Raw genomic sequence first — 142,707 nt, 5'->3', positions numbered from 1 at the left:
GTTGACAGCCGTTCTTGACAAGCTAGCCACAAACAAACCATAGATCTTGGCCTTGTAGAGTTGTGCTGAACTACTGAGCTCCAATTCACATTGCTGGCTGGAGGTGTAAGACATTCATACATTCTCTTCATTGAAAATTTTCCTTTACTCTGCATCTGCACCCACGACTGGTGGTGAATATTAGCATCCTCCCTTCTATTCATAATAGCTCTCATGATCCATGTGCTGGCAGTAGAGATTTTGGCATTCCAGATGGTATCCCTTTTCAGGTAGTACAAATGCACCCATTTCACCCACAAGTTGTCCATCTTCATGGCTATGTTCCATAAGCATTTCAGTAATGCAACCTGATTCCACAGGCCCATGTTGATTAGGTTCAATCCTCCTTGCTTGATAGGTCTACATACCTGGTGTTTACGGTGATTTCCGGTAAACAACCGCTAGTCTTCCAAACTATAATAAATATGATTTGGTTACTTGCAGGATCGACTAGATTGATCCTAGGACACATAGTCAAGAAGATTGTCATCAATGTTTATTCGAACCATATTCATTGTTTGTCTTCTTTAATAAGCGTTGTTCGATTAACAGAACAAATAGTCTTGACAATCACTTTGTTACATATAAATGTGACTTCAATGGAAAGATAAGTAACATAACATAGAAAATTAAAAGGGCAATTGAAACGTAAAGAATCTTAAACTGCAGAAATGTAAAAGACTTTGAAAGTAAATAGCATGAAAGTAATTCGAAAGTAAATGACATTAAAGTAAAGATGCAGAAATGTAAATGGCAGGAAGTAAACGAAATGCAGTAATTCTGGAAGATAAAAACAAAAGATAATACACATGTATTAAAATGGTGGTGTCATACGTACATTTTCTCAGCGAACTCTTTCTCTTAACGCTTGATACTTGAGTAAATATGTGAGTGATTTGTACAAAATGAACACACAGAATCCTAACATTAAGACTCCTATTTATACTAGTTTCGACCTTAACGGTCCTATACTAATCTGCTGCCACGTTTCTCATCAGAACTTCCAGCGAAGCCATCTGTCATTGAACGGTTACGAAACCGTCTTCGAATTTCAAATCTTTCCGCCTGAGTCCGTCTTCGACGCGTGGCAGTGTATTAAACAAACACTACTAAAAAACACGCTAAGTAGTAATACTTGAATATATCTACAAATTTGTCTAAGTCCCCGAAGACACATACTTTTTACTAGCTTTCAGTATTCATTATCTTCATAGTGAACTTAGAAATATTTACTCTCGAAGCATGACCATCAGTAGTCATTCTTTTATTTTTTAAGGGATGGCCATCAGTAACCATCTTTCCTTCGATACTCAACTCCTTCGAAGGATAAATACTTCAAAACGAAATCTTCAGCTAACAAATTGCCCCCAATAAATGCCTGTTTCGAGAGTCAGCAGAAATAGGCGTTTCTTGTCATTATAAGATTTCGTTCTTTATTGATCTTTGAGAGTTCCAAGACTGCTGACTAACGTCATAATCATTGATGACCCTGTTTCCGAAACGTCTTGTCATTTTCAAAGATGTCTTCTCATAACTTACATTCCCACGTTTTAACCTTACTTCTTGATCATTACTCCTACATACTAGGAGTGAAGCTAACTCATTCGACCGCCGTTGGATTAAATCACCAGCCGCCTCGTGTCTCTCGGGCTTTACCCAAAAGATTCAAAAAGGTTTCCGTTAAACCTTTAAATACTTGATCTTGTGCCTCTATACCGCCTTTCATTCATCTTCTTCACCGAAAAATTGAAACATCTTCACTCTTTTTAGAATCTTGTTCTTTTAATCAAAAAATTTCTCCATGGCTTCATCTTCAAATGTTCTTCAACCCGCTTTGAAGCTCCAATCAACAACACGTTCTGGGGAACGAGAGTTCGTTCCAAACCCTAACACTGAAGAAATACGCGCTATTTACGCTTCCCAGGTAATCATTCCCTTTGAACTCTCTGGAAAAACTCTTGCCTTTATAGGTCCGTTACCGAGTGAAAGTATCCAATCTGTGAATAAATTTTTTCCTGCTTACTACAAGACTAGACCATTAGTTAGCAAAGTTAAGATAGATGAAGACGGTCGCTCTCCTTTAGACAAATCTGCTAATGTTGAGGAAACTTCAACTGCAACCCCTTTAGCTTTAACCAAAATTAGGTTAAACTATATGACCAATTCTGTAAAAGTGTTTAGGTCAATCCCTTTAGCCAAAGATCCTGACTTGTACTATGCCTGGCTAGAAAAGGTAGAGAAACAAAAAGGATCCCTCTGGAAAACATTAGGAATATACGATTTGATTCAACTGTCGAGAACGGGTTTAGAATACAACCAACCCATGTTAGTAGCAGCGGTTCATTTTTGGGATGCTTCTCACAACACCTTCCATCTCCCATGTGGAATGGTTACCCCTACTCTTTTTGATGTGGCTGCGATTACAGGACTTCGACCAACTGGCGAAACCTTCGATCCTAACGAAATGGATGATGATACTATTGGTTTTAATGACTCACAAGTCACTTATACTGCATTCATCCAGAAGCATCATATTACCACTGAAGCGACAGTATCTGATGAAGAGCATATTGCTTTTCTAGCATTGTGGCTTTCACGATGTGCCTTCTGTTCAAGGTCTATCCAAGTTGCGAAAAGGTACCTTTGCATGGCTAATCAATTGCATGCTGGGAAAAAGCTCAACCTCAGCCAACTACTTCTAGGGTCTCTTTATGAAAACCTTAGTGAAGCTGCAAACCTTACCAAGAATTTAAAATCTGGTAGTTTACTTTACGCTGGTCCTTTCTGGCTATTGCAACTGTGGCTTAATGCTACATTCGAAACTCATCTTCCCTTTCGAGGAGATGTCAATGAAGAGGATAGCACAATCAAAAATCGAACTATAGAGGGGACCAGGTTAGCTTACCTAACTCCAAAAGAGGAAATGGGAAAGCTTCATGAACATTTCCTGGCGTATTCGATGATGTTTGCTCGGCTTGACCAGTTCGATCCTTCTATGGCCCCATTTGTACACAGAACAATAGGTCCTGAATGGTTTACTCGAAAATTTCCACCAACATCTCAGGATCAACAAACTGAATCTATGGAAATTTGGGAAGCCTTTCTGACTCCAAGATTATTTTCCCACCGTCTTCGACCATCAAAGGGTCAATGTATCCTCATGTGTTATCAACCAAATTTGGTCTCGAGACAGTTTGGGCTAACTCAAATAACACCCAAGTGCTTATATGAGAAAAGGAACCATATGTGTTTCCACACTTTGTATTTGACTGAAGAAGAATGTAAACAAAAAATCGACAAATATGTTGACGTCACCAATCTTTCTCCTATTCCTTTTGAACCTTCTTTTTACTCTACACCAGATTTTCATCAATGGTGGACAGAGTATTATAGCTCTCAAATTTTTGATGCTGATAGCCTTGCTCAGGAACTAACTGCAGCTTTCAATGATGTGCAGGAGAACTTCCAAAAAGGTACTTCCACTCATATTAAAGAAATCCAAGCTTTTCAAAAATTCTTTGAAACTATCTATAGGCCTGATGATCTTAGTCGGACCGTTCGTGAGGCTGCAGTTACTTTGCGCGAAAAGTTTTCCGCCAAACTAAATAAGTTGAAATTGCCCTCGTATGTTCGACCAGAACTACGTTATGAAGTGGCTTTCAAACTCAATCCTCCAAAATTCCCCCCACTACCAAGTGCTGATTTTGGTGTGGCTCTAAGTCCTCCTTTCCCAGACTGGTTCGTGTGTGGGAATGCTCTCAAAATTCTTCAAGAGAGTACCAAAAAACGCGTTGAACGAGTGGTTCCGACTAAGCATACCTTGGATACTTTCACAGGACATCTTCATATAGATCTTAAACATGTTCGTGTCCTGACTCCAATACCTGAAGGTCTGGATTAAGACAATCTTTTCGACTGACTTATCTTTTCTTTATTGATATACTGATTTCAGTCTCAACTACAGCTGTTGCACGAAGGAGGAAGATTAAGGAAGCTTCTGCCCCAAAAGACTCTGGGACATCTAAAAGCAATAAACCAAGTGGGAGTGACTCCCTCGTCACTGATAAGAAGCCCACGGTACATACTTATCTCATACTCTCAATCTTGTACAATCTGTGATTAGTACTCATCTTTCTCATTTTCCACTTGCCAGAGTTCGAAACCCCCAACGGGTTCGAAGCGTAAAGCTTCTTCGACCACTGGTTCGGATGGCGAAGATAAATCCCCTCCTCAAACTAGACAAGGACAGAAGAAAAAACACAAAGCTGTTACCCCTTCAAGAAAAGGGAAAAAGGCAAGTCCTTCCAAAGCTGTTTCTCCTGGTGATAAAGCGTCCTCTGAAGAGTCTCCTTTGAAAGCAGCTAGTAATGCTTTCGTCGTGGAAAGCCATAATTCAAGTCCAGACAATATTCCACCCAAGGTATTTTGGGTTTGTCCCACATATTATCTTGTGATTTTAACTAAATAATTGTATTGACATTTTACCTTGTTATTGCAGGATGATGCTGGCACTGCTACTTCCGGTTTTAAAGACCCTGGTCTCACCATTGATGTTGACAAACTTTATGGTAATTGTCAAACTTTAACTTTCGTTAACTAAACTCCTCAAAAGTTTATTTTTATGACTAACTTTTCTCTGTTTAACACAGGTACTTCTCAAAATCAAACTCGTGTTCTTTCGCCAGTCTTTGAAGACGTTAGGCCAATTGCTACCATATTGCCTAATGAACCAGTCGAAGAAAGCCATTCTACTGACGAATCCCCACCTACCCATCAAGGCAAAAATTTGGAAGAGGATCATCCATTCTCAGGCAGCGACAATGTGAACCAGCAATCACATGACAACGAAGATTCTGCGTCGGAGAAAGATGCTATGGAAGAGATTTCTCAGCCTGAAAAACCAGTTTCTCATGGAACTTCGATTCTTGACGCAAAAACCATTCCTGAGACGATTTCGACGCCTGCCCCTGCAAAGCTTACTCCTTCAGAGCTTGAACACCTTAAGCAAACTGATCCTCCTAGTTTCTTAAAGGCCATTATGAATGTGAATACTCCTTCGCCTCCGGAGCTTAATGTCTCACCAGCTGTAACTGCAGACTCTAGTGACAAGGAAGATATTCCCAGTCTTCTTCGACAAATAAAAGAAAGATTCTTTGGGGTCAATCTTGTAGATGTTCTCAACCGGGACCCTATTAAGAGCCACAACTTAAACCAACTTCTAAAGAAAGTAGATTTGCTTCAAGTTTCCACAGAAGTTTCAGAGGTAATTGTTCTGCTGGGCTCTCTACTCGAGCAGCTCCAAGCTAACATCCTTCGAAGGCAAAATGTCGAAAAAGAGCTATCTGAGACAAAGGCCTCTCATGACTCTTCATGGAATTCTGCTATGGACGCAACGAAACAAGGTGAGGCCCTCAGGCTCAAACATTCAGAAAATCAGAAGGCCATTGATGATTATGAGAAGAAAATCGGCTCTTGGAAACAAGAAATCAAAGTACTCGAGGGCAAGATAAAGGAGGCTGAAAGTTGTCAAGCAGTCCTACAAAAGTCCAATCAACAAGACTTGCTCGAAGTGGTGCAGTCAGGAATGAAACATTTCGAGACTGCACAAAAGTTAGTGCCAGAAATCGAAAGGTTGAAGAAACACCAGGCACTAATTGAACTTCGCATGTCTTCATGGGAGACTCAATATTTGAAGATCAAAAAGGATCTCCCTGAGGATTTCAACTAGATGTTTTCGATCTTGTTACTTATTGCATCTTTATTTTGTAATCGAGACCACTGTAGACATATAATATTTGTACGCTTGACTCCCATTTATCTCTATCATATTTGCCAGTGTTGATTTAGCAAATCTTTCAATTTCTTGTCAAAATATATCTTTAGATTTCCTACAGTGCTTTTATTAAATGCAACATGTAAAACCTGAACATCCTTCGCAGCACTCTTGCCTCTAGACTTGACGTTTCCACTTCTTCTAGCCATAATCATTATTAAAAAGTGACGTCACTTTCTCCAAAACGTCGGTTTTAAGACGTGCGTGCATCAGTTTAATGATTACTTCTCAACTTCTAAGGGCGGGAAACGGCGGAAGCCATAACTTCTTCCTTTGGAAAACCAACCGCAGTCCAATCACTCATTAAAAATTGAAACCCACCCTTCAGTATTCCCCTTCTATATAAAGGGTCCAATATCACCTTTATTTCTTCATTCATGCGTTTTCTCTCCAAACCAAACACAGAGAAAAAAAAAAGAAAACACACAACTTCTCTTTCAGAACAACTTTCTTACCTTACAATGGCTGAACCTCTCTTCTTTAACGACATCAAAGCCCTCATCAGAGGCGAGTTCAGACTCTCTGAGGATGAACTTGTTCGCCATTTCATCACCATCGAAACCCTGTTTGTTAACCAGGAACTAAACTTCTACTTTGAGGAAGTCCTGGAGGGTGCTATTTACCCCAACATGGTGGCAGAATTCTGGATGAATGCGTCTTTACGCATAGATCCTGAAGGTAGGACCACTATTGATTCTGAGATTCGACACGCTCGTCTCAGCATTACTCCCACCACTATTGCCAATCTGATAAAATGCAATAACTCCGGTGGAACTTTTGATGACAACAGTTTCAGCATGACTACTCATCTCATGCTGAGAACTCTTATGGACAATGATCGCTTCAGTGCCAAAGTCATCAGGATCTGGCACCAGATGCTCGTGGGGAACTTCCAACCTCAGCGGATTGACGAAAACAACATCATGGTTGAAGACTTGGAGTTTATCCTCTGTGGTCTTCGAGGGAGGAAAATTAACATTCCTTTGATGATCTTCAAGGGACTTGTTAAAGCTGTCTCTGCCGGTGTTGACCGTCGAGGGGTTGTGACTTGTCTTCCGTACGGGAGACTCCTTAGCTACATTTTTCTTAAGAAAGGCGTAGTGAGAAGGATGCGTAATTCTGGGGCCATGGATATGTTCGAGGCTGAACCTTCTCCTGTATTGTCTTTGGACAATTTAAACCAAAGGATTGACTAGCAAGTTTTTACCTTAGGTTTAATCTTTTTATATATATTTATGCCTTCCTTCTTTTTTGTAACTTCAGATTCTATTCTTTGGATATTTTTGTAATGAATGTACTCCCATGCTTGAAATGAAAAGAATATTTCGGTGTCTTCTTTGATTTTTCTTTCCATAATTCTTTCTGATTGTGAAGCCATTTTGGTGCCTGACCATTTTGGCTTTTCGTAGTACCCTGAGTATCTACGTCTTTGCAATCTTTACTTCATGCATGCTAGGTTTATATCTCTTCAAATATTTCCCGTTTACTCTCAAGATCCTATGATCTTCTGCTAATTCTTCAATTTCGTAAGCATTGTTTGAGAATACTTTTAAGATTCGAAAGGGTCCTTCCCAATGTGGGGACCATTTACCAAGTGCCTGATTCTTTCGATCTATAGGTAAAATAACTTTCCAGACTAAGTCATTATTAACAAAAGTTTTACCTTTCACCTTTTTATTATAAGCTCTGGACACTCTTTCCTTTTGCCTTTTTATCATTTCCAGTGTTCGAAGTCTGTCTTCGTCCAAATCTACTAACTCATTCATCATTAACTCCCAGTATACGTTGGGAGGAATGTCTGCTTGTCTTTGTATCCTTACTGATTGCAAACATATCTCAATTGGAAGTACTGCGTCATGTCCAAACGTCAATTGGAAAGGAGTTGTATTCGTAGCTTCTTTTGGAGATGTTCGACAAGCCCAGAGCGCTTGATCTAAAGTCTTATGCCAATTCTTGGGTTTCTTTCCCACATGTTTCTTAATAAGGCCAATTATTATTTTGTTTGCTGCTTCGACCTGTCCATTTGCTTGGGCGTAATAAGGTGTAGAAGTAAATAACTTGAAACCTATTTCTCTGGCAAAATCTTGCATTTTTCGTCCAGTGAAGACTGATCCCTGATCAGTTGTTATACTCTCTGGGATTCCAAACCTATATATAATGTGTTTCTGAATAAACTCAATCACCGCCTCTTGATCCACATTTGCCAGTGGTATTGCTTCGACCCATTTTGTGAAATAGTCTATTCCTACCAAAATGTATCTTTGACCTTTAGATGACTTGGGGTGAATCTCTTCAATCAAATCTAATGCCCATCCCCTGAAAGGCCATGGTTTTACTATTGTACTTAGTTCGTTTGCTGGAGCGTGTTGGATACCTGCATGTTCTTGGCACTCTTGGCACCCTTTCGCGAACTCTATGCAATCCTTTAGCATCGAAGGCCAATACATCCCATAACGAAACAAGAGCCATTTCATTTTGTGCCCTGCTTGATGTGCACCACATGCCCCACTATGTACGTTCGACAGAGCCAAGTATGCTTCTGCTTCTCCCAAGCATTTCAACAATACCCCTTCAGGAGTTTTCTTGAACAATTCGTTTCCCATCAGAAAATATGACAGGGCTCTATACTTGATTTTTCTGTCTGTATCCGTCGAAGGATTTTTCAGATAGTTAATAATTGGACTCCTCCCTGTGTCTGCCAATGAGTCTATATTTAGTACTTCGAATTGTTCTTTGTTGGCATAACCCAATTGTGAGTTCTCTAGATCACTTGGCGAAAGTTTAGTAAACATTGCTCTTCCTCTTACTTCAATCAATTCCTCCAACTTTTCTTTTGATACTTTATATCCCGAAGCTAATTGAGCCAAGTCGTTTGCTTCCTGGTTATTCACCCTTGGTACATGTTTTAATTCCACGTATTCGAATTTCTTGAGCAACCTATTTGTGATGATAAAATACATGATCAAATTCTCTTTGATGCACTTGTACTCCTTTGTCAATTGTTTGATGACCAATTCGGAGTCTCCTTTAATTTCGACTCTGGTTGCCCCCAATTCTAACAAAGCCTCAAGTCCAGCAATTAAAGCCTCGTATTCAGCTTCATTATTGGAGCATGATGGACCTTCGATTTTATACTTGAGCTTTGTTGGAATTCCATCAGGAGAAATTATCAACATTCCAATACCAGTTCCCTCTCTATGCGTTGAACCATCGAAATATAACTTCCAAGGTTTCAAATCTACACAATGCTGATGATTCTCAACCACCGCATGGTCGACAATGAAGTCTGACACCATCTGACCTTTCATTGCCTTGAGAGGCTGAAATATTAATGAATATTCAGTAAGGGCTAAAGCCCATTTGCCAATTCGACTATGTAGTATTGGCTTAGATAACATATGTTTAATAACATCACAATGAGATGAAACGTAAACATCAACTGGCTTTATATAATACTTAAGTTTGATACAGGAGAAATACAAACAAAGGCAGAGTTTTTCTATATCAGTATATCTAGTCTCTGCATCATTGAGTACTCTACTTAAGTAATAAATGGCTCTCTCGATGCCATTCTCATCCTCCTGGGCAAGCATGCTGCCTATTGTTTTATCTGATGCTGAAATATATAGGCGCATGTGCTTCTTCCCATTTGGGGGAGATAGAATTGGTGGACAAGTCAAGTATTGCTTTATCTGATCGAAAGCTTCTTGATGTTCAGCACGCCATTCGAATTTTCCTTGCTTAAGCCGAAGTAAAGGTGAGAAAGCTTGCGTGCGTCCACTTAAGTTGGAGATAAATCTTCTTAAGAAATTTATCTTACCCAACAATGATTGTAATTCTTTCTTCGTGGAGGGAGGCTTGGTCTCCATAATGGCTTTTGTCTTGTTTTGGTTGATTTCTATCCCTTTTTTGTGGACTACGAAACCCAAGAAATCACCTGCCTGCACAAAGAACGCACATTTAAGGGGGGTCATCTTCAAGCCATATTTCCTCATTCTTTCGAATGATTGGCTCAGATGATCGAGATGACTCATACCCGAGGTAGATTTTACCACAATGTCATCTATATACACTTGCATGAATGTTTCTATGAAGTCGTGAAATATAGAATTCATTGCTCTTTGATAAGTTGCCCCAGCGTTTTTTAAACCAAAAGGCATCATAACCCATTCGTAAGTGCCTATTGCCCCTGGGCAACGAAATGCTGTCTTGGATACATCATCTTCCGCTATAAAAATTTGGTTGTATCCCGAATATCCATCCAACATGCTCAAATACTCAAAACCTGCGGCTGAGTCTACTAACATTTCTGCTATAGGCATGGGATATTCGTCCTTAGGAGTAGCTGCATTAAGGTCACGAAAGTCTATGCATACTCTTAATGAGCCATTCTTTTTAGTTACAGGTACTATATTAGCAATCCACTCAACATACCTTGTAGTTTGGATAAATTTGCACCGTAAGAGTCTTTCGACCTCTGCTTTAATCTTCGAGTGAATCTCTGGCGCGAATCTTCTGGGAGTTTGCTTTATTGGCTTCTTCCCTTCCTTTATTGGTAACTTCAATTCGACTAAGTCTCTTTCGAGACCAGGCATCTCATCATAATCCCAAGCAAAACAATCTCTATTGTCTTTCAACATTTTGATGACCATTGCTTTCAACTCTGGTTCTAGTTTCGCGCTGATATATGTTATTCTCTTTTGATCATTGTCTCCAAGATTGACTTCTTCAAGTGGATCTTGGGCCAACATCTTTATGTTCGACGCCATCGGGTCTTTTTCGAATCCCAAAGGTTCTTCGTCGTATATTGCATCTAACCTTTGACTTGGTTCTTCCCCTATGATCTCTTCAACTGGAACCGTATCTCCAGGGAGTTCGAAACTCGTACGTATTTCCAATTCTGATATTCCTTCTTTGGTTAGAACTGTATCTATCTTGGTATTTGATAGTTTGGCTTCGAGAGCCGCCTTTTTTTTGTTCTCGGCCACATAGGCCGAAATCTTTTCGAAGAACGAAGACTCAGACATGATTAATGTCATCGTCCCAGCCTGTTGGCCGTACTGTCGGATAATTCTCCAATGGTGCTGTATCTGGTGGACCATCCATGATCTCTCTATCCCATTGGAATCCATTTGGGTGTAAAGTTAAATAGTATAATGCATTTTTATTTGGGGTATACATTTCTTCTGCAGCATGACAAGGGCCTATGTTTGCCAAGTTCCTGTCGAAGTTGTTTTTGTTCACCTGGTTGACTTCAGCCATGTAGTAACTCTGGTCACCTTCGATATTCTCCACTATACCATCTTCTCTCCAAATTGTCACCCTCTGATGCATTGTTGAGGGTACAGCTGCTACTCCATGAATCCATTCCCTACCAAGCAAAAGGTTGTAGTTTGCCTTTGCTGGTATAACCATGAACATGGTTGGCCTGGTAACTGAGCCTACTGTCAGATTGACTTGAACAACTCCCAGTGTTTGTCCTATTTTGCCTTCGTAGTTAGATAAAACCATGTTATGTGGCCTTATATCCGTATCAAACATACCAATTCTTTTTAGCATGTATTGAGGCATTAGGTTCACTGCTGCTCCCCCATCAACTAAGACTTTATTAATGCCCACGTTCTCAATCTTAGCCCTGATATAGAGTGGCTTCAAATGATTTCGCATACCCTCATCAGGCCTTTCGAAGAAAGCATTCTGTTCTTCTATTGCACCATTATTCAGCACATAGTAACACACAGGTTTGTGTTTTGCCATTTCTTCGATGTCAGCCTCTTCACAGTCTTCTACTTCAGTTTCCTGATTAAACTCGTGAGGGAGTACAGAGACAACATTGCAATTCAAGTTTATAGATGACACTCCATCAGAATCAAAATCATTTGTCATTCTATCCTCTTCTTTCCAAGAATTTGAACGCATCTTGTCTTCTTCATCCAAGAGTTTTTCAGCTTCGAACAATCTGCGTTCTACCGGAGGTTTGTTTGACTTTGCCCCCTGGTATGGGACTTGGTTGCTACTAGAGTCTCCAGCTTCTCTTGGCCTGTACTCCTTCTGAGCCTTTTTTATTCTCTGATGCCTTCTCCACTGGGACCGAGACATAGGATTTCTTCCTTTATAATTTTCCAACCGATACGCCTCTCGATTTGGTCTTTGGAATTGTTTCCTATATGCCATTGCAGTTCTTCCACCTTGGTCCCAACTTCGCCATTTGTTGGTTCTTGCATCAGCTTGTACCCACCTATCCCTTGGCGCATTTGCAGGGACTTTGAACGTCACCCTTCGAGTCCTAGGCTGTGGGCTATCAGGCCTCTTTGTTGGAGTCCAAATGTCGAAACCGTATAGGTTGGGACGCAACCCCTGAGTTTCTTGACTCATGTAGCAATACACACGTTCGAATGATCGTGCTAGCATTTCGTCATAGACTGCCCCACATCTTGGGCAGAGAGCAACTTCAGTGTTTTCTTTGTGGCATCTGACCAAAAATCCTACCAAGCTTTCCTCCATCTTTGGGTACAGTTGTAGTAGGGGATTTGGCTCTCTTCCTGGGCGTTCCCACCTTTCGCGTCGAACCCTTTCGAAGTTGGCTTCGACCCTTCGATTCAGCATGATCGAACACCTTGGACACATCCATTGCTTACCACCATTTCTCTCGTGGCAATTCCAGAGATATTCTTTGAGGCTTTCGGTTCTTGGAGGAACTTCGATGCCCCCATTTTTCCTCGTCAGCCATGTCTCTAGTTCGCCAAATTCAGACACTGGTCGTCTGGTGCTAACCATGTTAACCGCTGCTGGAGGAACTTCAGAGATCTGGATTTTCTGGAGTTTCATCCTGAGGCCTTCAGTGGCCTCGCTGTCTTCTTCCTTCGAGGCTTCAGTTATCTCTGCCTTGGAAGATTCTTCAACATCAGTATTGAAGATTATATCACCATTTAGGCTTTCAGTAGTCTGCTTTCCATTGAACATTGCTTTAGTCTCCACAACTTCGACTTCAGAAACCTCCACCATGTTGATATCTTCTACCTCGCAGAGGCTAGCGTCAGCAATGTTTAGGGGATTGGTATCGACCCTCATATGACTCTTGGTCTTGTCAGCAAACTTCAACCTTCCATCATTGAGAGCATTTTGAATTAGATCCCTGAAAAGAAAACATTGAGAAGTTTTATGGCCTAAAAACCCATGATATTTACAAAAACCTCTTTTCTTCCGTTGTTCCAACGGAGGAATTTTTGAATTTGGAGGTAGTATCATTTGGCCATCTTTTACCAATAAATCAAATATTTCATCACACTTGGTAATGTCGAATGTATAAGTTTTCTTAGGGAACCTATCATTCTTATCGTTTTCTACTGGGTTTTTTCCATTGGCAGGATTTAGCAGTTTGCAAGCATAAGGTGGCGCCTCTTTCAATTCAGCTAGGTCTATTTCGACTTCTTCAGGGCTATACGAGTCATTGAAAGACTCATCAGCGTCCTCGGCTTCGACATACGCTACTCTTTCTTTCTTATAACTTTTATTCGCCCTAACTTTTTCTGCCTTCAGTCGTTCGACTTGTCGAACCCTGTCTGCTAATTGTGCCATGTCCCTAAGATATTGGGTATCTAGTTTCTTTCTTATTGAATAATCTAGACCACCTGCAGCCATTTCAACAAGTTCATGCTCTGGGACTGTTGTAAAACACCTTGATTTCAACAGACGGAACCTATTTAAATAATCATCAATTGTTTATGTGAATTTTCTTTTAACACTGGCCAATTCTTTCAAACTTATCTTAGTTTGACCCATATAGAATTGCTCATGAAAAAGTCTTTCCAAGTATGCCCATGCATCTATCGAATTTGGTGGCAAAGTAGTAAACCAAATGAAGGCATTTTTTGTCAGCGAACTAGGGAAATACTTGATCCTTAAATCCTCGTTTCCCGCTAAGTCTCATGCTTCTGTCAAATATCTAGCAATATGTTCCACTGTTGACTCATTCGTTTCGCCTGAAAATTTTGTAAATTTGGGTACCTTAGTGCCCCTAGGCAATTCTGTCTGCATGATATAATCTGATATAGGGGATGTATAGTTTGGACGCCTAAGTCCAGTACTAAGGCCATTATTGGCCATAACCCTTTCTATCATGGCAGTTAAGTTATTTTCTGTAGCCAGATTTTCTCTTCTGACTCTTTGAACAATCTCATCTGGGTGTTCGTTCCTACCCACAATCCTTAATCTGGGTTGCTCCTCCTCCGTTTCTTGTCGAACGGGGACGGTTCTTTGATTTGAAGCTTCTAAGTTAATTATTGGAGTTCCTTCGAACATCTCTGTTCTTCGTGAGGGGCCTACATCCCTAGTAGCCGTCCTAGATGATGGAACTATGTCTTGTACACGTTCTAAAATGGGCCTCTCTTCTTGATTCGAAGGCTGTTTGTCTTTCCTTTTAGGTGGCGTTACTCCCATGAATTCTGCCATTCGATTCATTTGAGATGATATCTTTTGGAAAGTCTCCATGTTTTCTCTATTTGTAGTAGTAACATTTGCCATTAGTGGGCTTAAAACTGAAGTCAATTCTCTGGCCAAAACCCCTACCATATCATGGTTGCTCGCATCCATTTCTTGTCGAAATGCTGCTTGGTTATTTGTGGTAAAGTGAGGCATCTGGGTAGAGAAACCAGCGTTATGTGCACTTCGACCCACTGAACTAACATTTGGTGAAAATGTCGCATTGTTAGTTGGGGCATATATATGTCCTGCCCCTCGTACGCCTGTTCCATATGGGTATGGCATTCCGTATGGATTATTTGGTCTCCATTCGAAAGCGGAGTTCGTGCCTTGACCAAATAAATTGTTTGCAGCATTTGTCGAGGCAAACAATACGTCCTCTGCGCTTGTGGATGAGGGTGCGGTTGTCGACACTGAAACCGGAACAGTCCCTGAGGGTGCTGTATTATTTTCAGGCATAGTCTGGGAATTATCTGCAGGTCTCGATCCATTCGGACCCGTTGCATCTCGTGTTTCTTGAGTAGAAGTCGAATTTGCCGCTCCTGATCCTGAACCTTGTGGGGGATCTTGATTACCCCCTGCACTGGCCGTAACGACCATTTTCCTGTTGTACCTTCGTTTGGGAATCGGTTGTGCACTGTTCTTTAATTTACCGTTCCTAAGGTTCATACAAGATCTTGATATTGTCTAGACAAAAATAAAGCAATTGATTAAAACAATCTGCTTGACACAGTCCCACTGGGCGTGCCAATTTGTTTACGGTGATTTCCGGTAAACAACCGCTAGTCTTCCAAACTATAATAAATATGATTTGGTTACTTGCAGGATCGACTAGATTGATCCTAGGACACATAGTCAAGAAGATTGTCATCAATGTTTATTCGAACCATATTCATTGTTTGTCTTCTTTAATAAGCGTTGTTCGATTAACAGAACAAATAGTCTTGACAATCACTTTGTTACATATAAATGTGACTTCAATGGAAAGATAAGTAACATAACATAGAAAATTAAAAGGACAATTGAAACGTAAAGAATCTTAAACTGCAGAAATGTAAAAGACTTTGAAAGTAAATAGCATGAAAGTAATTCGAAAGTAAATGACATTAAAGTGAAGATGCAGAAATGTAAATGGCAGGAAGTAAACGAAATGCAGTAATTCTGGAAGATAAAAACAAAAGATAATACACATGTATTAAAATGGTGGTGTCATACGTACATTTTCTCAGCGAACTCTTTCTCTTAACGCTTGATACTTGAGTAAATATGTGAGTGATTTGTACAAAATGAACACACAGAATCCTAACATTAAGACTCCTATTTATACTAGTTTCGACCTTAACGGTCCTATACTAATCTGCTGCCACGTTTCTCATCAGAACTTCCAGCGAAGCCATCTGTCATTGAACGGTTACGAAACCGTCTTCGAATTTCAAATCTTCCCGCCTGAGTCCGTCTTCGACGCGTGGCAGTGTATTAAACAAACACTACTAAAAAACACGCTAAGTAGTAATACTTGAATATATCTACAAATTTGTCTAAGTCCCCGAAGACACATACTTTTTACTAGCTTTCAGTATTCATTATCTTCATAGTGAACTTAGAAATATTTACTCTCGAAGCATGACCATCAGTAGTCATTCTTTTATTTTTTAAGGGATGGCCATCAGTAACCATCTTTCCTTCGATACTCAACTCCTTCGAAGGATAAATACTTCAAAACGAAATCTTCAGCTAACACCTGGCTCCATGCAACTGGGCTCTTTTTGCTTTTTTCTTTGCCAGTCCAAACAAAAGCTCTACAAATTGACTCAATTTTGTGTGACAGCTTTGGGTAAAGGAAATCACATCATCCAATATTGTGCAATAGCCAGAAAAATGCTTTTAACCAACAAAATTCTACCTGTTTTGCTGAGCAATTTAGTCGCGAAGTGCTTTATTCTACTAGTAATCTTATCAACCATAGGCATATAATGGATAATATGGAGTTTCTTACAAGACAGGGGTACACCAAGATACCTTACTAGAAGAGAGCCTTCACCAAATTGAGTTTGCACCTTTATTCTGTTGATGGTATCAGCTTCCATGCCACTGCAAAAAATTTGACATTTTTTAGGATTAACATAGAGACCAGTAGATTCAGAGAACTCCTTAAAAGCCTTAAACATATGGTTCACAGAGTTGTAATCTCCTCTACTGAAGAGCAAAACATCATCAACAAATGAGAGATATGTTATTCCAAGTTTATCACATTTGCAATGGTATTTAAAGTCAGTGTCAGCTTGCATCTTAACCATAACCCTGCTCATATATTCCATGATGATAACAAAGAGCAAGGGGGAGATGGGATCCCCTTGCCCCAGCCCTCTTTTAGCTTCCAAAATATCAGTGAACTCTCCATTAACATTGAACCTGTAGCTAACAGTAGAGGTGCCTAACATAATCCATTCAACAAATTTCTTAGGAATACCAAGTTCTTGAAGGATGCAGACAAGTGACTTCCAATCCACCATATCATAGGCTTTTTGAAGGTCAAGTTGCATCATACACTTTGGAGTCCCTTTTTTCCTAGCATACCCCTTCATAAGTTCAGTGGCAAGAAGAATGTGATTATGGATATGCTGTCCAGGAATAAAAGTTGCTTGACTAGGATGGATAATCTCTTTTAATACCTTGCTCAGTCTACTTGTCAAAATTTTAGAGATAATTTTATAGAAGGTTGTACAACCAGCTATAGGTCTGTAATCTCTAATAGTATTGGCTTTAGCATGCTTAGGTATCAAAGTAACAATTGTGCTATTGAAAGCTTTATACAGTTTACCTTTGAGGAAGAACTCTTGAACAACTTCAATGACATCTTTCCTTATAATATGCCAGCAAACTTTAAAGAATTTGTCCCCATATCCATCTATACCAGGAGCTTTAAGATCACCTATCCCATTCAGAGCTTCCTCAATCTCTTTTTCTGTGACATGATTCACCAGGTCCTCCCCTGTTGCATAGTAACCTGTTTGCCTCTTCTGATGGCCTCAATATCAACATGTTTCAGATGTATGGCTTTGCTGCCCATAAGGCCTCTATAGAACTGCATCACTTCTTGGTGAATGTCTTTCAGCTCAGTGATAACAGTTCCATCCTCCTTCTGCAGCATATCCATACTTCTATGTTGAGTCTTAGCCCTAATGGTAGCATAATAGTAAGCAGTATTACAATCTCCTTTCTTCATCCAATCAATCTTAGCTCTCTGCTGGAACGTACTTTCCTCAAGGGAGTTCCACTGTATTACTTGCTCAGTTAGATCCTTGACTTTGTTGATACAATTAGATTTCATTCTATCATGACTAAGCTTTACTTGGGCCTCCTCCAAAGCTCCTCTTGCTTCCTCCAGTTTAATCCTCAACTGAGAGACATATTTACTGAATTTAGTTAGGATTGGTTTGAATCTTTGGAGCTTATTCCAAAGGATAAACATCATTGTACCAGAGATTGGCTCCTTCCAACTAATTTCCAGTACCTCCTTGAAGCCATCAATCTCAGTTAGACAATTATGGAACTTGAATCTCCTGGTCTTAGTATCCCTACATTTGATATACTCAAAATACAATAGGGCATGATCAGACACATTTGGAGGTAGGCATTTGAGTCTTTTATCCCCATTATCATGAAACCATTCCAAGTTACCAAGCATTCTATCAATTCTAGAATAGATAGTCCCGGAACTGTGCTTGTTACTCCAAGTGAAGTGATCTCCATTACTATCCATCTCATTGAGTTCAGTTTGCTTCATCATCTCAAGAAGATCTCTATATTCAGCCTCTTTTACCATTCTGCCACCTATCCTATCTTGGGCACTCATCACATTATTAAAGTCACCAAGAATACACCAAGGTCCTTTGACAGTGGTATGGATATTCACAATAGTTTGCCACCGAATTTTCCTATGTTTAAGATCATTATGAGCATATACAGCTGTCAGGAAGAATTTAAAATTGCCCTGGTTATCATAAACTCCACAATGTATAGCCTGGTCAGTACTAAGCACTATTTGAATGTCAAACTTATCAGCATTCCAAGAAATCCATACTCTACCATTATGATGTTTATTATAGTTATCAATGTACTTATCATGCAGTTTGAGTTTCTCTCTAATGTTCTTAGCCTTTGCCTCTCTAACACGAGTTTCAATGTATATCATAATTTCAGGTTGAATACTACGGAGACGGGAGCTAATCTCACGCAATTTCCCTGATTTATTAAGCCCCCTTACATTCCAGGATGCTAACATGGGTCCCCATCCACATTCACTAGTGAATCACTCAAAATCCCTAGTGCTTCAAACCCATTTAGACAATTAACTACATCTGAGGCCTCAGTAAAGATTTTCTTACCTTTATCTCTTGTAGCTTTCACCATGGTCCAGCTTATCTCATCAGCCTCCTTGTCATTCTCCTGATTCACATTTGTGCCTCCCTTTGGTGTGCCTAACTGATCCTCAGTAGTAGCTCCTTTAGTAGGTGTATCTTTGCTAGTTTCTGCTATGGTCTCCTTCACTGGGACATTTGGTTTAGGCTCCCATTTTATCTCAATTTTCTTGGTAGGTTCTCTACATTGATGACCAAGTTTCTTGCACCTATCACAGAACTTAGGCCTCCATTCATATTCCACAGGCTGTTTAATCTTCTTGCCCTCACAGTCTCTAATAGTGATCTCCTTCACAAAGTCTTTGGTAACATCCACCTCCACCAAAATTCTTGCATAGGAGACATGTGTTATGTATCTTTATATATGAGCTTGCATGTGATATTGTTTAAGTTGATATATGTGACGCCTCAAATGTGATGTTTGTTTTGAGATTTTGTACTATGATTTTCCCATTAAATTGCGGGGTAGATTTGGGGTGTTACAGGGGGGTATTTGAACTCATGTTTGGATGTTTGAGATTGTGAGATTTTGGATCGAACTCTAGTATGGCCGAAGGGTAGCTTCTTGGTTCGACAGGGTTAAGCATGAAGTCGAAGGTTGTTCACATGCTGGTGTCGAAGTGTGCATGCTGTAGTCGAAGATGGGTCTAGCATGCAGATGTCGAAGATGCTAGGGTTGTTAGCATGTTAAATTAGGTTTTAATGTTTAAACCCTAATTTGTTAAGTTAGCTTGTTTATTAAGTTGGCTTGTGTAATGGGCCTTGCTGAAAAAGCCCATTAGTTAGTATGTTAGGTTTTATTATAAATAGCATACTAGTCTCTCATCATTGCTAAGCTGCAAATCCTAATTTAGGGTGAGAGAGGTTATTTGTTATTCTTGTAAACTTGTAATCTTGTTTTAAGAGAAAGTGAAAGAATAACAGTTATAACCAATTCTTGTGTTCTTATTCTCTTCCCTAATTCCCTATTATACTTTGTTATTGGTATCGTTTTTCACAACAAATTGGTGCGGTGAGCGTGGAGAAGATGCCTTCAACAAAGTATGAGATTGAAAAGTTCACCGGAGTGAATGATTTCGGTCTGTGGCGCTTGAAGATGAAAGCCCTACTGGTTCAGCAGGGTTGTTTGGAAGCGTTGAAGGGAGAGGCAGCCATGAATGCAGAATTGACGGCAGCGGAGAAGACGAATATGATCGAGAAAGCACACAGCGCAATTTTGTTGAGCCTTGGTGATAAGGTTCTCCGGCAGGTATCAAAGGAGACGACGGCATCAGGGTTATGGGTGAAACTTGAAAGTTTGTATATGACCAAATCGCTGGTAAATCGACTCTACCTGAAGCAAGCTTTGTATTCATTCAAGATGATTGAAGACAAAGTATTGGCTGAGCAGTTGGATATGTTCAACAAGCTGATTCTTGATCTTGAAAATATTGATGTGAAGATCGATGATGAAGATCAAGCGCTGTTACTATTGTGTTCTTTGCCTCGATCACATGCTCACTTCAAAGAAACTCTCTTGTATGGAAGGGAGTCCCTGACGTTTGAAGAAGTTCAATCAGCCTTGTACTCTAAGGACTTGAATGAACGAAAGGAGCATAAACCTTCGACTGTTGGCGAAGGTTTGGCCGTTAAAGGAAAACTCTTACGAAAGGATGGTAAGTTCGACAAGAAGAAAGGCAAAAGTCAGTCAAAGTCTTACAGTGGCGAAGCATCTGGCATTCGATGCTACCATTGTAAGAAGGAGGGTCACACAAGAAAGGTGTGCCCTGAACGCTTGAAATATCATGGAGGTAAGGATAATGGCAACGCTGCCATTGTTCAAGATGATTTCGAATCATCTGATGTTCTTGTGGTTTCAAGCAGTGACTCTAAGAAGGAGTGGATTATGGATTCAGGTTGCACTTGGCACATGACTCCAAACAAAGACTTGTTCGAGGAATTATGTGATCAAGATGGTGGATCAGTATTGCTGGGAAACAACAAGGCTTGCAAGATTGCAGGTGTTGGATCTGTGAGATTCAAGCTCCATGATGAGTCAATAAGGTTGTTGACTGAAGTCAGGTATGTTCCTGATTTGAAGAGAAATCTGCTTTCTCTTGGTGAATTCGACAAGAAAGGATATTTTTTCCAAGGAGAGAAAAGTATCCTAAGAGTCATGAAGGGTTCGAAGGAAGTCTTGAGAGGCGTGAAGAAACAAGGCTTGTATACCCTTGAGGCTGAAGTTGTAAGTGGTTCGACAAATGTTGCATCCACGAAACCTTTGTCGAAAACAGAAATCTGGCACATGAGATTGGGCCATGTCAGTGAAAGGGGTCTGGTCGAATTAGGGAAACAAAATCTGCTTGGTGGAGACAAAGTCGAAAAGCTGAAGTTTTGTGAACCCTGTGTACTTGGAAAATCTTGCAGAGTGAAGTTCAACAAAGGCAAACAAAGAACACATGGATCCCTTGATTACATCCATGCTGATCTTTGGGGGCCTGCAAGGTGTCCATCACATTCAGGAGCAAGGTATTTTCTATCCATAGTAGATGATTATTCCAGAAAATTATGGGTATTCATCCAGAAGACTAAGGATGAAACTTTTGAGAATTTCAAAAGTTGGAAGACTTTGGTTGAAAATCAGACTGGCAGAAAGGTCAAGAGGTTGAGAACCGACAATGGCCTTGAATTTTGCAATGAGGCATTCGACAGTTTTTGTGCTGCCTCTGGTATTGCAAGGCATAGAACTACTGCAGGTACTCCACAGCAAAATGGTTTGGCTGAAAGATTTAATCGAACTATTTTGGAGAGAGTCAGATGCATGTTGACTAGTGCGGGGTTAACAAAGGTGTTCTGGGCTGAGGCTGTTTCGACAGCAACATATCTGATAAACAGATGTCCTTCGACAGCGTTAGATATGAAGACACCTGAAGAAGTTTGGTCGGGACATCCACCAGATCTCGACAAACTGAGAGTATTTGGCTGTGTAGCCTATGCTCACATTAGGCAAGACAAGGTCGAACCTAGAGCTCTGAAATGCATGTTCATGGGATACCCTGAAGGAGTCAAAGCTTATAGGCTATGGTGCCTAGAGTCAGGTCACAGGAGGTGTATCACCAGTCGAGATGTAGTTTTCAATGAAGCTGAAATGGCTTTTAAGAAAACTGATGATGTTGGTCGAAGGACAGAAACATCTGACGAAGAGCTGGAACAGGTAGAGATTCCTGTTGAGGTGGAGCATGTTGATGCTGAATTGCATATCCCAGATGAAGTCGAAGAAGAAGCAGAAGATGCTGAAGTTGAGGAAACTGACGATGACTACCTATTGTCGAGAGATAGGTCGAGAAGAGTCATCAAGCCACCTCAGAGACTTGGATATGCAGATCTAATAGCTTATGCCTTAATCTCTGCAAGTGAGGTTCTAGACGAAGAACCTAGAGACTATAAGGAAGTTATGAGGAGTCGAAATAAGACTGAATGGCTGAAGGCCATGGATGATGAGATGAAATCTCTTCATGATAATCATACTTGGGAACTGATCAAGAAACCTGTTGGGGCAAGGTTAGTCAGCTGTAAATGGATTTTCAAAGTTAAGGAAGGAATTGAAGGAGTGACGTCGAAAAGATACAAGGAAAGGTTAGTTGCAAGGGGTTTCACTCAGAAAGAAGGTGTCGACTTCAATGATGTGTTTTCTCCTGTTGTGAAGCATAGGTCCATTCGAATGTTGCTTGCCATGGTGGCACAGTTCGATCTTGAACTGGAACAGATGGATGTGAAGACTGCGTTCTTGTATGGTGATCTAGATGAAACGATCCTGATGAGGCAACCTGAAGGGTATGTCGAAAAGGGGAAGGAAGATTATGTGTGCAAGTTAAAGAGATCTTTGTATGGTCTGAAACAATCTCCTCGACAGTGGAATAGGAGATTCGACAAGTTCATGGCACGCATAAGTTTCATTAGAAGTCAGTTCGACCACTGCGTTTACTTCAGATTTCGACCTGGTAATTCATTTGTTATTTTGTTGCTTTATGTGGATGATATTCTCATAGCAAGCAACAGTGTCGAAGATGTGATGAGGGTGAAGGCTGAACTCAATAAGGAGTTCGATATGAAGGATCTGGGAGCTGCTTCCAGGATTCTTGGAATTGACATTCGAAGAGATAGAAAGAAGTCGAAGTTATGCCTATCTCAAGAGGCATATCTACGGAAGATTCTTGAAAAGTTTGGTATGTCGAATTCGAAGCCAGTTGTGACTCCAACAAACCCTCAATTCAAGCTGAGTATTGATCAGTGTCCCAGTACTGATGTGGAAAGAGCCTATATGAATAGCATCCCATATGCTAATATAGTTGGTTCTTTGATGTATGCTATGGTTTGTACTAGACCCGACATAGCATACGCAGTAAGTCTTGTAAGCAGGTACATGGCGAATCCTGGAAAGGCTCACTGGCAAGCATTGAAGTCGATTTTAAGGTACATAAATGGGTCTCTGAATAGAGTCCTAATTTATGGTGGAGCCTTGGGTGAAGATGGTAAAGCAGTAATCGAAGGATATGTCGACTCTGATTATGCAGGTTGTATGGATTCCAGGAAATCTATTTCTGGATATGTTTTCACTATGTTTGGCACAGCAATTAGTTGGAAAGCAACACTTCAGAAGGTTGTTGCTCTATCAACCACTGAAGCGGAGTACATTGCATTAACTGAAGCTGTGAAAGAAGCATTGTGGCTTGAAGGTTTTGCGAAGGAGCTGAAACTTCAAGGTCGAGGTATCACTGTTAAATGTGATAGTCAAAGTGCAATACACCTGTCGAAGAATTCAGCCTATCATGAGCGAACTAAGCACATTGATGTGAGGCTGCATTTCGTCAGAGGAGTAATCGAGCGTGGAGAAGTCCAAGTGCTGAAGGTTTCGACTGAAGACAATGCTGCTGATATGATCACCAAGACATTGCCGAGTTGCAAGTTTTTCCACTGTATGCAGCTGATAAAGCTGCATGAAGAAAGCTAGTTTGTTCCCTTGATGTTGTAGAGTTAGATCCAAGGTGGAGATTTGTGAGATTTTGGATCGAACTCTAGTATGGCCGAAGGGTAGCTTCTTGGTTCGACAGGGTTAAGCATGAAGTCGAAGGTTGTTCACATGCTGGTGTCGAAGTGTGCATGCTGTAGTCGAAGATGGGTCTAGCATGCAGATGTCGAAGATGCTAGGGTTGTTAGCATGTTAAATTAGGTTTTAATGTTTAAACCCTAATTTGTTAAGTTAGCTTGTTTATTAAGTTGGCTTGTGTAATGGGCCTTGCTGAAAAAGCCCATTAGTTAGTATGTTAGGTTTTATTATAAATAGCATACTAGTCTCTCATCATTGCTAAGCTGCAAATCCTAATTTAGGGTGAGAGAGGTTATTTGTTATTCTTGTAAACTTGTAATCTTGTTTTAAGAGAAAGTGAAAGAATAGCAGTTATAACCAATTCTTGTGTTCTTATTCTCTTCCCTAATTCCCTATTATACTTTGTTATTGGTATCGTTTTTCACAACAGAGATATTGTTCTATCTATCTTATTTTAACATTGTATTTGGATATATTATGTTAAGTGGTCTTGGTGCCTATGTTTGAATTCATATGACACATTTATGATATGATATTGTCATTACATTGGTAGATGATTATAGTATGGGATATAATCATTGAAATTGTTTTGAGAAGTTATAATTCTGTTGCGATATGCATACTTGAGAAAACATGAAGTTCGATATGTGTTATAATTTGATCATGCGCATGTTAATTGTATGTTCATGTTTGATTTTCAATTGTATTTGAAACGACATGTGGCACCCGTTATTGTATGCATTCTACTTTACTCTGTGAATATATATATATATATATATATATATATATATATATATATATATATATATATATATATTTAGGGTTTAGAAAATGGGTGTTACATTACATAGAAAAACTCATGACAAATACAAAATTCAACCTAACTAAATTATATTGATAAACCCGTGGCAGCACACTGCATTGTTACAAAGACAACCAAATTACATTGATAAACTCATGACAAATACAAAATTCAACCCAACCAAATTCCCAACCTATTTGAAATTCATTGTTTCAAACACAAGATTAAATTCTAAGCTCAAAATCTCAACCATAATGAACATTTTCAGTTATCCTCTTGTGTGGAGAACCTCATTCTTCAATTTTGAAATTTTCTTCTTTTACCTTTCAATCTTCAAATCCCTTTTATCAACTATTTCATCTCCTAACCACTTGAAGAAGTTACAACCCTTATCCATTTAATTTATATAATATCTCCATCCCTAAAATTTTCTCCCATAGTTCACACTCAGGGCCGACCCAATCAACGCAGAGGCTCCATTCTAATTTAAAAAATGGGCCCAAATTTTAAAAATAACTGCAATTATAGTAATTAAAAAGGACACATAAAAAACAATTATGTATTAATCAATAATATATTTAATTATAATTATTTTGAGTTTTGATCCATCTCAAATTATGTATGTATTGAGTTTTTTGTTAGAACAAGATTTGTTCTTATCAATTATCTTAGTTTTGATGATAACAATAATATGAATTTTGCTTAAGATAATATGGTACTCTAATCCAATGCAATTTCCCTTTCAGGAAATATATATAAAGAGTACGCATAATTCAGCGCTCAGAAGTTGTGTCTCAAATGGTTCAGCATGCAACATCAGAACATGGTCTGGCAAGACATCAGAAGATGGTCGAAGCAGAATCAGAACATGGGTCTATGGAAGCATCAGAAGAACATGAGATCAGAAGCACTGAAGATCAGAAGATGGTATCACGCTCAGAAGCACTTCAAGGTCAGAAGATCAGAAGATGCTATGCACCAAGCTGTTTGACTCTGATGATATTCAAACGTTGTATTCACAAACATCAGATCAGAAGAAAGTACAGGTGGCAGACTACGCTGACTGACAAAAGGAACGTTAAAGCTACTAAAGGCAACGTCAGTAGACACAGCGTGAACAAGGCTCGAGGTAGTTGACAAAAGCGTATAACATTAAATGCAATGCTGTACGGAACACGCAAAGCATTAAATGCACTCAACGGTCATCTTCTCAACGCCTATAAATATGAAGTTCTGATGAGAAGCAAGGTTACCAATTCTTAACGATCCTGAACAAAGACAATTCAAATTAACTTGGTGAAACGCTGTTCAAATCAAAACTCAGAATCTTCATCTTCATCAAAGCTCACTACATTGCTGTTGTAATATCTTAGTGAGATTAAGCTTAAACGATAAGAGAAATATCACAGTTTGTGATTATAGCTTTTAAGAAGCATTTGTAAACTCTTGAATAGATTACATTAAGTTGTAAGGAACTAGAGTGATCGTGTTGATCAGAATACTCTAGGAAAGTCTTAGGAGTGAACTAAGCAGATTGTAACTAGAGTGATCGTGTTGATCAGTAGACTCTAGAAAAAGTCTTAGAGGGTATCTAAGCAGTTGTTCCTGGAGTGATCAGTGTGTGATCAGAAGACTCTGGAAGACTTAGTTGAAGACTAAGTGGAAAACCATTGTAATCCGTGCGATTAGTGGATTAAATCCTCAGTTGAGGTAAATCATCTCTGCGGGGGTGGACTGGAGTAGCTTCGTTAACAGCGAACCAGGATAAAAATAATTGTGCAATTTATTTTTATCGTCCAAGATTTAAAGTCACACTTATTCAATCCCCCCTTTCTAAGTGTTTTTCTATCCTTCAATTGGCATCAGAGCGCCGGTTCTAAGGTGCAAGCACTTAACCGTGTTTAGAAAAGATTCAGGAAGAGAAAAACGCTTCAGTAAAAGATGGTTGATGAAAGTGAAAAGACTACACCTACACCTGCATCTACATCTGGCTCTGCTGAGCAATACAACGGTAACAATGGTTATACTAGACCGCCGGTATTTGATGGTGAAAACTTTGAATACTGGAAAGATAAACTGGAAAGTTACTTTCTGGGTCTAGATGGTGATCTATGGGATCTTCTGATGGATGGTTACAAACATCCAGTAAATGCCAGTGGCGCAAAGCTGTCAAGGCAAGAAATGAATGATGATCAAAAGAAGCTTTTCAGGAATCATCATAAATGCAGAACTGTTTTGCTGAATGCTATCTCTCATGCTGAGTATGAGAAGATATCTAACAGGGAAACGGCCTATGACATATATGAGTCCTTGAAAATGACTCATGAGGGAAATGCTCAAGTCAAGGAGACTAAAGCTCTAGCTTTAATCCAGAAGTATGAAGCCTTCAAGATGGAGGATGATGAAGACATTGAAAAGATGTTTTCAAGATTTCAAACTCTTACTGCTGGATTGAGAGTTCTTGACAAGGGATACACCAAGGCTGATCACGTAAAGAAGATCATCAGAAGCTTACCCAGAAGATGGGGTCCTATGGTGACTGCATTCAAGATTGCAAAGAATCTGAATGAAGTTTCTCTGGAAGAGCTGATCAGTGCCTTGAGAAGCCATGAGATTGAGCTGGATGCAAATGAGCCTCAAAAGAAAGGTAAGTCTATTGCATTAAAATCTAATATCAAGAAATGCACTAACGCTTTTCAGGCTAGAGAAGAAGATCCTGAAGAATCAGAATCTGAAGAAGAAGATGAACTGTCCCTGATCTCCAGAAGGCTAAATCAACTCTGGAAGACCAAGCAAAGGAAGTTCAGAGGCTTCAGAAGTTCAAGGAAATTTGAACGTGGAGAATCTTCTGATGAAAGAAGATTTGACAAGAAGAAGGTCATGTGCTATGAATGCAATGAGCCTGGACACTACAAGAATGAATGTCCAAATCTTCAGAAGGAAAGTCCCAAGAAAAAGTTTCATAAGAAGAAAGGTCTTATGGCAACCTGGGATGAGTCAGAAGATGATTCAGAAGATGAGCAGGCCAACTGTGCGCTGATGGCGACAGAAGATGACGGATCAGAATCTACATCAGAATCAGATTCTGAAGAGGTATTTTCTGAACTTACTAGAGATGAGTTAGTTTCCGGTCTAACTGAACTTCTGGAACTCAAGTCTCAGATTAGTCTCAAATACAAAAAGCTGAAAAAGCAATTTGAATTTGAAACAAAGAAGCTTGAGTTGGAGAATTCTGAATTAAAAGAAAAACTTTTAAAATTATCCAATAATGTTGGATCTCCTTCTGATTCAGAAAAATCCACTCCCAGTCTAAACCATATTCTGAAAGAATATGATTTAAGTTTCAGGAAGTTCTTATCTAGAAGTATTGGCAGAAGTCAGCTAGCTTCTATGATATATGCTGTGTCTGGAAACAAAAGAGTCGGCATTGGTTTTGAGGGTGAAATCCCATACAAACTTGAACCTGTTGATGAGATGAAAATCACATACAAGCCATTGTATGATCAGTTCAAGTATGGCCACTCACATGATATTAGGCACACTTCACATGCTCAAAGTTTTCACATTACACACACTAAGAAGCATGTGACACAACCTAGGAAATATCATGAAACTCATATTAAAAATTATCATGCTGTTTCTCCTATTGCTTACAATGTTAAATCCAAGTTCAATCAGAACTTGAGAAAATCTAACAAGAAAGGACCCAAAAAGATGTGGGTACCTAAGGATAAGATTATTCCTATTGCAGATATCCTTGACTGCAAAAAGGACAAGGCACAACATGTCATGGTACCTGGACTCTGGATGCTCGCGACACATGACAGGAAGAAGGTCTATGTTCCAAGACCTGGTGCTTAAGTCAGGAGGAGAAGTCAAATTCGGAGGAGATCAGAAGGGCAAGATAATTGGCTCTGGAACTATAAAGTCTGGTAACTCTCCTTCCATTTCTAATGTACTTCTTGTAGAAGGATTAACACATAACCTCTTATCTATCAGTCAATTAAGTGACAATGGTTATGATATAATCTTCAATCAAAAGTCTTGCAAGGCTGTAAATCAGAAGGATGGCTCAATCCTATTTACAGGCAAGAGGAAGAACAACATTTATAAGACAGATCTGCAAGATCTTATGAGTCAGAAGGTGACTTGTCTTATGTCTGTTTCTGAAGAGCAGTGGGTCTGGCACAGGAGATTAGGTCATGCTAGTTTGAGAAAGATCTCTCAGATTAACAAACTGAATCTTGTCAGAGGACTCCCTAATCTGAAATTCAAATCAGATGCTCTTTGTGAAGCATGTCAGAAGGGCAAGTTCTCCAAACCTGCATTCAAGTCTAAGAATGTTGTTTCTACCTCAAGGCCATTAGAACTCTTGCACATTGATCTGTTTGGACCAGTCAAAACAGCATCTGTCAGAGGAAAGAAATATGGATTAGTCATCGTAGATGATTATAGTCGCTGGACGTGGGTAAAATTCTTGAAACACAAGGATGAGACTCATTCAGTGTTCTTTGATTTCTGCATTCAGATTCAATCTGAAAAAGAGTGTAAAATCATAAAGGTCAGAAGTGATCATGGTGGTGAATTTGAGAACAAATCCTTTGAAGAATTCTTCAAAGAAAATGGTATTGCCCATGATTTCTCTTGTCCTAGAACTCCACAGCAAAATGGGGTTGTAGAACGAAAGAATAGGACTCTGCAAGAAATGGCCAGAACCATGATCAATGAAACCAATATGGCTAAGCATTTCTGGGCAGAAGCAATAAACACTGCATGCTATATTCAGAATAGAATCTCTATCAGACCTATTCTAAATAAGACTCCCTATGAATTGTGGAAGAATAGAAAGCCCAACATTTCATATTTCCATCCTTTTGGATGTGTATGCTTTATTATGAACACTAAAGATCATCTTGGTAAGTTTGATTCCAAAGCACAAAAATGTTTCCTTCTTGGATATTCTGAACGCTCAAAAGGCTACAGAGTATACAATACTGAAACATTGGTTGTAGAAGAATCAATCAATATCAGGTTTGATGATAAGCTTGGTTCTGAAAAACCAAAGCAGTTTGATAATTTTGCAGATTGTGATATTGACATATCAGAAGTTGTTGAGCCAAGAAGCAACGCATCAGAAGCAGAGCTTCTCAGAAGCAAAGAATCTGAAGATCAAGTATCAGCTTCTCTGGAGGATCTAAGCATATCTGAAGAACCATCTGTCAGAAGATCATCCAGACTCATCTCTGGTCATTCAGAAGATGTCATTCTTGGAAAGAAGGATGATCCAATCAGAACAAGAGCATTCCTTAAGAACAATGCAGACTGTCAATTAGGTCTTGTATCTTTGATCGAGCCAACTTCTGTTGATCATGCTCTAGAAGATCCAGACTGGATAATTGCTATGCAAGAAGAACTGAATCAGTTTATAAGGAATGATGTTTGGGATCTTGTTCCTAGACCAGATGGATTTAATATAATCGGGACAAAATAAATCTTCAGAAACAAGCCCAGAATGAGAAGATAAGATACTCTTATATATAAGTATCTTCTGAAATGAAATTACTTTTATAAGAAGTTCTGGTTGAAATCAATTAGAAATTGTGATTCAGTTATTACTAACGTTTTATTGTCTAAGTTGATTCAGAATCTCTTTAAAAGCAAGACAGCTATAACTGGCTATCCAGATGGTAAACACGTGTTCACTATTTCTGGACAAGCGTGCGTGCAGTTGAGGGGACGTCTACTTAGGTAACTGTGCAAATCACGTCTTTTGTCATTATTATCTCTCCTCAAGTCACGTAACATTAAATGCTTTTCATCATTTACTCTCTTTCAGTTTTCTTTTTATACTCTTCAAACGTTTCTTTTCCCTCTCATATTTCTCTCTCTCTCTGCATTCGGTTTCTTTTTCGTCTCTCTCTCTCTTCATATCATAAACCCTAGCAGTTTCCAATATCTGAAAATTCATCATGAATCCATCGTCAAGCTCTGGGAATCAAGACAATGATAGGAAACAAAAGAGAAAGGCATCTGCTGAACCAGAAACCAAACCTAAAAGAGTTAGGATCTCCTATGACCCTCTCAAAGTGTATCAACCCCTTGACGGTTCCCCTCAATCAACCCCCTCTTCAAAGACCTCCACCACCTCTTCCTCCTCATTCATCCTCTCAGAACCACCTTCTTCACCATCTGATATCTCCTCTCCTTCAACCCTTCCATCCGATATTTCTTCACCTCTCTCACACCCTTTTCCCACCAGAACACCTAATCCCTATAGTGTTGTTCGTCCAGACTTCAGATTCACCATAATCCCTCCAACCCCTTCTACTCAATCCTCTCTGGAGCGTTTACATTCTGATGTAAACGGCTGGTTGGAGATCCTGGGTGCTGCCTACCTTAACCATCTGGATATGTATGCTATGAGCAACCTCTGGGATACCTTTCTTCAGGACTTTCTGGTGAAGGCTACTGACACTAAGAGAAGGATCTTGTCTGAAGCTCCTGGTCCTCGTGGTCGTCAGTTGGAAGTGGGTGAAAGCAGCCACCACTGTCTCATCAGGAACAGAAGCGTTCTTGAAGAGAAGATACCTGTAGATGAGTTGGAAGAAGAAAATCTCTGTAGAGATATCGTGGTGTGGAAACCCCGGTCTTCTGTGCTCTGGTTTCCTGTGCTGACTGGAGATTTTCAGTGGCTGTTCAACTGGTTCAGAATGAACCCTTCTGAAAAAGCACCTCTCATGGTCTTTCCAGTAGTGGTTTATCGTGCTGAAGTTGCTGGTCCTACTCCTCCAACAAACCTAGCAGCTATTCTTCAAGCATTGGAAGATGGAACTTCTGAGCTGCCTGAACCAGAATATGCCAAGGCTCCTTCTGAGTCAGACTCAGATGAGGAAATGGAATATGCACAAGCTGAAGATCTTCCAGAAGATCACCCTGCTGAGATTGCTGTCCCTCTGGGCAGAAATACTGGTGCTTCTTCTTCTGGTGAAACCTCAGCTCTGATGGAGACCTTGGAAACTCTTCATCAGAATCAAGCTATGCTGGCTTCTCGTTTGGACGCGCAAGAAGCAGCCAATGCTGAGTTTCGTTCCTTCATGACAAGGCAAGCTACAAGCACTGACGGGATTCATGATGTTCTGGCGCGGATTTTGCGTAGGCTAGGATCTTAGTCTTTTGGTCTTTGTAGTTTCCTTTCCTTGTTGCATCTGTTTTCCTGCATTCCTGTCTTGTAAACCTTTTTGATTATCAATGAAAAAGTTTCTTTGTTTTACATTCCAGTAAATGTTTTCTTTTGTCGTTTTATACATCTGAATCTTTTTAAATATTCTTTTTGATGTTATGACAAAAAGGGGGAGAAGATAAATGATAAATGATTTGATTAAATCTATCAGTTGCTGGGTAAAGAGGCTCCCACACATTCACTAACAAGAACTGCAAGTTCTATATGGTTTAAGTGTTTTGCAGGTACAGAGAAGTGAAGTGAATCTTCAGAAGCAAACACTAGAAGCAAAACCATAAGAAGCGTTATTCTGTAAAAGGCATAAGCTCTTGGAAACTGAAGCAAGCTGAGTGCTGTCAAGCTTCAGAGATCAGAAGCAAGAAAGAAGAATGAATCAGAAGCACTGATAATAGAATTTGAATATCATTGTCTATCCTGTTCTGACAAAATTCTATTTGCTCTGATACATATAATGTTATGGCTCTGATACATTATTTGCTCTGATACAGTATATCAGCCTATATGGCTCTGATACATATAATGTGTTCAAACATACATTTTATGTTCTAACTCGTTCATGCTGACTTTTGTCGTTTAGTTTTTGTTCTGTAACATTTCAGGATGTAGAGATGCTCTGATGATGCTCTGGTACATTCAACAATGTTCTGATACAAATCTAGCATGAAGTGATGTTGGTAGACATTCAAAGTTCTGAAGCTATCCGAGGGAAGCAGAAATCAGAAGATGTGAATGTTCTAAAAGATCCAGAAAACTCAAGTTCTGAAGCTGTCCTGAATGGAAGCAGAAATCAGAAGCTGTGAATGTTCTGAAGATCAAAGAAATTCAAGTTCTGAAGCTGTCCTGAATGGAAGCAGAAGTCAGAAGCTGTGAATGTTCTGAAGATCAAAGAAATTCAAGTTCTGAAGCTGTCCACGATGGAAGCAGGAATCAGAAGCTGTGAGTGTTCTAAGGATCTAAAGAAATTCAAGTTCTGAAGCTGTCCAATGGAAGCAGAAGTCAGAAGCTATGAATTCTCTGAAGGCAGAAGCTTATATGATCGTCTCTACCGAAATAATCAGGGAAGTCTTTTATCAAAGTTCTTCGAGTATTTATTTCAGGGGGAGATTATTTATCTCAGGGGGAGATTGTTAATCTCAGGGGGAGACATATTCATATGCTTATGCTATAGCTGTGTAATTTGTCTTTTGCCGTCTACTCTTTCTGATCGCAAATTCATATCATTTATATATGTTTTTGTCATCATCAAAAAGGGGGAGATTGTTAGAACAAGATTTGTTCTTATCAATTATCTTAGTTTTGATGATAACAATAATATGAATTTTGCTTAAGATAATATGGTACTCTAATCCAATGCAATTTCCCTTTCAGGAAATATATATAAAGAGTACGCATAATTCAGCGCTCAGAAGTTGTGTCTCAAATGGTTCAGCATGCAACATCAGAACATGGTCTGGCAAGACATCAGAAGATGGTCGAAGCAGAATCAGAACATGGGTCTATGGAAGCATCAGAAGAACATGAGATCAGAAGCACTGAAGATCAGAAGATGGTATCACACTCAGAAGCACTTCAAGGTCAGAAGATCAGAAGATGCTATGCACCAAGCTGTTTGACTCTGATGATATTCAAACGTTGTATTCACAAACATCAGATCAGAAGAAAGTACAGGTGGCAGACTACGCTGACTGACAAAAGGAACGTTAAAGCTACTAAAGGCAACGTCAGTAGACACAGCGTGAACAAGGCTCGAGGTAGTTGACAAAAGCGTATAACATTAAATGCAATGCTGTACGGAACACGCAAAGCATTAAATGCACTCAACGGTCATCTTCTCAACGCCTATAAATATGAAGTTCTGATGAGAAGCAAGGTTACCAATTCTTAACGATCCTGAACAAAGACAATTCAAATTAACTTGGTGAAACGCTGTTCAAATCAAAACTCAGAATCTTCATCTTCATCAAAGCTCACTACATTGCTGTTGTAATATCTTAGTGAGATTAAGCTTAAACGATAAGAGAAATATCACAGTTTGTGATTATAGCTTTTAAGAAGCATTTGTAAACTCTTGAATAGATTACATTAAGTTGTAAGGAACTAGAGTGATCGTGTTGATCAGAATACTCTAGGAAAGTCTTAGGAGTGAACTAAGCAGATTGTAACTAGAGTGATCGTGTTGATCAGTAGACTCTAGAAAAAGTCTTAGAGGGTATCTAAGCAGTTGTTCCTGGAGTGATCAGTGTGTGATCAGAAGACTCTGGAAGACTTAGTTGCAGACTAAGTGGAAAACCATTGTAATCCGTGCGATTAGTGGATTAAATCCTCAGTTGAGGTAAATCATCTCTGCGGGGGTGGACTGGAGTAGCTTCGTTAACAGCGAACCAGGATAAAAATAATTGTGCAATTTATTTTTATCGTCCAAGATTTAAAGTCACACTTATTCAATCCCCCCCTTTCTAAGTGTTTTTCTATCCTTCATTTTTATCATAGCATTTTTTATTATATTTTTACTATAACATTTTATTTATTTCGATTAATATTTATGAAAAAAATTGGACCTTTCAAAATTTAGGGCTCTGTACTGTAGCACTTCCTGCAGTTGTACAGGGATGACCCTGATCACACTATTCATATCACTAACATGTTGAATAACACTTTCATCTTGGCAAAAATACTCTGTCTTATTATTTTTACAAAACACATATCTAATTGTCCCAAAGCTTTGATTGTTTGACATTGAAGCAGTGCTTGTATTCTTTGACATTGGGGAAGTAAAAGAAAGAAAACACAACAAACAATAAAAAAAACGAAAGAAAACAAAAGCGGGAAGATGAAAACGAACTGAAAATGAAAGTTGGAAGATGGAGATTTACCCCTAAATCTGAAAATGAAAGCAGCAGATGAAGAATGTGGGTAGAATTAAAAATGAAGAATCAATCACATAGTGCAAATATAACACAAATGCTAAATCAACAAATTAAATTTGCCTACCTATCATACCACATAACGTAAGAGACCATTTAAAGTAATAAAATATTAGTTAAAGAACTACTTCGCAACGTTTTTTTAATTAAAAAATTAAAACGAAATATCTTATATATAAATGCAAGGTTGTCATGATGGCAACCCTAACCATGTGTTATCATGATAACAACTCTTGACAACCTTTGACACATGTCACTCTAATATCAATCATAATTCTACTTTTTTAAAAATTGATTTTACATTAATAATTATAAATACAAACTCTAATTATAAATACAAACTCTAATTATACAAACTCTATATTAAGATAAATAATAATAATTATTATAATATTTATAATAATAATATAACAATAATAATAATATTATTAAACCACCAGTATTAATAATAATAATTATATAATATCTAACCAATAATAATATTAAATATATTAGTAATAATAATAATATATTCAATTAGCACTATTATATCTTATTATTCTAATTCTCATTTTTTATACAAAAAGTCTTTAATTCTCCAATGATAATAATAATAATAATAATTAAAAATATATATTTAATTTAAATATAAATATCAAATATAAATATCAAATAAGTTTTGTTTAAAAAAATTGTCAAATAAATATGTTATAAATTTTTTATAATTTATATCCCATTTAACATTCTTTAATGTATTAAATCCCATTGCAATGTTAAAAAATCATGCTTTTTTAATTATTCCCTTTTATTTATTTTATTTAATAATAAAATTATAATTTTTTATATAAACATGAATTACTTAGTTTTTCTAAATAATAAATACAAATCAAAAATATAAAAAGATTAATAAAATTAATATAATTATACAATATCCAAATATCTATAAAAAAATATTAAAAAATGTATTTTATATATAAATGCAAGGTTGTCATGATGGCAACGCTAACCATGTATCATCATGATAACAACTCTTGACAACCTTTGACACATGTCACTCTAATATCAATCATAATTCTACTTTTTTAAAAATTGATTTTACATTAATAATTATTAATAAAAACTCTAATTATAAGTACAAACTCTAATTATACAAACTCTATATTAAGATAAATAATAATAATTATTATAATATTTATAATAATAATATAATTATAATAATATAATAATAATAATAGTATTAAAGCACCAGTATTAATAATAATTATATAATATCTAACTAATAATAATATTAAAAAAAAAAATAATAATAATAATCATAATAATAATAATAATATATTCAAGTAGCACTGTTATATCTTATTACTATTCTAATTCTCATTTTTTATACAAAAAGTCTTTAATTCTCCAATGATAATAATAATAATAGTAGTAGTAATAATAATAATAATAATAATAATAATAATAATAATAATAATAGTAATAATAATAATAATAATAATAATAATAATAATAATAATAATTATAAATATATATATTGAAGACAATTTTAAAAAAAATGAATCGTGAAAAATGATGGATTAAAAGATGAATGTTATATTCAAGAGCACTTACATGATATGATAATGATCTCTTTCACCTTAGTTAGAGGTCTTAGGTTCGAATTCAATCATAACCACGAAACAATTTTCATTTTTTTTGAATGTTTTGTCATCTAATAGAATTCTCATCGATTTGAGGGATAGTCACTGTAATTATCCCATTTTTTCCTATTATTTTCTCTTAGTTTTTTTTTTCACTCATTCATTTTACCTTATAATTTTTATAGGTACAAATTTTTATAGATTTTTTTAAAAAAATGAATTATAAAAAATGGATGTTATATTGAAGAATACTTGCATGATATGATAAAGATCTCTTTCAACTTAATCGTAGATATTTTATTCAAAATAAATCCTAACCACACATCAATGTTAATTTTTTTGAGAAAATTTAATCATCTACTACAATATCGGATTAAAGGATTAGTCCCTGAAATTAACTAATGTTTTTTTCTATTATTATTTTTCAATAATTCATTTTACCATTTAGTTTTTTCTTTTTCAGTGATTACATTATTATTAAAAAAATATAATTATTTATCATGGACTAATATGTATTATATATAATTAATCAATAATCATGTAATTTTTTTTAACGTTCCACTATTATCCCACCTCTGTTATATATTTCTTCATGCTAGCATAAAAATTAAACTTTTGAATGTTAGGTTGAGACTATTTTAATGTCATATCTTCATCTTCATTTTCTCTTATATTTTGTTTTCATTTCATTAAAAAAATCACATTATATCATAATAAAACTACGGTATTATTATTTTCATCTTACTCGCACGCTTTTCTCTTTTTCAATCTATGTTTTACTTATTTTCTTAAAATTAATATTTTTTTATATTAAAAATATAATTAACAAATTATTAAGAGCAAATTATACAAACTTACCCGTGCATCGCACGGGCAAACTACTAGTTTAATCAAATTAAAAAACTTAGGACTAATTATGTCTTTCTTAAATTAAATAAAAAATTAATTCAACATTTAGTTTCTAAATTAAAATCTTAAAGTAAAAATCCCCTCAAAAGACATATAGATAGATAGAAGGTGTAGTAATATCCCACGTGTGCAACGACCAAACTCTCTCTTCACATTCTCCTCGTATAAAACCCCCGCCATTTCCGTTTTCACCCAAAACCTTAATCAAATCTCGATCAGAAAATGGACGAACTCTTACCCATTGTCGCGTTTTCGCTTCTTCTCGGTGCCATCATTGCCCTCCTCTTCTTCAACACCTATTACCGGAAACGCCAATCCGACGTCCGATCCATCGCAAATGCTAATCCAAATCCAAATCCAAACCCAATCACTTCCTCTTCAAAACCCCTTCCAAATAAAAAGTCTAACCCTAAACACCATTCCTCTGACAAGGTCTTTTTCCTTTCCCAATTTCAGTTATCTTTGTTTTTCATTGACTTGTAATTGGTTCAATTGCTATGTTTTGTAGTTCTGTAAGTGATTGTATGAGATTTGATTAGATTTTAGTCTGATAGCTTGATTTTTATGTTAATGTTCATGATTAGTTTTAATTTACAGCTCATGCATGGTTGATTTTATGTGGGGGTATTATGTAAATCGAGTAATATATCAGTTTAGGAATGTCTGGTTTAGATTATGAAAGTGGGGTTGTTTATTGAAGTGAAAGAAGCTTACTTTTCCTTTTTAGGGTGTCTATGGAATCTGTAGAAGCTATGTAGCACTGACACCTTTGAAAAAAGGTGTCGGTCACCTGCACCGACACTTGTAATTACATTTAATTTATTCATTTTTTTCAATTATTATTGGTGTTGACGTGTTAGTGGTAGGGTAGAGATCGGGGTGTGCATGCTTCATAGTGTAGAAGTATTATTGAGGTGTTTGTGAAGATGGTGTGATTCTAATTCGGACACTTGCTTTACATTTTAGGGTTTTGAACTTTGGTTAATTTGGTGACAAAATTGTTTTTAATTTTGTAAAATTAATTTTAGTTAAAAGTGAGTTTAGTACAAATTGATTTTTGATAGTGAAAGTGAGTTGAATAATAAATTTAAATGTAGAAATCATGTTTGGAAGCAAAAACTACAAATTCTAACTACAAGTTAGAATCAATTCTAGAGACAAAATCAGCTCTAGTTGAAAACTTACAAGCATTGAAGCATACACAAATTGATTTAAGTCTTCATAATCACTTTTGGCTCTCCCAAAAGTGAATCTAAGCATGCACTTAGTCTCGAGTTTGGATTGGTGTTGTTTGAGTGCTTCTTCAAGTGTTTACTAGATATTGTTTTGTGGAAGTTTGTTTTGTGGAAGTTTAAGTTAATTTCTGATGATTGATGAGAAGTTATAGATTTTGTCAATACATCGGTGTTGGTGAAGCTTAAGGATCATAAGTTGTTGCTTTGGGTCTTCAATTTTCAGCTGTCATTTTGATGTTTTGTTGAATAAACAAAACACATCATATTTTGGGAATCAGAGACTTTCTGTGATTTATTTTATTGTTTGGTTTTTGCTTGTCTTAACCTTTTGTTTTTGGAACATAAGGATCAAAGCAAGCGGCATCATCCGTTGGATTTGAATACCTTGAAAGGCCATGGTGATGCAGTTACAGGGCTCAGCTTCTCTCCCGATGGACGCAACTTAGCAACAGGTATTTAAGCATGTTTTTATTCATAAAAAGACATTTGTAGTTTATGTCCGTAGATTCATGATTTCATCAACTGAAGATATATGTAGTGATGTTTATAGTTACTACCATTATGATTTTATCAACCTTCATGAAAATGATCACATATGGCCCTCGCTAAGTTTACTTCAGTGTCAGTGTAAGAGTTGTGTCCCATGTTGTTTGTGTTGGTGTTTCATAGCCAATAGGCATGTGCTCATGCAAGAATGGTTTGCTAACACAAACATCTCCCCCTTAATTTCACCTCTTACAGTATTACCAAACTGTCTCTCCTGCCCCCTTTCTATTGGTTTCTTCATTTGTATTACAGAGAATAAAAAGTCTCTCCCTCTCTTGCCCACTTTGATTAATTTCGTTGCGAAGTAGACATGTTCTATTTTTTAGTTTAAGAGCATAAGTTTTGGTCTCTGTTCATAAAACTGATTCACCGTGAACTGGAACATGTATCCAATCCAAGATTGGAATTAAGAGGGGGTTGCTGAATTTGCTTACATTGTTTATGACACAGCATAGTTATTCAATGTCTCTTCATAAAAGAAATTATACATAAAACATCAGGGGCTTAGCAGCCACAAAAATAGTTTTATTCCACAAACATGTTCAAGCGAGGAAGAAATACTATTAAAGTTGAGGGAAATGGGAAAACATAAAACCACTAAAAGCTGGCAAAATAAAACCAGCTGTAAACATAAAACCAGCTGAAAGTAATTACATTGGTTGATTTGTATTTTTTATCTATCATTCTTGCTTCCTGAAGTCTGATTAAGCTTCTGTGAGTATTATGACATAGTACTCCTAGTTGTTCAAATTGTCTTGTTTTTAATTTTAACTTGTATGACCATTTGAACGTTTCTCTTACAATCTTACTCTATATAATCTGTGCAAACAGCTTGTGCTGATGGAGTGGTGAGAGTATTCAAGTTGGAGGATGCTTCGAGTAAAAGTTTCAAGTATGTGAATTCCAACAGCCTCTTGTAATGTCAATCATATTCTATTTGCTAAATTTTTTTTCTCAAATCTTGCAGGTTCCATAGAATTAATTTACCTCCTGGAGGTCATCCAACTGCAGTTGCTTTTTCTGATGATGCATCCTCCATTGTTGTGTCATTGCACAGTCTCACTGGCTGTTCATTGTACATGTATGGTGAAGACAAACCTAAAGCTTCTGAAGATAAGCCACAAACAAAGCTTCCTCTCCCAGAGATTAAGTGGGAACATCACAAAGTTCACGATAAAAAAGCAATAATTACTATGTTTGGAACCTCCGCCACTTATGGCAGTGCTGATGGAAGTGCATTAATTGCCTCGTGTTCAGAAGGTATCTTGATGTTATCACCCTGCATTAGAACATAGAAGAAAATGTTTTTTGCGATCAATAAAATTATTAACTAAAATTTGGTTGTTGTGTGAAGATCTGTGCTTCTCTCTAAATAAATGCTCTGTTCTTTTTACTTTCATTGGGAATTGCTTATGAAATTGTTATCAGTTATCACTATTGTTACACATTGCAACATTATGCTCAATAATGACTTTCTACAATCTCTATCCTAACATTTAATTTTAAATTCAGGGACTGACATCATTCTTTGGCATGGAAAAACTGGGAAGAGTTTGGGGCATGTGGATACAAATCAACTTAAAAATAACATGGCTACTATATCTCCCAATGGGCGCTTCATTGCAGCTGCAGCGTTTACTGCAGATGTTAAGGTGAATATCTATTTAATTCATTTGGATATGCTGTTCTTTGATGTATACACACAGAACTCACAAACATAACTAGTTTCATACACATATAGTATGAAATAGGATACATCCTTTAGGGTTCCTCTCACATCTTTTAATAGCTCAAGTTGGAATCCAGATTTAGTCCTCGTCCTCATCTCTGCAATGAGATTGTGTCCATTAGGTTTTATTCCATTTGGTGTTAGCCTTGAAAATTCTCTTATGCATTTATTTATTACTATTCAAATGAAAGAATGAAGAAAATAAGCAACACGGAATGGACGTTAACTGACTCCGATATTATTTTCATGCTTTTGAATATCCAATCGCAGAATCACCCCCCCCCCCCCCCCCAATCTAATTATCCTCACCCTCTACATTTATGTGATCTTTTTTACTTTAGTTTTATGAATGGTTAGTATTTGGGACCAAGTAATTTTCTATGGTGGCCAGCGATAAAAACAAATTGAAACTCAAGATGTTGGTTTTTATCCATTCAAGTAGAAAAACTAGTCAAAAAGGCTGGGCATAAGAAGGATGTTTCCTAGAAATTAAGATAGAGAGAAAAAAGGGCAAAGCAAGATCTTTGTAATTGTCCAAGGATGGTAAGAAACCCCAAAGGTTACTTATTGCATCAAGAGTTAAAGTGTTCATAACTGCTTCTGGCCTCACCTTTTCCTCCAATGGTATTCGCTCTTGGGTTCAAACCATTGCCGTTACTATTTCTCTTCGATATGTTCAAACAAACATATGTGACAGTTTCCTCCAATCAGATCCACACCGAGGTTTCCTCAAGGCCAACACCAAGACCTTTCTGCATTTGAATTGAATTAACTCAAAGATCCTGTTTTCTACTCTAAAAAACAGTGTCCCCTGCAACAATCTTCCTGTGATAGACAAAAGTACTTCCTAGTGGCTCGTAGTCAATAAATGGTGCCTTGCTATGCCCTTAAAAATGTGCCTGAATTTACGATCTTACTGTCCCCTCCTGAGTCCCAATCTTATGCAAGATCCCAATCATGAACCTTGATAATAATAATAATAATAGGGACTCAAAGCTGCAATGCCTTTTTATAGGGACCAAAACTGAATTAGGTGTATAATATAGGCACTCAACAGTTTTTTATGCTAGCAATCTTAGATCATGTTTTGAAGTAATGCAAAAGGTTGTGGCACTAATGATCCCTTCCCTACTATTTGGTTGCAACCAATTTATGCCACCAAAAAGTTGTTCACTGTTATTTATGCTTATTTATATGTTCTTCAGTATTGCATGCTTACAATGTCTTGCAGGTCTGGGAGATTGTATATGCAAAAGATGGATCTGTCAAGGAAGTTTCAAATGTTATGCAGCTTAAGGGGCACAAGGTTTAAAATTTAGTTCTATAATTTTTCAGTTATTTAGAATTCTTGTTAAGCCTGGTTTTGACTTGATGAATAGATTTTGCAAGTCGAAAAATTGAAATATATTTTCCGTCCAATGCATTATATTCTCCAAGTTCTAAATCAAATGTATTCAGTTGTATGCCGAAATGCGATATTTCCCTGAGGTAGAAAGAAGAAATAACACAGTGACATTGTTTAACTTGCTCGAGAAAATGAACTAATTTTTTTTTTTTTGTAAATGCACTCCTTTCTTCACAAGGTCTTCATCGTAATACGTTATTTATTTGATATGATCAATGATTTTATTACTTTCCTTTGTTCAGAGTGCAGTAACTTGGTTATGCTTTTCTCCAAACTCTGAGCAAATAATTACAGCATCCAAGGATGGTTCCTTAAGAATATGGAATATCAACGGTTAGCAAAATTTGATTTTTTTTTTTTCACTTGTCAAACTGGTTTTATTTCTAAGGGGTTGGCTTGTTAATTATATCATTTTGTTTCGTTGTATTTGTCCTTGTATCTTGAAGTTCGCTATCATATGGATGAGGATCCCAAGACACTGAAGGTGTTCCCAATTCCTCTTCATGATTCTACCGGTACTACATTGCACTATGATCGCCTCAGTATTTCACCTGATGGCAAATTTTTGGCTGCAACCCATGGTTCTACATTGCAATGGTTAAGTGTTGAGACCGGAAAGGTTTTGGATACAGCTGAAAAAGCTCATGATGGTATGTAGCCCGAAAATTGAATCTTCTACGTTTCTTACAATTGTTATTAAAGAAAAAACGAAATGCTTAACCATTTAGGGTCCCTCAATCATTGATTATTTTCTTCACTTGCAGGTGAGATTACAGACATTTCTTGGGGCCCTAAAACTATTCCAATGGGTACAGCTTCTAATCCTTCTCTACTCTTTTTGATTTTCCATGTAGTTTATTGATATTAAACACTCTGCTTCATTTTTCAGGAAAAGAAAAAGTCTTGGTTTTAGCCACAGCCAGTGTTGACAAGAAAGTGAAGTTGTGGGCAGCTCCATCGTGAACTAGTATATACTAGTGCATCATATCATATGATAGTGCTGACAACTAATATATGCTTAAAGGCATGATGATATCTTGGAAAAAAGATGAATGAGAAACGAGGATGAGGTGAAAAAGGGACTAGTCCTTGTGTTGCTGCTTTGACTTCGGTCATTCGAATTTTTGCGACTAATAGTTTGTACAGACATAGATGATTTTGTTTATTTTGATTTTGCTATGCTGCTAATTAGTCGGAATTGAATGAAGAGGTAATGCGAGAAGAGTAAATTGTTAGTAACTTTGGAAGAGGAATTATCGGACATGTCGCTCCTTATTATCATACTGTTTTCATTTTAAAATCCTTTTCATATTTACTGCACTATGGTGAGGGTTATACTCCTTTCAATTTTCTAGTCATGGAATGAAAATGGTGGTTGAGTTGGGAAATAATTGGAAATTATGGTTTGAACTCCAAATACTTATTTTAAATCAATTCAATATAATATTTGTGGCATCATTTTCATATAGAATGTTAATTTAAAATATTATATTATAATGTTTTAATTTTGGTCTCCTTAAACACATTTAACAAAATAAGTGATACGACATTAACATGTTGTATTTATTTGTTATTTTATAATTAAATTTAAAACACGTCATTTAAATTCTGATTTGTTTGGAAATCAGATTCCCTAATTACATTTCTCTCATGCCTTGCGATTTCTTCTCCCTTCTTTGTTCAAAATATCAACCCTCAAATTTCTCCATTGTTTGATCTTCGAACTTTCTCTTGCATTTTTTATTCCTCTCTTCATATTGAAGTGTTAGAATCATTACAAATTGTGGGCATGGGTTATTGATAAAGTTGTTATCAGTATTTTAACATAATATATCAGTGATAAATTTTTTCATAATAAACATGTTTTATAGAAGATGAAGAAGAATGTCCAAAGGTTAGGGAAGAAGATAAACATGTTTTAAGTCTATGTTGCAAATAAGTTGCATCAATATTTTAACATGATAATAATGCATTAAATATCATAATTAGCACATATAATGCATGAGTAGTAAGGTTACAACTAAAATAAGTAAATAATGTACCTAGAGTAATAAAGATACAACCAAACTAAGCACATAAAGTACATTAAATAGCAAGGCATAATACATAAAATGCAATAATAAACCTGACATTCCAATTACTAATATTGTTTCCATTTACTATGATAGCAAGTTTGCCATCTACCTTGTTCATAGTCCAACTTTTCATGAAAGAAGCAAATTTATCGAGATTGATTGCCCGATCATAAAGGAGAAAAGCCAAAGCAAACTCATTTGTCTTTTAAAATCGTGTTTGCATTGCAAATAACTCATGCGTCTATTCAACTACCTTTCAAATGCTAGTTGCTCATTCCGACTAATTATACTATCTATTTGATAAGTTGTTGTCTTCTTCACTTCGGTCTTATTCATAGTTCCATTATTTTACCTTCCAAATATGACTTAGTCATTTCCATTCTCCATTGTGAATTATAAATTTCCATAATTCCATCTTAATCGTGTTTAGTTTATGATGTAACTTTATTCTTGTTTCTATCATGAAAATATAATTGAAAGATAGGTGTGTTTGTTGCCTTTAAAAATTTCTTGAGTTTTACATGAAATAATTTTCTGAAAAGTTGAGAATTTGAATTTTATTGAAGAACTAATCTTGATAGTCAAATATGCAATCAAACTCTTGATTAAAAAGAATAACTATGCAAGTAAAATGAAGCTCACACGTGACTTGGAAATTATACAGCAAAGCTGAAGTAACAAATGAAATTAATTGAAGAATAAACACAAAAACATTTCGCCCACCGTGGGGCTCGAACCCACGACCACAAGGTTAAGAGCCTTGCGCTCTACCAACTGAGCTAGACGGGCCAGTTGGTAGTACTTCAACTACATAGTATTTCTACATAATAATGAAAGAAATGTCTTATTTCACTAAAATTGAGTGAATGTTTAAATGGTTATGAACGTATAGTAAGAAGTGAAATAACTTATCAATAAATTATAGTATTGAAATATTTTAGAATTTCTTTTTAAAGTGACTGTTAGGGTGATTACAATTTGTTTTGAAAAATAAGTGTGACTTAAAATGACGATGAAATAATATTTTTACTTAATTAAAAATAATTTTCAACTTAATCTTAAATTTTTATAGTTTTTTTAATTTATAGACATGTTTTTTAATTTGTCACTATAGAAGATTGTTGACCGTCGTTACAATTATCACCGATGCTATTAATGATTATTTTAACAATTATTTTAATCGACAAATATCATTCTAGGCATTTTGTGACCACCACATTTGTGACCACCATCAATCATTACTTTAGTTATGTCCGAACACCACTTTAGGTATATGTAAACCCCAATCTGGCCCATGTCCAACCGTTGCAGTTGTAACCTCCAACCATCACTAATTACTACTCTTACTTATACTTCAATCACCACCAAACACGACTTCAACTACCTTCAAACACCTCACTCATCGATTGTGTCCAAATGTCCACCAATTACTAGTTGTTGCAACCACTTTTTTCATGGCCACCACTAAACACTACTTTGACCACCACCAACCACTAATCGAACCGCACTATAATGACAATTGAACACTACTTTGACTACCTCCAACCACTATGCAACCGCATGACTTTTAATCACCACTTTGACTTTTGTAATCATATACTTGTCTATTATTATTTTGACTATTGTAGTCATTTGTCTGTCTATCACCACATCGAGAGTCGTTTTCAACCACCTTTGACAACCACGACTTTCTATCACTGATATTAAAATTAGGTTTAATATTTTTTTCATCCTATATCTCTTGGTTGGGAATCATATTTATTCCTTACTTTTAAAAATGACAACTTAGGTCCGTCAACTTTACTAACTGTTTCAAATTTATCCTTTCAAGCCATTTTCCTTAAACGATGTTAAATATTTTAACATTATTGCTTTGTACCAAATCATTCTGATCCTGAACAAACTCCCGAGTCTGATCTAAAAATCAAAACCAAATCCAGGTCGGAACTAGAGTTTGATCTAAAACTCAAAACCAAATCCAAGTCAGAGCCACAATCTGAATCTGAGTTTAAGTCTAAACCACTATCTAAGTTTGAGTCAGAGTCTACATCCAAACCTCAGTCTGAGTCTGAGTCAAAGTCCAAACCACAATTTAAGTTTGACTCCGAGTCTACATCCAAACCTCAGTCGGAGTCTGAGTCTAATTCTAAACCACAATCTAAACTTGAGTCAGAGTCAACATCCAAACCTCAATCTGAGTCTGAGCCTAAGACCGAGCCGCAATCTGAACATGAGACTCTACCTAATGACAAAAAAGAAGTAAGTTTTACATGTTATTCTGCTTGCATCATTTTTCTTGCATTTTTTTTAGCTATTTTCATTATAATAGGTTTTATTATAAAGTTCATTTTCACCGTATCTTTTTGGATATTGAAAACTTTATTTAGTAAATGGGCGTTCCGCCCATTAGTGAAACTATTAAATTTCATTAACTCTTTTGTTGAGGTGATATATGATTTCTTATTAAAGAGCAAAACTAAATTTTCCTACATTAAACCTTGGACAAAAATTGTCGGAGAAATTAAGAAAACAAGTGAAAACATTATAAAAGAGGATTACTCAACAAATTGGGACAACAACATATCAAATGTAACCATCCCATCTGTAACCGAACTTCACAAAGCTGGAATCAAATTCCAACCGTCAGATAAAAGTGAAAACGGAATCTCATCCATTGATTTCGATGAAATTAAGTGTCATTTCAAGTTGCCCATTATCAAACTAGACATGAATTCAGAAGTAATCATAAGAAATCTCATGGCTTATGAATCATTGATTAAATCCAAAGGGCTAATTTTCACAAGGTATATACATTGAATTAATGAGAGCTATTATAGACACTCCAGAAGATGTGAAACTATTGGTTAGTGAGAAAATAATTGAAGCTGAAATGAGTTATGAAGGTGTTGCACAACTTTTTAATGGGTTGATGGGAAAATCAATTAGGCCAATAAAGGTTCAAAATTTGGACCAAGTGATTAAAAGGGTGAATATTAAATATAAAAGCACTCAAGCTCAAAAATGTCTTCTTATGGGAAAATGTTGACAGCTTTGGCAGCTATTGTGTTTTTGGTTTTGACTGCTGTGCAAACATATTGCTCGTCCTTTGTTTGTGCTCGTAATTAAAATTATAAGGGATCATCATCAATGTATCAAGATAGGGAATATGTTAGAAGTGCTAATAATCTTTTTATGAGTTCAATGTAAGTTTTAGTTCTTGATTTTTTTTGAGTCTGTGATATAAGAGTGTGCATGGTTTTAGCCTTTTTATGAGTTCAAGCCACTTTTCAACCACTCATCATAAAAGTATGGCTAGAAGTACTCTTGAAGTCTGTAGTAGCCCCGACATAGTCACAATGGGTGTAGGATGTGATTTCATCCTTGCTCCCCTTCTTGTAGAATATGCCTAGCTTGGTAGTGTGCCATATGTACCTCAAGATTCTTTTAGTTGCAAGCATGTGAACTTCCATAGGCTTATGAATTTGTTGATTATGCATACATTCTACATCAAATCAGACCTTATCATCGTAATATGGAGTACATGAGGCTGCCAACAGTGGTGAAGCCAGAAAAGTTATAAAGCCTGGGCAAAAATAAACTCATTCCAACCCAAAGTAGACAAAAAGAAACTAACTTACTATGGATCATGTCTTCATAATAAGTCCATAAAATCTCTTGTATGCAAACCTCAACACCTTTGTGCACCTGCAAAGTAGGATAAGTCTTATATATTTTGAAGATTTCAGCTCCAAAGTGGGGGTTGTCCCATTTAAAACACCAAGTGATTAGTCTGCCTGGCTTTTTTCAACCTTAAAGCAAGCATGGTGTCTAAGATCTTCAAACAAAGGTAGAAATACTTACCAAGAATTTATAATTTCAGAAAGCAGTCCCATTGTTATACCAAAGAAAAGAGGATGACTACGGAGGCTCCTTCGCGGAGCACCACCTTCTGTTTGTAGAGCATCAAATTTTGCCCGATTATCTACAAAAATCATCCCTTTAGCAACTAATAGCAATTCACAAAAAAATTGAAATTGAAATGCAATACAGGATATGATGATGCAGTATCTCCAAGTTTTGAGGACCCCTTTCTAATGTACAACTAGTGTATATATATATATATATATATATATATATATATATATATATATATATATATATATATATATATATATATATATATATATATATATATATATATATATATATATTTGGGTTGTTTAATAAAATAATGGTGATCAGAAATTAATCAGTTTCAAGAGCCACTAATTCAGGGAAAACGAAATCTGACTTGTTTCATCAAATATGAACTCCTCCATAGATTCTAAGGAGCAATTTATCAGGTGATGTACGCAGAAAAGTTCAACCTGGCTTTTATGGATGAAATACAAGACACTCAGTAAAAAGAGGTGTAGATTAGTTGTTAGATAGTGAAGTAATCCTCGCTGTACAGATGACACAAATGCATTAACAATAGGTTGAAAATAATTAGACTCATGTTGTAGTTTACACATGTTTGATTTGAAAGATGTTAAACAGCTGATACCACACCAATTCTCCATCAATTTGTGAACCACAATCGATCACAACACGATAAAAGCAACTCAGACCTGCAACCAGTCAGCACAAAAAAAAAAAACAACATGGTTCAGGCATTTCACCGAACACTTGATGTGCATAGCGCGAAACGATAAGTTCAGCAACAATTCTTCACCGATTAATAAACCACAACCTGCAACAACAATGAATAACATCACAACAACGATTTCGCATCGAAAATTAAGCTTAAAAGTGAAAGAAAATAAAGAAGAAGAGAACTCGCGACGATTCGATATTTAAACACCATAACTGTTCTGCGACTACTCCCTAGAGCAGTTTCGATTTCCTGAGTGAGAGAAAGACCACTGCGATGAGATTTTGAAGTTCAAGCTGAGAGAAGGAAGAGCCTGGGCAGCAGCCCTACCTCGCCGGGCGCTAGCGTCGCCCCTGGATGCCAACCATTTGCTTGAATAAAGTTGGGTGTGCCTCTCTTCCTCCATCTTGTTTTGAGAGCTTATTGCTTTGGACCGTTGGATTCTTCACTCAATTACAATTGGTCATTCCAAATTTAGCAAGAATGTCTTCAACATACTTCTTTTGACAAATGTGAATGCCATCTGCTTCTAGACTTACTTCTACTCCCAAAAAGTACTTCATTTATCCCAAACCAATCATTTTAAACTCCTTTTTCATGGAATTTTTCAACTATTTCAGCATATTTTTACCATTCCTAGTAAATACAAGATCATCAAAATAAAGACTTACAATGATTATTTTGTCTTGCGCTCATTTCTTCACGAACAATGTGTATTTGTGGCTGCTTCGATTGAACCCCTGCTTGACGAAGTAACCTTCAATTCTGATGAACCACACTCTTGAAGCTTGTTTAAGATTGTACAATTCCTTATTAAGCTAATAGACCATTTCTTCATTTATTTTTGCTTCATATTCTCGTGGTTGTGCAAGGGTGCAGTTACTGTGCATAGATAAAAATCTATGCACCATGCATAGATTATTATGGACCCTTGGATCATTGGATCAAATTCCAGACATCAATTGTTCTTACTCAATACTCAATACTCACCACTCAATACTCAATATTCAATACTCAATATTGGATTAAAAATATGATCCAATGGCTTATGTAGGCTTATGCATGGTGTATAAGTAAAATCCTTATGCATATTAGCCAAAGCCGTTGTGCAATGTAGACAACCTCAATGAGTTCTTTGTAACACCCCAATTCTACCCCGCAATTATAAGCGAAAATCAGAGTGCATTTAAAAATATTCATCAAACGATGGGATGTCACATTTCGACTTAACCAAACAAACATACTTATATTGCATTTAACAAAGATACATAGCATTCAGAAACAAAACTTTATCCAACAACTTCCAATTTCAACTTATAAACATCTTTCAATTCAACTTAAAACAAATGTCATCATGGAATACAATTAAAAAATAACGACTAATCCCCCTCGAGTGCTACGTATCAGAGCAATAGACACCAACTCGACTTGCCATAAAGCAACATAAAGACTTCATGAAGTCACTTCGAACATCCTTAGTTAATCTTGAGTACCTGCCCATTTTCCATGGTAGGGGAAATATCAGCAAAGGAGTGAGGTATCTTACAATATAAAGGAATGCATGATAAATAATATAGGAGATATAAATCATACATAATTTCACCACTTCGCATCACATAACATCTTACAACACTTTTCATTGCAAAACAGCTTACCAATATAATACAACTTTCAAAACGACAACAATGTCATTAATCAATTAGGATAACATATTCAAATTCACAATTATAATATCATCATGTCACAACAAACATCTTATCATCACGTCACAACAAACATCTCATCGTTTCAACAATCCAAACACAAAACAACACAATGTAAATGCAATTCAAATACGACTCGACTTATGCAAATGCATGTGGTACCATTTGGAGTAAAACTCCCACGTCTCAAAATTTTCTATTGGGCACACGTCGCTATTTGCCGTTAAGGCATCATTGCTTTTGCCATTAAGGCCACGTCTCTTTTATGCAATGGATGTGACTCAATGAATGCAACATCCACAAATACCACATAAGCAATACGTCACAACATTGTCTAAATCACCATCGAACATTATCAATTAAATGTCGAACTTCAACAACAAAATCATCATCATTCGTAAGAATGCATCACCTCACAATCACGTCGTTATGTTACACACATCATACAACAATACATCACTTCGCAATCACGTCGCTATGTCATATCATCATACAACATTAATTCACTTCACAATACATCACAGTACAACTTATCAACATTGACCATAGGGTCTACAACAACAACGACAAATTCATCATGTTATGGCAAGAACAACAATTCAACATATTACAACAATTAGCATATAATCATTCATACTCATCATGAATATCATATCACATATCATGCCAACAATATTATTATCAATCAACACCAATTCACATATTACATAAATACGATTCAAGTAACATGTTATCACTCACATATAAATCATACCCATAGTGTTCACCAATTCAACATCTCATTATACATGCAGTAAACAATTTCCAATACATTTGTGCACATCCTCATCAATTCATTACGGTACACAATATGAATCAATTACAACGTATCATATCAACACATGTTACTCACATTTCATCAAGTCATAACACATATTCACATACATACATGTTATTAAAACAACCACATCATAATTAAGTCGTAAAGTAATCATTCTCCACAAGAACATTCAAATAACACATATTCATTCACACACATCATGAATATTACACCACATAACATGCCATCACAATGTTATTCACAAATTATCAAGTTATAACGCACATATACATAATTACATGTTAACAACATCATAATTTATTCATCATATGCTAACCATTCTACTTCTATCATATAGATAATTTCATTAGCTTCCCAACACTTTGAACGATGCATAAAACGGAGTTATAGATCAAAATTTATGACATTTTGAAGTTTCACAAAAATTCATGACAGTAGAGTTGGCCCAGCGGGCTGGAGCCCGCTTAACGGCCGCGCGATTATGCAGAAAAATACAGCAGTGAACAGACCTACGAAAATGCTATATCTCCACCCAAAATCACTTTCAATCAACAATTCAAAGCATATATGATCAGTATACATCATTTATCACCATCAAATCATATCAATACATGTTTAGAGCACCAATTTCATGAAATCTAACACAAACCCTAACATTTCTAAAACTAGGAAATTGAAAGGTTAAAGGTTGAACACAAATCACAACATCATCCACTCATCTAAACCTCTAATAATACATCAAATTCGCAGCAAACCATTATCAATTCCAATATTCATCAATATTGCAATTCTACACACATTCATGGATTTCAATTATGAAACCTAATCTCTACCATACTCATCATCATGCCAACCCTTAGAGAGTAATAACCCCACCCTTACCTTAGCAAAAGCTTCACCTTCTTCAATGAAGTTCTTCTCCTTCATGCTCTAGCTTTCCTCTTCCTTCCCTTCTTTCTCTTCTTTCTCTTCTTTCCACCAAAATAAGTTATGAGACTCAATCTCTAAAACCCTAACCTTCACTATCTCACTAATGGGCTTAACCCATAACCCATCCATTGTGTTATATTTCTTCCACTTAGGCCCAATTCGTAATATTCCTCTAATTACTTAATTAAGCCAAATAACACACATAAATAAATAATCACATAACATAACGAATATTATTTCCAATAATATTCCATAACTACAATCAATCCATAACGCAAATAATACTAACTCGGAATTGTAATTCTCCGACTAATCCGACCATAACTTAACTGCTCCAATCAACACATTAATCCAATTACGCCTTTAGAATAATACCGATAAATCCCGACTTCAACTAATTCCAACGAATAAATCCTTGATCAATTTAATTAAATAATTAATTAAATTCGGGACGTTACATTCTTCATATAGGAAGACACTTTTTTACGTCAAGTTGAAATAAAGTCGATCCATTTTTGGCAACTAGAGCAATTACTGTTCTAGTTGTACTCACCAATCTATTGGAGCAAATACCTCATTATAGTCAATTCCCTTTTCCCGTTCATATCCTTTTCTCGTTCATATCTCCTTGTCATTTTCAAGAGATTAAACCACCAACTCATCTTCATTCGTAGGCATTTTTTCTTTTTCATCCCCCTCATTTTTCCATCATTGCTCTATTTAAATAGTAAAAATGGTTGGCAATTAAACGCGTGTGGATAAGCATGAGATTTGATCAGTTGTTAAATTGATCATAATAGTTGGTAGAGTGCTCACGTGAGTGTTTACCCGCTCCTTCGAAGAAAAAAATATACATGTGCTACGCTAAATGCTGCCTCTGATCATTATTGGACCTTCACTTATTGGGCCTTGTGGGAGACTTGGAATAGTTGTCACTGAGCCTTTGGTTATGCTTTGTAGGGCGAGGGCTTGTGACATGTATCTTTATACAACCATAAAGTCCTTGTACAAGGGCATATTTGACGGAACGTTGCCACTTTTGGTAATAAGCGGATTAATTGTCTCCCTTGTATGACGTAACGTGATGCTGGGAATGTTTGAGTAATATCCCTACACTAGTTAGCAATGATTTTTCTCATTCTTTGTGGAAATCAAGTACTTTTGTACCACTTTTGAGAAGATATCCATCGTTGGTAGTGCAGGGTGATTGCACGATCCTCAGTGCTCAATCAAGGTATAAAGGGCTTTCGAAGCATGATTTTACCTTTTTTTGCTGCTATCTACAAAAGAGGGTGTTTCCGTTTCTTTTATCTATTGGAGTGTTTTTGTTTAAGTGTTGGATCAAGCTTATATTATTTTGTTCGTTACCATTGTCCTTACATGTTTGATTTCTCTTTCTTATAAGTTCTATTGTTCGACATTCCCCTTTGCTCTCGTTCCCCTTTTCTATGATTTCTGAGATATTGAGTGTTCGAACTTGCTTGCTTGCTATCATGTAAGATTCAACAAAAAAGCATGGTAAAAATTATTTAGAGGATTGGGTGGATTCAGAGGTATTGGAGATTGTTTCATCTTTTGTTCGTGAACTTGTTTTTGACAAAGATGTGACTGAAGTGGTTATTGGGGATAATTTAGGAGTGTTTTACCAAGATGAGAGTAAGAGTATCTGCCGTCAATATGATGGGTGTGCAATCCCTTTTCAGGAATACTTTTCTCTATCATAGGTTATATTTTTCCCTTCTATGAATTTGAAGTTGGCGTACTAAACCATCTTCTTATTGCCCTTTCAAAGTTACATTCAGTGAGTGTTGGAGCGGTAAAACGGAAAACAACAAAAGTTTTGGAAATATTTATCCGAGAAATTATCGTCTCCACAGGGATTAGTGATTATTGAATTGTCGTTCGACAAGTCTCGCGTTCTTGAGTTTGGGTGTAGTTTGTTAAATTAAAAACATATGAACAAGAAAATAAATGCATTCTCTGGAGAGGAGAAACTTATCAGGCATGAATTTAAACTACTCGTCACAAGCTTAAACCTATCGATCAATTGCACTGAACCTACAATACTCGTCATTATCATCACGTATCTCTCACATCAGTGTTCATCTCTGAAGCACCAACGAGACGTATCACAACTGAGGTTATCTCTAACACAAAGTTGAAAGAACATCCATATTCTCGCGTCGGCGATCTCTCGCGCACAACTCAAACATGGAAGCATTAAGCTCCGATAACCACAGTGATTATTAGCTCTAAATCTATCTCTAGAATCTAGAAAATAATAGATTTCCATCCCTAATCAAGATTTGTGAGGTATATATCAATAACAACCCAAATCCAAACATAAAGCAAAAAGATTAAGTAAGACATCAACAATGATTTGTAAAGCAGATTTTATACAACACCATGATCAAAAAATATACATAGGTTCAGAGTAAGCATACAAAAAAATCCAACAAAATAGAGTTTACAAAATGAGGAAAAAGAGATAAACCGACACTTCTCGAGTTGTCAAGACGATTGGTGAGAATCCACCTCTGATTCGACAAGATGCAGGCTCCATTTGTTGTTTTGAAGCTCTCTCTACCAAAAAATGGTCTATGATGGATTAGGGTTCAAAACCCAAAACGTACCCTAAAAACATGTTTTTTCCCTATTTATACACTTTCAAAAATGCGCAAACCGTGCTTAGCGCGCAAAGCCCGCTCAACAGAAACTTGAAATCTTATTTTGGCCATAACTTGAGAATCGTAACTTCGATTTGCGTACGGTTTGAAGCGTTGGAAAGATATTTCAATGCTCTATCTAACAATGACTAAATATATACAAAATTGATAATTTTTATCATATTCTTTTTGAGCCTTATTCGTTGATAAATTGCTCAAAATCGCGCGTTTGAAGTTGTGTCTTCGATACTTTATTGCTCATGCTCCAAATACTCATCAATACCTACAAAATGAATAGAAAACTATCAAACCGTACACAAATAAATCAAAAAAACAAATTATATAAAATATGTACAAATCTAACCAAAACGTGTAAATTCACGCGCTAGTTGAAGAAAAAGAGAAGATAAGTGCCGTAAAACTATAAACAAAAATAACTACAATTTGGCACTTATCGAACTCTCCCCATCTTAAACTTGTTTGTCCTCAAACAGAAATTAATTAACTCAAAGAGTCAAAAGTAATAAACCAAAGAATCGTGAATGAACAAGTTTCGAAAACAAAAAACAAATGTATGGTTCAACACAAAAATGTACAAACAAAGTAATACTTACCACAATCCTACAACGGCAACATGTAAACAAAAACAAACCCTAAGTACAACAATCATGCTAAAAATTCTAAAATAATACAAGCTCACATCATGAATCGCACCTAACAAAAATTCATCGAGGGATGAAAAACACACAAAGGGGAGGAACTTTGACCCTCATCCAAAAATTTGCGAACAATTGACTAAATTATGCATTCATCCAAAAATCATATTGAAAATACAAAGGCAAGAATAACTAGGACTTTCAAGGTTGTAATGCGGCTTGGTTAACAAACAAGGGATAATTCCTAAGACTAATTGAAACAAAAACTTGCCTAAACCTAAGGGAGTGATCAATTCACAAATACTAAAATAACAAAATCTCAATCAAACTTCTTCTTTAATCCCAAGTTGTCAAACCAATCATACTACTTATTTGCAATGTTATTCTATACTTATTTTTTCTTTTCTTTTTCAAAACTTTTCTATTTTTTTATTTCTTTTCACATTTTTTTTTCTTTTCAACCTCATAGTAACAACCAAATAAGTAGCAAACATTTCTCTCCCCAACTTAAATTTGATCAACCAACATCAAAGTGTGAATACTCCCTACTTTTTAAGGCAAGGTAAAAATTCAATCAACAAGCAAGTAATGCAAAAGAATGAATGACATGATAATTGTATAAATGAAAAGTTTCCTAAACATGTTATGCTATAGAAAGCGATAAATGAGTATCTTGAGTGATAAAACTTCAAAAAATTATTACCATACAACTGCAAGTTGAAACACTCAAGCTTTGGACATCACCTCAAAAATATTCGATTTAATCGAACCAAAATTTGAGTCCAAACAACGAACAAAAGAATTAGAAAAAATAATACTATTATCTACTACTAAATAGCCTTGGTGAAAGTGGAAAAAACGGCCTAGTGAAACAGAATTCCACCGGACAAATTGCACACCGCACTTAGCCCGCAGTCCCTTTTTTTTTTAATCATTTATCCAATTCAAATCCATTTTAATTCAAATTATCTAATAACCAAATCCAAAAACCACAAATTAAGTTTTAGGAGTTTTTAGTCCATTTAGTAAAACCAATAATCCATTTATCACTCCCGAATCCATTTGTCCATATATCCATTTTTCAAAAACCAAAAAGCAAAATAGTTATCCATAAAAACCCATTTCACTAAAAAAAAAAATCAGTTTGCAGTAAAAAAGGGAAAAGATGGATCTCGCTTCTTTCGACAGTCACATTTTCCTTCACCATAGCATCATGCCATCATCTATGTTCTTCACACACATACCATCGCAAGCTGCAAAAGAAAATGAGATTCAAAATCAGTTACACAATACATAACAACTCACATACATCCATCACATACAACATCAACATACATACACAATCACACTTTTCTCATTCATTCTCAAAAATCAATTCAAATCCTTTCAAAATAGATTCAAACTAATACAAAAGAAACAAATCCTCACCTCTGACCTCTCTTTCACATTTAATCAAAGGCTCACACTCACTACAAAAACTGGCCACATATCAAAGAATTCCCTATCAAAATCTCTAACAAACTTACTCAAATTTTCTCCTTAATTTCCCTCCTAATATCCTGCCGAATTTCTCACCTCTTCAACCTATTTAAACCTTACCAATCTCTCATTTTTCATCAACAATCACCACAATAAATTTCTACCCAAAAACCCACTCATTCTCACGCACGAAACCTCAGAATAATTCATCAAAAATTTCACACCAACTGGCACAACAATCCTCACCCTCATACCGCACATCACACAAGCAACAACATACGAGCATCTACAAGTCTTTTTTCGGCCAAATGCGACTAGAATAATTTTTTTACAATTACAATCAATCAACACATACATAGTTTTCTACCCGAACTACGAAACGCTGATTTTTCCATTGCACATGGGAATATGTAGGCACATGATTTTGAAAACCTGACGAGCAAAATAATAAAAAACAAAAAAGATTTCCCTTTCTTTCTCCTCGCATAAGAAGTAGAAGATCGAAAATAAACATCATGCTAACATTCGTTCACAAGACTAACTAAATGGATCTCGTTGAGTACAACGGATATGAGGGGTGTTAATACCTTCCCCTTGCATATCCGACTCTCAAATCCTAATTTGGTTGCGATGACCATCTTATCCTTCGTTCTTTGTGAGTTTTATCGATATTTTCCTTTCCCTTTTAGAATAAATAAATTTCGATGGCAACTCTATAGTATTTTGAGCGTTCCTTATGCTCGGACAATTTTACGCGTCGCGACAGCTGGCAATTCTGCAGAGGACATCCTCATATAGTAAGTCCACCATAGTTTAGTTGTTTTTGTGATGATGTTAGCTTTGTTTATTTATTTCCTTCTATATTTCACATGTCTTATTATTAACGTTTATTCATCCATCATATGGTTGAAACATTCTGGTTATTGGCACATTGTGAGGAAAGACTCTACAGCCGAGCTAAAGGAAAACATCTAAGTTAGGATGGCAGTTGTGTAGTCTTGACCTGCGAGACGTAGGACTCGTTGGGTTGGAGCGAGAATCCCGCTTGGAGTAGATCTCTTTGGGAGGGCATTATTGTCTTACGGATAGTTGTTGTGGCAGTAATATCTTCAATTGGGGTATGTGACTCTAAGGACCTTTTATAAAACCCTAAACCAATGGCTATTAGGACCGATGGTTGTCTAGTATTGACATGAGAGACGTAGGACTCATTGGGTTGATACAAAGACATCACTCAAAATAGATCCCCTCGAAGGTATTATTGTCTTGCGAATAGTCGTTATGATGGTAATATTGTCAAATCGGATCCGTGACTCTAGGAACTGTGTCTAAAATCATGGAGTCGATGGTTGTGTAGTGTTGACCTGCGAGAAATATGACTCATTGAATTGATACAATGATCTCACTTAGAATAGATCCTCTTGAAGGTAGTATTGTCTTACGAATAGTCATTGTGGTGGTAATATCTTCAACTGGGGTCTGTGAATCTTCGAACCTTCTTAATCCATAGAGACACCCTATTGTGGGAATCATTGTGTACCAAGTACTTAGAAACCTTCCTGCATAAGGAATCCATACGCGGACTGTTTGAATTATGTCATACATTCCCTTATTGTATCCATACATAACATAACTTTGCATTTCAATTTTAGCATTATGCATCTGCATTCATCATCATGCATGCATATTTTCCCACAAAAAAAACCAAAAATACTCATTCCCCTCTTTCCATCCAAGAAGTTAACAAGGCAAAGTGATTCCCCGACATCCTTATGAGACACATAATATTTCTCAAAGAAAGATGGAAAATATTGAGCAAGGCCATAAAAAGAGGAAAGGGGACATAGACGAGCTTCGAGGATCCGTGGCCAAGATCATGGAAATGCTTCAAGTACTAACCACCAGAGAGTACCAGGCTCAACGCACTGTGATTTATGAAATTTTTGATCTCTCTATAGAGCCACAACCTTCCTAGAGGGCAACTACTTCATGGCCATAATTTGGATTACCTCTCAACTACTCTCCACTATTCATGAATACTGTTGGGATAGGGTCTTCCACTTAGCAGGTTGTGTAGATACCAGTAGTCAATGAACAACAACCAATTGTCCACACTATGGTTCAAACTCCATTTGACGATCACCGGTTTGTGTACCACACTGATGGCTCTCAAAATAGCAATCAAGAGAAAACTAATAAGGTAGAGGAGGTGAAAAAGAAATACAATGTCCTTGAAAAGAGGCTGAAGGTAGTGGAAGGAAGTGACATCTTTGGCTTTGACACCATGAAATTGTACTTGGTCTCTGAGTTGACTGTTCCCGCAAAGTTCAAATTCTCTGACTTCGAGAAATACAAGAGGCATACTTGTCTAAAGGATCGTCTGACCATGTACTTCCATAAAATTGCTGCTCATGAGAAGAATGGTAAGCTGCTGATATATTGTTTTCAGGACAGTCTGATTCGAGCGTCGCTAAAATGGTATATGGGCTTGAAGAGGGACTATATTCAATCGTGGAGGGATTTGGCTGAGGCCTTCCTTAAACAGTAAAAATACAACATGGATATGGCTCCTGACCAGAGGAAACTGCAAACCATGACCATAAGGAAAAAGAAACATTTAAGGAGTATGCTCAATGCTGGAGAGAGCTAGCATGCTTAGGCTGAACCTCCTCTATTTGAGAAAATAAAGGAACTATAGCAACTCTATAGTTGCAGAGATAGACATCACTGGCTGAAATGTGTGAACAAAGTTTTTGTGTATTTCTCTCTACTCTGATCTATATTGGTGTTATTATTCTAACAACAACTGAACACGCGTGGTGAAGTGTGAGATGCGGTTAGCCGTCACATTGATCTGTATGATTCGTGTAAGAGATTACCTGCTCTTGCAAAGAAAATAGTCCACATATTCTATGTTTAGCTGCCTCTCAGATCATTATTGGACTTTCACTTCTTAGGTCTTGTAGGTGACCTGAAAGAAAGCATAGAAAGATAATGAATACATACACAGTGCTAAAATGCATACATTTTGATCATGAAATATTATAAAAACATAATGAATACACTTTTTATCACGATTTGGATTTAATTTAATTTGATTCTTCATAAACCCACTTAGAGCTAAAATGCATAAATTCATTTTCCCTCACCTCTTCCTTCGTACATACAATAGTTACTAAACTTGATATACAACTTGGGTACTATTATTATTGGTTGTCTTCGTCAACTCATACATTACACATCCCTCTTCCTTTTTATTTTATCAAAGATAACCCTTTTCCTTACAACAGTGAATTGTACGCTATACTTGAATTCAAATCCAACATCCTTGAGTTTTTTTGAGGTTAAATGTGAAAGCTTGTGACCTTTAATTTTATTCACCTCCCTAAAAAAGAATAGAAATTAATTAGACAAAATACCTTTTTTGGTCCCTTAACTATATCCCAATGTCCATTCTGGTCCCTTATCTCTAAAAAGTGTCAAAGTGGTCCTTTAATTATTCAAAAAGGACCATGTTTGTCCTTTCTGTCAGCTCCATTACTGTGACCAAGTATTGTGACGGATTTAGCATCAGAAAAACGGACGCTAAAAGCTATTTCTGGATTTTAATTATTTTTGTTCATCTTCTTCCCCAAAAAATTTCTTAAAAAAACCAAGAAATTTGAGGATAACAATAAAAATCCAGAATTTCTTAATGAAAATCGTATCGTTAACCACCATGTATAAACCTTTGCTAAACCTCTCCTTTCTTAATATCAACATCAATTCTAATTTTCTACAAAATTCACAAAAAAAAATTGGAGTAAGAAACCTTAGCAGCATTAAACAAAGGATGATGTTCATCCAACCTCAAAACCTTAGCATACCCTTCAGATTTAGAACCAGGAACAACAACACTAATCTCCAAAACCTGTTCATAAAAACCACCACCTTTACCCCACCAAGAACTCCCATGCGCACCACTACTAACAACACCCCCAATTGTCACCCCTTCCCAATACGGCACACTCACCAAACTAAACCCATTTTCTCAACCTCATCAATCAACTCACGAAGTCTCACACCTGAATCAACTGTCACAGCCAAATTGTTCGCACTGATTTTGATTTCGGAATCGTATTTTTCAGTGCTTATAAAAAAAGCATGATTAATATATGTATTTTGTTTTGGACTTGAGAGTGATGGGATTGTGTGTGAGAATCTGGTGACGATTTTGGCTTTGAGGTTGTTTTGAACAACGCAGGAAACTGCTAAACGAAGTTGTTGTTCTGTTATTGGGTATGTTACGTTGAGAGCATGTTGTGGATTTTTGTTCTTCCCCAAAATTTTGGATTTTTTTAAGGAAAATTTTGGGGAAGAAGATGAACAAAAATAATTAAAATCCAGAAATAGCTTTTACCGTCCATTTTTTCGACGCTAAATCCGTCACAGTACTTGGTCAAATCCACATGTCACTGCCACGTAGACTTTTAACAAAATTTGACAAACGGAGTTGACAGAAAGGAAAAACGTGGTCCTTTTTGAACAATTAAAGGACCACTTTGACACTTTATAGAGATAAGGTACCAGAATGGACCTTGGGGTATAGTTAAGGGACCAAAAAAAGTATTTTACCAATTAAATATTAGTTAAAATTAAAGGAATACCACATACATAATTCTTAAAAAAAAATTCATGGAGAAAAAGATTTGAACTCACTCTAATGTTGGTATATCAAATTCTAGATACTTAGGAGAAAGAATTTGAACCACTTCTTGAAGAGGTGCAGTGAATGGTGAACAATTATATCTCCCTTTCAAATTTGGATGCTCAAACAGAAATATATGTGCTCGCGCAACATCATCAACATGCACAATATGAAGATGAGACATTTCAAATGGATTCTTGTCACTTACAACATTGATCTATTTTACATTCTCAATATAAAGATAGAGAAAACATTAATAAATTTTTTTTATCATTACTTACCAAATAAGAAAGATAGTGAACAATAAACAGATGTAGGAAGCTTAGGACAAATAAAGGGTCCAAAAACAAAAGTTGGTATAAGAGTGACAATATCCAACCCATGTTCTTGTCATCCTACCCGCAACAATATTTCGTTTACCCCTGGTCCTCACTGAAACAAATAAAAAAGGCAAAAAAAATTAGTTAAAAAATGAACTACCGGAAATTCTAAAATTTCCGGGATTTTTAAAAAATAATTGAACTACTGGTTATTATGAAATTTTCGGGATTTTTCAAAAACAATTGAACTACCGGAAATTTCAAAATTTCCAGTACAAAATGCTTCCAAAAGAACCGAAAATTTTGAAAATTTTGGTAAGATATCCCCGAAATTTCTGAAATTTCTGTAATTTTCTACCGTAAATTTCTCAAAATCACCGAAAATTCTTACTATTTTTTGAAATTTCCGGTATTGCCTCCAAATTTTCGGCATCGCCCTTGGATTTTGAAAATTTTGGTATTTTACTTAAAATTTTATGAATTGGGAAAATTTTGGATTGGGGTATTTTGGTCTTTTCGTACACTTTGGTTATGGAGCTTAGCTATTTTTGAGAAAGTGTAGTCTAATTACAAATAGACAAACTTAAAATGATATTGTGGCTGAAGCAAACCATGAAAATAGTGTTAGAACAAGATTGAAAATCTATGTTCAAAATCTGGTTTTGATGATAACAAGCATATATTTTGTGAGTAACAATTTTATTACTAATGGCTTCATTTAGTGTGCAGATATTATGGTATAAATCTTATACAGGATTCATCAGAAAAAGATTACAACAACTACATCTAAAATATTCAGAAGATTGACAAAGCTAAACATCATTCATCAGATGTTCTGACTAAGAATACGTCAAACCAGTCAAGATCAGCAAATCAGAAGTAAAGAAGCAACAATGAGGAACAAGACCATTCAGAAGAATATGCAACAACAATAGTATCACAAGAAGCTAGAATTCAACAAGATAATCTTCAAAGAAATACCAACATTTACATACAAAAAGCACATAATCAGAAAGTACATCAGAACCTGCAAGGAAATGAACAAGAAAGATCATTAAAAGAAGCTTTGCAAACATCAGAAGATCACGCAAGTAGAAAGATCAGAAGTTCTGAAGCTACGATACGGTGACATATAAAATACGAACATCAGTAGAAGTCACGTACAAAGAAATGAAGAATCTACAGCTCAGCATACAAATTGAATAAAATACAAAAGAGTTTATAATCAAAGGGAGAGCCGTTAGAAAATTCATCATCAGCAAAACGGTTGCAATATTAAGTGGAACAACTCCCAAGGTTGATTGAAGAAGCAAGCCACATGCAGCGCATTGGAAAGACAAGCTTAAACAAAGAAACACGCCATCCATTATAATCATCATGTTGAAGATAAGGTTCAGCCAAGAGCAACATTTGTCATTTATGAGCAAATCGAGACGAAGGCCTTCAAAGCAATATTCAAATCTCAACAGCTAAACTCCAACGGTAACATACCAAGCTCTATAAATAGACCAAGCTTCAAAACATGAATGTATGCGTTCTTGTATGCATCTAAGTATGCATCTAGAATAAGCATCAGAGTATGTATCCAAGATACATCTACAGAGTGAAGAACAAGAAATATACTAAAAGAAAATCTGTAGTGAGAAACTGAGCATGGATGCACAAAAGAAGAAATGGTAATGCATCAGAAGTTATAGAAGAGGCAACATACATGAAGCGTATGATGAAACAAAGTGTCAAAAACATCATCCTATTAGAAGAGAAGTTCATTTGAAGATTGAATAGATCCTGCTAAATAAGCAGTACACTCCACATGAGAACTAAGCAATACACTCATGAAAGATGCATCAAAAGTTGATGATGAAGACAAATCTAAAAGAGCCAAGAGCTATTACTTCGTATATGATTTTAAGAAAAGAAGATAAAGATATTTCTGAAGAAAAAATCAAATGCAAGAGAAGTTGCACAACATATGCTTAATCAGAATTAATGGAGATGGTCTTACAAGGAGTGATTTCTCCAAGAAAAAATTCAACCTCCATATTCAAGGAAAGAAGATCAGAATTAAATCAGAAGCAATCAATAATAGAGCTGTTGCTCTAAATCATCTTAAGAAGATTTGAAGAAGAAGATCAAATCAGAAGCATTCAACATAAGAGCTGCTGCTCTTTATCTGCTTTCAAAAGAAGATCTCACCCAGAAGTTGAAGACAAGAAGACTACAAGACATTATGTTTCTTGTATTTAAATGTAAAACACATAGAGTTGTTGCTCGTAGTGTGTTATATCTTAGAAACTTCTGATAGGATGTTTAGACACCAGAAGTGACTTCTAGTCACTGTGTCATAAACAGATGTACTTAAGAATAGGAGAAATCTGCTTGAATAAGAAGCACTCATGTAATCTCCAGAAGATGCCTTGAGCGACCAGTTTAGGTTAGAAGCTTGAGAAGACAATCGCCTGCGGTCATTATGGAAATCTCTTGGAGACCAAGTGAAGGTTAGAAGTCCAGGAGTCAATGGATATTATATCTCGTGGAGATCAGTGAACAGTCCATTGCAGTCAGTCACAACAGGTAGCTGTGCAGGGAGTTAGTCACAATACGTTGTTGTGCAGGTTACTAGATTGATGAACGTTATATCTAGAAGGGATCACTGAACGATTTAGTCATCTAGGGGTTAGTCACTCGTGGGTAGCTTGTGCAGGATTAGTCACAACAGTTGGCTATGCAGGATTGTTAGTCACGACGGAGGTTCGTGCAGTTGTAATCATGATCTGGTTATAGTGGATTAAGACCTCTCTTGAGAGGCAAATCACCTGAAGAAGGTGAAGTGGAGGTAGCCTTATTCAAAAGGTGAACCAGGATAAAAATGAATGTGTCTTTTACTTTCTGCACTATTCGTTTTAACTTAGAACATTCAAGCAAAATCTTCTCAAAACTGTATTGAGCAAGTCAGAAGTTTTGATATCCTTTAGAAGTTAAAATGAACATTTTATTGGTTATGTAGTTCTACATCTTCATGCTTCCGCAACATCAAAAGCATAATCCAATAGATGATTAAACGAAAGAAAGAAAAGACGTTAAAGGAAAAGAAAGGGAATTTTAATTGATAAAGAACACAATTCAATCCCCCTTTCTTGTGTTTTTCTCCACCTTCAAATAGGAGGCTTCAAGACTTAGGTAGGATTGTCTGCTTCGAAAGAAGATACAATATAAAATCTTCTATTATTTATTTGAAAAACAAATATGTTTAAAATAGAGGAAACTAAAAGATTGAATTTTACTCTGTTTGTCTGATGGGATGCATGATCCTAGGCTTGGCCCTTTAATTTTTAATTTTAATTAAACAAAATTCAGGAATCAAAATTATTAATCATCTTAGATAAACATAGTAGTATTGGAAATTGGTAATAGAATGGGTCTCTGAGAACGATAATTTGTATTACTTCAATTTAGTTGTACACTTACAAAATGTCATATGTTTGATGACTTTTGTTCTACGTCTACCTGGTGGAAAGGTGTGTCCCTTCTTGGTTATAAAGTTGAGGACTTTGTTGATTGGTTTGTAGCCAGTATTTGTAAAAAATAGGAATGATCTTCTCACCTGTTTTTCGAAAGATCCTTGGGTTGGGCTCTCTCCTCTTAGAGCCAGGTTTCCTTGGCTCGTTATCATTGTTATCTCTAATAAACAAGTTCGAGTTATGGGTGAGGTTAGTTTGTGGGAAAATGAGGCTTTGGTTTAAGATTTGATATGGAGGAAAATGCTTTTTGTTTATGAGTAGGAGACAACTACCATCCTCTTTTAGCTATTCCAAATTTGATCATATCCTTAGATAGAGATAGTTGGTGGTATTGTCATGCTAAGGATGTAATTTTTTGATAGCCTCGACTTATTTAACCCTCCTAAAGCTAAATCTTTCTAGTGATCCCTCACTCAATCATGTGGACTTGTTCTTTATCTCATTTGGGTAAATTGGACTCCTTGTAAAGTGGTTATGTTCTTCTGGAAACTCCTTCAAGGTAAGATCCCTACTAGAGAGAGCATTCTTAAACAGAGAGTCTTATCCTTTGTGTAGGGGGTCGCTCTAATCCTAGCATTTTATTGGTGACATGTAAGGTGGATAATTCTTCTGTAATGTGATTTTTAGTTGGTTAGGGTGGTGTTTAGTTATTCCTAGGGAACTTATATATCTTTTTCAAGTGTTTATTTTGTTGGAATGAGCGTATGATTAAGTGTGACCTCTCCATGATATGGAATTGAGTTGTTTGGTCAATTTGGAAATACATGAATGACGTTGTGTTTATAGGTTTGTCTACTAATGTGAAGGCTATGGAAGAAAATAACATTGCCCTAGCTTTGAAGTGATATTTTTGTAGGTGTGCTTTCAATTCATATGATTTCATTGTTTGACTTGAGAACTATATTATCTACACGAGTCAATAGCGATTTGAGAATGCATGATTATGTTCTTATGATGTAGTGTTTTTGTTGTTTACCCTTGAGGACCCACATGATATAGTTAACATAAATTAAAGAATGAATATGTCCAGTTGAAAAAGGAAAATTTACACCAAAGGTCCACTAAATAATTTTTTTGTAACAGGTTGGTCCTTTAAGTTTTTTTAACAATTTGGTCTTTTTTGTTGATTTCTATATATTTTTCTCACATTTTGAATATTTAGAAATTTGTGACTGTTTTATTTCTGGTTGCACTTCATCATTTTCATACCACTCAAAATAATTGCATCCATAATTAGCACCTTCATTGTGTTAAAAAAGGGTAACGGTGCACACGTTTGATAACTTAAAGGACTAAGTTATTACAAAAAAAAACTTAAACGACCAACCTGTTACAAAAAAATAACTTAAAAGACCCCTGATATGATTTTACCTTAAAAAACCTATCTTCTTTATGCTTAATGTGAACAAAAAGTCTCTAACCCAATGGTACAATGTAATATTTTGACTTTTCGGGGTCAAAATCAAAATTGAATTGCTCTATCGTAGATTTTGACGTTTCATCGACTTAATAGCACTGTGGTATTATCACATATTTGAATTTTAAAATTTATAAACTTATGTGTTCAAATACCATTAATATTTTAATTGAAAAGTAATTATCATAAGATAGAAAGTTTAACCTTACAACATAAGACAGAAAGTCAAACTTACACAAGAAGCACCAAAAGTAAAAAACAACAACAATAATAAAAATAGATAGGCAAAAGCCCAAGTACAACAAAAGGGACAAAGGAAAGTAAACACTCAACCATAGCAGTCTTGGAAATCCCGAAATTGAGAGAAAATTCTAGAGAAAACACTCAATCTATAAAGCATCGTCCATCGGAAGACCTTAGTAGAGCTCATATACAAAATAATACAAATATTAAGCCATGTCTAATGACATCTTATTTATTAATTATGATCAAACATATTGTTAATACGATGTTCAAAAAAACCCCTTTTCCTTGCAACTTTGAATCGCATCCTCAAACGTTTCCTCAATAGTATGCTTGAACTCAAATCCAGCATCAATGAGTTTCTTTGATGTTAAATGTGGAAGCTCCAGACCTTTAGGTCCCTCGAGCAATCTATAGAAAAAGAAAATAAATAGAATGATAATATTAGTAACAATTAAAGAAAGATCACTTTAATTTTGAATATAGAAAAAAAACTCACTTGGACTTTGGAATTTGAAATTCAGGATGTTTTGAAGAAACGATGTCAACTACTTCCTCAACAGTTGCAAGGAATGGTGAACAATTGTATCTCCCTTTTGGATTAGGATGTTCCAGTAAGAATATATGTGCTCGTGCAACATCATCAACATGCACCATATGAAAACGAGATATTGGACTGTTGTCAGTATTACCGAATAAGTAAGGTAGTACACCATAAACAGAGGTAGGAAGCTTAGGACAAATGAAGGGTCCAACAACAATGGTTGGTATTATAGTCACAATATCCAACCCATTTTGTTCTCCATATTCAAGAACAGCTTTCTCCGCTTGTGTCTTAGAAACTGAATAAGCCCAACCAAATGGTTTATGATTTCTAAGAATGTCTATATCACTCCAATAACTTTCGTCCATTACGTCCTTTTCTTTTTCTTTGTCTTGACAATAAACTGCAGAAGCACTTGAAGTGTAAACAACCCTCTTCACTGTCTTAGAGTTTTTGCATGCTTTTAGAATTCCTAAAGCTCCCGCAATGCTTCTTTTTGTCACTACTTCTTCTGGTTCTTTCTCTTCAAAATCAACCGAAGCAGCGGTGTGAAATATTCCAACACACCCTTCAATTGCTTCATTGAAACTTTCTGGATCGTCAAGATCGGCATTGAAAAATTTTAGTTTTTCAGATGCACCGGGAAGATTTGTGAGAAAGCTAAGATCTCTCTTTTTCTCTGCAATTTAAAGAAATTAATATTAAAAACATAGTAATTATTAGAAACATAGTACAAATTAATATTTAAAAACATAGTACAAATTAATATCTTACCCGGATCAGCTCTAACAGTTGTATTAACGCTGTAACCATCTTCAAGGAGTTTCTTGATAATCCATGAACCAATAAAACCTGTTCCTCCTGTTACGCAAACTCTTCCTTTTCCTTCTGCCATTATCACACTTTTGCTAGTTCTGTATGAATGTTTTTGCTAGTTCTGTATGAATGTTGATGGTCACATACGAATATATATATGCACACATCCATTAATGTAGTTGGCTTACTTTTCAAAGAGATAAGTTTGGATATTATAAAGAAAACAAGAAAACCTGTCAATTGAATATGACTTTTCAGCTTCGAAGACTTTCAACAAAGAGCGACTAAATTGTTTATTATATAAGTTCACGCAGACAAAGTTTGAATGAAGGACGTATGGGCTCTCGTTGAATAACTAACTATCTAGAACTTAATTAGGTGATATATTTTCAATGGCCAAGTAAAGAGAGATATTTGGAATATTAAATGTATTTAATGCAATAAAAAATACAATTAACTATATAAATTTGTTAAGTTTATTTAATACATTATATTTACTAATACATTAAACATATTAATTAATATTTAAATACATTTAAATATTTTTTAATTTATTTTTTTTCTTTTTGAAGTTATTTTTTAACAAATATATATAACATGGTCTATGCCAAGGGTCCATGGTTCCTACTTTGATAGGCTAAATTTTTGTTATGCAGTTTTATTTCATTTATTTTAATAAATATATAAGTTTAAAATAATCACAAAAAAAAAATCTGTACAGCCATGTTACAATTAAAAAAGTTAAATTATAAAATAATTTATAACATGGTGATTAATTATTGTAATTTTAATAATAATTTATAATTTTATCCTTGTAATTTTGTAATTTTATATAAGTGAGATGATATTAAGATGAAAATTCATAAATATTTTTTTTGGAAATAATATTTGTATAATTGAGTGATTAAAAAGTCATAACTTACAACATAACATTAAAAAAAATGAGTACACTTGATTTGTATTATAACTCTCGACACAAAATAAATTATGCGTTGATAACAACTTTTGAATACATAAAATAAATTATAGAAAAACAAAAAATTACAGTAATTATAATTTTTATTAAAATAAAAAAATAAAAAATAATTTGAAGGTGAATAATAATTATAATAACTTGATGGAAGCAATAGAGAAAAAATCGCAAAAAGAAAAGCACTAACATAAAAGAAAATAATAATTTTAAAATAATAAAATAAAACTGAGGATATTTTAGTAAATATATTAAAATAAAATTCGGATTCCCTCCCCACCCCTCCGAATCCCCCCGATTTGGGAAACGCAAAAAGTGTCATTTGGAGGGATTTTGCTCCCCTCCCCACCCCTCATCTCCTCTCTTCTCCTAAAAATTGAACCAAACACATTTCATTATAAGTATTTCCTCCTCTCTCCTCCCCTCTCCTCGCTCTACCTCGAACCAAACAGACCCTAAATGAGAGAAACAATTGATTCCACATAATTGAGCGGGAGTCACTAGATATGAGGAGGGATATTCTTACTCCATGAGTAAGTTATTATAACTTACTTCACATCTTGACTCATAATTATTTTCAATCTAATGGTTAAGGGCTAGTGTGTTTCAGCTTTAAAAAATGGATTTTTTTCTTTGTATTTTTGAAAATAGATTTTACTAAATAATTTTTCAAAATATTACAAGTTTTTTTATATTCGTTTTTTCTAAATTGAAACATTACTTTTGACATCCTATAACATAAACAAACATTATTGAAGACTAAAACATAGTCAAAATCGCATTTTTTTCAAAAAGTGGTATTTCAAAAATAATTTTTATGAAAATCTATTTGAACATAAGTAAATATGATACTCTAATGAAGCTCTAATGAAGTAACTTCTTAATGCACCAACCGCTATAGACAAACTCTATTAGAAGTTATATATACAACTCAGAACAGGTTCTAATAGAGTTTGTATATATAAATTCTGACTTGTATATATAACTTCTAATAGAGTTTGTCTACAGCGGTTGGTGCATTTAGAAGTTACTTCATTAGAGCTTCAGCGGCTTTTCTTTTCAGCGTTTGTTCATGTTCTGATGGCACTTGTATTAGAGCATCTTCTAAAATGAGAGATATATAATTAGAGTATCATATTTACTTATACAAAATTTATTTACTTGTTATCATCAAAACACTAAGATATGATTAGAACCAAACCGTGTTCTAACAATCTCCCCCTTTTTGATGATGACAAAACATTTAAGTTCTTATCAGAAATTTTGTATATAAGAAGACAATCTCCCCTGAGATGTATAGTCTCCCCCTAAAATAAATACTTATAAGAAAATTTAGAAGATAACTTCCCTGAGTATATTTTTCTCTTCAGCGTATCTCTTCCGAAGATTTGCTTGTATTTCTTTTCAGAGCACTTCTTTAGAAGATCTATATGATTCTTTTTCAAAACATTATTTTAATATGATTTTCCTGCAGCTTTCAGAAAAAGAAAGGAACGGTACAACAATTCTTTGTACATTTGTCAGTAACTGTTTTGAGGTTTTATTTTTAATTGTTAAACCATATCAAGTCAAAATTTCACTACTATTTCTCCCCCTTTTTGTCATAATCAAAAAGCGTAATAAAAAACAATACTTGTAAATAAAGCAAGACGATATTCATAGATGAGATAAGTGCAACACAAACAAAAAGAATTCAACAGTAACATAAATGAAGACAAAAAAACACACAAGAAAATGTCATACGGACGAAACACGGAAGAAAACTAGGGTTGTCGAGGGACAAGTGACATTAGAAGGTTTTTGATCTCACTCGTGGCTCCTTCTTGCTTAGCCATCCAGGACTTGATTTCCATGTTCGTCCCATCCTGTTTGTCCAGTCGTTCTTTAACACTTGCATTCTCCTTCTTTAGTTTATTTAGCGTTTCAAGCCCTAGAGAATTTGAAGCCGAAGTTGAGGTGACGTCAGAAGCTCCAATCATTAGAGGAGCAGTTATGAACTTGGACACCAAGGAGTCAACATCTACCATCAAGGTAGGTATTTTTCTAGGAGGAGCAGCCTTGGGCACATAGGCAGGAAGGGGTTTCAATAAAACAAGAGAACAAGAATCTTCAGTATTGCTGATATCCATAGGGTCAGAAGGTGAGTACCAAGGAGAATCACTAATCTGCAAAGATGGCCTTAAAGCCAAGATATCCTTTACTATAGTTAAGACTAGATGCAGACACTTAGAAAATTTCTCATTAGCATGAGTACGGCACACTTCTTTGAGTTTGAGAGATTCAGAGTTGAATCCATGTCTGAATGCATCCCAAAGAGCTCCTGAAGCAATGGGACTTGCACTGTTTGCATAATCAACATGCAGCTTTTGAATCCAATCCTGCATCTCTATTTCAAAATTCTAAAATAATATTTGAACATCTGATGGGATAGCATTTGGAGTTGGTGTGGGATCATCAGATATATTTTTGTCAGAATGTTGGATTGGTTGAGGTTCAGAGGTGGACATTGGTGAGTCATGTGGCGAAGGTGAGGGTGAGATGATATAAACTTCTGGTGAGGATGGGATTGAGATGTGTTTTGGAGAGGGAGTGGGAGGTTGTTCTGATGACTCAAGTATTGTAAGGATGTTGTGAGTTGGAGTCTCAGGAATGATTGTAGCTAATGGGCATGTGTAGCCAGGAATGTCCCATGAGCCTATGAACCACTCATAAGGTTGTGAAGTTTGGGTTGAGATTTGTGGTTGAGGTTGAGGCTTATTTTTAATGAGGATTTGAGGTTCTGCTTGTGAGAATGGTGGAGGTTCTGTTAGTGATGTAGGTGAAAATTCTCTTTATGTGGGGATTGGAAGTTCTGTTTCAGGTGGGATTTTTGAAGTGTTTAGATTAGTATGTTGGGGAGCTGGTATCACAGTTTCTTGTTGGTTTTCAGGCTGAGTGATTGTTATGGCTTCTAGTGATTTAGAGGGTTCAGTTTGTTCTGGTGGAAGTTCAAAATTATCTATATCAGACAACATTTGTGCATGTTTTGGTTTTGTTCTTGAATTACTGGAGGAACTGTGGGGTCAATTTCAGAGTTTGAAGCATCGAGATTTTGTTGGCCAGAAGTTTGTTGTGAAATAGGTTCAGATGAATGAAGTAAGGGTGGTGCGGATGTTTAAGATAGAGATGGTGGAGTTGTTTGGGGTGGTGGTAGTTCACTTGTTGGAGATGATAGAGGGTCAGAAGTTTGATGTACAGGGGATTCAATTGTTGAGATACAAGCAATTCAGATGTTTGAGCTGTTTGATGTTCTGATGTTTGGGGTTGTTCAGATGTTTCTATATTTTCAGAATTGACAACAGAGATAGAGGTAGAAGGATTACCTGAAGACTTTTTCTTCTTTGTCTTCTGAACCTTGGGAGCTCTCGTAGAAGTGCCTTCTTCAACAACTTTCCTCTTCTTGGATTTCTTCTTTTTGTAAACTACTGGTAGAGGGTTGTTTCTGCCTTGAAACCATGCTGGGTCAATTGGTGTACCATCCCTCTTGCACAAATCAAGGAAGTGTAGTATGATGTCAGGAGTGTCTCCAGCGTTGAAGTTCACTCTGTATATCAATAGACACATGCAGAAACACGAAAATGTTTTCATTTATGATAAAACCTCAAAACAGTTACTGACAAATGTACAAAGAATTGTTGTACCGTTCCTTTCTTTTTCTGAAAGCTGCAGGAAAATCATATGAAAATAATGTTTCGAAAAAGAATCATGCAGATCTTCTAAATAAGTGCTCTGAAAAGAAATACAAGCAAATCTTCTCAAGAGATACGCTGAAGAAAAAAATATACTCAGGGAAGTTATCTTCTAAATTTTCTTCCAAGTATTTATTTCAGGGTGAGACTATACATCTCAGGGGGGAGATTGTCTTCTTATATACAAAATTTCTGATCAGAACTTAAATGTTTTGTCATCATCAAAAAGGGGGAGATTGTTAGAACACAGTTTGGTTCTAATCATATTTTAGTGTTTTGATGATAACAAGTAAATAAATTTTGTATAAGTAAATATGATACTCTAATTATATATCTCTCATTTCAGAAGATGCTCTAATACAAGTGCCATCAGAACATGAACAAACGCTGAAAAGAAAAGCCGCTGAAGCTCTAATGAGGTAACTTCTGAATGCACCAATCAATGTAGACAAACTCTATTAGAATTTATATATACAAGTCAGAACAAAATGAATAAATACAAAGTTTTGAATCAAGATAAGATGCCGTTAAAAACATAATTGTTAAAAAGACGGCTGAAGCACTTAAATGGAACAATTCCCAAGGTTGATTGAAGAAGCAACGCACATGCAGTTCGTTGGAGAAACAAAAACCAAAAAAGCAAACACGCAAGCATTCAATGCTCTCTCCAAAGATCAAGATAACAGACAAATTCTTGAAGCTATATATCTATATATATATATATATATATATATATATATATATATATATATATATATATATATATATATATATATATATATATATATATATATATATATATTATAATCTTATAAAAGAAAAGTGTGAGCCATATACAAAAAGAAAAATGAAGAACATATAAAAGCTTACATACAAAGAGGAAAGAACACTTGCTCATATACAAACTAAGAACTCTTACGCTGAAGAACATTATCTTTACTATTCTGAGTTCATATCTCTTGTACTAAAAACTTAGTGAAATATCACAATTGTGATTAAAGCTTTTTAGAAGCAATTTGAAACACTACTGTTAACTTGTAATCGTTTCTTGAGAGACCAGTTGGGTCAGATTTCTCAAGAGGGCTAGGACTAGTTTAGTCTTAGAGGTTGTTAGTCACAAGCAGTTGGCTTGTGCAAGGTTATTAGTCACGACAGTTGGTTATGCATTGTATTATTAGTCACGACAGTTGGTTGTGCATTGTATTGTTAGTCACTACAAATGGTTGGGCACTTGTAATCAGTTTTGATTATAGTGGATTAAGTCCTCGACGAAGAGAGGCGAAATCATCTTGACGGGTGGACTGAAGTAGTTGAGTTATAACGAACCAGGATAAAAATATCGTGTCATTTTTATATTGCAAAAAGAAATCACTTATTCAAACCCCCCTTTCTATGTGTTTTCATACCCTTCACAAAAGAATTGAAAAACTCTTTGATAACGGTATATATATATATATATATATATATATATATATATATATATATATATATATATATATATATATATATATATATATATATATATATATATATATATATAATTATGAGTTGTTTATATTAGCATATAATTATAATGTTATTTAACACATATATTATTTATGTATGTTTGTCTAGTATTTTTTTTACTTATAAATATTTGACACATTGATTTCTATATTACTAACAAACTTAATTGTAAAAAATAATACATTTTTCCCGGGCTACATTTAAGTAAATTTATTTTTAAACTTCAAAAAAATTGAAAAACTCTTTGATAGCGGAATTAAAATATATATAAATAAATAAATAACGATCTCAATCTTTTGTAGTATAATATTTTGTGTATTTTTTTTTTTTACATAATCTTGTAAGTTGTAATATGCAATTTGAATATATATATATATATATATATATATATATATATATATATATATATATATATATATATATATATATATATATATATATATATATATATACTTTATGTCTTAACTTGACCTAACTAAAATATTATTTACTTCTATGAATTAATAAAAATATTACGTTATTTACATATTATAATATCTACAATTTTGATAATTATTAAGATTTAATATAGATATCACACAAACATAAAATCAACATAAAATCAATCCATCGATGAAATTTATTTATTAACATTTGCACTTACAATATAAAAAATTAAAGGTTATTTTATAATAATATATCAATTATTTCACGAAACAATTTCCATATCAAGAAAATAGGTGCACTGCTTTATTATACCAACAAACTATTCTTTAAAATCAGGTGCAAATAGACCATAATGCTTGGACTATTATTAATAAGAAGTTAAAAATAACAGTCACATTATATCAAAAATTAAAAATTACAATCAATCAATAATTCCTAAAAAATATTGTTTTTTCTTTATTCTTTGATTCTATTTTTTTATATATTTCAAAATTATGTATACATTTTTAATTTTTAATATTGTATTGTTTTGTTTGATATTACAGTAAATAAATATCAATAATATTTTATAAAAATAATTTTATACATTTCATTTTAATATATATATATATATATATATATATATATATATATATATATATATATATATATATATATATATATATATATATATATATATATATAAGGATAAACTTAATTTCTTAATTTGACCTAACAAAAATATTTCTTAATTCTATGAATTAATATAAAATATTATGTTATTTACATATTATAATATCTACAATTTCGACAAAACTTGCGCAAGCATAATCCAATAATTCCAAGCATATTCTCCATTGTATATTGACACCACCCAACATGAATTCTACTTCAACTGTTCAAACTTTCAGGGCAGCCAAAAAAGAATCTGGCAATAAGTTCAACACTAACAGAAGGAGGTGGTCGAAGAAAAACCGTCAGATATATGTTTATTCTAAACGAATCGTATAAAAGATGCTTGCTACAACATGCACTAGAAAAAATCCAAAAAGCAGGGATTACCAAAGTGACGGCGGAATCTAAAATGACACTACAAGAAAATAATAATCAGGGACAATATTGAAATTGATACTAAAAGAATAGAAAATAGGGATTGGAAAAAACACATGTAAAAAACCAATCATATACTATGGAGTGACACCAATCTAAAATGACACTGCAAGAAAAGAAAAATCAGGGACAATATTGAAATTGATACTAAAAGAATAGAAAATAGGGATTGGAAAAAACACATGGAAAAAACCAATCATATACTATGGAGTGACACCAATTGGTACTTGAGAATGATACACTAAAAATTCAACCTGCAAATAACATGAAAAGATATTTTCTAATTGGTACTTGAGAATGATAGACTAGAAATTCAACCTGCAAATAACATGAAAGATATTTTCTATCAAGAAAATAAAGGAACAAATGTTAAATATCAAAACAGTATAAAACTAATTAGTCAAAAATACAAAGCAATTATCACATATTTGACCATGAATAGTCGTGGGAATGACTGGAATTGCAAAAATGGTATAAACCAAAATTTCCACGATTAGGTTTGATGAACATTATAGAGAATGTGCGAGTATGATCGGTTATATATCTAAGAGTAATGATAAAACCATTTTAGAATGTGGAAGATGGAGGAATAATTGTTTGTAATGAAATATTTGGTTGCATGTGTAACCGGTGGAAAGTGGAAGGTGGAGGGAAGGAAAACAGACGTGGGAATATTAGGAAAATTAGGAAAATCAGAATATGGGAAAATCTGATAGTCTCTGCTCATGCTGCCAAGTGTCACAACTAGAAATAAAGTTGAGAAAAGTTATACTTTTCTTATATTGTAGATTAGGTGTTATTTCAATGGCCAAATAAAGAGAGATATTTTGAATATTATATTTTTACTACGTCAGATTTACGAGAACTTGTCTTGTTACCTATTTAATTTGATCTGACATTTTCATGGTGTATACTTTTATCAAAATATTTTAAATAAACGAATTCGAATTTTTCAAATTTTTGAATTAATATATTGGATTTATATGAAATCCTTATGTTTAGGGCCGATTAAAATGGCCATTGATCGATAATCTGAAGAAAAAAAATGATTTGTTCAAGTTGCTCGCAGCACAAGGGAATCACTCTAGGGAACTAGGGTCAGGATACATTCAATGCCTCCCTGCATCCCACGTTGAGAAAATAACGGATTGTTATTATTCTTCCCATTTAATAAATGATATATAAGAAGAATTATAAGTACACATTTTCAAAATCAAATTTCATTAAATCTTTTTCTTCATATTGTGACTAAAGCGTTGGAGTGCTAATCTCGCAGGTCAGTTCCTCTACCTCAGCATATGAAGCTCAAGTCTACCATTTTCCATCGCAACCATCGATTCTCCAACCAATTTTGATTCCATAACAGAACGCTTTGGTTTTTGGTTTATGATTTGAGTTTCTACCAAATTTATGTGTAACCACAAATACAAGTTGAGATAATTTTTTATAGAATAAATTCAAGTGAGATTTCTAATTCACTCTGATATGTTTTCTGTGTTTTAAGCAAGTAAAATTTATTTATCAAAATACATGATTTTGTCATCATTAAAAAGGGGGAAATTGTAAGAACAACATTTGGTTTTGCATCTGACCTTTAGTTTTGATGATAACAATGTAATGTTTCTTAGAGAACAATTTTGTACCCTAATGATTTTCGTCTAGTGAGTATTTTTTGATAACATGTCCTGACTCTGATAGAATGGCGTGTGACACCATCTGTTTTTGGAATCAACACACTTTAACTTTGAAGAGATAACAAAGTGCGCTTTATAAGGAAAAGTCAAGTTCTTGAACACTCTTTGACAATACTTCTGATCAAATGCTCATCAAATGGATTATGACTCTTACTCTGATAAAGGTGCTTCCGAAGATTTTTTTTCAGGCTCTAACATTTGACACAAGTTCTAAAGACCAAGTTCTAAAGACTCTAAAGACAAGATTCTTGAGAACAAGTTCTGAAGATACGGTTCTGAAGACTCTCCTTCATCTTTTGATCCTTCTAAACATGCTTTATCAACATGCATTCTGAAGCCTCGAATTAGAAGATAAGATCAAAAAGTTTTTACGTGACAAAATCATACATGGTACAAGATCAAATATTCCTTCCACTACACTGATTTTGTGATGCAAGGACAGTACTATTGTACCATTTTGTCTATCATTCTCACTGACCGTTATGTAAGAATACAACTAAGAAATGTGGAATTTCATCTCCACCCTTCAACGGATCTTTCTATGCCTATATAAGAAGACTTGGAAGAATTAAAAGAAGAACTCTTGATACTACTCCCATGTGAACATTTGCACAACAATCTTGATCTTAAAAATTTCATCTTTATGAGAAAAGCTGTAAAGCAAGGATTTTTTTCATACACTTTCTCTCTAAAACTTTGTGTTATTCATTGTATTTCAATTTGTGTAATCTGCTTATTAAGAAGCATTTTTGTAAACACACCTTTGTATCTCAACTTATGAGTTGATTTTATTCCTTAAGAGACTAGAGAATAGTCAGGATTCTCAAGAAGGTATTGACAGTAGGTTTTTGTGTGTAATCAGTTTGGTTATAGTTGATTAAGTCCTTGTGAGAAGGCAACATCACCTTGGCGGGTGGACTGGAGGTAGCTTCGTTAATAGTGAACCAGGATAAAAATATTGTGTCCATTATTTTTATTCTAAGTTCTTTGTTTGTTTGTCTTAGTTGAGAAAAATCTTTTATTCTTGAAACCCAATTCAAACCCATTTTTCTTGTGTTTCCTTAACCTTCAATTTGCATCAGAGCTATGATTCTGCTATTGCTTGTTATCAAACACTTTACTGTGTTAGATAAAGATCCATAAATTCTTTGAAACACAATGACGGGAAATGTCATGACTCCTCCAGCTGCACCTGTTCTTAGTGAAAGAGATTACTATAGTGCCATACCTCCCATTTTTTATGAAGAAAGTTTGACTATTGGAAAGAAATAATATAAAGTTTATTTCTTGACCATGATGTAGATCTAAGGGATATGGTAGTTGATGGCTACGTTTATCTTATTGATGCTAGTGGTAACAAGATTAAAAGAAGAGTGATAACTGACAAATAAAAGAAAGAGTACAAGAATCATAATAAGGCTAGAACCATTATGTTGAATGCTATTTTATACACTGAGTATGAAAATATTACAAACAGAGATACAACGAAGACAATATCTGAATCACTAAGAATGACTCATGAATAAAATGCTTAAGTGAAAGAAACCAAGGAGCTTGCCTAGATACATAAGTATGAAGTCTTCAAAATGGAGAATGATGAAGCTGTTAAGAACATGTTCGCAAGGTTTCAGACTCTAGTTACAGGACTGAAGGTTCTAAATAAAGGTTACTCTACTGTAGATCATGTTAATTAGATTATCAAAATCCCACCCAAGAGATAGAGGCCTATGGTAACTGCGTAGAAACTTTCTAAGGATCTGAACAACACTAATCTTGAGGAACTTGTTAGTTCTTTGAGAACTCATGAGATAGATGTTGAAGAAGATGAGCCTCAAAGAAAAGGAAAATTTATGGCTCTGAAATCTATGGGAAAGTCTAAAAAGACTAAAACCTTTCAAGCTGAAGAGGAAGGAGAATCTGAAGAAGATTTCGAAGAAGATGATGAGTTGTCTCTTCTCTATAGAAGGGTTAACCAACTCTGGAAGAAAAGGAAAAAAAATCAGAGGATCAAGAAGGACAGGTGGTCGCTTCGATAATGTCACAGGGAATTATGACAAATATTTTCAAACATTTCAGACTAAAAACATAGATAGAAGTAAAATGGCTTCAATGATCTATGGAGTTATCAGAAACGGAACAAGAGGTCTTGCTTATGTGCCTAAAGAAAAACCTTTTTCAAAGCCTAAGGGAAAATTGTTATTTCTCTATTTTTATGGTTGGTATTAATTTTGGTACAACCAACTTGGTAGCAACATGTTGAATAGGATGTTCTAACTTGCAGAGATAATAGTTGAACAAGATGTCCTATCTAGAGTATCCTACATCGTGTCTGTTACATATGTACACTTGGATTTATTATAGTTTTAACAAGTTTAGAATATTCATGGAATATTTGCTATCCTATGTGGCGTTCAAGACTGAGGAATCATAGAGTCTATTTGAATTTAAAAGATTAATTTGTTTCTCTAAATGTTGAGACATTTTAGGAAACATATGATCGAAGTCCTATTTTTATGCAGAGATTTCTGCATATTTTCAGCAACTAATTTGCTGTATGTTTGAATCCCAAATCTAACCAGACATTGCTATATAAAAAGAAAGCTGCAAACCTAAATAATGTGTGGAACGTATTGAGTCATATTGTATGCTTTTAGGGTTTGTGTTCTTGTGAATTATGAGCCTCTCTAATATCATCTTGATATCAGAGTAGGACTGTCTCTTTGAGTTGTAAGTGTTGTCAATCATTCTTAAGCTTTTAAGAATTGAGTGATTATGTGTTCTTGAAGTATAACTTCTGAATATTTCTAAGTAATAGAGTTATCATCACTATAATGATTGTAACGGAATTGAGAAGGGTTCATACCTAGGTGATTCTTAGGTAGAAGTTAAGCACGAGTATTTATTTGGTGAGTAGATTATAAACTGGTGATAGTTTGTTGTGGGTCTACAAACTAATACTATTTAGTAGACTTCCTCTATGGCTTGGTAGCCCCTAGAGTAGGTGTTGTTGTACACCGAACTGGGTTAACAATTCTGTGTGTTCCTTTACTTTCAGTACTCTTAATTGTATTTATCTTGTCATTATGTTTTAATTAGATATCACTGTCTCGACATCTCTTAGGACATCTGATATCTGCATACAAGAATTTTAAAAACCAAAAGATCTTCATACCTGTTTTCACTATTCATATAGGCTTGGTTTTTTTGCACCTAAACTCAAGTTTGTTAAGAACTTTAGGAGTACTAACAAGAAAGGACCCAAAAAGATATTGGTACCTAAGGACAAGATAATCTATGTTGTAGACATCCTTAGCAGCTCAGTTAAAATACCAGTCACGGTACTTGGACTCTAGATGCTCACGACACGACGCAAAGAAAGCATATGTTCCAAAGCCTGGAACTTAAGCTTGGTGGCTTCGTAGGTTTCAGAGGTGATCAGAAAGGGAAGAACATAGGCTCCAAAATACTTGGTCATGGTTTTCTCCTTTCTATCTCTAATGTTTTACTTGTTGATGGACTATAGAATAATCTATCGTCCATAAGTCAATTAATTGACAATGGTTATGATATAATATTTAATCAAAAGTCCTGTAAAGCTGATAGTCAAAAAGATGGCTCCATTATATTCAATAGAAATAGGGAGAACAACATTTACAAAATCACACTTTCTGATTTGAAAGAACCAAATGTTATATGTCTCTTGTCTATTAATGAAGAGAAATGGCTCTATCATAGACGATTGGGCCATGTTTGTAACATTCCAATTTTTCTATTTTATTTAATTAAATAGGTATTTTATTATTAGTATGATTATTTAATTATTATTTGGTGTGATAATTATTTAATTATGTGGTTATTATGCTAATTGGGTAATTAGAATTATTGGTAGAATAATGAGATAATAGATATTGGGCCTAATTAATTGAAATAGAAGTAATAAGTGTGTGTGTGTGTGTGTGTGTGTGTGTGTGTGTGTGTGTCACTAAGCCCATTTGATTAGAGAAAGATAGTAAGAGGAGTTAGGTTTAGTCTCATAACTTTTTCATTTGGAGAGAGGAGAAAGAGAAGAGAAAGAGGAAGAAAGAAGAGAAAAAAAAAGGCAAAACCTAGAAGAAGAGGATCTTCAAGAGCTAAGGGGGAGAATCTATGTTATTATGGTTGTATATTCTATGAAATGGGTAGATTGTATGTTGGGTGTTCTTAATTTCAATTTCTCATAACTTTGTATGTTAGGGTTTATGTAGAAATCCATAAAATTGATGTATGAATCTTGTTTTTGATGTTCTTAATGGAAGTATATGTTGGATATATGTTATATACATGAAATTTGGAGTTGTTAATGTATTTGGATGTGTTTTTAACCGTAAGTCGGAATCGAGTGTCGTTCGATGCGTTGGAAAGCTAACGCAATGAAATATATTATGATGGAATAAAATGAGTTATTTGATGTATGATTCTAATTTCCATGTACTTATGAAATTTAGTCATTTTATGTTGATGTGTTAACGATTTCCCGTTTTGATGATGAGCCTGATGTAAATGATGTTCTTGGTGATGAATGTGAATTGTATGTGAATCATTCATGGAATTATTTATTCCTTAAATTCTATAATAATTATGATTAATTTAGAATTTGTTAGAACTATGTATTGGATATCTTAAATTCATATTTGATTAAACATGAAATTTACATATATGTGAGACATGTATATGGTACATGATACTTGAAATACATGTATATGTTTGTTGTGAATCGATGAAGATTGGGAATAACATGAATTGACAATTGATTTCTATATTTTATTATGATGTGTTGAGATGATAAATTCTATGTGAATATTTTATTTATAATGTTGAATTGTAGAAGATAACATTGATTGGCTTGCATGCTATGTGTTATGTGTAATCGATAAATGCTATGTGACTGCTTTATTAATGATGAATGTGTGTTGTGAAAATTTTGGAGGATAATTCGAATTGTGCGGATTATTGTGATATGCTCAAATGATTAAGGTTATGTGATAATCTTAATTTCATATATTGTGAGTCTTGTTGCACATGCATTCATGGGAGATGATACTCCTATGTGGATCGGGAGCGGTGGACTATACGTTCGTATATTTGGGCTTTGGTCTTGTCCGGATCGGAAGCGTGGCTTTGATTCAAAATGAATCGAAAGCGAGGCGAGCATGAAGTTCACGATGGTACCACATGAATGAGTCGCATTAAATTGCAATGGAGTCACATTAGTTATTATGTGATGTGTTTGAATTTGATTCTCGTGTGATAATTGGTAATTGTTATTCTTTGTGAAGAATTCAATGTTGATTTGTGTTATGTGAGACATTATAGAACTCTATAATTATGAAGTGTGATGAATTGTTGGTTATTTGTATGCTATATTCATTGTTCATATTATATATGCTTATAATGATGTGAATTCTCACCCTTCTGTTGTAATGATGTTCTATGCGACATCGCGCAGGTTCTGAAGAATAGTTGTGCTTACACGAGGATTAGCCGAGGAGCTTGTTTGGTTATTTCGCTTTTATTAGGTAGTGAGTCGATGCTCTGGTCATGTAACACGGGGGGGGGGTATTTAAACTCATGTTTGTTGTTTTGAGACATGGTTATGTTTTCTCTTATTTGGTATTATATTTGGATATAATATGTTAAGTGACCTTGGTACCGATATTTGAATTTTGTATGACATGTTTAGGATATGATATTGTCATCATGTTGGTGGATAATTATAGTATGAGATATGATCATTGAATTTATTTTGAGAAAACAGTTATTTCGTTGCGATATGTATATTGATGAAACATGAAGTTTTCAAATATGTTATAATTATGATCAGATGTATTTTGGTATGTATTTTTGTTGGTTTTCATCATTGTGGAAACGACATGCGGCACCCTTTGATGTATGCCTGATATCTTACTCTGTATTTATATTGAATTATTTGAGGTTAGAAAAGGGATGTTACATTAGTCGTATCAGAGAATGGTCGGCCATTTGGCCAGGTTATTAATGAGTAAGATATCATGCAGTTTGCGACATCGTGCAGTTTTCAAAGAATAGTACACGAGGATTAGCCGAGGAGCTTGTTTGGTTATTTCAATTTTCTTAGGTAGTGAGTCGATGCTCTGGTCATGTAACACAGGGGGGTATTTGAAATCATGTTTGTTATTTTGAGACATGGTTATGTTTTCTCTTATTTGGTATTGTATTTGATATAATATGTTAAGTGGCCTTGGTGCCGATATTTGGATTTCATATGACATGTTTATGATATGATATTGTCATCATGTTGGTGGATTGTTATAGTATGGGATATGATCAATGAATTTATTTTGAGAAAACATTTATTCCGTTGCGATATGCATATTGATGAAACATGAAGTTTTCAAATGTGTTATAATTATGATCAGATGTATTTTTGTGTGTATTTTTGTTGGTTTTCATCGTTGTGGAAACGACATGTGGCACCCTTTGATGTATGCATGATATCTTACTCTATATTTATATTGAATTGTTGGGGGTTTGAAAAGGGGTGGTACAATGTTAGGATGAGAAAAATTTCTCAGCTAAAGAAGCTTGGTTTAGTTAAAGGCCTTCCAAATCTGAAGTTTTCTTCTTATGCTCTTTGTGAAGCATTTTAGAAAGACAAGTTTTCAAAGAATTTTTTCAAAGCAAAGAATCTTATTTCTACCTCTAAACCTTAGGAACTCTTACACATTAACCTCTTTGGACCAATGAAAACTGCTTCTGTCAGTGGCAAGAAGTATGGTTTAGTCATTGTTAAAAACTACAGCAGATGGACACGAGTTAAGTTCTTAAGACATAAGGATGGGTCATATTTTATGTTCTCTAACTTCTACTACCAATTGCAAAACAAGAAGGATGTCTAGATTGTTAAAGTCAGAAGTGATCATGTTGGAGAGTTTGAAAATAAGCATTTTGAAAAACTCTTTGAAGAGAATGACATTTCCCGTTATTTCTCTTGCCCTAGAACACTACAGCAAAATGTAGTTGTAGAAAGGAAGAATAGAACTCTGAAATAGATGTCTAGAACCATGACCAATGAGACTAACATGGCTAAGCACTTATGGGCTGAGGAAGTAAACACAACATGCTATATTTAGAACATGATCTCTATAAGACCTATTATGGGTAAGACTCCTTATGAATTATGGAAACACTACTACAAATTTGACATACAATAGCATTAATTTAATAGCATTTTTTAAAAAGTGCTATTAATTATTTTACACATATGCCTTTAATAGCCCTTTTTTACGGGCGCTATTAAAAAGATCCACTTTGTTAGCGCTATAGCTTAAACGCTATTTTAGATTGTAAAAATAATAATAAAAAAAGTAGTTTAATAGCGCTTTTTCAAAATGCTATTACACGTGTACCCATTTGTTAGCGCTTTCTGCCAACGCGCTATTATTGGCTTTTGAACAAATTAAGAAAATAAAATACGCAATCTATTTTCATTCTGCGAGTTTACCAAAAATCACAACTCTACCAAAATAAAAAAACATACAAAAACTGTAACCTCATCATCTCTCACGACTTCTCACCTCACCATCACAAATATCAACCCCACCATTGAATTCACCCTCCCTTATCTAATTTATCTTCTTCTTCCCCCAATGATTCTCTTACTTTTGGAACCTTATTCTCTCTATTAAATTCATTCTCCATTCAAAACTTCAGAAACCCTAAAATCAAAAGCTATTGTGCCTATAACAGAAATTCTTAAAATAGATTGAATTTATAACTCAGAAACGGGTAAATTTGTTTCTAGAAATCTTCATGAAGGTTGCCTTCTTTGTCTCCTTCTTTTTCGATGTTGCCGTTGTTGTTGTTGGTTTTCTCACTCGTTAACATATCTCTCTCTTTGAAACCCTCTCTCTTTGAAACCCTCTCTCTAACCCTCTTATATGGTTTTCCTTCACCTGCTTCTAGAGCTACTTTAATCTCTTTCTCCAATTTATATGTGAAGGTTTCAGCAATCTGGAGAAGGGTAGTTTAGTTGGATCGTAGTGTTAGTGGCGATTGAAATTGAATTAAGGTATGTGTATATGCAAATCTCATTTTTTCCAAATCTCTCTTTGTTAAGGTTTCCTGTTCCTCCCTTATTGATTATACTCCATTAAATAATTTTAAACACAGAATATTGAATCATTTTGTGTATGTATTACTGCGTTTGTGATTAGCTTTAATTCATTCAATTCAAGTTCAACGAAGCTAGATGTTGGGTGTTATAAGAAACAAGGTACGATACCAATCACATTTGTTCGATTCAGTTTTTGGGCTATTTATTTCATAATCAACACTTTACATTTACAGAGTATTTTAATTTAACACTCAGTTCTACAATGTCTCTTTAGTCTACTCATAGCATTCTTAGTACAAGTTTCCCTTCCTTAGGGGCATATTTGTTCTAATCTTGGCCATGGAGAAGAGTTGCACATGTCCCCTTAGCAATTTGGCGCTTAAGACGGATGGTACCGACAACCTTTGAACTAGTACTATATGTAAGACTTTAATTGTATTGCTTATCTTCTGTACCCGGAATCAACATTTTCTATGGTAAAGTTTTTCGAGACTCTAACTTATTTTTCCTCCTTTTGTTTGGCTGAGTGTCTTGAGAATTAACTAGCTAATTTTCATGTAGTGTTTTACTATTTTCCAGCTCATAGTGTTGAGACATTTTGGAATTAACTAGTTATCTGAGGGACAGTGTCTCGGAATCAGTTAACGGAAGGTTGTAGAATGCCTCAGAATAATCTAGATGATTGTTGAACAATGTATCATATTGAGCAAGATGACCATGATGTACTGGTTTGATGTCTCTCATGTGATTGTCTTCAAGTTGTTTAGAACACGACAGTGGATCACAATTGGGTAGAGGATTTATGAACGCTCAAAAGGCTATAGAGTATATAACACTAAAACACGAATTGTTGAGGAATCAATCCATGTTAGATTTGATGATAAGCTTGACCTTGAAAAATCAAACCCAGTTGAGAAGTTTGCAGATCTGGAGGTTACCTGTTCAGGTTCTGAAGATAAAGAAGTTGCTGCTAAAAAATTTGAGACTAAAGACTCTGAAGTTGTTCAACCAGAAGCTGTTGAAACTCAGACTCCTCTAATACAACACATACAAAGATCTTCACATTATGAAGAATTGATTCTGGGTGATAACATTGAACAAGTCAGAATGAGATCCTTATTCAAACCTTCTAAAGAGACGCTTATGGACTTGGTGTCCTCTATAAGGCCTACATCTGATGATCAAGCACTTCTTGACACTGAGTGGATTCTAAAAATGCAAGAAGAATTAAATCAATTTTCCATAAATGATTTTTTGGATCTTGTACCTAGACCCAGAGGAACTCATGTTATTGGAACTAAATGTATTTTCAGAAACAAGCTGAATGAGAAAGCAGAATTGTAAGAAACAAGGCCAGACTAGTGGCATAAGGTTATAGTCAGCAAGAGGAGATAACTATACAGAAACCTTTTCACCGGTTGCTAGGTTAGAATCTATTTGTCTCCAAATTTATTTTGCAATTAATCATAACACCATCTTATATCAAATAGATGTTAAGAGTGCATTTTTAATAGTTACATTATTAAAGAAGTGTATGTACACCAACCCACTAGTTTTCAAAATCATAAGAACCCATAATTTGTTTCCAAACTTAATAAATCATTGTATGGTCTGAAAAAAGCTCCTAGAGCATGGTATGAAAGACTAAGCAATTTTCTCTTAGAGAATGATTTCACCAGAGGAAAGTTTTACACTACTTTGTTTTGTAAGATATTAAAAAATGATATTCTTGTAGTTTAAATATATGTTGACGATATTATATTTGGTTCTGCTAATATGATAACACGAAATCGTATCCCATATTAAGCTTAATTAACATGAACTTATTCTCCATTTTTATCGAGTTTATTACTTCACGTTGGTATTTTATTATATTTTCAGGTATTTATACTTCTTCAAGCTCACATGAAGTTACATGATGAAATGGGAGAGAAATGATCAAGTGATACACTTCTGCTATTTAGCAGAAGTCTTCTGCAGAATTTACAAGACAGGCATTGTGCCGCATGGCACAACCCTTCGCCCTGACTGGCACAGCTTACAAAGTTTGCCCCTCGGCACACCAAATGTGACGAACGGCACGGGCTTCATTTAATTAAATCAGTAAAGTCCACGAACAGATACGCACGAAGCCGAGTTTTTTAGTTGAACGATTCCTACGCACGAAGTGGAGTGCTCCCTACATTTGGGGAGACTTAGGTCATGCAAGTGAGATATAAAGAGGGAAGTTATTGACTGAAGCTTCTCTTCCCCCGTTCCCATCAAGAAATTGCATTTACTAGTTTCTCTGCAAGTTCATATTTTGCTGCTATTTTCCTTTACTACACCCTTTTGTTTTCTAGCCTTTTAATTTCACCTTCCAAAGCAATAATTCCTTGCATTGAGGGATTATTGCACATTAGATTTAGTTTCTATTTCCGAAACCAGAATTTATACGTAAAGAATATCTCTACAACTTGAAGTTTTGGCACTTGAAGGATTATTTCAATTTAATTCATATAATTTTCAGGTTCTTATTTACATGCTTAAATTGTCTTATAAGTTGATTGGCATGCCTATTTTATTATCTCCATATCGTTTATTCTGCACGTTCATAATAAAAAGCATGTTAGGATAATTCTCTAATACTGGTATGTAAGGTCACAGAACCGACGGGTTCAATAACGATTTGACATAAAAATTAATTAAATGTTTTTCTGGTCTTGATTTCTAAAACTATACTGAATTGTTTTGTTATGAGAGTAAATTACAAACTTAGGTCTAAAATCAACACAACGAGAGTTTGAGGTTTTTACCCGATAGTAGTTATCAAACATCAACTCTAAATACAGCGAGAGCGCTTTAGAGTTGATTATATTTTTATTTTCAAAAAAGTATTTTCAGTTTTTAAATGATTTAGCGAGAGCAAACTTTAGAGCTGCTAGTATAATCTGAGTCAATAAACACGAGAGTGTGAGATAAGGGTTTTTAATTCAAATAACTTATTCTGAAAAGTGTTTTTACATTTAATATATACCAATGACTTATTGAACCCTGACGTCTGACTATTACATACCGGTATGTTAATATCTTTAATTAAGAGTATATTTAGTTTTCGTCTCTCCCTAAAACCAAGAAATCGATAGCTTTAGCTAAAATCAGTAACATAAGATCGTACTATATTGATCCTCAGTCTCTGTGGGTTCGATATCTTTTAAAACTAAAACGACTAGACTGTATACTTACAGCCAATATCCCGAAAGACTTATAAAGTCCCGATCATAATACTACCTTGTGAAAGGAGTTTCCTAAGTCTATGTGGGTTGAATTTGAGATGAGTCTAATTGGAGAACTCAAGTTCTTTATAGAAATCTAGATTAACCAAAGTCCAGAAGGAACATTTATCCATCATATCATGTACACCAAACAACTTCTGAAGAGGTTTGACATGTCAGAATGCAAGATAGCGACAACTCTAATGCATCCTACATGTATTTTGGAGAAGGATGAGGTAAGCAATAAGGTAGATCAGAAGGTATACAGAGGTATGATAGGTTCTCTCTTATACCTAACTACTTATAGACCTGACATTTTATTGAGCTTCTGCTTATGTGTTTGCTTCCAATTAGATCCTAGAGAATCACACTTAACAGTTGTTAAGAGAATTTTTAGGTATTTGAAAGGTTCTACGAACTTTGGCTTATGTTATAGAAAATCAAATGAGTACAAGTTAGTAGGTTTTTAGATATTTGGGAAGTTGTCAGTTTTTGGGAGATATTCTAATCTTATGGTCTAGAAATAGATGGTCAATAAATGCTCTATCAACAACATAAGCTGAGTATATTGCTGCTTCTGGATGCAGCACTCAGATCCTCTAGCTGAAAAGCCAGCTCGAAGATTTTTAGATATATGAGAGTAACATTCCTATCCTCTATGATGATATTTCTGCTATATGTTTATATAAGAATCCCATTTTACATTCAAGAGCTAAGTAAATTGAGATTAAGCATCATTTCATACGAGACCATGTTCAAAAGTGAGTTTTAAATTTAAAATGTATTGATACAGATTATGAATAGGATGGTATCTTTACAAACCCCTTGATGTCGATGGACTTGTGTTTGTTATGAAACATTTAAAGATGAAGTTATGTCCAGAATGAAAAATATGAAAATCTCATAATGGTTATTTCTCAAAATCTTAAAGTGAGACTCTAAGAGTGTGCGTTTTTGAACTTTAAGACTTCTGAGTATGAAGGGATCTTGTATTAGAAAATTTTACTACATTAATTGCATTTAGGAGAGTGAAAGGTTTGTGTTTGAAAACAAGACATATGTCTTTTATTGGAACACGCCAAAATGCTTGAGTGACACATTGAGTAAAGCAATTTTATCGAGGTTAGGTTAAAATTTCTCACGCCTCTTCATTGTCAAAAACATTTTATACTGTTCAAGATTTTCTTTCATCGTTATATTATAATTGTTCACCTAAACCTACTTCACTCACCATTCACACACTTCGCCCTTTATCCTACACTTTCATTTTCTCAAACCCTAAGTTTCACTATAACCAAACCCTGATTCATCTTCACCATGGCTGATAAACAACAAAAATCTTCATATTCTCATCAACACCAACACTAACAACATTAAGAACAAGTGAAAGATGGATGTCCTGAACTGCGTTTATTTACTCCGATCACTGAATTGGAAGGTCTTAGTGAATTGATCGTAGATTTTGAAAACTTGAAGGCAAGCATTTTTTATTTTTCTGCTAAACTAATAATTCAAAGTTGGGAAGTATATTACAATTGTCTTAAAGGGCCAGTTTACCCTGAACTGGTTAAGGATTTTTAGATCACCAAGCAACCAAATATACTCGAGCATTATGGGAAAAAAGATGTGCATTACTAAAGAAATAGTTGCAAAGCTTATTAATCGTGATGGGTCTGGAAAGAGGTGCTACGAGATGCCCCTCATTATGGAAAATTTGGATGAAATGGCTGTTGCAATACTTCAAGATGGTAAATATTGAAGACATGCTAAGAATATTCACAAAAATTTTAGGATTTGGTTTAGAATTATTCTGGGTTGCATTCATCATCGTCCTTCCACCAGTTCTTATGATTATGTCAATACTAGTCAGATATACATGTTGTTCTTCATAGCTTCTAGAATCAAGCTGAATCTGCCAGCAATTTTATTCAAGTATTTAGGAGACATTATTAAAGACACCTGAGATATTGGTTCCAAACACAGAAAGTGGATTCCCATGGGAAGACTCGTTTCTAATATTCTTATGGGGAACAAGCTTGTGAATCTCTGAATCGGTTAAAGGCGTTAGCCAAGAAGGCTAAGACGCGTGCGTCTCCTAGAAGGCCTCTAGAAGTAATTCCGGAAGTTGTGATTGAAGTTTATGAGGGCACTGAGAAAGCTGAAGCATCTCCTGCTCAGATTCAAGCTGCCTCAAATCAATCTTTTGGTAAGTCTTCTTCTGCAGAGACATCTTTGTTTTCTGATAAAAATCTTAATAATAGTTCATCAACACCACCTTAAACTTCCTTTTCATCCAACCACCTCATCACAGCACTTTTGGTTTTATGACCAATATTCATCCCACCATTGTCCAAACATCTCTCTCTGATTCTTAATTTTAACCATCAGTAACTCTACCACCAACTCCCTGACCTTCAACAACAACCGTTCTAGAACAAACTCCAAAATAATACCTCAAATTGTGTTAGCCCAAATCCTGCTAGAAGATATTCCAACTCAAGAATAACAGCCACATGAACCTAGAGCTGTCAAAATGGGCTACCTGGCCCTAAACGGGCCGGCCCTGGTGGACCCTGGGCTTTTTAGCATTGGGCCAAAAAGGCCCTGTGTAATATGGGCTCGAGATTTACTACCCAAGCCCGACCCTAGATGGGCTTCGGGCTACCCGGCCCTAAATGAGTTTTTTTATTCAAAAAATTAAAATAAAAGGTCCATAATATTTATTATAAATAAAATTAAAAATTATGTTATTTTAAACATAATACATTTTTAAGTACTATATTATCTCTTATAAATACTATAATGTGTTTCTAAATACAATATATCTCTAAATTGTATAAAATAATACTTGAATATTTATTATAAGAGAAAAATAATATAATAAGATGAAAAAATGTTGATTATATTAATGTATAATATTTAAAAGTGAAAGATTGAATAGAATAGGGATAAAATTTAGTGAAGTGAGAAAAATCAATATGCTATTTTGGAGTAAGATAATATAAATAATATATATTTTTTTAAAAATTTATAATTATGCGGGCCTAATGGGCTACCCATGGTCCATATGGGCTAGCCCTAATGGGTAGCGGGCTTTTTAGGGCTGGACTAAAAAGGCCTTGAAAAATATGGGCTCTAATTTTAAGGCCAAAGCCCTACGATTTTTCGGGCCTGGCAGGCCGGCCCATATGGGCTAGCCCATTTTGACAACTCTACATGAACCCATTCCACCAACAAATCAAATCATTGAACCAAACTATATCATCACCCCCGATTGTGACACTTTTTCTAAGACCATCTCCTCTTTTCCTATTTCATCTGATTCTGAAGATGAAATTATGGCAGATGCTGACATCACCCAACCTGATTTTATCATGAGTATGGCTGACGATGCAACTATGATAAATTCCTGTAATATCCAAATCATTATTTCTGACCCAACCTTCTATAAAACCAATATCATTCCAACCAAACCAACCTTGGATGAATTATTATTGAAATTTGAATCTAAAGCAAAGGCTCGTCTGCGCTCTATGAAGAGAATTTGCACAAAATGTGTAAATCCTGCCGAGAGTGATGTAGTTTAAAGTAACTTTAGGAATTGGATGAATTCTAGGTCAAGGCAGCTAAAAGAAATTTGTCATGATTGTGCTTAGAAGTTATTCCATTTGAAACTATCTGGTGCCATGGAACCAATTTTAGAGTTGATCAATCTAAAGTTTCTCCCTGCTCTTGAACCTGAACAATATGCTTAACTTCTTTTTCTAGTCATGTTGCTCAAAAGCCTCCTCTTGATGAATCTGCTTCTGCGCCAGCCTCTGAGATAGTAGTTTCTTCTAGAACTAAGAAGCCTATTATTTTTGATCATGCTGCTCTACCTCAAGCTCTCATCAAGACTCTGGATGAGATCAAGCAAGAGAACGCTATTGTCAAAACACGCCTGGATAAATAGGATAAGATGTTTAAGGAACAAGCTGAAACCAAGTCAAAGATCACTTGAATTCTAAAACTGTTTATTTCAAGATTTCCACCCCCAACCTAATCTTTTTTACCTTTTTAGTTTATGAATTTTGTCTTCGTCATTTATGTACCTTTATCTTATTCATCAATGAAATTTCGTTTTGTTTCATTCTTTTCTTTAAGAGATTCTTTTATTGATGAAAAAGAGGAGAAGTATAGATGATTTTAATATATCTATGTTCCAGTTGCTTATCCCATACATATGTCCTGATATTTTTGCCTTTGATCTAAAAATGTTTGATTGGTTAGGAACTCTGATAAAGGTCACTGAAATTTTCTAGCCAGGAATTTCTGAAGATATATCGTGCTCTGAGTTATATTTATAACTAGTTAATTCTATATAGTATTTAAGGTCACGAGTCATTAACCAAAAATTTGATAAAAGGAAATCCAACTAAACTCTGATATCAACCGACTCTAATACCTCATTTGCTCTGATAGGAAGCCAGGCTATGAGATAGAATGAGATATAGAACCAGACATGTCCAATCAGGCTCTAAGATAATATAGTCAGGCTCTAAGATTAAAAACCAGGGAATTCCTATCATACTCTGAGAAGTTGATAAGTATCTTAATCAAGGAAGTATTCCTTTCATGCTGATTAAAATATTTTGTATCGAAATTTTTTTATAAGTCTTGAACTTTGGGGGATCCTCTGAAAAAGATGAGATAATTTTTTATAGAATAAAACTCAGGGGATGTTTTCTAGTTCACCCTGATATGTTTTATGTGCTTAAATCAATTAAAAATTGTTCATCAAAATACATGGTTTTGTCATCATAAAAAAAGGGGAGATTATATGAACAAGATTTGGTTCTGCATCTGGCCTTAAGTTTTTATGATAACAATACAATGTTTCTTAGAGAACAATTTTGTACCCTAATGGTTTTTGTCTAATGTGTAGTTTTTTCTAACAGGTTCTGACTCTGATAGAATAGTTGTAACATCATCAGTTTTTGGAATCAACACACTCCGACTTTGAAGAGACAACAAAGTGCACTTTACAAATAAAAGTCAAGTTCTGGAATAATCTTTGACAATGATTCTTATAGAATGCTCATCAAATGGATTCTAACTCTGACTCTGATAAAGGAGATTCTGAATATTTTTCAAGCTCTAACATTTGGCACAAGTTCTAAAAACCAAGTTATGAAGACTCTACAGACAAGGTTCTGGAGAACAAGTTCTGAAGATTCTGAAGACAAGGTTCTGAAGACTCTCCTTTGCTTTTGATCCTTCTAAACATGCTACATAACATTCATTCTGAATCCTCTGAAGATTAAAAGATAAGATCAAAAAGGGTTTACGTGAGAAAATATTACATAGTACAAGATCAAATATTCATTCCACTATACTGATTTTGTGGCGCAAGGACAATAGTATTGTACCATTTTGTCCACCAGTCTCACTGACCATTATGCAAGAATACAACTAAGAAATATGGAATTCCATCTCCACCTTTCAACGGATCTTTCTATGCCTATATAAAAAAGACTTGGAAGACTGAAAAAAGAACTTTTCATACTACTCTCGCACGAACGTTTGCCCAACAATCTTGATCTTAAATATTTCATCGTTAGGTGAAAAGTTGTATTTATCAAACAACAAACAATAACAAAATATGATAGATTATGGTTTAACTTACTTCATTATTTATCAACATACTTCAACACAAATAACAACATTTATCAACAAAACGATAACTTACATTAACATATACAGCAACTTACCTTAACAAAACAAGATTACGCCTCAACCAAAACATCAACATACCTGATAAAAAACATCTACAATAACACAAACAACAATATTTATAAAAAATAATTTAAACAATTTAGTTATCTCAACGAAAAAAAACATTATAAAAACTATCATCTCATCTTGACAACAAGAAAACAATAAATCCTATGATGAAGAAAGACAAATGTTTTACGTATATTTTGAACATGAAAAACATCAAAAACAAGACAAATATTATGAAGAACAACAACATCATAACTCATAAAATGTTTCACGAAGATACTTTTCATACAACATTTATAGCCTCTTGGAACACTTAAAAATTGTTGCCAAAAATATCAAAAGCGTTGCCTAAAAGAGTAGGGGACATTTTTTAAGTGTCTCTTATACGACCGTTGCCTATTGTCTAAGGCTACGCTCTTTTCCCTCTTTGAGCACACTACTAACAAGCGTCGCTTAAACTATAAGGTAAAGGGGACGTTTTTGTGTAGTATCTAAGGCAATGCGTTATAAGTGTTGCAATATGTAGGGACAATCACAAATCATTCCTTATAATTATTAAACATTTAAGGCAACAGCTTTGTAAATGTTGCTATAGAGATTTTTTTTTGGTGCTATTTTTCATTTTGTAAATATATTTCAATAACTAACTTAAAAATTAAAGACAATGCTTTATTAAAGGTGCTATATAGAAGAATTTTTTTTTACAATATCTATATACACTATGACTTTTTATTTGTAAATATATTACAATAACGAAATTAAAAATTAAGGAGGTTCTATATAGAAGACTTTTTTTTTCCAATATCTGTATAAAATATACACTATAACTATTGATTTTATAAATATAATTAAACATAAAATATATCACAAAAATCGTGTTAACAAAGATGAATTCATTCATGTTTGTCTTGGAATTCATCATCATCAAGCCCGTCCTCTTAGAATCTGTCAGCAATATTGTCCTCTTGAAATCCTTCACTTATGTTTTCCTCTAAAAATAATGAATCCTCTACATCATTTTCATCTTCTTCAGTGATAATTTTCTACATAAAAATATAAAAACAAAATACACAAGTCATAAATAGTGTTGGTTCAAGTGACAATTAGGAAATTCTCAAAAGTTAATTTCTATACAAATAAGAACCAAGACAGTAAGAAGAAGAAAAAATTCTTAAATAGAACTAATATACTAATTAATGTATTATTTATGTAATTATTATAGTATTAACTAAATAAACTATTTTTTATTAAAAAACTGAAAAATAGCAAATAAAATGTTGTTTGATCGGAAGAAAAAAAACTTATCATCTTAATCTTATAATATTTTATTTAAATTAAATTAAATAAACTTATTATTTGAAAAAATGTTATGATGTTTGAAGGAAAATTGTTGTCTAATTCTTTTATTGAAATTTGTATGCAACATTTGAAAAATATAGCATTTTGTTAGCAAATACTGCAACAATTTAAAATTGTTCCCACAAATATTTAAGGAGACATTTATCAGTTATTGCAGAAGAGAAATTATATGAACGCTTGAAAATTATTCCCATAAGTATTTTAGGGAACATTTGTAAGATATTGAGAGAAATATCTTGGCAACAGACAAAAATTGTTGCCACATCTTATTTTAGGCGACAATTTACACATGTTGCATAAAAAAGTGTTGCCAAAAGCAATAAATGTTGTAGTGATCATTGAAAAGATTCGTGGAAAATAAAGACAAAGAAATGAGGTACATGTTTCGTTTGGCAATGATTCGTGACACCTTCCCTTGATTCATACTAGTTGGATAAGTTATGTTTGAGTTTTGAGAGATAGAATTAAAGCGCGAGAAGTTAGAGTTTCCTTTAAGCGCACTTAGTTTGAAATGATATATGTTATCTTTTATAGGTAGCATATTTCACCATGGTTGTTAATCTGTACTTTGGTGAAAAAAAAGTTTAATTTTTATTTCAAAATAGAATTTTAGGGAATACACATTTTTTCTAACAAAAAAAACATAAAATTGTTGGTCTTAGTATTCGAAGCATGTCATTTTTCACATATAACAACCGTTGGTACATTGAACCGTGGTTATATCTGATTTAAAAAAATATGGAAGATGCCTAGTGAAAATATATTACTTCGCTTGGTTATGTGGTTATGGTAAGAAATTATTACGAAATATGCTTTTTGTAGCAGTGCCTTTTGTGTCTTTTTCATACATCATATACCTATTTTGCGTAAAAAAAAATCCATAATTCATAAATTTAAAAAATCTCATTTCTACTTAATGTGAATAAAAAGTCACCACCTCGATATTACTATGTAATATTTTGACTTTCAGACATAAAATCAAAAGTGAATTGTTGTATATTAATGGAAGATTGTAGACATTTTAAGCCAAATCATTGCTCATTGATAGGTTTAATTTCAAATTTTTAGATCCAAAGTAGATTCTCGATCAGTACCAAACCGTTAGAAGACAAATTTTCCAAAACCGAACTATTTATCAAAGAACCGAACCATTGAGCTATTTTTTTAAAAAAAACATTTAACTTGTTTTAAACATTTTTCATTTTCAATTTTGGTTTGGTTCGGGTTCAATTTCAGTTCAGTTCGGTTTTATTTACAGTTCGGTTCTAGAATTATTTGTGCATAATGGTTCAGTTCACTAATCAAACATAATGGTTCGGTTATTTTAACTTCAGTTTGGTTCGGTGCGACGGTTCGGTTCAGTTCTTGATTTTTTTTAACAGCCCTAATCAGTAGGATTAATTTTGATAAGATTGATTTCTCTCTAATATAATTGATTATGTTTTCTAGAATTGATACTTGTATTTTTTAACGTTTGAGTTTAAACATAATTTTTTTATTTTGAAATTTATTATTAAAATTACTTTTGTATAAATTTATCCAAACATAAATCACTTTCTCTTCAACTCGCTTTTATTCAAAATCAATTTTACATAATCAACTCACTCCAAATCAATTTATCACTTTTTTGAATGATAAATTTACAAACATATGTGTTCAAATACTAAACAACTCAAATATTAAGAAGCCATGTCTAGTGACATTATTTATTAATTATGATCAAACGCATTGTTAATACGATGGTTCAAAAAAACCCCTTTTGCTTGCAACTTTGAATCGCATCCTCAAATGTTTCCTCAATAGTATGCTTGAACTCAAATCCAGCATCTGTGAGTTTCTTTGATGTTAAATGTGGAAGCTCCAAACCTTTAGGTCCCTCGAGCAATCTATAGAAAATGAAAATAAATAGAATAATAATATTAGTAACAATTAAAGAAAGATCACATTAATTTAGGATATAGAAAAAAAAAAAAACTCACTTGGACTTTGGAATTTCAAATTCAGGATGCTTTGAAGAAACGATGTCAACTACTTCCTCAACAGTTGCAAGGAATGGTGAACAATTGTATCTCCCTTTTGGATTAGGATGTTCAAGTAAGAATATATGTGCTCTTGCAACATCATCAACATGCACGATATGAAAACGAGATATTGGACTGTTGTCAGTATTACCGAATAAGTAAGGTAGTACACCATAAACAGAGCTAGGAAGCTTAGGACAAATGAAGGGTCCAACAACAATAGTTGGTATTATAGTCACAATATCCAACCCATTTTGTTCTCCATATTCAAGAACAGCTTTCTCCGCTTGTGTCTTAGAAACTGAATAAGCCCAACCAAATGGTTTATAATTTCTAAGAATGTCTATATCACTCCAATAACTTTCGTCCATTACATCTTTTTCTTTTTCTTTGTCTTGACAATAAACAGCAGAAGCACTTGAAGTGTAAACAACTCTCTTCACTGTCTTGGAGTTCTTGCATGCTTTTAGAATTCCTAAAGCTCCAGCAATGCTTCTTTTTGTCACTACTTCTTCTGGTTCTTTCTCTTCAAAATCAACCGAAGCAGCTGTGTGGAATATTCCAACACACCCTTCAATTGCTTCATTGAAACTTTCTGGATCGTCAAGATCAGCATTGAAAAATTTTAGTTTTTCAGATGCTCCTGGAAGATCTGTGAGAAAGCTAAGATCTCTCTTTTTCTCTGCAATTTATAACATAATCTTAGTTACATATCTACTTTTTTAATGAAAATTAATATTAAAAACATAGTACAAATTAATATTTTACCTGGATCAGCTCTAACAGTTGTATTAACGCTGTAACCATCTTCAAGGAGTTTCTTGATAATCCATGAACCAACAAAACCTGTACCTCCTGTTACACAAACTCTTCCTTTTCCTTCTGCCATTATCACACTTTTGTTAGTTCTTTATGAATGTTTTTGTTAGTTCTGTATGAATGTTGATGGTATTGTGCATATGGATATATATTATATATAGACAGATCAAATGTTGCTGGTCAACGCTTTTACGAGGGTATACTAATACTTTCAAATGGAATATTAATTGCCGCAGACACGTTAGAATGATTATGAATCATATAGCTTATTATATATTATTTCCCGCAGCCATGAATGAATTAATTATCAATCATATAGTTTATTATATATTATCTTTCTGAATTATTTGGATGATGGATGGAACTACACGGCAATTGAAATAAGGACTTATAATGAGAAGGTGGATTTACTTTCTAGAACTTAATTAGATGATATTTTAATGGCCAAATAAAGATAAATATTTGACATTTTATATTTTTACTACCTGAAATTTACGTATTATAAACGTCTTTTAAAACTCTCTTTGTGAAAAACTTTCGGTTAAAAAAAATGGAGAAAAAAGAAGAACGCCTTTTATAAAAATTAAAATTTTAAATAAATTTAAAGGAAGGATTTGTGATTTTTAATTTTGGTTCGCTTAATCAATCCTTTACATGATCATTCACACAACTTTACCCAAGTCGCTGCTCCATTCACACTCTATTATGTCTAGCTGTAGTCGTAGTTGGTTTTAAACAGTTGTATCCGTAGCCACTTTCGTTGTTTAAAATCTCATAGTTTATTTTTCATTTCACACAGAGTTTAGTTTTTACTAATAGTTCCGGTTTTTACAATCTCAAATAGGTATTTTGTGTGCAATATCTTCATTCTTATTTACTATGCCTTAAAAATTTTAGTATTAATAATCAATATTAAAGTTCAAGCATATATCATTTACTTGATAAAGTGAATCTTAACAATAATTTTTAAACTAAGTTTTTCAACATAGTGTATAAACTTTTGAAAAATGAAATATGAAGGTTGAAGGCGGAATTAGTTAGATTTATTAAAAAGACGAATGAGGCGCATGTTCAGTTTTATAGACATATTCCTAAATGATTTCACTACGGTTGTGAAGAATAATTGTGATAATATGTGTTAAGAGTCCGATATCAGACAATATAGACCGAACATGTCTTTATAAGTGGGGGAAATCTCCACCCTACTAGCTAATTAAAACGTAACATGTTTTAGTTAATTTCATTCATAACAGAAGTGCCTTAGCAAAATAACAGAAGAAGACGATAGCAGAGATAAATCTCCATAAAGACACCAAGCAAACTCCATCATTTCAGGTTCGATTCAAGGAGGGAAAATACGAAACTTCAAGAAGCGTACACGAAAATTATTTGTTGACCTCTTCCTATTTTATCACCATTCATGTCGAGTTTTAGGTTTTTGCTATTTGTTGGTATAGTTATAGGTTTTTGTTGTTCTTTAATGGTATATGTTGTTATGATTGAGTGAGATTGAGATTGTTTTTGTCTTATAATGAGAATGTTATATATTATTTTTGTAGTTTTTCATTTTTATTGGGTTGTTGTATTGAGATTGTTAACGTGTTGTTAACAATGTTGTTGTTATTGTATTGTTGTATTATTGTATTGTTGTATTATGGTATATATTATTTTTCCATTTTGTTGAAAAGTGATTAAATAAGTTGTTGTATTGAGAGTGTTGTTGTGTTGTTGTGTTGTTGTAATTGTTGTATTGTTAAATGATTTTTGAAGTTTTTTATATTAATTTTATAATGTCTTATGGATTGTAGTTGAATGAATGATGATAGATTAGGCTCGGTGTATGAGAAAGGATTTCTTGAATTCTTTGAATACGCAAATTTAAATCTTTCTGACAATAATGGACTTTTTTATTGGCCTTTTGTTATATGCGGGAATATTAAAAAAATTCAAAGAAAGAAATATTTCATCTCCTATGTTGTGATGGAATAAAATTATAGAATAATGACGCGGCTTGGTGTAACATGAAGTTGATGTAGATATGGATGATCGAGTGGAAGATATAATCCTTGATATTGGAGAACCTTCTTTTGAGAAAGCTTGTATTAATACTTTATGTAGTGACAAGGATGTGTCGTTATATAAAGCTGCATAAGTTTTACATGATTGCCTACGGCGTTGAAATTGTTTAATTTGAAGGCAAAAAGTGGATGAACGGATAAAAGATTCACTTAATTGCTTGAGTTTCTAAAACAAATGTTATTAGAAGATAACAATTTGATGAACCGTAGTTATAAGGCCAAGAAGATAATGTGTCCATTGAGTTTCGAGTATATCAAAATACATGCATGACGTAATGACTGCATATTATACAGAAAAGAGTATGAAAAATTGAATTAATATCTAAAATATGGTGAGTCGCACAACAAGGTGAAGGACAACAGTGGTGATGACGATGTTAGCAAGAAGCATCCTCTCCTGCCAAAGTTTTAAGGTACCTGCCAATAATTTCAAGGTTCAAGAGACTATTTGCTAATGCAAATGACGCAATTAATATTAGATGGCATGCAAATGAAAGAAAATGTGATGGAAAAATTCTCCATGTAGATGATTCGTTGTAATGCAAGAAAGTTGATTTGTTGTTTAGAAATTTTGTCCATGAGCCAAAAAACCTTAGGCTTAGCCTAGGCACTGATGGAATGATCCTTGTTGGTAACCTGAGTACTAACCATACTTCATGGCTTATTCTTCTCAAGATTTACAACCTATCTCCTTGGTTGTGCATGACGCACAAATATATGTTGTTTTCAATGATGATTCCGGGGCCAAATCAACCTAGAAACAACATATGTAACGTTCTGAATTTAATTAATTAGTTAATTAAATTAAATCAAGGATTTATTCGATGGAATTAGTCGAAGTCGGGATTTCTCGGTATTATTCTAAAGGCGTAATTGGATTAATATGTTTATTTGAGCAGTTAAGTTTATGGTCGGATTAATTAGTCAGATTAGTCGGAGAAATACAATCGCGAGTTGGTATTAATTAAGTTAAGGAGAAATTATATTTGTGGAATATTATTGAGAATAATATTCGTTATGTTATGTGATTATTCAATTATGTGTGTTATTTAGCTTAATTGAGTAATTAGAGGAATGTTATGAATTGGGCATAAGTGAAAAAAATATAACACAATGGATGGGTTATGGGTTAAGCCCATTAGTGAGATAGTAAAGGTTAAGGTTTTCGAGATTTAGTCTCATAACCCATTTGGAGAAGTAAAAGAAAAAAGAGAAAGAAGACAAAGAAGGGAAGAAAGAGGAAAGTTATGGCATAAAGAGGAAGGATTCCATTGAAGAAGGTGAAACTTTTGCTAAGGTAAGGGTGGGGTTCTTATTCTCTAAGGGTTGGCATGATGATGGATACAATAAAGATTAGACTTCATGATTGAATATCTATGTTTATGTGAGAATTGCAATCTTGATGTTGTTGATAAATGATTTGTGGAGCATTTGGTGGAATTGATAGAGATTTATATGATGGGATTTTAATTGTATGTTGTTCTCCATTATTGTGTGAAAATTGAATTTGAAGTTGTTAGGTTTCATACTAGATTTCTATGCAATTGTGATTCTAAGTATGTTGGATGATGTTTGTATGTGAACCCATGGTTAGAAACATGTTTAGAAACCTTATATGTGTGCTAATTTGTTGCCAATTGATGTATAAATTGTATGAGGATTAGTGATTGTTGTATGAGGTGAATGGGAAAGGAAAATGGTGATTTTTGGGTTTTTACGCAGTATAGGTCGACCTATACAGAAGCCAGGGTCTACCTGAGCAAACCCGCAGGCAGCATCCAATTTTTTTACTGATGTTGTAAAGACCATAACTTTTGATCCGTAACTCCATTTTATGCGCCATCGAAGCGTTGGAAATCTAACGCAATGAACTATACCATGATGCAATAAAATGATTCATAGGATATAATCTCCTATTATGTTTATTAGGATTAAGTGATGAACTATGTTGTGTTAACATATGAAGTATGCTCTTTGCGATGAATTGACATAACCATGTTTTGGTATAACTTAATGTATAATTTTCTTATGACGATACAATGCTATTGAGATGATGATATGCACTTTCCGTATGATGAGATAATGATGTATTGTGATGAAATAATAAATCAATGTGCTTTTAATTAAGAAGTTGAACTAATCATGTTATGTCATTACTTGAATTGTGTAATGTGATGTTTGTTGTTAATTTGTTGATGTTTGTTGTTAACATGATGAATTGTTGTTGTTTTCGTTAACATGATGAATTTGTTGTTGTTGCTGTTGTCGTTAACATGATGAATTTGTTGTTGTTGTTAATATGATGAATTTGTTGTCGTTGTTGCTAGTATGTGGAAATTGTTGTTGTTGTCGTAAACCTTATGGTCAATGTAGATTAGTTGTATTGTGATGTGTTGTGAATCGAATAATTGTTGTATGATGATATGACTTAAAGACGTGATTGAGACGTGATGAATTACTATGATAGTAATGATAAGGTTATTGCCATAGAACCTTGGCATTGAGTTGGTTTGTTTGAGACAATGCATGATGTGTTGATTAAGTTGTTTGTGTTGCTTATGTTGTTTAAGTTGATTATGTCATTCAAGTTGATTATGTCGTTTAAGTTGATTAAGTGGTTTAAGCTGTGTTTGTGGATGTGCATCATTAATTCACATCCATTGTATTGTTTGAGACGGCCCTTGTGGCAAATGTTTGAGACGGCCCATGTGGCAAATGTTTGAGACGACCCTTGTGGCAAATGTTTGAGACGGCCCAATGGCAAACTGTTTGAGATGAGAGTTTACTCCAATGGTACCACATGCATGTGCATAAGTTTGAGTCACATTCGAGTCGCATTTGAATTGCATTTGAATTGTGTTTGGATTGTTGAGATGATGAGATGTTTGTTGTGACATGATCATATTATAATTGTGAATTTGAATATGTGGTCTTAATTGATTAATGACATTGTTGCAGTTTTGAAAGTTGTATTATATTGATAAGTTGTTTTGCGATGAAAATTGTTGTAAGATGTTATGTGATGCGAAGTGGTGAAATTATGTATGATCTATATCTGCTATATTATTTACCATGCATTCCTTTATATTGTAAGATATCTCACCCCTTTGCTGATATTTCTCCTACCATGGGAAATGGGAAGGTACTCGAGATTAGTTGTGGATGTTCAAAGTGACTTCATGTAGTCTTTATGTTGCTTTATGGCAAGTCGAGTTGGTGTCTATTGCTCTGATACGTAGCACTCGGGGGGATTAGTCGTTATTATTTAATTGTTGTATTCCATGATGATATTTGTTTAAGTTGAATTGAAGGATGTTTATAAGTTGAAATTGGAAGTTGTTGGATAAAGTTTTGTTTCCGAATGCTATGTATCTTTGTTAAATGCATTATAAGTATTTTTATTTGGTTAAGTCGAGATGTGACATCCCATCTTTTGATGAATATTTTTGAATTCACTCTGATTTTTCACTTATACTTGCTGGGTAGAATTGGGGTGTTACATTTGTGGTATCAGAGCAGGTCGGTCTGTCCAGCCAATGTTGTCTAATGTTGTTTATTCCCGTGTACGCGACAAGTGTGTGAAACACTGTCGGTACTTGTTGTTCTTCTGATCGTTTGTCTGCAAGAGTTGGTTTGAAGCTAAGTGGTTGAGAAGCTATGCTTCTCGGATATGTTCAGTTGTAAGGTGTTAGTATATTGCTGCTAGCGACAGTGCAAGTGTCGAGGGAGTTTGTTGTTTCCCGAATCGAAGGTGAATTGGATTTAAGATTTTGGTTGCTAGTTAAGTTGGAATCTCTTGAGGAAGAGGGTGGGCAGGAATTATTGATGTTTACTACTCGAAGGATGAGGAGAAATGTAGCGATTGGTGATATTCAAGTATGGTTCAAGTTACGGATGTCTCTGAAGGTAACTGTTAAGTAAAAAGAATAAACCCTAGAAGATGGAATTTAGAAGGTGTGATGTTCCCGCGCTACTAATGGACGGTGAAGTTATTGTTTGAGAAGCCTTGTGTAAGATTGTCGATGTTGGATCAGTAATTAAGTAAAGTATTGTTGTAGGCCTGGCTGTAGGATTATTGGTAAGTGATTGAGGCAGTAGTAGAACTTGTTGAAGTTGTTGAAACGTTCTGGAGCGTGAGTAAGAATTGGAAATGCGAAGAGAGGAGTATGATTTCAATAATAAGAAGTGTTGTTAATGGCGTAGAGGAATATTGTTTTGTTGTATCGTCAGAGGTGTTTTAGTAGGTAGTTGCAAAACGTCGGTGTTAGCTTTTTCGGATGATTTTGGAAGATCAGTGAATTATGGAACTATAGTGCTTCTGGTGATATTAGTACAAGTTAGAAAAGAATATTATTAATGTTGGTAATGATGGTTTATACTCTATTATGGTTGTCGGCTATCTATTGAAAAATTGAGGACCTTATCACCCTTAATCTCTTGTTGATAGTAGACGAAATTGTGATTGGATAGTATAGACGTATCTGTTAGAATAAGATTTGTTCTTATCAATTATCTTAGTTTTGATGATAACAATAATATGAATTTTGCTTAAGATAATATGGTACTCTAATCCAATGCAATTTCCCTTTCAGGAAATATATAAAGAGTACGCATAATTCAGCGCTCAGAAGTTGTGTCTCAAATGGTTCAGCATGCAACATCAGAACATGGTCTGGCAAGACATCAGAAGATGGTCGAAGCAGAATCAGAACATGGGTCTATGGAAGCATCAGAAGAACATGAGATCAGAAGCACTGAAGATCAGAAGATGGTATCACGCTCAGAAGCACTTCAAGATCAGAAGATCAGAAGATGCTATGCACCAAGCTGTTTGACTCTGATGATATTCAAACGTCGTATTCACAAACATCAGATCAGAAGGAAGTACAGGTGGCAGACTACGCTGACTGACAAAAGGAACGTTAAAAGCTACTAAAGGCTACGTCAGTAGACACAGCGTGAACAAGGCTCGAGGTAGTTGACAAAAGCGTATAACATTAAATGCGATGCTGTACGGAACACGCAAAGCATTAAATGCATTCAACGGTCATCTTCTCAACGCCTATAAATATGAAGTTCTGATGAGAAGCAAGGTTAACGATTCTGCACCAAAACAACTTATATCAAACTTGCTGAAACGCTGTTCAAATCTAAACTCAGAATCTTCATCTTCATCAAACCTCACTACATTGCTGTTGTAATATTTTAGTGAGATTAAGCTTAAACGTTAAGAGAAATATCACAGTTGTGATTATCGCTTTTAAGAAGCATTTGTAAACTCTTGAATAGATTACATTAAGTTGTAAGGAACTAGAGTGATCGTGTGATCAGTATACTCTAGGAAGTCTTAGCAGTTGGCTGAGCAGTTTGTAACTAGAGTGATCAGGTTGATCAGAATACTCTAGAGGAAGTCTTAGGAGTGAACTAAGCCTAGAGTGATCGTGTTGATCAGTAGACTCTAGAAAAGTCTTAGAGGGTATCTAAGCAGTTGTTCCTGGAGTGATCAGTGTGTGATCAGAAGACTCTGGAAGACTTAGTTGCGGACTAAGTGGAAAACCATTGTAATCCGTGCGATTAGTGGATTAAATCCTCAGTTGAGGTAAATCATCTCTGCGGGGGTGGACTGGAGTAGCTTCGTTAACAGCGAACCAGGATAAAAATAATTGTGCAATTTATTTTTATCGTCCAAGATTTAAAGTTACACTTATTCAATCCCCCCCTTTCTAAGTGTTTTTCTATCCTTCAATTGGCATCAGAGCGCCGGTTCTAAGGTGCAAGCACTTAACCGTGTTTAGAAAAGATTCAGGAAGAGAAAAACGCTTCATTTAAAAGATGGTTGATGAAAGTGAAAAGTCTACACCTACACCTACATCTACATCTGGCTCTGCTGAGCAATACAACGGTAACAATGGTTATACTAGACCGCCGGTATTTGATGGTGAAAACTTTGAATACTGGAAAGATAAACTGGAAAGTTACTTTCTGGGTCTAGATGGTGATCTATGGGATCTTCTGATGGATGGTTACAAACATCCAGTAAATGCCAGTGGCGAAAAGCTGTCAAGGCAAGAAATGAATGATGATCAAAAGAAGCTTTTCAGGAATCATCATAAATGCAGAACTGTTTTGCTGAATGCTATCTCTCATGCTGAGTATGAGAAGATATCTAACAGGGAAACGGCCTATGACATATATGAGTCCTTGAAAATGACTCATGAAGGAAATGCTCAAGTCAAGGAGACTAAAGCTCTAGCCTTAATCCAGAAGTATGAAGCCTTCAAGATGGAGGATGATGAAGACATTGAAAAGATGTTTTCAAGATTTCAAACTCTTACTGCTGGATTGAGAGTTCTTGACAAGGGATACACCAAGGCTGATCACGTAAAGAAGATCATCAGAAGCTTACCCAGAAGATGGGGTCCGATGGTGACTGCATTCAAGATCGCGAAGAATCTGAATGAAGTTTCTCTGGAAGAGCTTATCAGTGCCTTGAGAAGTCATGAGATTGAGCTGGACGCAAATGAGCCTCAAAAGAAAGGTAAGTCTATTGCATTAAAATCAAATATCAAGAAATGCACTAACGCTTTTCAGGCCAAAGAAGAAGATCCTGAAGAATCAGAATCTGAAGAAGAAGATGAACTGTCCATGATTTCCAGAAGGCTAAATCAACTCTGGAAGACCAAGCAAAGGAAGTTCAGAGGCTTCAGAAGTTCAAGGAAATTTGAACGTGGAGAATCTTCTGATGAAAGAAAATTTGACAAGAAGAAGGTCATGTGCTATGAATGCAATGAGCCTGGACACTACAAGAATGAATGTCCAAATCTTCAGAAGGAAAGTCCCAAGAAAAAGTTTCATAAGAAGAAAGGTCTTATGGCAACCTGGGATGAGTCAGAAGATGATTCAGAAGATGAGCAGGCCAACTGTGCGCTGATGGCGACAGAAGATGACGGATCAGAATCTACATCAGAATCAGATTCTGAAGAGGTATTTTCTGAACTTACTAGAGATGAGTTAGTTTCCGGTCTAACTGAACTTCTGGAACTCAAGTCTCAGATTAGTCTCAAATACAAAAAGCTGAAAAAGCAATTTGAATTTGAAACAAAGAAGCTTGAGTTGGAGAATTCTGAATTAAAAGAAAAACTTTTAAAATTATCCAATAACGTTGGATCTCCTTCTGATTCAGAAAAATCCACTCCTAGTCTAAACCATATTCTGAAAGAATATGATTTAAGTTTCAGGAAGTTCTTATCTAGAAGTATTGGCAGAAGTCAGCTAGCTTCTATGATATATGCTGTGTCTGGAAACAAAAGAGTTGGCATTGGTTATGAGGGTGAAACCCCATACAAACTTGAACCTGTTGATGAAATGAAAATCACATACAAGCCATTGTATGATCAGTTCAAGTATGGCCACTCTCATGATATTAGGCACACTTCACATGCACAAAGTTTTCACATAACACACACCAAGAAGCATGTGACACAACCTAGGAAATATCATGAAACTCACATTAAAAATTATCATGCTGTTCCTCCTATTGCTTATAATGTTAAACCCAAGTTCAATCAGAACTTGAGAAAATCTAACAAGAAAGGACCCAAAGAAGATGTGGGTACCTAAGGATAAGATTATTCCTATTGCAGATATCCTTGGCTGCAAGAAGGACAAAGCACAACATGTCATGGTACCTGGACTCTGGATGCTCGCGACACATGACAGGAAGAAGGTCTATGTTCCAAGACCTGGTGCTTAAGTCTGGAGGAGAAGTCAAGTTTGGAGGAGATCAGAAGGGCAAGATAATTGGCTCTGGAACTATAAAGTCTGGTAACTCTCCTTCCATTTCTAATGTACTTCTTGTAGAAGGATTAACTCATAACCTCTTATCTATCAGTCAATTAAGTGACAATGGTTATGATATAATCTTTAATCAAGAGTCTTGCAAGGCTGTAAATCAGAAGGATGGCTCAATCCTATTTACAGGCAAGAGGAAGAACAACATTTATAAGACAGATCTGCAAGATCTTATGAGTCAGAAGGTGACTTGTCTTATGTCTGTTTCTGAAGAGCAGTGGGTCTGGCACAGGAGATTAGGTCATGCTAGTTTGAGAAAGATTTCTCAGATTAACAAACTGAATCTTGTCAGAGGACTCCCTAATCTGAAATTCAAATCAGATGCTCTTTGTGAAGCATGTCAGAAGGGCAAGTTCTCCAAACCTGCATTCAAGTCTAAGAATGTTGTTTCTACCTCAAGGCCATTAGAACTCTTGCACATTGATCTGTTTGGACCTGTCAAAACAGCATCTGTCAGAGGAAAGAAATATGGATTAGTCATCGTAGATGATTATAGCCGCTGGACATGGGTAAAATTCTTGAAACACAAGGATGAGACTCATTCAGTGTTCTTTGAGTTCTGCATTCAGATTCAATCTGAAAAAGAGTGTAAAATCATAAAGGTCAGAAGTGATCATGGTGGTGAATTTGAGAACAGATCCTTTGAAGAGTTCTTCAAAGAAAATGGTATTGCCCATGATTTCTCTTGTCCTAGAACTCCACAGCAAAATGGGGTTGTAGAACGAAAGAATAGGACTCTGCAAGAAATGGCCAGAACCATGATCAATGAAACCAATATGGCTAAGCATTTCTGGGCAGAAGCAATAAACACTGCATGCTATATTCAGAATAGAATCTCTATCAGACCTATTCTAAATAAGACTCCCTATGAATTGTGGAAGAATAGAAAGCCCAACATTTCATATTTCCATCCTTTTGGATGTGTATGCTTTATTCTGAACACTAAAGATCATCTTGGTAAGTTTGATTCCAAAGCACAAAAATGTTTCCTTCTTGGATATTCTGAACGCTCAAAAGGCTACAGAGTATACAATACTGAAACATTGGTTGTAGAAGAATCAATCAATATCAGGTTTGATGATAAGCTTGGTTCTGAAAAACCAAAGCAGTTTGATAATTTTGCAGATTGTGATATTGACATATCAGAAGTTGTTGAGCCAAGAAGCAACGCATCAGAAGCAGAACCTCTCAGAAGCAAAGAATCGGAAGATCAAGTATCAGCTTCTCTGGAGGATCTAAGCATATCTGAAGAACCATCTGTCAGAAGATCATCCAGACTCATCTCTGGTCATTCAGAAGATGTCATTCTTGGAAAGAAGGATGATCCAATCAGAACAAGAGCATTCCTTAAGAACAATGCAGACTGTCAATTAGGTCTTGTATCTTTGATCGAGCCAACTTCTGTTGATCATGCTCTAGAAGATCCAGACTGGATAATTGCTATGCAAGAAGAATTGAATCAGTTTACAAGGAATGATGTTTGGGATTTTGTTCCTAGACCAGATGGATTCAATATAATCGGCACAAATTGGGTCTTCAGAAACAAGCTCAGAATGAGAAGATGAGAAATTCTTACTGTCTAAGTTGATTCAGAATCTCTCTAAAAGCAAAACAGCTGTAACTGGCTATCCAGATGGTAAACACGTGATCACTATTCCTGGACAAGCGTGCGTGCAGTTGAGGGGACGTCTACTTAGGTAACTGTGCAAATCACGTCTTTTGTCATTATTATCTCTCCTCATGTCACGTAACATTAAATGCTTTTCATCATTTACTCTCTTTCAGTTTTTTTTTTATATACTCTTCAAACGTTTCTTTTCCCTCTCATATTTCTCTCTCTCTGCATTCGGTTTCTTTTTCATCTCTCTCTTTTCATATCATAAACCCTAGCAGTTTCCAATATCTGAAAATTCATCATGAATCCATCGTCAAGCTCTGGGAATCAAGACAATGATAGGAAACAAAAGAGAAAGGCATCTGCTGAACCAGAAACCAAACCTAAAAGAGTTAGGATCTCCTATGACCCGCTCAAAGTGTATCAACCCCTTGACGGTTCCCCTCAATCAACCCCCTCTTCAAAGACCTCCACTACCTCTTCCTCCTCATTCATCCTCTCGGAACCACCTTCTTCACCATCTGATATCTCCTCTCCTTTAACCCTTCCATCAGATATTTCTTCATCCCTCTCATACCCTTTTCCCACCAGAACACCTAATCCCTATAGTGTTGTTCTTCCCGACTCAAGGTTCACTGTCAACCCTCCAACCCCTACCACTCAAACATATCTGGAGCTTTTACATGCTGATGTAAATGGCTGGTTGGAGATTCTAGGTGCTGCTCACCTTAATCATCTGGATGAGTATGCTACAAACAACCTCTGGAATACCTTTCGTCAGGATTTTCTGGATAAGGCTACAGACACTCAGAGAAGGATTATGTCTGAAGCTCCTGGTGTTCGTGGTCTCCGGTTGGAAGTTGGTGAGAGCAGCCATCACTGTCTCATCAGGAACAGAAGCGTTCTTGAAGAGAAGATACCTGCAGATGAGTTGGAAGAAGAAAATCTCTGCAGAGATATCGTGGTGTGGAAACCCCGGTCTTCTGTGCTCTGGTTTCCTGTGCTGACTGGAGATTTTCAGTGGCTGTTCAACTGGTTCAGAATGAACCCTTCTGAAAAAGCACCTCACATGGTCTTTCCAGTAGTGGTTTATCGTGCTGAAGTTGCTGGTCCTACTCCTCCAACAAACCTAGCAGCTATTCTTCAAGCATTGGAAGATGGAACTTCTGAGCTGCCTGAACCAGAATATGCTAAGGCTCCTTCTGAGTCAGACTCAGATGAGGAAATGGGAGATGCACAAGCTGAAGATCTTCCAGAAGATCACCCTGCTGAGATTGCTGTCCCTCTGGGCAGAAATACTGGTGCTTCTTCTTCTGGTGAAACCTCAGCTCTGATGGAGACCTTGGAAACTCTTCATCAGAATCAAGCTATGCTGGCTTCTCGTTTGGACGCGCAAGAAGCAGCCAATGCTGAGTTTCGTTCCTTCATGACAAGGCAAGCTACAAGCACTGACGGGATTCATGATGTTCTGGCGCGGATTTTGCGTAGGCTAGGATCTTAGTCTTTTGGTCTTTGTAGTTTCCTTTCCTTGTTGCATCTGTTTTCCTGCATTCCTGTCTTGTAAACCTTTTGTTTATTATCAATGAAAAGTTTCTTTGTTTTTACATTCCAGTGTCTCTATTTGTCGTCTTATGCATCTGAATCTTTTGAAATATTCTTTTTGATGTTATGACAAAAAGGGGGAGAAGATAAATGATAAATGATTTGATTAAATCTATCAGTTGCTGGGTAAAGCTCCCACACATTCACTAACAAGAACTGCAAGTTCTATATGGTTTAAGTGTTTTGCAGGTACAGAGAAGTGAAGTGAATCTTCAGAAGCAAACACCAGAAGCAAAACCATAAGAAGAAGCGTTATTCTGTAAAAGGAATAAGCTCTTGGAAAATGAAGCAAGCTGAGTGCTGTCAAGCTTCAGAGATCAGAAGCAAGAAAGAAGAATGAATCAGAAGCACTGATAATAGAATTTGAATATCATTGTCTATCCTGTTCTGACAAAATTCTATTTGCTCTGATACATATAATGTTATGGCTCTGATACATTATCTGCTCTGATACATTATTTCAGCCTATATGGCTCTGATACATATAATGTGTTCAAACATACATTTTATGTTCTAACTCGTTCATGCTGACTTTTGTCGTTTAGTTTTTGTTCTGTAACATTTCAGGATGTAGAGATGCTCTGATGATGCTCTGGTACATTCAACAATGTTCTGATACAAATCTAGCATGAAGTGATGTTGGTAGACATTCAAAGTTCTGAAGCTATCCGAGGGAAGCAGAAATCAGAAGATGTGAATGTTCTAAAAGATCCAGAAAATTCAAGTTCTGAAGCTGTCCTGAATGGAAGCAGAAATCAGAAGCTGTGAATGTTCTGAAGATCAAAGAAATTCAAGTTCTGAAGCTGTCCTGAATGGAAGCAGAAGTCAGAAGCTGTGAATGTTCTGAAGATCTAAAGAAATTCAAGTTCTGAAGCTGTCCAATGGAAGCAGAAGTCAGAAGCTATGAATTCTCTGAAGACAGAAGCTTATATGATCGTCTCTACCGAAATAATCAGGGAAGTCTTTTATTAAAGTTCTTCGAGTATTTATTTCAGGGGGAGATTATTTATCTCAGGGGGAGATTGTTAATCTCAGGGGGAGACATATTCATATGCTTATGCTATAGCTGTGTAATTTGTCTTTTGCCGTCTACTCTTTCTGATCGCAAATTCATATCATTTATATATGTTTTTGTCATCATCAAAAAGGGGGAGATTGTTAGAATAAGATTTGTTCTTATCAATTATCTTAGTTTTGATGATAACAATAATATGAATTTTGCTTAAGATAATATGGTACTCTAATCCAATGCAATTTCCCTTTCAGGAAATATATAAAGAGTACGCATAATTCAGCGCTCAGAAGTTGTGTCTCAAATGGTTCAGCATGCAACATCAGAACATGGTCTGGCAAGACATCAGAAGATGGTCGAAGCAGAATCAGAACATGGGTCTATGGAAGCATCAGAAGAACATGAGATCAGAAGCACTGAAGATCAGAAGATGGTATCACGCTCAGAAGCACTTCAAGATCAGAAGATCAGAAGATGCTATGCACCAAGCTGTTTGACTCTGATGATATTCAAACGTCGTATTCACAAACATCAGATCAGAAGGAAGTACAGGTGGCAGACTACGCTGACTGACAAAAGGAACGTTAAAAGCTACTAAAGGCTACGTCAGTAGACACAGCGTGAACAAGGCTCGAGGTAGTTGACAAAAGCGTATAACATTAAATGCGATGCTGTACGGAACACGCAAAGCATTAAATGCATTCAACGGTCATCTTCTCAACGCCTATAAATATGAAGTTCTGATGAGAAGCAAGGTTAACGATTCTGCACCAAAACAACTTATATCAAACTTGCTGAAACGCTGTTCAAATCTAAACTCAGAATCTTCATCTTCATCAAACCTCACTACATTGCTGTTGTAATATTTTAGTGAGATTAAGCTTAAACGTTAAGAGAAATATCACAGTTGTGATTATCGCTTTTAAGAAGCATTTGTAAACTCTTGAATAGATTACATTAAGTTGTAAGGAACTAGAGTGATCGTGTGATCAGTATACTCTAGGAAGTCTTAGCAGTTGGCTGAGCAGTTTGTAACTAGAGTGATCAGGTTGATCAGAATACTCTAGAGGAAGTCTTAGGAGTGAACTAAGCCTAGAGTGATCGTGTTGATCAGTAGACTCTAGAAAAGTCTTAGAGGGTATCTAAGCAGTTGTTCCTGGAGTGATCAGTGTGTGATCAGAAGACTCTGGAAGACTTAGTTGCGGACTAAGTGGAAAACCATTGTAATCCGTGCGATTAGTGGATTAAATCCTCAGTTGAGGTAAATCATCTCTGCGGGGGTGGACTGGAGTAGCTTCGTTAACAGCGAACCAGGATAAAAATAATTGTGCAATTTATTTTTATCGTCCAAGATTTAAAGTTACACTTATTCAATCCCCCCCTTTCTAAGTGTTTTTCTATCCTTCAGTATCCTGCTAGCTTAATAGTGCGTAAAGTGATGAATGTTATGTCGTGAAGATAGTTGCTCTCTGGTTGGTGTGAATTAATAGAAAAGTATCCACGAGAAGTTGAGAAGTAATGAGCAAGTTGGAGAAGCTGGTTTATAGGCAAGATAACATCACAAAGTGAAGGATTGAGAATGTCGAGTGAGTAACGATTTTGTGATGGATGTTTAAGGAAGTCTGGAATAGATTAAGACTTGTGAATCATGTAGTTGACAGAAAGATTTAATATGGACAGTGACTTAAGATGGATTATCAGACTTGCACAGCGGATGTGTAAGGTGGCACAGTTGCTATGCGTGTGTGTTTGTTAGAGGTGGAGAACTAGGTATCGGAAGCCCAGGAGAATGATATGTCTTGATCTGAATGTTTGATTTGATGGGTTGTGGAGATGAGAACGAAGTGCCAGAGATATGGTATTTTCTTGTGAATACTTGCTGAGTTCATACGGATAATATAAGGGATGGTAGTCGATGGTGGAGTTGGGTGTATTCGTCGAGTAATCTTGTTAAGTTGATGTTATAGTGATTTGGTTTCTATTGTCATGATATTGTTGTTGGACTCTATAATTAAGAAGTGATATTTCGTACTATGACTGAGTTGAGTATGCTGGCTATGTTGATGTCACTATAAGAGTGATACAATGAGGTGGAGAGAGAGTTGTTGGTGTTTGTTAAAGATTGGCATGTATATTTATGGGAATGAAGTACATATGTGTTCTGGTGTTGAGAATGATGTTAATACGATAATGGTGTGGCGTTGAACACCCAAGTATATGAGGGTTATGAGTGTTACTACCTTAAGAATCATATGTCAAGGTATTATTAAGCAGTGATGACACTGTTGCTAAGTTAATGAAGTGAGATTATATCTCCACGTATAAGGGGGTTAAAGTTGTTGCTACTTTAATTATTGATAAGTTGGGAGATTCCAGAGTTGGTTAGTAAGTTGGTAACGAGTATGTGGTAGAGATGTCGAATAATTGACACTGGATTTAAGTCAGCTTGAGTTGTTTTGGTAGTCGAAGTGTTGTCAAACACAACTAAGAATCGGAGAGTTGGAAGCGATGTTGAGGATGGTTATGTCGGATATATTTTCGAGAACGAAAATATTCTAAGTGGGGGAGAATTGTAACGCCCCGAATTTAATTAATTATTTAATTAAATTAAATCAAGGAATTATTCGTTGGAATTAGTCGAAGTTGGGATTTATCGGTATTATTCTAAAGGCGTAATTGGATTAATATGTTGATTTGAGCAGTTAAGTTTATGGTCGGATTAATTAGTCGGATTAGCTGGAGAAATACAATCGCGAGTTGGTATTAAGTAAGTTATGGAGCAATTGTAGTTGTGGAATATTATTGAGAATAATATTCGTTATGTTATGTGATTATTCAATTATGTGTGTTATTTAGCTTAATTGAGTAATTAGAGGAATGTTAGGAATTGGGCCTAAGTGGAAGAAATATAACACAATGGATGGGTTATGGGTTAAGCCCATTAGTGAGATAGTAAAGGTTAGGGTTTTAGAGATTTATTCTCATAACTCATTTGGAGAAGGAAGAGAAAGAAGAGAAAAAGGATAAATAAGAGAAAGAAGGGAAGAAAGAGGAAAGTTATGGTATGAAGATGAAGGATTCCATTGAAGAAGGTGAAGCTTTTGCTAAGGTAAGGATGAGGTTCTTACTCTCTAAAGGTTGGCATGATGATGGGTATGGTAGAGATTAGACTTCATGATTAAATATCCATGTTTATGTGAGAATTGCAATCTTGATGTTGTTGATGAATGATTTGTGGAGCATTTGGTGGAATTGATAGAGATTTATAAGATGGAGTTTTGATTGTATGTTGTTATCCAAGATTGTGTGAAAATTGAATTTGAAGTTGTTAGGGTTCATACTAGATTTCTATGAAATTGTGATTCTAAGTATGTTGGATGATGTTTGTATGTGAACCCATGGTTAGAAACATGTTTAGGAACCTTATATGTGTGGTAATTTGCTGCCAATTGATGTATAAATTATATGAGGGTAAGTGGTTGTTGTATGAGGTGAATGGGGAAGGAAAATGGTGATTTTTGGGATTTTACGCAGTATAGTTCGACCTATACAGAAGCCAGGGTCGACCGAAGCAAACCCGCATGCAGCATCCAATTTTTGACAAATGTTGTAAAGACATAACTTTTGATCCGTAACTCCGTTTTATGCGCTGTTCGAAGCGTTGGAAAGCTAACACAATGAACTATACCATGATGCAATAAAATGATTCATAGGATATAGTCTCATATTATTTTTATTAGGATTAAGTGATGAACTATGTTGTGTTAACATATGAAGTATGCTCTTTGCGATGAATTGACATAACCATGTTGTGGTATACCTTGATGTATGTTTTTCTTATGATGATACAATTCTATTAAGATGATGATATGCACTTTCCTTATGATGAGATTATGATGTATTGTGATAAAATAATAAATCAATGTGCTTTTTATTAAACCATGATGTATTGTGATGAGATTATGAGACGGGAGTTTACTCCAATGGTACCACATACATGTGCATAAGTTTGAGTCACTTTCGAGTCGCATTTGAATTGCATTTGAATTGTGTTTGGATTGTTGAGATGATGAGATGTTTTTCGTGACGTGATCATATTATAATTTTGAATTTGAATATGTGGTCTTAATTGATTAATGACATTATTGCCATTTTGAAAGTTGTATTATATTGATAAGTTGTTTTGCAATGAAAATTGTTGTAAGATGTTATGTGATGCGAAGTGGTGAAATTATGTATGATCTAAATTTGCTATATTATATATCCTGCATTCTTTTATATTGTAAGATATCTCACCCCTTTGATGATATTTCCCCTACCATGAGAAATGGGCAGGTACTCGAGATTAGTTGTGGATGTTCGAAGTGACTTCATGAAGTCTTTATGTTGCTTTATGGCAAGTCGAGTTGGTGTCTATTGCTCTGATACGTAGCACTCGGGGGGATTAGTCGTTATTATTTAATTGTTGTATTCCATGATGATATTTGTTGTAAGTTGAATTGAAGGATGTTTATAAGTTGAAATTAGAAGTTGTTGGATAAAGTCTTGTTTCCGAATGCTATGTATCTTTGTTAAATTCATTATAAGTATGTTTGTTTGGTTAAGTCGAGATGTGACATCCCATCTTTTGATGAATATTTTTGAATGCACTCTGATTTTTCGCTTATACTTGCGGGGTAGAATTGGGGTGTTACAATAGACACTACTACAAATAACACGTTTCACCTCGAACGCGAAATGCATTTAACCTCGGCTTTAGAAGCAAGGTAACGAATGACATCATGAAAAGTTTTCACTTTACCCCTCGGTTTTTAAAACACCGAGGAGGAAAATGCTTATGCACAAGGGTTTGAACCCTAGCTTTTGCACTTTTAATATTTTCAAAACTAGGGCTCATACCTCTCAGTTTATCAATAGAACCGAGGGGTAAGATTGATACTTTTTTAACTCATTACAAGTGACATAATATTAATAAATTAATTGTTTACCCATAATATTACATTGTTTACACGAAATATTGATCTGTAAATATATATAACAAATATTAAATATGATTCACCGTTATTAATGTTGGTGAAGATCATATGTTGGATCCTCGGTTCATTGAAATGTCAAGGAAGATAAAATGCCAGGTGCAATATATTCCAGATTTCTTTTGCATTTATTTGTTTCCTATGTTAAAAAAGAAAAGGGTTAGTTAAATGAATTAATATATGATTAATGAAGAACACTGTAAAAAAATAATTATTGGAGAACACAAACCTTAAACCCAATTTATTTTCTGCTCTTGCAATCCATCGTAGAGAACTTTACCATCTTTTTTTCACTTCAAAGTTTTCATCTTATATGTTTCATTAACAATTATTGGTATTCAGAAAGCTTTTATAATGGATGTCTGTTAGGTTTCACGCAGATCACTAATGTAAGTGTCTTGAGCGTTTATACTCATGAAATAAACGGCAAATATTTTTTTGAAGACGGTGATCAATATCCTCAATAATCACGCCAAAATTATATTATCGGTTTCTGACAAAAACTGAGGAAAAAGGCGGATAAGTTTTTTTTAACATTACATTGTTTACACAGAATATTAAATTACATTCAATGTTTTAAAAACCGGACCGGTCATCAAACCGGTGAGGGTACTGGGTCACTGGTTCATCGGTCGAACCACTGGGTCACTGGTCGAACCGCATGACCAAACCGGATTAAACCGGATTAAACCTGTAATTATAATAAAATTATATGGGTATAAAACCGGTCGAACCGGACCATTCAATCTCTAAAAAAAGTATAACTAGCACTTAAAAGCACAAATATAGGTGCTGAAAATACTAATAATTCATATAATTTAAGGCTCTTAAAAAGCACAAATATAGTTTGCTCAACACTTAAAAATCACAATTTTAGTTCAAATTTAAACATAAATATTACACAAAACAAAGTTGTACAAATTACAAAGATCAAATTGCAACATAAACTAATTAAGTACTTTAGAATAAAAACACTCAAATATCTATTAAATTTAGTTCCAAGGAGGTAAAATTATCTCAACGTTTGGATCTCCTTCAATATCAAAATCATCTCCCACAAAATCAATCGCATTTGTAACATCTTCCCCATCAATGATATCATTATTTTGGTTGTTTTCTCCGGAGTTAAGTGGTGCTTCTCTCTCAACATCAACTTCATCCAAATTTAATTCATCTATAACAACATCAATTTAAAGAGTTTAGAAATTGATATATTTTAAGAAACTAAAATAACATAATCGTAATCACAAAAATTAATACCATACCAATATCATTTGAAATAGGTTGGATTGCCATACTAGCAAGATCTTTGCGTAGTGCTTCCACCTCCTCAATGGTCAAGAATGGTGGTGAATCCTCCAACACCCAATTAGAATGATCACCAAGTGTTTCAAAATTGATAGGGTCATAATTTTGTTTCTTCTTGGTCCTATAAATCATTAAGGAATCAAACAATAATATACATTCTTAACAAACCAAGAAATATCACATATTCTTAAGTATAGAACCATATATTTTTCTTAATAAAACAGACAATATCATATATTCTTAACTATAGAACCATAACATATAAAACATAATAAGAGCAATACCTATTTTGTAACCGTAAGTTGTAACGGACATAAACAAGATCATTAAGCTTTTGATGCTCCAACCTATTTCTCTTTTTTGAATGAATGTGTTCAAACACACTCCAATTTCGCTCACAACCAGATGCACTACAAGTTTGACTCAAAATTCGAATAGCCAATTTTTGCAAATTAGGCGCTTCGGTTCCATAAGTATCCCACCATTGATCTAGAATAATGCATGTGAAAAAATTACAAAACATTTTAAAATACATATTAATGACATTGTACAAAAATACATAAAGGTTATCATATAATTTTACCTGGCAAAACTTCATCTCGGTTTTCTACAGCTGTTGTCCTTCCAAAACTACCTTCACAATTTTTGAATGAAGTCATCTCAGCAGTTAATTTAGATCGCAAGTCCTTGCTATCATAAGCATACTTTTCAATGACATCCAAAAGGCCTTGAGTGGTGGACTTGTTTTTTTCATATTCTGGATTGAATCTACAAGATGGATTTAACCAATAACCAGCCGCATGAAGATTTTTGCGAAGTTGTGCATCCTAACGGTTATCCAAGATCTTCAAATAAGGCTCTACTTTCAACTTATTTCTTCTAAACCTCTTCTCAATCTCCTCTCTTGCTTTATACATAGCTCGGTAGAGATATCCCATAGCCGGTTTATCTTCACTATCAACAATGCGCAACACACGTACAAGAGGTTCTGTAATTTTCACTATGTCAGCACATTTAGACCAAAATCTTGAGTCTAAGACTTGTTCCACAAATTGCTTTGCCTTGACATCTTTGGAATAAGTTGTGGTTGTCCACTCTTTGGATGTTACCATGGCTCTTAGTGCATCTTTATGAGACAGAATACTTTGCAATGCAATGAAATTAGTAGCAAAGCGGGTTGGAGCGGGACGGAGTATTTCTCTTCCACCTGTATGTTGTCTCATCAAATACAATGCAAAACAATGATTATATATGTATTTGGTAATTTTTGAAGCTTGTGACATTGTCTCACATACTTCCTCCAATTTCCCCATGTCTTGCAACATCAAATTAATACAGTGTGCTGCACAAGGAGACCAAAACAACTTAGGAAACTCCCTTTCCAACAACTTTCCAGCAGCAACATAATTCGCAGCATTATCTGTAACGATTTGAACAACATTTTCTTGGCCAACATACAACACTATTTCCTTGAAAAGCTTAAACAATGTGTTTGCAGTTTTAGAAGCACCAGAGGCATCAACTGACTTTATGAAAACAGTCCCTTTGGGGCAATAAACTAAAAAGTTGATGAGAGTTCTCCTACAACGATCAGTCCACCCATCTGCCATAAGAGTACAACCTGTATCCTTCCAGATAGAACGACATTGCTCTATTTGTATCTTCACGTCATCAACCCACTTATTTAACAAATTACCACGAAGAGCATGCATAGTAGGAACTTTATATCCAGCACCCATGCAACAAAGAGCATCAACTGCAGGTTGAAAATACGGCGAATTTGCAGCATTGAAAGGAATAGATGCATCAATAAACCACTTGGAAATAGCAAGATCACATTTTTCTACCACTTCTTTACTTTGCATCACACTTTTTAAAGTAGGCTGAGCTCCCGGAGTTGTTCTGGGGTAAAAAATAAGTACTAATGCGAGCATCATTCTTTTTAGATGCACCAACTCGTGGGTTTGTTTGTACTTGCAATTCACCCTCATCCGTAGTAAATGAATCGCTTTAAGCCACATCTGAAGTTTTTCTTTTCTTGCTCCGCTCATTGAAATGTTGTTTCATCTGAAAACGAACTTCTGCAGGCACTGACTTACAAATTTCAACATTTCCTACTATTCCAGCCAAGTGTTGTTTTACCCTGTGAATTCCACCTCCACCAAAAGCTTTGTGACAGTATATACAAACAAGAGATTTTCCATCTGGACTTTTAGTACAATGTGCCCAAGCTATATCAGTCTTTCCTCTAACATTAGTTTGAACTAAACTTTGAGCTAAAGAGGCTTCTTGTGATGGTGGTTGTGATGATGGTGTTTCAGAAGATGCCATTTTCCTATAAAAATAAAATAGTTCAATGTAATACTTATTAGAAGCAATTCAATATAAAACAGTTCAGAAGCAGCAACATGTCAATCTGGTTTGCAGGATGTGAGACATTTAGTAACAGCATGCTAGTAATAATAGAGTCATTTAGTAATAATATATAGCATAAGATTAGTAACTATTTGGATCCTGTGCTGATTGAATGTAATACATATGATAACTATTGAAATTAAATAATTGAAAAAGATTCACATTTGTTAGTAATTGGGTCTGAAACTTAAACTTCTAATTGTTTTTTTATTCTTTCTATTTACATTTCTTTCTACCATAAAAATTATTATCAAGGCATAGGAAAAGAATCTGCAATATAGAAAAGATGTTTTAGTTGGTTGATGAAATCAATTTTGCCACTAGTAACTTCCTCACTTGTTGGTGTCGAGACATTTGTACATTGACTCAGCATGCTAGTAATAATATAGAGTCATTTAGTAATAATATATAGCATAAGATTAGTAACAGCATGCTATAGTCATTTAGTAACGGCATGTATATCCTAAATATTAGTAATACTATTTGAAATAAGGAAATAACAAGTTATTCAAAAAAACATATCAATTGGAAAATAAAATATCAATTCAACAACAACAACAAGCTGTTCAAAGAAACATATCAGCAAGGCCTGAACCGTGACATCCCTACCATACTAAACTAATTTATCTAATGCTTAGATTTATGTACATAAATTATTTGTATATCAAGATAGTAAAAAAAAAGAATGATAGAATTAGAAAGAGTTTGTCAGCAAGGTGTGAACCGTGAAACAGGGAAAGGGGCTGCAACCTGCATTGCTTTGAAGGATTTATATTTCCAGCAAAGAAACACTTAATTGCAGATGAAAGATGAATGGAAACTAAGGAAACAAAAAAAATCCTAAAAATTAAACTAACCCTAAAACTTAAACTAACCTAATCTTTAACACATATATGACAATATAGATTAAAGATGAATGGAAAAAGAAAGAATATTGAACCTGGAAAGTGACGGTGATGCAGCTGGAAGGAAGCGACGGCGCAGTGGTGGGAGTATAAGCTAGGTTGAGTTCTGAATCTGAGTTCCTTTTTCTTTTGTCAATACGATGGAACAGAAAAACTAAAAATCAGATTTTTATTTTTTTGTAAATTCTAAAACTCAAAACGACGTCGTTTTGAGAAGAAAAAAAATTAAAAAAAAAATCAGCCATTGGACCGCCGGTTTACGGAAACCACCGGTTTCCCGGTTTTCTCCGGTCCAACCCGGTTTTTCCGTTTTTCCACCGGTTTTGTGTCAATCCCGGTCAAGCTTTCGAACCAGACCGGTTACTGGTCCGGTTCCCGGTTCAACCGGTCCGACCGGCCGGTCCGGTCCGGTTTTTAAAACTATGATTACATTATTAAAACAAATGCAGTGTTATCACCCAACTTCTAAGGTTATATGGATTGCATGCATCCAACTTCTAAGGTTATATGATTTGCATTCATCCAACTTCTAAGGAGTTACATGTTACAAATATGAAGTTATATGTTCCAACCATTGAAAATGTTTTCTGCACTTATAATCCATCATAGAAAACTTTTCCAAGCTTCTTTAAGTTGCATAATTTTCATTATCTTGAGCAAATGTTTCCATGACAAATGCTTAATAAAGATATATAATGGTGGATGTAGATAGTTTGTTGTGGATTGATGTCTTGTCAATATCATGAGCGTTTTTCCTTTAAGATTATAGGTAGAGATTCATTGTTATAGCTGTGTAACACATTCCCTCGGTTTTGTTAAAAAAACAAAGGGAAACGTATTTTCTTTTTTAAATTGAAAAATAAAATAAAGTAAGTAAATTCCTCGGGCTTAGAAAAAAACGAGGTAATAACTTCAAAGAAAAAAAATGAAAAATGAAAAAAAAATTGAAAGTAACATGTGTAACGCCCCGAATTTAATTAATTGGTTAATTAAATTAATTAAGGATTTAATTATCAGAAATTATCAAAGTTGGGATTTGTCGGTATGATTCTAAGAGGGATAATTGAATTGTTATGTCGATTGGAGCTGTTAAGTATAAAGTCGGATTAAATTAGTCGGTTAATCAGAGAAATAATATTAGAAATAATATTAATTTAATGGACTATCTATTTAATTAAGTTGGTTTGGTGGTGGTGTGAGAATTAGCAAAAAGTCATGGATCAGGTGCTAATATTAAGTCCAATAAGAAGTAAATGGAATTATTATGAAATAATAATATTATTTTTGGTTAAAAAAATAGAGAGGAATAGTGGCTATCAGTAACAAAAATAAGAGAGAGTTAGGTTTTGGTGTTGTAGCAAAAAGAAGGAAAAAGAGATACGGGAGCTATGCCGGGAAGGAGAAAACAGAAGAATTTTGCGAAGCCGGAAGCTAAGAATTCGACCGAAAATTTAGAGCAGTCTCCAATTCCAAGGTAAGGGTGGGGTTCTTGCTCTATAAAAGGGGATATGATGATTCATATGTGAGGTTTAGGGTAATAATATTATCGTATGATTTTTGGTATTTCTGGTATTGCTGTGTTGAACTTTTTGTAAACCGTATGTGAATATTGTTGCTATATCTTTGATTTTGGATAAATTGGATTATTCGAGTGATGAATATTGTTCCGGGATATGGTGTTGATGACTCTCTTGAAAAGTTTAGAACGTTACTGGATTGAACACCGAAGAGGATGAATGAGATATAGATTAGAAAGAGGAGAAATGAAAATAGGACGGGGCCATAACGAGTATGGGACGCCCGCCCTGTAGTCCTTGGAAGTGGGACGCCCGCCCTTAGAGGGGGAATGGGTGGGACGTCCGTCTCTTGCCTTTAGGTGGGACCACCTTGCGAATGTGTGAGACTTTTAGAATATTGGCTTGTCTTGGGTTCTGTTTAGTTTAATTTATGGAACCTTAGTGAGATGAAAATAATTTGGTAACAATTTCTAAGTGGAGAACATAATTTATGATTGGTATAATAGTTAGTAGGATAGTAAAACTGGAAGTAGTAGTAGCTTCAGTAAAGAATAAAAGAGAATATAGTAGAAAACTACAGACTTTAAGTAGTAATTTTAAGTAGAAATGCAGTATATTAAAATAACAGACTACAATTGTAATAAAAGGCTATTGTTGACGGCAGGGTCGGCCCAAACAACGCAGAGGCCCCATTCCAATTTTAAAAATGGGTCTAAATTTAAAATATAAACACAATTATAATAATTAAAAAAGACACATACAATTACATTTATGAATTAATCAATAATATATTTAATTATAATTATTTTGAGTTTTGATTTATCTCAATTTTTGTATGTATTAAATTTTTATTATAACATTTTTTGATTTATTGGATTTTTATTATAACATTTTATTTATTTCGATTAATGTTTATGAAAAAAATTAGACCTTTTAAAATTTTGGGGCCTCCCAAAATTTGGGGCCCTGTGCTGTAGCACTTCCTGCACATGCAGAGGGTCGGCCCTGGTTGACGGTATCAATTAGTAGTATAATATTCAATTGGCAGAGGTTTAATAGACTATGAGTGCTAAGTAAAAATAAGATAACTCTTGCCGATAAGGGAATTAACCGAGTTAGTTGAAAACTGTACCGAATAAGTAGAATCAGATTTAAGCGATAATTGATCAGAATAAGTCGAAATTTTGCAGGGTGATTCATATATACGTGTAGGTGTTTTTGGTTGGTTTTGTTTTGTTGTAAATATCACTACTAGAAATACTCTGTTTTCCTGCGGATTTACCTGCGGATATTTGTTAAATTTCTGCAGGAAACACGTTTCCTGCGGATTTACCTGCGGTTTAATGTCCCCAGCTAAAACCTTCGTGGGTAATATTTTCGGCAGGAAGTTCCGCAGTAAATTCCGCAGGTAAATCCGCAGGAAACATTCCGCAGGTAAATCCGCAGGTAATTTCTATCTCAAATTAAAAAAAAAAATTTAATAAATTTTTAAAACATTATAAGTTATATATTAAAATGACCATGATATAAAAATAAAATTGTATCATGTCAATTATAATTAATTATTAGTGAAATGAATGGATCAAATAAATTGTATCATGTCAATGAAATTAATTATCTTGATGTAGTAACTAACTAACCAAGGATCAACCATCACAAGATCCATATCTTCAATTCCTCTCTTCTTCATTGCCTCTTGAAACGGAGGAAAGTCCTTCACAACAGCTTCACATTCAGCATACTCCACAGCATCCTATAGTTGCAGAGTGAACAATGCAAACAAACAAATTTTGAATAGGTTATAGGTTCTATTAAAAATCCTAATCTTTCAAAGTCATTCAAATTGATTAAAGTTATATATTTACCATGGGAGGCTGAACATCTGGCAAAACCGTAGATGAAATCACTTTTCCCCTATGATGTCCACCGCGGCATGAACTTCTGTAAATTCAACAATCCATATGACTTCTTATTGTAATATTACGCTAAGGAGAAATAAGATTTTGAAGAAAAAAGAATAAAGAAATAAGATATACATAAAACATAAAACATACATTATAAACTCCTGAATGGGGAGAACAAAGTCTAAGAGAGAATGGATTATGACTTTTATTATAAACTCTACACAAGTTTTTATTAAGAGAATGAAATGTGGATTTAATGAAACTTCAGAATTAGTATAGGTGTTAGATATACTATTAAACCAACACTTTCATTCTAGTTTTCATATATAGAATACATCATATTCCAAAAGACATTTTCAAACCATTCTGCTCCCATGTTGATAGCTGTTTCATTTTGACTCTGTATGTACCCCGTCAAAGCTCACAGAACTTGGAGCCCTCCATCCCCAGTTTCCAAATTGCATCGGTCATAAGATTAAGAATTGATTTTCTTAGTTATGCTCAAGTAAACTATTATTGCTAGAGCGAACTATGATAACTATGAATGGACTTTTACCTGAGTTGCAGTAATATTCATACTGGCAGAATTCCCTTCAACCCTTAATCTGTAACAAAAATATATCTGTTGTCAAGATTTATTATCGACGGGTGAAGAAATTATTAAAGACAGTGATAAAAGTATGGAAATAAAACAACTAAAATATTATAAGCTAACATGTTGGTAGCACACATCTACAAAGCATGCCCAGGTCCTTTCTAAGGCTATGTTTGGGAGTTTGGAGGGGAAGGGAGGGGAGGGCTTTGAAAAATAGGAAGAATTGGGTGAAAAGGATAAAAGGATTTTGGGTAGGAGGGTTTTGGAGGATTTGAGTTTATTCATAACACCAAAAACCCCATAAAATGGGGGAACTCAAAAATTGTATTGAAAGAGGGTTTTGGAGGGTTTTGAAGGGCTTACATAAATTTTCCAAATATCTTTTAGGTTGTTATAGTATTTTGAAAATTAAAAATTTAGTAATGATAATGACTCTTTTATCATTCTAAACAAAATCATTTTTTCAAAAATGTCAAATATTTTCCTATATTTTTTTTAAAATTTTGTTTTTGGAAGCCTTCCCCTCCCCTCCCCTCCAAACTCCCAAACATAGCCTAAGAAGATATCAATCCTTCCAATTGCTTTGGAAATGACATCAAAGAAGGAAGTTCCAGGTCCTACCTATGAATCATTTAAATATGAAGCTTTTAATAGTTTGATCAAATAGATCAAAGATAGAACAAAATGACAAAACCTGACCTTTCACTTTACAATCATAGCTTACCCCAGTGGAGAGATAAAGAGTTCCGGTGGTGAGTTGCTCAAAAGAAAACATGTGGTTGAGATTCATGTTGATATTCCATCGAAACTCATATATGCCACTGTTTTCTAGGTTGCACAGTGAAGAATAAAAGTGTATCCCTCATACTGTTTTGAACAGATACAGGATGTGTTAATCAAGATTGTTGAGTCCAGTCTAAATTAGTTTCAGTCCAAGCAACAGAGGAGCTAAAGGATATATGGAGGCTTAGATGTTAGCACGATTAATTTTTTATGAATATAAGATTGAATATGAACATTTACCGCATTCTATATAGGGAAATTCTAAAAAAAGACAACTTTTTAAAGTGAAAGCACTTATATTTGAGATATATGCCACTGTTATGCAAGTGAGACTAGATTTATGTTAATGATCAAATTGGCAAATGAAACATTTTATTTTTCATGTTTGTTATCATGTCCAGACCAAATTCCTTGTCATAATAGTTACAAGCAGTAAAGAATCTCGACTAATTTCATAGAGTTTCTGAAAACATCAGCTCAAAATTGAATCAAAAGACCAATTTTCCGAATCATAAATCAAACCTTGATACAACAGCCAGCCTGCATGTCGTCGTAGCGTCCATCTCAACTCTCTCTGATCCTTACCACTCAAGAAGAAATTTAACTATCTCAGCCCTAATGTTACCTGCAGAAACAAAGCTCAAACCACAAACCAAATTCAAGAGAGGTGCAACTCTGAGCAACAGCTATAACTCCCTTATCGGTCACACGTACACACCTATCACGTAAAAACAGATACAGCTCGGTTAGTTTCATAAAATGAGATAGACGGATATTCAAGTTGATCGTGAGTTTACCAAGTCAGATTGAGGGATACAAGGTTCTTGCATTTCGAAATACATTCAAGTCCTTCGTCTGAAAGATTCTGCAAGGCAAACTTATTTCTATTAGCAGTTTGCATTAGATAGAATTGTGATAGCAACATTTTAGATATGAATGCATGGAGATAAGGTCTTATGGTTCAATATACTACAAAGTGTTTTCATGTTTTATACACAAACAATAACAGTTTTACCAAACAGGGCATTTCTAAAACACGACAAACATTGAAGCATCGTGAAAGTATAAACAATCTTGTTTGATTTTCAATCCCATATGCAGGTTGTTAAGAACCTACAAAATTGTAGCAGATAATAGAAATGATACAAATTGATTTATCCCGTTGGCACCAACAAATAAATCAGTTTTAGTTCTATTTCGAAGTCCAATTACACTGTTATCAAAGTTCCAACCGAAATTGATCGTATCCTAGACCTTTGGCATACAAATACAACCACATACATCCAAAAAAGCAAAGGACTAACAAACATAGCACAAAACAAATAGCACATAAACAACAAAGTGAAGAAACAATCAAAGCAACAACATCATCATTTACAAAAGCAATAAACAATCACGATACAAACCCCTAAAAAATAGTAAAATTCAAAGTAAATCTCATCACAAGGAAGCTATGAAGCACGGACACCGGAAATACGACACCAACACTAATACGTTGACACGAGTAATAATTTTAAAAACTGAATAAATTAAACGTAATCACAAAAGAAGATTGAATGTATGATAACAAAAGAAGAAGAAAAAAACACTACCTCCACCCCTAAATGTAAATCTAATTTTTTAAAAATATTTCTAAATATAAATCACATTTCATTCAAACTATCAGATAAAATTATTTTTATTTTCAAATCTATTCTATACTGCTTATAAATTATATCACTAAAAGCTAGAAAACCTACCTGATGACTTTCATGCGTGGGATTAAAAGCGCATCCTGGAGGATCAACCTCTAGTGCCGCAATATGAGCAAGCGAGAAAGAAATAATCCGGTTGGGACATTTCATCGAACACCTTGCGAGCGAGAACGAAATCCGCATTTTTCTTCATTTCAACTGGTAAGTGCTCATCCAATTTAGGTTTATGAAGTTGTATACTCGTGTTAATTTTAATTCAAACTCTTCACCAAAATCGAATCACAATCAAACTGTAATAGAACCCGTAATTGAGTCGAAAGCGTAAAAATGCCAGAATTCCAAAATGCAACCAATTCTGAACTGAAACAAAACTCGATTTGAAATCAAAACAAACCTGTGAAAAAGCTGCTCGAATCCAAACTCTAAACTGAGTTGAAACCTCCAAACTCGAACCAAAACGGCAATGATACACGAAGATGCAGGAGCATTCGACGGAGAGGACTCGCAAGGGTGGATAGAGAGAGATTCAGTGCAACCTTCATGTGGATGGAGGCGATTCCCGACAAGAGAAGAGAGAAACAGGGCTTTAGAATTTAGATTGAAACACGATTAGATTTTTCTCTCTATATAAAATTTATAAATTTAAAATCCTATATATAATTTGGTATTTTAACAATATTATTATTAGAGTAGTAGGATTAAAACTTTATAATAATAATAATTAACAATTGAACACGTATAATTTTCTATAACTCAAAATGTATAACTACATTAAATTTAAAATTTAGAAATAATTTTAAAATATATAAAAAGAGAAATTAATAAAGTATATAAATATTCATTTCACTAAATTATTTTTTAGTAGTAGGTTATTTGGTCAAATATATGACAAATAATAGGTTCGATTCCTATTCTATAAATTTTATCAGATTTTTGTTTTCAATTTTTTATATATTTTTTAATTTTATTATTCAAAATTATCATACCATTTATTAAAATATAAATTAAAGAATAACATTAAATTTTAAAAACTAGCTTTTATTAAACTTTAAAAAAATTATTATTATTTTTAGAAATCATTTAGATGTATTAAATTTTTGGGAAATATTAATTTAAGATTCTGTCTTACTGGTAGATTTTTTGGTCCAATATGAGTTACATAATAGGTTCAATTCCAATATGAGAAATATTCAATTCTAATATGAGAAATATTTAGTAATTAATAAAATTAAAAATGAAAATTTTCAACAATTCTGAAATATATCAATTATTAAAAACTAAGGTTGAAATTAAAAATTAATTCAAATACATTATAAAAATAATTACTAAAATAGAAAAAATAAGGATTAAAAATTAAAATTAAACTAAATAAAAAATATCAGAAAAATAAAAATAAAAAATAAAAATAGATATTCGCAGCAAAATCCGCAGGAAAATTTCCTGCGGAATTACCTGCGGATTTTGTATTATACTTTGGTTTTGTTATGATAAATACTCGCAGCAAATTCCGCAGGAAAGTTTCCTGCGAAATTACCTGCGGATTTTATAGTGAAGTGAGATATTTTCTTTGAGATATAAATTCCGCAGAAAAATCCGCAGGTATTCCTGCGGAATTTTCTGCCAATTTTTATTCCGTAGAAAATTTTATTTTAAGATGAAATTCCCAGGAAAATCCGCAGGTATTCCTGCGGAATATTTTCCGCAGGTAAATCGAGTATTTCTTGTAGTGTATGTCGAATCAGTTGATTTGCAGGTGAAGTGGAATTTTGTTGAAAGTGTCCCAGTTTATGGACATTATCAAGTTGCATGCATTATAGTTTTTATTTTATTTTATAGTTTTTTTACCAACATTTTATTTAATAAATCGAACTTATTAATGAATGAGCCATGTGTATAGTCTTTTGTGGATATGATTTAAAAATGACTAATAATGTATGGTTTATTAATGGTTTGAAATCCAGATTCGCCCAATTTTTAACCATCTTGCAATGAAACACAAACTCAAGCTGATTTTGAATATTGAAATTAAAATTTTAATTGGACTATATTCGGAGATTACTGTTTTTTTTTTTTTGCAAAGATGGAGTAATGTCTATCAGATGGAGTGATTTTGTTGTAAATTGTATTTAAATTGTTAGACAAATAGTATTTCAAATTTGATTAGGATGTATGAATCCTAATTGGGGTGTACTGGACACATCCCTAAAAGAATTGGAGTTTTTGTCTTGCCTCCCCTACGGTCATATTTAATTATACCTATCACCCCCTAATCTTCGTAATGACTAAAATACATTTTTCATTATTTACTTCATCTCAAATTAGTATTTGGTCAAAAAAACTCACTCTAATATAAGCAGTAAAATTCAAAAAATTTGGTAGTGTACGTTTAAAAAATCAGGTGTTTTTTTTTCTTCATAGATATGGATCAAATTTTTGCTTTTTTACCTAATTTTTAAAATTAGTTATGAGTTTTTTACCGTATTTTTAAAAATTTGATATATCTTTACCGAATTTCTAAAAATCTGGGTTTTCATATCTTGTATGCCTATAAAAAACGAAATTAACACTATCATATTTTTTAATAAATTCGATATGTTTTGTAATTTTCTAGATTTTTTTAAATTTGATAGTTCATACTCGATAGATAAAATAACGAAGTTATCATTATTGATTTTTTTGAGAAATCCAATATACTATACTTAATATTTAAAAATTCTAGTATAAAAAAATATGATTTTACGATTTTTTTTTTTAAATCTGGTATAAAACCATAAGTTTTTGGATTTTTTTTTATTTTACTACTATTTTTAGAAATCAGATGTAAAAGATATATTTTTACATCGGTTTATTTAAAAGTCCACTAGAAACTCATAGATTCCCAAAAATTCATGAAATTTCCTAAAAATACACTAAATATTCCTAGAAAATATGGAAACATACAATATATTTTTAAAAGGTAAAAATCATGAGATGCTAGGTATGACTTTGGGGTGGCAGGACAAATTTCAAAGAATTGTAGTAATGTATTCAAGCGCATACAACATTAACGACGAGTAATCAACATAGTGCAAGGTTGCAAAGGTTATTTGGCAGAATATGGAGAATTGGTTAGGCGTTCGTTTGAGGGGTGTTTGGACAACATGGAAGAATTTCATTAGCTGTATTCATAATGATAAGTGTAAAAATTTGAAAAAAGATAAGGCACGAATATTTGTGTGGCTGTCGGTCTCATATGGAAGTTAAGGAACAACATCCTTTTTAATATTGCAATTTGTATTGTGTCGGATTGGTGTTGGGAAATTAAGTTGGAGGCTTGAAAAGAGACTATTTTGGGAGATATTCTTCATTCTAAATGTAATTTTTATGAGTTTTGGAAGTATGTTATTTTTAACTTTGCTTAAGATGTAGTTAATTTGAAATTTCTCTTTTTTCGGTTTCTCTGACTCTTTTGTAGTCGGGCTTTGGATATCCCTAGTGCTCTGAGTAATAGATCCCTTACTTATTAAAAAAGAAATCATAGCGCAAGAAAAAGCACGTGTATTCTACTTTCATGGTCATGAAAACATGTGTCATATACTATTTTTAGGTCTGTTTTTCATAATTGTGTGGAACAAGTAATGGCATGGTTAGATGTTGAACGTGGGCAAGGGTGGGAGGGCTTGGATCATCTTTTTTGATTCAAAAGACTGTAATAACTTTTATATTTGGTATAAGGGTCCTATGGACTCCCTTATATTGTACTCTTATAAGGGGACAACTTCTCTACCCATTACAAAAAGATGGGTAATGTACATTCCACCAATCAGATGACACCATTTAATTTTTATGTATTTAATTATTTATCATATAGCATAATTGTTTGATGTTTTCAATGCATTTTACACTAAAGGTAACCTTACCCACCTTTTTGAGGTGGGTAAATAAGAATTCACCCTCTTATAATTCCATTCCATTGCTTATCCAAAAAAACTTGGTCCTATTTAATGCATTTCCATTTTGTTTCAAAAATTAAAAAAATTAAAGTATGCTACTTAATATTTTGACTTTTTGACCTTAAAGTCAAAATTGAATTGCACTGCATTAATGGAAGATGGAAGATATTTCAAACAAAATAATTCTTCATTCATTCATTGAACAATTCTTTTGACTTTTCACCTAATTGAACCGTGGTTTTATTACGTATTCGAATTATTTATGTTACAAATTTGTGTCAAACTAGCAAATAACTTAAATATTAAATAGTGACATTAGTTATTATCAAACATCTATGGTTTAAAGATAACCCTTTTCCTTGCAACATTCAATTGTATCCTTAAACATCTCTTCAATGCTATACTTGAACTCAAATCCAGCATCCATAATTTTCTTTGAGGTTAAATGTGGAAGCTTAGGACCTTTAGCTCCCATAAGCACTCTACAAAACAAGAAAACAAATTGAATAATAATATTAGTAAAAATAAAAGAAAGATCACATAGATATAGTATAGAAATTTACAAGGTGAAGGACAATTAACTAATATGAATAACTTACTTGGATTTTGGAATTTGAAATTTAGGATATTTTGAAGAAATAATGTCAATTATTTCATCAAAAGTTGCAATGAATGGTGAGCAATTATATCTCCCTTTTGAATTAGGATGTTCGAGTAAGAATATATGTGCTCGTGTCACGTCATCAACATGCACCATGTGTATACGAGATGCAATCAATGGATTCTTGTCAATATCACCTAAAAATTCAACATTCATTGTTTTTAATCTTTTTAAATATAAAATATAAATATTGAATATATTGGCATGTACTGCGTGTTCGAGACATTATAGAAAAAAAAAAAAGTGATATACATACAAAACACCCATTTCATGAGGTTTTGAATAATCAATACAATATAGTTGTGGAAATACTGAAAATCATTTAGTGTTCATAGACATTAATAGGATATGTACAAGCACATTAAATGATGGTATATAGCTAGTAAAAAAATGATATCTGTATAGAAGCAAAAACAGTCCAATCAGGAGAAAAAATATTTAAAAATTCCAAAAAGAAATAATTAAATGAAATTTTAATATTTTGATCAAATTTAATATTATTTGAACGAATTTAAAAAGACTTAAACAAAATTTACTAATTAAATGAAAAAACCTAAAAAATTATTAAAATGATGAAAATCTTTAAAGTACTTTTGTACAAACTAAGTTTAAAATGTTTCTTTTATTATATATAAAATTTGAATGTAAAATTAATTATTATTAATCCTTAAAATTTTAAAAATTGGTTTACATATTTTCCATAATTTTAAATTAAAATATTCAAAATTGTAAATAAGTCCTTAATGATTTTTAGATTTTATAAATTAGTCCTTTAGAATTTACAAAAATTATAAAATTGATTCATATTTTCTAAATTTTAAATTCAACTCAAAAATCATATAATTTTGTAAAAATTAACAATAAATAAATGTAATATATTATCCAAATAAAAAATTTAAAAATGAAGAGAAATCAATTAAAACATTTGAATTATCTAGATTTTAAATATTTTATAATTTTGAATTATTCATCCAAAGATATCATTAGACTAAATGCTACAATTTTATATTTTTAAAACTTTATATTAGCAAATCTTAGAGAAACTTACCAAATAAGAAAGGCAGTGAACCATAAATAGAACCAGGAAGCTTAGGGCAAATGAAAGGTCCAGCAACAAAAGTTGGTACAAGAGTGACAATATCCAATCCATGTTCTTTTCCAAATTCTAGAACTGCTTTCTCAGCTAGTGTCTTAGAAACTGCATATGACCAAGCAAATGGCTTCAAGTTTCTTAGAATATTCACATCACTCCAATAATTTTCATCCATTATATCTTCTTCTTTGTCTTGATAATAAACCGCTGAAGCACTTGAAGTGTAAACAACTCTCTTCACTGTCTTTGAATTTTCGCATGCTTTTAGAATTCCTAATGCTCCATCAATGGTTCTTTTTGTCACTATTTCCTCCGGTTCGTTCACTTCAAAATCAATCGGAGTGGCCGTGTGAAATATTCCAACACACCCTTCAATTGCTGCATTAAAACTCTCGGGATTGCTAAGATCAGCATTGAAAATTTTTAGCTTTTGAGATGCACCTGGAAGATTTGTTAGGAAGCTAACATCTTTCTTTTGCCCTTCTATTTACAAAATTTAGGTCACATATGTATAATAATTAAATGAAAATCATAATAATAATCAAGGTTTTAAAACGGTCTATTACAGCGAAAACAACTGCGACAAAACAATATTGAAAGTCATCGATACTTATATTTATATTCACCGCTTTTATGATAAAAAAGAAATTGTAGTTAATTCATATTGTGACGAGAATAATCAGTATCACAACATTTATATCAATCAAAATTGCAAAAATGTTATAATAAAAACTAAACAAATATAGCATGTGATTGTGAACATATACCTGGACTACATCTAACAGTGGTATTAACAGTGTAACCATCTTCAAGTAGTCTCTTGATGATCCATGAACCAATAAAACCTGTGCCTCCTGTTACACAAACTCTTCCTTTTCCCTCTTCCATTACTATACTTTCTTGCAAAATATATTTTCACACTTCACTTTATTTTGGTTAGTTTTGTATGAATGTTGATGTTCATACAAATGTATATATAGACACATATTGTTACTGGTTTACACTTTCTGTGGGCATACTAATTCTTCCAAATACTGTAAAATTGGGATTAAAATATATTTTCTAGAAGTTGAATTTATACTTGGTCAAATAAAAGTGGGGGATGTTATTTCTGTGTACTTATTTCTGTTAATTTCATTTCTAATGTAAATAAACTTGTCAACTTGATAGTAACATAAGTTTATTTTGAAGGAATTGTGAGCTAAATACTATTTTAAAAAAATTATTGAATAACTTATATAGTTATTCAATAAAATTTAAAAATATTTTGTGTTCATTATAATTGTGAGCTAAGTACTATTTTTTGTTTATGTTTATATAATAGATAAGAGAAAGTATATTTTAAAATAGTTATAATTGAAATAAATATTTTTGTATGAAACGTTTTTTAATTGATTGATAGAATTTTTATTTTCTATTAGCATTAGCAACGGGGTGTTTAGTTTCGATGAGGTGATATCAAATATCATGTTTTTTTCTTGGAGGTGGAGTTGTAATAGGGAACCCCATAGTAGGATTTCTTTTTACGATTGGTATAAATTACCTTTACTTTGTATCAAAAATCACTAGTGTTTTCTTGATGTAAGGGTTGCACCCCTAGTGCGATATCTTATATTCAATTGCTTATTAAAAAAAAGCATTATATAAAAAAACTACAAAATTCAATATGACTTTTCAGATTCTTTAATTACTACTAGGAGATTTTGATCATATACATGCATGACTCATTATATAATTACTACCAAATCTTTGAATGAAAAGCTACTATTGGAAAAAAAATTCAATGCAAGAGAACTACATTTTCGTTCAAATAGTTTATTAGTATACACTAATTTCCTCAGAGAAGAAGATTTGGGGCCTGTTTGAAAGGCTTTTTAAAAACTCTATTTTAGTTTTTAAAAATCTAAAAACTAAAAAACTTGTTTGAATATAATATTTTATAAATGTGTTTTTAAAAACTCTTCACAATTTTTTAGTTTTTAAAAGCAAAAAACTGAAATGGCTAAATTGTGTTTTGATTTTTACTTTTTAGTTTTTAAAAACTAAAAACAAAAACTATTTCAAACACGCCCTTGTTCTCTCTATGAATTGTTTAGAAAATGTATTTAAAGTATATATGCGACTTTTGTCAAAAAAAAAGTATATATGCGACTTATTGCACCTTGTTTTCCATGACGTTATTAAATTAAAGTATAACAAAAACAGTTTGCATGCATTTCAAATAGTCTCAAACAGTCTCCTACATAACCAAATGAATATGGACGAGAACAAATTTTGTTTATAACGTAGAGGATTTTGTTTATAAGGAAAGGATGTGGTTGATTTGCAAAATAAAATCTACGGACAAAACAATATTGGACATATGACTAAGTTGACTAAGTTATAGGATAACTTTTTATACTGTAAGTTGTTTGATTATTGCTCCATAGGACACACAATATTGTATTGTTCCTTATTTGATATGTTAATGCATGGAAAAAAATCATACAAAATTTACTACAATGTTTTATTTTGCAATATGTAAAGACACAAAAATATATTAAAACTAAATAATTAAAGAGAAAAAGGGATATGCACTGATAGTGTAAAATATCTTTACACTGTCAACCAATCACAACCATGTATCTAATTAAAATACAATTTTAATTTAAAAAAATTAATATGACATGGCAAGTGTAAGCATTTTGATTGGATGTATGTGTAAAGTTTATTTACACTGTCAGTGCACTACCTTTAAACTCATAATTAAAATTTATATCATAATTAATTCATATAGATGGATACAATCAAAAGCAAATCATAAAAACATACATAAATTTAGCATAAAAAAATTAACTAGATAAATATATGAACCAAGTCTAATGTTGATATAATTATAAAAATAAAAAAATTAATAAAAATATAACTTTTCTCATATTCTCATAATCTTTCTCACAAAAGACATTCTTTGAGAACCTTCAAACTCCTAAAAAAAACTTTTTGTATTGCTGGTTATGAAAAAATTAATCACCAAGTCAATTTCCTAGTTAATCCTAGTCTCTTGGCCTCATCAACCAAGTCATCTTTTGAAGGATCTGGCTCTCTGAAGGATTTGGAAGTTTGGATACAATTTTAGAAAAGTTAGTAGTCACAACTTTTATTTTACTATTAAAATTGTCCAAAAAATTATTGGCTAATTGATCACGTCAAGGTCGTTTAGAAGATAGTCCAGGAGTAATATTTCCATCAAAAGTTGGTGAATTATCATGATGGTGCACTAACTCATCATTATCACCAACTTGATTCTCATTTGTTTCATTTTCATCACCATCATCCCTACGACCATTTGTCTGATCTTTGCCAAAAATACCTTGCAAACTCTCAAACTCTTTAAATTATTTATTGACATGATTGCCAACTTTGGGATGCTTCTACAAGGAAAAAAATAAATTTTCAAATGAATACAATTATTTATAAGAAAACAACACAATGTACAAATTATATGTAAGATACCTCCAAAAATTGAGATAAGACTTGATTGCTGTCGCAAATGACACATTTTTTGTGTCATCCCATCCAAATTCACTATTGTTCGTCATGTCAACCACATCATTCAACTTTGTTGATCACCTTTTCATCTTGTTAACTATTTGTTTCACATTGATAAATATACCAGGAATTTTATTTTTCATCCTCTTGCATACTTATTCATGACTTCCAGTCTTGAATGTTCCATTCTTTCCTTTGTTTCCAGCCACCACCACCTCTTCTAATATAGCAAGTAAAGTTTCTTCTTCAATTGTATTCCAGTTACGTCGAACTCTAATACCAAAAAATCACAAGAGGTTGTAATAACAAATATCATTCACAAGTGCAACAAGAAAAAATAAATCTAATAAATTAAATAGAAAAAGATATTGACAATCGCATGGTAATAAGTTCAACTTCATTCTAAGCATAAAAGAATCCAAAAAATATTATGCAATCATATGGTAATAAGTTCACAATTCACCCATAGCAAAAAGACAAATCTAATATACAAGTTCTTTGTAATGCCTATGTCAATTCCTCCATTTAGTAAACATTTCTTGTGCATGCACATCCCTCCTTTGAGTCCATTGATTAGTAGGTTCAATAGTTCCCACTACATAACTCATTTTCTGCAAATGGAGAAAATTCTTATGGGTCCATTTTCATGTTTACACGGATGAAGTTATGCAATAAACGACAAGTAGGGATCATTCGACATTGTGTCTAATAGGATAAAATGAAGGGCTTCTCAATATAGCCCATCTTCTTTTCAAGAGGCCAAAACATCTCTCTATCACATTCCTTACCAGAGCATGCCTATAATTAAAGAACTCTTCACGGTCTTGAGGTGAACGATGACTGGTGCCCCACTCTTGCAAATGATATCGTTTACCTCGATATGGGGGCAAGAAATCCTTCACCGTTAGTGTATCCACCGTCAAAGAGATAATATGAACATAAAATATTAACAACAACTCATTGTTTGTAATAATGTTCAGACAAACTAAAAAGAAAAGAAGTTGTCATACCTATTGGAACCGATAATCCATTTGGTCTATTTATTGCATCACGTAATACCTTAGAATATGAAGTTGATCCTTCCCATCCAGCTAGTACATATATAAATCTCATATCCCTAGTACAAACACCTAAGACATTTGTTGTAAGTCCACATTTTCTCGTACGATATCTAGGCCGATCAAAAACACTGGGCGTGGCTGCTATATAAGTCTCATTTAAAGCCCCTAAGCATCCCTAAAAATTCAATAAATAGTTCAAAAATGATTAAGCTACTTAACTAGAAGAATATATTAGGTAACTATGTGAAAATGTATTACCTTAAACCATTTCCATCTTTCATCATAGCACTCATGAGGTACAAGTTCTAGTTTCGCAAGTAAATGATTATGATATCTCAAAACTACGGCCAACACTCTATGACAATACCTGCTAACGGTTTTTTCAGATCCAGACAACCTAACTTGAATACTTCTATTTTTTGTGTGATGTGCTAGTATTTTAAAAAAACCGCAATTTGTTCTTCAACGCTTACTTGTCTGAGTTGCACTAATCCTCCTCGTACCCTTAAAATCTCACAAAGATGGGCAAATGTATTTCTACACATTCTTAATTCTCATATACAATGAGAATCACTTGTACTAATAATAGATTCTAAAACATCTTTACGAGACTCATACTTAGCTAAAGCTCTTTCATTCAAAGATCTTCTCTCATAATTATCTCTCAAAACAAAATTTAAGAAAAAAAAAAACCCAAGAACACGCATGACTAAAATCTGGATATACATCCTCCAAATAAGAATGTAATGAAAAATGTATTCATCATCCATTTCAGCTACATATGAAAAAACAATTAAAAAAATTAACAGTGAATAAAAAACATCATAAAAAATTAATTGAATTAAAAGTATTTTATTTTAAATTGTTCTGCACATAAAAATGAGTTTTAATTTTTAAATTAATTCACACTTGAAAATTTATAGATTTATGTCTTATTTTGTAGTTTCTAGCCATATACATATATGAGAAGTAAAGAAAATGTCCAATTAGCAAGGCAATGGTTATGTGATAGATGTTCTAATGTTTCATGTTATGATAATATGAAGAATGAAAAGTGGTACAACAAACTCACCAAATTCATACTCACGTTTATATATTATATACATAATAATACATACAAAAAAAATATAATAAAATGGTACAAAACTTATCAATTGAAACCTTTTATATATTATATACATATTACATAACAATACATATAAGAAAAGGTAATTCAAAAATGGTACCTGAACTTATCAGGTGAAAAAGTGACAGAAAAAAAGTAAGCCAGCTCCGTATTGCAGATTGAGGCATTAGATTTCCAGAACAATATTCCCTACTATATAAAACAACAAGCGGGTATTATAGTATTTTTTATTTATTTGTAAGTGGGACAACTTTTTATCCGGTGGTTAAGTAAGTTACAAAATATTAAATAGTTGTTCAGTCCTTCAATCTTTTATTTGTGGTGTTCTTTATTTATTTATTTTTAAATTAAATATTAGACAAATATTTTTGTCCGGTCAAGTCCCTTATTTTTATTAATAAATCAAATGCATCTAAAGAGAGAAACGCTCTGACTTCATTACAACAAATAACATTTTTTATGACGAAGCTTTCACGTCATCCAAAAAAAAAATCGAAGTTTTATTCCAAGGTGTGTCATATATATATATATATATATATATATATATATATATATATATATATATATATATATATATATATATATATATATATATATATATATATATATATATATATATATATATTAAAAAATAACTTGTTGTCTCATTTTTTATAAACATCGAGATGATATACCATTCAGGACATGCTTCAAATCCCAGTTAATGCACTTTATGTTTTTATTTGTAAACAACTATAAAGTAAAAGATTTAACCCTTCGGTTTCTCTGATAAACCGAGTGATAACATAATCATATTTTTACCATAATACTATCTTATTTGTAGCTGCCCTACCGTCGAATGCATCATTTTTTTTAGGATGGATTGCAAACTGAAAAAAATGTTCTTCTACCTTGAACAAAATATTTTTTAGCTTTTGCAATTCATCTCAAACAATGGTGTTGTCACTGTTGTTGTTGTTATTGTTGTTGTTATTTAAGGTTTTGAACAACTATGATTTATTCCTAAAAGTATTTACTAATGGATTCCAAGTGCTGAAAAAACATTTTCCAATTTTTGAAAAAAAAACCTGGTTAGAAGTTGCATGCATTCTAAACATGCAAATTATATATACTTGCGCAATCAGTGATAATCATAGAATCAACAATCAATGTTGGTGAAGGCATGTTTGAAATTCAAGACGGATCTCTACCACTTTGTATGGGACCTGGTCATGATGCATTTTTGATATTCTAGGTAAATAATCTTGATATTGTACGAAGATTTGTTGCATACAATGTATTTTTAATATTTTGGGTAAACAATGTAACCATTTAAAAAAACTCTAACCCCTCGATTTTGTTTTAAAATCGAGACGTTATAGTAAAATAACTTTTTTTTTCAAAAATGGTTACATTGTTTACCCAGAATATTTAAAATACATTGTATGCGACCTGCTCAAGCTGTAATTTTAATAT

At 34.3% G+C, this 142,707-nt stretch overlaps 4 protein-coding genes, 1 long non-coding RNA gene, 1 other non-coding gene and 1 pseudogene across 10 annotated transcripts; 1 reads left to right on the top strand and 6 right to left on the bottom strand.

The window, feature by feature from the left end:
• The first annotated feature begins 37,472 nt into the window (after positions 1-37,472).
• Positions 37,473-43,476, top strand: LOC131609520 (uncharacterized). Its single transcript, XM_058881230.1, has 10 exons — positions 37,473-37,786; positions 38,936-39,041; positions 39,967-40,027; positions 40,103-40,395; positions 40,648-40,787; positions 42,096-42,170; positions 42,512-42,602; positions 42,716-42,919; positions 43,034-43,078; positions 43,159-43,476. Exons 1-10 carry the CDS (start codon positions 37,577-37,579, stop codon positions 43,230-43,232), a joined length of 1,299 nt encoding a protein of 432 aa, XP_058737213.1. The 5' UTR covers positions 37,473-37,576; the 3' UTR covers positions 43,233-43,476.
• A 1,584-nt stretch (positions 43,477-45,060) lies between these two features.
• On the bottom strand, positions 45,061-45,133 carry TRNAK-CUU (transfer RNA lysine (anticodon CUU)). Its single transcript has one exon. It is a non-coding gene; the product is annotated as a tRNA-Lys (tRNA).
• A 22,295-nt stretch (positions 45,134-67,428) lies between these two features.
• On the bottom strand, positions 67,429-99,735 carry LOC131609518 (vestitone reductase-like). Of its 3 annotated transcripts, none has more exons than XM_058881229.1 (3): positions 99,489-99,735; positions 67,919-68,642; positions 67,429-67,830 (listed from the first exon to the last, which is right to left on the bottom strand). In XM_058881229.1, exons 1-3 carry the CDS (start codon positions 99,607-99,609, stop codon positions 67,689-67,691), a joined length of 987 nt encoding a protein of 328 aa, XP_058737212.1. In that variant the 5' UTR covers positions 99,610-99,735; the 3' UTR covers positions 67,429-67,688. The 3 variants fall into 3 exon arrangements, with proteins under 3 accessions (XP_058737212.1, XP_058737211.1, XP_058737210.1); XM_058881228.1 differs by lacking the exon at positions 99,489-99,735 and adding an exon at positions 68,738-68,909; XM_058881227.1 differs by lacking the exons at positions 67,429-67,830; positions 67,919-68,642 and adding exons at positions 98,254-98,585; positions 98,679-99,402 and having other exon boundaries at positions 99,489-99,674.
• Positions 99,736-119,722: 19,987 nt separating this feature from the next.
• On the bottom strand, positions 119,723-121,903 carry LOC131614308 (uncharacterized). The gene is made up of 5 exons (XM_058885912.1): positions 120,924-121,903; positions 120,622-120,806; positions 120,323-120,527; positions 119,996-120,159; positions 119,723-119,904 (listed from the first exon to the last, which is right to left on the bottom strand). The coding sequence occupies exons 1-5, from the start codon at positions 121,901-121,903 to the stop codon at positions 119,723-119,725; spliced, it is 1,716 nt and encodes a 571-aa protein (XP_058741895.1).
• A 4,522-nt stretch (positions 121,904-126,425) lies between these two features.
• LOC131609517 (uncharacterized) lies at positions 126,426-130,460 on the bottom strand. Of its 3 annotated transcripts, XR_009286241.1 has the most exons (7): positions 130,246-130,460; positions 129,897-130,141; positions 128,955-129,022; positions 128,680-128,875; positions 127,336-127,384; positions 126,741-126,816; positions 126,426-126,628 (listed from the first exon to the last, which is right to left on the bottom strand). It is a non-coding gene; the product is annotated as an uncharacterized LOC131609517 (long non-coding RNA). The 3 variants fall into 3 exon arrangements; XR_009286240.1 differs by having other exon boundaries at positions 126,741-127,384; XR_009286242.1 differs by having other exon boundaries at positions 126,741-127,384; positions 129,897-130,049.
• Positions 130,461-134,020: 3,560 nt separating this feature from the next.
• LOC131612056 (vestitone reductase-like) lies at positions 134,021-136,448 on the bottom strand. The gene is made up of 4 exons (XM_058883873.1): positions 136,305-136,448; positions 135,493-136,020; positions 134,383-134,581; positions 134,021-134,265 (listed from the first exon to the last, which is right to left on the bottom strand). Exons 1-4 carry the CDS (start codon positions 136,423-136,425, stop codon positions 134,124-134,126), a joined length of 990 nt encoding a protein of 329 aa, XP_058739856.1. The 5' UTR covers positions 136,426-136,448; the 3' UTR covers positions 134,021-134,123.
• Positions 136,449-138,271: 1,823 nt separating this feature from the next.
• Positions 138,272-142,416, bottom strand: LOC131614307 (uncharacterized; annotated as a pseudogene).
• Between the last annotated feature and the right edge of the window lie 291 nt (positions 142,417-142,707).

This window comes from Vicia villosa, linkage group LG6 (genome assembly GCF_029867415.1).
Source record: "Vicia villosa cultivar HV-30 ecotype Madison, WI linkage group LG6, Vvil1.0, whole genome shotgun sequence".
Taxonomy (NCBI): domain Eukaryota; kingdom Viridiplantae; phylum Streptophyta; class Magnoliopsida; order Fabales; family Fabaceae; genus Vicia; species Vicia villosa.
This window is presented reverse-complemented; position numbering and strand designations above follow the sequence as displayed.

What these genes read in the sequence shown, in the direction of transcription:
- LOC131609520 (XM_058881230.1), top strand. Translation starts at nt 37,577, where the DNA reads ATGGACGAACTCTTACCCATTGTCGCGTTTTCGCTTCTTCTCGGTGCC. An exon ending in AATTGCCTCGTGTTCAGAAG is followed by an intron (nt 40,396 to 40,647) that starts GTATCTTGATGT and finishes TTTTAAATTCAG; the next exon opens with GGACTGACATCATTCTTTGG. An exon ending in AAGAATATGGAATATCAACG is followed by an intron (nt 42,603 to 42,715) that starts GTTAGCAAAATT and finishes TGTATCTTGAAG; the next exon opens with TTCGCTATCATATGGATGAG.
- LOC131609518 (XM_058881229.1), bottom strand. Translation starts at nt 99,609, where the DNA reads ATGGCAGAAGGAAAAGGAAGAGTTTGTGTAACAGGAGGTACAGGTTTT. An exon ending in AACTGTTAGAGCTGATCCAG is followed by an intron (nt 68,643 to 99,488) that starts GTAAAATATTAA and finishes TTTAAATTGCAG; the next exon opens with AGAAAAAGAGAGATCTTAGC. An exon ending in TTTCAAATTCCAAAGTCCAA is followed by an intron (nt 67,831 to 67,918) that starts GTGAGTTTTTTT and finishes CTTTTTCTATAG; the next exon opens with ATTGCTCGAGGGACCTAAAG.
- LOC131614308 (XM_058885912.1), bottom strand. Translation starts at nt 121,903, where the DNA reads ATGCAAAGTAAAGAAGTGGTAGAAAAATGTGATCTTGCTATTTCCAAG. An exon ending in CCGAGATGAAGTTTTGCCAG is followed by an intron (nt 120,528 to 120,621) that starts GTAAAATTATAT and finishes GCATTATTCTAG; the next exon opens with ATCAATGGTGGGATACTTAT. An exon ending in ACCTATTTCAAATGATATTG is followed by an intron (nt 119,905 to 119,995) that starts GTATGGTATTAA and finishes ATGTTGTTATAG; the next exon opens with ATGAATTAAATTTGGATGAA.
- LOC131612056 (XM_058883873.1), bottom strand. Translation starts at nt 136,425, where the DNA reads ATGGAAGAGGGAAAAGGAAGAGTTTGTGTAACAGGAGGCACAGGTTTT. An exon ending in CACTGTTAGATGTAGTCCAG is followed by an intron (nt 136,021 to 136,304) that starts GTATATGTTCAC and finishes TTTTGTAAATAG; the next exon opens with AAGGGCAAAAGAAAGATGTT. An exon ending in TTCACTGCCTTTCTTATTTG is followed by an intron (nt 134,582 to 135,492) that starts GTAAGTTTCTCT and finishes TTGAATTTTTAG; the next exon opens with GTGATATTGACAAGAATCCA.